Below are 109,338 nucleotides of genomic sequence, written 5' to 3' on the forward strand. Positions count from 1 at the left end.
GGCAAAAACATCATCCCTTGAGCATCTACAATGGGGTGGGTTGGTCTTACTTGGTCTTGGAGTTTTTTTTTTCTCTCTTTTCCTCCTTCTTACACCTCACATCCCACTAAAACTCCCACCAACTCATCTTTTTTTTGTCACAATGGTGTGGTTGGTCTTACTTGCTTTTTCTATTTCTCTCTCCTACTTTTACCAAACCCACCAATACTCTCTCTCCTACTTTTACCAAACCCACCATATACAATGTTTATTTTTTATATAAAATAGATGATTTATATAAAATAGATGCTTTTTGTGCACACCATCCCATGCTCATATGGTCTGGATTTCCAGACCAACCAAGCCAAAGAGTCAAGTTCCACAACAACAAAACCAAGTAAAACTAGTTTTAGTATTTGCTAGACCAAGCTAAACCCACCCCATTGTAGATGCTCTTATACTCCCTTTGACCCTTAAAGTTGCCCCATTGTTTTTTATGTTGGGTCAAATTTTCAGAACTTTGACTAGGAATCTTTACGAATCTATAATAAAAATTAATACAATAATATATTCATATAAGATCTTGTTCTAGATTCGTTTCGATATGATGTATCTTTATAAAATATTAACTTTATCATATTTATGCATGTAATATAGTGATATTACATTTTAAATAGAATTGGAGACCATAAGAAGTCAAATGAAGAAATTAAGGACGGATGAAATAACTAGTTTTTTTGTCCGATCATGCTCGAAATAGTGTAAAAATTTGGATATTGCTTAATAATAAGTGCATGTTAACATTTTAAGATCATCTTTACAAAAAAAAAATCCCAAAAATATACATCATAAGTTTAAATTTTTTCTTCTTTTGACGTTCAAGAGCCACTAAGTGCAGTGATGTAGACGAGCTTGGTCTTAGATATTATATTCTATCAAGTAAGTTATATGACATCCATGTATAGATTTAAAATTGTGGAATTTTTTCCTTCAATAATGCAAAAGTGTGCTTTAATTTCATAAATATGCCAAAAAAAAAAATCCCTGCGTACCGTCCACGTAGGACGGCATGCGAGATTTTTTTTTTCTAGTTAAGTAAAACCGCTATTACGAATAGCGGTTTACCCTTATAAGCCGCTACTCAAAGTAGCGGTTATTGTAAAAATAAACCGCTATTTGAAGTAGCGATTAATATTAATTGACCGCGATTTCAAGTCGCGGTTTACTGGTCCCTGAACCCCCCAGTCCATAGCTTGGCGCTTAGTGATATAAACCGCTACTTCAAGTAGCTGTTCATTAATGAAAACCGCTACTTCAAGTAGCAGTCCATAGCTTGGCGCTGATTGCTTGCAACATTATGTCATTTATGTGTATAAACCGCTACTTAAAGTAGCGGTTTATTTTAAAATAAACCGCTACTGTGAGTAGCGGTTTACATGGGTAAAAAAAAAAAACAATTTCTCGCGTGCAGTCCTACGTGGACGGGTCACAGGGAATTTTTTTTTTTTCCGGACATATTTCTGGAATTAAAACCCAGTTTTACATTATTCAAGGAAAAAATTCAAAATTGTAATATGCTGCTAAAAGAAATAATAATATTCAAACTCATTACCGTTAAAAATCTAATACTATAACATATTTTTTTAAAAGATCTATCATATGTTTACATCATTATAATATTTTAGAAAATTATTCGTATCTAAAGGAATAGCACTATCCATGACAAATGAGCTACTCTGTTTCACAATTACTTATAATATTGATTTGAATCCGCATTATAGACCATTTGCAGTTGATATTAGTACTAATACCAAGCAGAAGCATAATGTACAATAGTATTGGGATAACTATGCTGTAAAGTGTAAAGTGAAATCACAAGTCACAGACTCACAACTACAATAATTTCTGTGTAACTAGGGGAAGGGGACCATTATATTCATTTTCTACTTTCCAAATTTTGCACATGCTCTTTAGTCTTTACTGTGTTGTGTAGAAGAGTGTATTTTAATGAAACAACTTTTCCGTAAATAGGAAAATCCTGGTCTTATTTCTGTAAATTTGATGTGTATTTTCCAATGTTCCCAAATTTTTGTAAAAGACAAGTTAATAAATTTGATGCGTATTTCAATTTCAAGCAGAGAATAGTTTCCTATGTATATATATATATATATTTTTTGTCTCGCTCAATAATATTGCCGTCCTTTCCCTTTCTGAGTTAAGAGTTTCCTTACCTATCTGCATTCAGCACCAACCTAATTAAAATACTGTTCAAAGCAGCAAGTGTCAAGAGAAAAAATTTAATGATTTAAATTTGAAAAGAAAAAGTTATAAATACATCTCTATCAATTTAGATATTTTTTCTTTTAAATAAGTTGCCTAGGAGTACCATTAGGGCTCCGTTTGGTAGGACGTAAAATATTTTCAGTGTAAAATGATTTTCATGGAAAACAATTTACAATGGAAAACACAATTCCAAATTTAGTTTTCCGTTGTTTGGTTCGATGTAAAAAAAATGACGAAATGAAAGGAAAATGAAAGGGAAAGTAAGGAGGTAGTGAGAGGAGTGTACAAGAGAAAGAAGGAAAATAGTTTTCCCTTCATTTTGAAAGGAAAATGGTTTTCCATCCTTGGGAGAGTAATTTTACCCCAAGGGAAAATGGTTTTACACTCTTTTGCCAACCAAACAATGTAAAACTGAAAATAGAAGAAAACAGTTTTCCGGGAAAACGTTTTACGCCCTACCAAACGGAGCCTAGGTTATCACTAGTTGCTTTTTACAAATTTTTTTAGATAATGTTAAATCAAGAAAATATTCCTAGTGGGACCACACGAAAATAATTGTCTCGAAACAAAATCAATAAGTGAATTAGCGATTACTACATACAAAAAAAATGCTATTTAGATTAGCGTTCCAAATTCATAAACCACCATTTGCATTCACGGTCAACACAAATTGTAATTTTTTATCATTAGCTATATCTAAGAAGAAAGAAACCATGCTTACATTTTCTAGCAAGGTCCAAATTTAGCCCAATTCTCAACTTACAATCGAAAGCTTTATAAAAAGATCTTACAAATCTAGGACAGACGATGCAAAGGTATAAGAGAGAGAATTGTGATCCGATGGCAACAACCAAGCACCGCAGTGTCCAATCTGGCTAACAAGCATCTTTTTGTGGCAAAAGTAAATAAGATTTAACTTCACGGAAGAGAGAAGCTATGGAAGTTAAGACTGACTAAAATGGGGCAGTGGACTTTTGTTTTGTTCGTTAGAAGATAACCACTAATCGAATTAGCTATTTTCATTAATGAACCGCTAATTGAATCAACGGCTAAATTTAACTATCAATTGGAGTAGCGATTTTGGATGAGCCAAATTAAAAAAAAAAAATTGTGTCCCAGTTCGATGTTGACGATATTAATGAAAATATTTTCCAAGATGATGAATAGTAACATTTTCTTAATCTAGTAGTATTATGTAGGGAAAATTTTGGCATAGGCATAAATTCTTTTTAACTTCATTACAAACAGATATATGGGGCTATAAAAAAGAAGCCCAAGGAATTTCACTTCTCTTCATATATCAGAATCATTGAAACTGACCAAGAGAAGCAGGATCTTGACTCTTGAGAAGATTAACTATCATGTTCCTAGTGCTTTGGTTTCAACAGACAACAGCAATGCCTCAGGCTCAGGCTACTGTAATTAAATACTATGATTAATAAAGAACATTTACAACAAGTTAGACCTCGAACTTTATAGAAACAAAATTAAAGGATCGGCATCAAGCTTATTTTATCTACAATAGCTATCTTGTGAAAGAATAATTAGCAATTACCTTAAATACCAATCATATACTGATGTTTTCTACCTAGAATTTCACTTTGTCGATTTAGATAAATCACTTCGATATAGATCATACTCATTCAGCTTTGAGATATCGTCCTGCGACAAATCTAGCCCGCCACTACTTAAATAATTCTTAGCCACACGCACCCTGCAGAGCACATAATTTAGTTCAATTGTAGCGCCTATAAAAAATAAAGGCATATAACCATTGACATGCATGATTCACAACAGTAACTTACCTTCTTCGTTTTGTCTTCGCAGCAGATTCAGCCAAACGGGAATCCTCTAATCTCGAAATGTGAGCCAAAGAAGAAAGATATTCATGGAGTGCATTTCCTCTCACTGTCAAGTAAGATCTCAAAGGAACTACTGACTGAACAATATGCTGTAAGCACATCTTCTTTTCTCTGCAACAGGCCACAGCGCAGAGTAAATATACGATAACTTTTTTTACAAAATAAATTCATGATACAAGTTTGTAAACAGGATATAGCAGGCACAAATACTACAAAAATATGGAAACTTAAAGAGCTTTGACTGTCTTTTGCTGACCACCATATGTAACTTTACGGCACCAATAAAACACCAGCTATTAAGAAATTCATGAGTGGTTATGTAGCTGAACATGGCACCAGATTCATATGATAAACTTGTGCTTCAACAATATCGAATTGGTACCGACTGATTACAAGTTTTAAACTATGTAGTGCACCAATCACAACCCAAGCATATCATAAAGTTCATGTTCTGACCTTGTGAGTGAAGCATAAACTTTCGTTACTGCCTGCTTTATGCTCATATCAGCCAATGAAAATTGACTCCTATTTAGGCGGAGTAGTTTTCCTAACGCCATTGAATTACTAGTTGACAGAAGCATCTCCCAACCCAGATTCAGCTTGTTGGCTGGACCCATCTTTGATTGTAAAGCATCAATATCTTTCGCATACAAGAAATAGCCATATTCTGCAAATGAATATGCCACCTGAGCAAGATCATGCCAGTCAAAGGTATAAGTATCCTGACTAAGACCTGTCTCCTGACCTGATAAATCCTGCCACCATAAACAAATTGTCATAGATGAACAGACGACAAACAGAAAGTGAGAAGAAAAGTAAAGCTAAGATAAAATGAGATGCTTACATTTATTAGGAATTCACGATCGCGAAGTAAAATATCACCCTCTGAAATTAAATTGCTCATTCTATAACACAGGTCCACAACTTCAAAAGCGTTTTGATGTTCAGAGATAGAGTACTGCCCCATACCTCTCTGCCGAAGTTCGTTCCACCTTTTCTGTACAGAACTTATTACTTCCAATGCAGAGCTCCTAACGATCCTGGATCTCTTGCAAAAATCCATACGACTGCACTCATCCATCACCGGACACCCAGACGTGCTGGCCTCAATATGATCATTTTCACTATGAGTATCTCCCATCTCCTCATCCCCCGCATTCATATTTAAGTCTATACCACAGAGCTTATACTCAGAAGCTTGATGCCCAAGGATAGATGAGTGAACATTGTTAGTTGCAACTGGAGACACAATTTCCATCACATCTGCTCCTGACAGACACTCTGTTCCATCATTGATTTCAGTCTCTGGAACAAACGTTGACTCTGGTACGTAGGACATGTCAATTGATTGGCACGGATCAATCACATTATTAACATTTGTGGCATCAGAATATTGGCACTGGAGCTCCTCTGCTTTTTTCTCAAAAAAATTTTGTATTCTCCCATCTAATGGGTTCATACAATTGTTGACTGCTGGCCAACTCATCACATCCACGATAGCCGTATCAGGTAAATGATGTTGGACATTTTCTGCCTTTTCTTGTTCATCATCTAATTGTTCACTCATTCGTTTCAAAGAACCATCTAGTTGTAAACATTTAGCAGGACTGAGGTCAGCAATTTGTGCATGTTGCTGCTGGATTTTCTCTGGTTTTACTATTCCAGAATTTTGGTCGCTCAGTTGTAGCAAGGGACCGTCTGCAGCTACACAGCTGCCATGATTTCTATCACCTGCCTGTGGTTGTTCGTGCTCAATTTCCTTTTCCTTAGCCTCGACAAAATGAAAAAGCTTGTCATTTAAAGAGTTTAAAGAGTCACCCAGTGCTGTATAGCAGAGAGGATTGGAATTTTCTGTTTCTGGAAGTTGCTGCTCACTGTTGTCTATATTTGCATGACTACAGCAAAGTAACTGGTCCAACACTGGGTTCAAAGAGGCGGCATCAGCTACCTGACTATCATGATTTAAAGTTCCCATCTGAAGATGCCAATGATGAGGTCCTACCATGCTAGCCTCTGTGCATTGAATGAGTTGGCCAGTAGATTGATTACTTGGAGTTCCTAGTGAACCATGAACGGAATCAGCATGTGCTGATTGTGGAAACAGGCATCTCTTTACTGGAATACTTGTCCCTTCACATTGCTGTACCTGCTTTCTGAATGGGTTTAAACACAGATCTGCTGCATGTCCCGTCCCTAATTTGGCTATTTCGTCTCCATTTACCTCTCCAAAATGAACGGGTTCATCAACTGACTGTTTTCTAGAGTTGGACAAAGAAAGAAACTTCTCATCATCTACAGCTGGGAATTGGTTCATGTCCATTATCATATTTCCATCTCCAGTATGTACTGGCAGGTTTTCATTCAACAGGTTCAAAGAGCCATTGGCTTGCCCAAAACTACTGCAGCTTGCAAGTACAAAATCTAGATGCTGATGCTTTGCCTCTGTGGTGAGTACAAAAGGGTCAATTAATTGATTACATGGGTTTCCCGCAGCAATAAAGTTGATGTGGTTACTGTGTGCTGTTTTTGCAGACTGATGCCGGGCTGCTTGTGAGTCTGTTGCTTCAGGATGAAGTAATTGTTCACCAAACCCATTTGATATACCCTCTGATGCCAAATTAAGGACTGGAAAGTCAGAACGAACACCAGGAAAAAGAGTATTATTATCACTGGACAAACCATATGCAACAGCAGGATTCCCATGATTACAGATCTCATCTTCAGAATCTGAAAGCATGGTGTCTGATTTTCTGCGGGTATTACGACGAACAAATGCTACTGGAGAGCCTGAAGAATTAGAGAACTCACACGCATTGCTTCCTGGTATTACATCATTGTCTACATGCATATAGCAGTTTCCTTTTAAAATTGCTTCCTTCTTTGCCTCAATGCTAGTTGTTTCACCTATATAATCTAGTTTATTCTGTATACTGGGATTCCCTACCTCTTCTTCCTCAATCACTCCTAAGAGGCTATAATTTTCTTCCATTCTGCTGAAAAATTTGGCAACTTCTGCTTCAACAAATTCAGACAGTAAAGAGGGTAACTCCCAAGGGATCAGTTTAGGCAATATACAGTGCCCAGCTTCAAGATTGAACATCGGAGATATGCTTCGCATTTGTCCATCTGATACATTTATAAAACTAATCTGAGAGAAATTCTTTTTAAAAAAAACGGTATATGCAATGAGAAGTCACTTTACTAAATGAAAAGGAGACAGATGCATTATTTTTGAATTGCAGATACATTATTTATTTGATTAGGGTACATCACTTTCAAACTACAGTTCATCATTATTCTAAAGCCTTCATTATATCAAATTTAGCACACATTCATGTTAAGAGTGAGGTACATGATTCCATCACAAAGAAATTTAAGAAGAATTTGTATCTGCAATTCAAAAAAGTTGTACCTACAGATAAAATATTATCAATGAATCTGCAATTCAAAAAGGGCACACCACAAAAAAATCCCAAACAATCAAAAGAATGACATAAAATGATAGAAGTCTTCTCTCATTTCAAGTTGTCATATGTGTGTAAGTGTGTCTTTGTGTATGCTTATACATGCAACATCACTGCCATTCAAAAGGTATGTGAATTTTCAACAATCCCTCAACAAATATTTCGAGCAACATTTTGGATCAAGAGAAGCTTAATGATGAATGAAGAAGAAACATGATAGGATATCAGAGAGATTCAACTACCTCATGCGTTGATCCTGATCCTAACTAATGGAACAAACTAAGTATGTCCATAAAAAATCAGTACAACTGAGGTTGTTTGGTTGACATAAAGATATCTAGGAAGTAAAATAAGGTGAGGTTATTTGCTTAGCAAAAATGTTTCCCACAAAATGGAGGAAGTTGCTTATCTAGGGGAACCTAGGTGAGTAGAACTTCCCATGAGTAACCAAACAATTTTCACCACTTCCTTGGAATTGGAACTTCAAGGGAAAACAATCTCCTAGGAAGTACTACATAACTTCCTATATTCAACCAAACAACACCTTGGGTTGGTAATAAAAGTGGTCTCCACAACTTCCTAAGAGCCAAGAGTTGATTTAATATAAGATTTACAATTTGCCGAGATGCATCAAGCTAACTATTCTAGTAAAGACAAAGTCAAAGTAGAGATGATTTTGTTACTGAAATTATTAGTTATCCAGGCTAATAAAACTTGTAGAAGAAGCAGAGACAATTCTCAGTCAAACTTGCTGAGGTTCAGCATCGTGGGTTCATGTGGGATGAGAATGCAAACTCGAAAGCCTTCCTGGAAAAACGATCTCCCGATCCAAGAAGAAAGAAAGAGAGTTTCTAACCCCCCCCCCCCACACACACACACACACAAAAGACAAACCCACAGCGGAGGTGGGGGGTTAGAAAAGAAAAACCACGTGCTCTGCAAAAAGGGGGAAAAAAGGCCCTTGAAATATTACACAGAAACCATCTTACTTTTATTGCATTCTTTACTCTGGCACCAAAATTGAAGATGCAGCAAAGTCTTACGGATGTCCCCTCCGCAAAATTCAACACATCTCTCAATAAGGTCAGGCTGTATGTTGGCTTCTTCAGCAGAAGAAACCTGTAGAACAAGACATCAATGAGAAGATTAGTCGAGTGGTCGGGAAGAAAAAATTCCAACCAAAAAGGTGATACGTAAAAGGCAGATGCTGTTAAGATCAGACCAGGTGGATATGGTGGGCAAGCTCCTTTAATGATGGCATTGTGAAACACACTTCTTCTCTTTCCAAATTGTCTGGCAGCAGTGGGCTTTCATCTGAAATTGTTTACTGTGAATTAGTTCACAACCGAATAATCTAAAGAACATTTCAGAAATATAATGCATGTTGATTAGTTTGTTATAAATCATCTTCATCAGTAATCCCTTACTATTACTCGTCAATATCATGGGCCGCTTTCCTGTACTAGCAAGTTGTTGTATGGTGGAAATAAAGCCACGATCATCGCATAAAGTAACATCCACATCCTCGAAAAGTATTAAGGTTTTGATGTCACCTTTATCACAAGAAAGTCTACCACTACCGAGTTTTTGACCTCCAACATCACCCACATATTCTTCCTCTTCTAATAGAGATATCACTTCAACTACGTCATTGTTCAGATCTTGTGGTAATGCTTCATTTGTGGGTACAGGTGAAGACTTTATTTTGAGCTTACTTATAGGACTTTCTTTGGACCTGGACAGCACAAATAGTCAGTGTCAGGAGATTGAGTCAGATATCTCGTAAACGATTTCAAGCCAATGAGCAATTAAGAGTTAAGACCAACCGCTTGATCCAATGCGATTCTACAGCCTCTCCAAATTTTTGCTTGAGAAGAGCTCCATTTCTCCAGTCTGATGCATTAACCTTGAAATAGATAATATAACTTGACTAAGCAACCAAAAAACTGTATCAGTGCTGTCCAAGTCTAAGTAGTCAGTAACATCCCGGACAAAAGTTTGCCATTGGCAAGATATATGGAAATACAAATGTAGACAACCTTATCCCTCCTGCTCTAGTGTGTACAGACTACAAATACAAAAAGGATTGAGCCTATCGTGGAAAGAATAGATGAGAGAAATTTATATCTATCAATTGCCTGCATATTTCACTTTAAAACAAACCAGAAAGATGAGGTCTTTTTTACTCAATGTACTCTGTCACAAAACATCGTATACGAAGAAAAACCACGATATCAGTATCAAATACGGGAAATGGAAAAGACCATGTTTGCCAATCTTAACAATATGCAAATATGAAAATGGAAAAGACCATGGGCCATTGCCATTATGCAGACGCGTTAGCAGCTTTTACATTGGATGCCTGGACAAAAAGAATTCTAGGTAAACAGCAAAGGGCAATTAATGACTTCCTCGCCCACTATCTACATTCACCGTTTACTAGACATGCTTCAGAATATGATGGCCTTTTAAGAATCTACAACCAACAGCCTAAGTCTCTCTTGGCTAGTATTAGAAGAACCAGCATGCTACTACCACGTGTGCAGCATAGTGGTGTTGAGAATTATCAGAACATGAGACTTTCTTAACAAGTATCCGTAGGAAAGTCAGCAAATTGATCCATTGCACTAACAGAGAGCTATATTTTATAAATTTTTGTACCCTCAAGCATCAGGAATAAAGTAAGCGTGAAAATACAAAGCTAGTTGACTCAAATTGCGACTAGATTTCAAACCTTCACATGTAGCGACATAGATTAACTTGCCAACAAGATAACAATATATGTACCTCAATGACTTGGAAGCCTTGCTCTTTTGCACAAGCATAAATGGCAGCCGATTTTCCACTCTGCATGCCAAAACAAAGAACTTAGTAAAACCGTATTTAATGTACCTCAGTAAAATAACTTCAAATTGGCTTCAACATAAGAATAACTTCAGACTTATATATAATAATCCATAAGCCAGCAGAAAAGGATCATGCAGAGAGAGAATGAACATGTTACGATTTTTATGTATTTTCTGTAAGATAAATTTAATAAAACGATTTTTATCTGCCATAGTTATAAAGATATCAGTAGCCAAAGAAACTTTTGAAGAAGCATGCACGCCTTATGTTTAGAAATGGATGTTATTAATTATATCATATGATATGTTGTGTTCAGGTGGTGCTCTCTATGTTCTTGGAAAGTTCCACTTTTGCATAGATAATTAGAATCTATCCAACATCAAAAGTACAGAAAATAGAACTATTCCAGCAAAAGGAAATACTAATACAGAAGAGTATGCATGTGGATCCCATCGCTGCCACAATGAGGAGAGATGCATGTAGCTGCAACCATGAAAGACTAACAGACTGACTATGGAATATGGATCATATGTACATTGCCTTTGTGCCTACACTAGTATTCTTTATGATTTATTAGCTAAATTGTCAAAGCAAAGACAATAGAGAGGAAGCACTGCTGCTTATTGGTTCTATAGTTACTTTTTTTTTTTGAGGAAAGTTCTATAGTTACTTCTAGTAACTCTTTGAATATAGTAGACAGAAGCTCCAAATGACAGACATATACAAAATCTGAACTGGAACTAAGTTATTTAACTATCCTTTGAGCATGAGGACATGTAAGAACTGGAATGGACCAAACGGCATGGAAGAGAATGGCTATGTCATACGAAGAAATTTCAGCAAAAAAAAAGCAATATGGGCTGAGGTTAAACATGTCATACGGATACCACACTAAAACATAGAGTTCATAGTGAAGAGGGACATACCCCAACAGGTCCTGTTACCAAAAGAACGTTTTTCAAGCCAGATGCCTCTGCATTTTCAGCATCCGAATCGCTGTCATATGTATCATATGAATCATCTTTCATCAAACTCTTGTCAGTAGAATAAGAACTCTTGCTGAAACGAAAATCTGTTGAATGCCAAAGGCGTAGCCAGTCATTTATGAACTTCACAGCCTCACTATTACCACAAACCTGCCAATGTTATCAAAGGAGATAAGAGAGTTTTTTCCATACCAAATGAAGATTTTAGCCCTTAAATCAAGTGAAACAAATATGAAATACAGCAAGAGTTATTCTGCAAAAAAACTTTACATATCTAATGAATTCAATTAATTCTCAGAAGGAAAGATATAGATTAAATGCCAGACCTCCAATGCCTTTTCTGGATGATATTTGTTTGTCCACAAGCTATTCTCTGGGCAATTACCACGACTACGATAGTATGACATAATTCTGCATGTCAAAGACTTCAGTTAGGTTTTGGTTTAAGGGTCATACCCTTCAATCAGAACATTGCTTCTTAAAGAATAATAAAAACTTTTCAACATCAATAAAATGCCCAAAATGTCAAAGAGAACAACACTATATCTATATCAGATTATATCAAATTTGTTGGTCAAGGGTAGTGGCTTAGCATGAAAACTAAGTGAAGAAATTGAGACAATATCAGAGGGACAACAGCAGCCAAAGGTCTTAAGCATTTTATTAGCACTCTTAAATACATACACATCTAGGAGACAAAACAAACATGTTGAGCTTAGTTTAAAGTTCCTAAGGACAACCAATAAGCAATCACCTTCTAGCATTTAGTCTTTCCTGATATGGAGTTTGTACCATGACACCCCACCCTCTCTTCCTTGTTATTCTACTGTCCCCTTTACTGTTGCAGCTTCTTAAAGATGCTTCTACAGTGTATGGTTTTTTCTATCATCAATTCGACTTTAGTACTATTGTAACTAAATTGTTTACGATATGGGCCTCCTTGATATAGCTGCTAAACTTTCTACTAGTCAAAGTAAACATGTATACTCCTGGTAAAGTTGTTGGTTTCATATAAGAGAAATATAACAAACAGTACATAGACACATAAAGAGATTTAGGAGCTACAAAACACTAGTAAAAGTAATCTAAGCTCGATGAAGAAGGGAATTTCCTACAGTAGTGACATATAGATCCTCATTGTAGCTATAAATCAAACTGGAAGTCTCTACTGGAATCTATAAAGAAAGAGAAGCAGACCACCTGTCCTGTGGAGAATTTTGCTGCTCAAAATGTGAGCTGACATAACCGACATCGCCATGGATATAAGCTTTGCTCAATTCAAAGTCCTAGCATAGCAACACTAAGTGAGAACAGCAAGCAAAGTGCAGATCAAAGAGAGGTCTTATTAAATATAATTACAAAAACTGCTTTCTATTGTAGTATACTCACATTTTTAAAGTTCTTCAACGGGCCATATGGTTCCACTTCTTCATCAACAATAATAGGAGAAATGGACCTTGATAATAAAAAAGAGTTTTCATTGGTACCACGAAGTTGGGCTAATGAATCATCCTTCAGAAGTAGTGATGTTGTGGGAGGATTTGAACCGTTATTATTATCGTAATTTAAGGAGCCAACAGTGTCATTAGAGGAAGAGATTTCCCTTCCTTGAATACAAGTTGTCTTGCTGAAGATCCCGTCATCAAAGGTCCAATTACTCCAATCAATAGAATCTAAATCCTCCTGTAGGAGTATAACCCAATGTGAGAAAGAAAAAAAGTTGTCTTCAGCACAGTAGGAGACACTAGCATCAAACGGAAGGGAGATTGTGCGAAGAAGCATATTAGAACCATTCATCTAGCACTACATGCCTTCATACCTTAACACTTTCAAACACATGAATAGGACCAATCTCAGCATTTCTCTCCTTCCCTTTATTCAAGCACTCTATATTCTCCAACTCAATTATCTCCAAGTCTTTCTTTCCCGCCTTCCTGGAGCAGAAAAAGGGATGTATCTGTTTTCCAGCAAATATCCGTGAATTCTCCTGAACAAAGGCGACACAGGCATTAGAATAATATTTAAATAAATATAAAGGTTAGAAAGGACAGATCCTTTTAAGACTGGTTCTACTGTATATATAGCTCGACAAACTATGAGTGGCAAATAGCACTCCAGCAAACAAGAACTGAGCTAATTTATCATATGAAACATAGGCAACCAACATAAATTGCCATGTGATATCAAAAATCAGAAAGTAAATACATATCCAAGCCTAAGGAAGAAAGTAGATCGATGAAGCATAAAGCTAACCTCAGCCATCTTTTTAGCCTCCAGCCAAAGATCGGGAACAGGCTGTGAAGATTGCTGGGTAGCTACTGGATGAGTTGAAATTTTTGACATGGATACTGCCTTATCACCATTAGTCCTTCCATTTCTTGTTGAAACACGTTGCTTCGCTTTCAGCTGTTGAGGGCTTCCATCACCTTCAGTCATGAAAGGAAAATCAAAAGATATTTACTCAAGAAATGGGAAAAGGAATTTACATGATGCCAAAAGTCTTTGCAGTCCTAGTCAAAATCAAACTCCTAAAAGATCTTAACACTGGGTGTTCTCCTAGCTGAACTAACAAAAAAGATGTTATTAAAAATTTGGGGGGGGGGGGGGGGTTCGCCTTCCATTCAATGCAGATGATGTCAGATGTACATGATGCAATTTAAGTCTGGTGCTTTCTCAAGTTTCTTGTGCAGCAAGCCAAAAAGAGATAACATCCAAATATTAGTTAGCTCCATAACCTGCGGTATATTGAAGAAACCAGCTGGAGAGATAAATAGGTCCAAATATCAGCGTGTGTGTATTTCGTCATATATCACTCCTCAGGATACCTATCTCTACAGATAGTTACTCATGTCTTAACTTTATTTGAAAGAAGAAAGTAGTCTATAGGGTTTCTACAATCTTAAGGAAAAATGGCATTAGAATAATAGAATATGTTACCCAGTTCAATAATTTTTCACACCCCCCCCCCCTACAACAAAAATAAAGGAAAAATGACATTATGGGGATCAACTATGAGCGGTTGTCTTTAATAGGTCCTAACTATCAATAATCCAGCGGCTGGTCCAAATATTGCATGACTTATTTTTCTGTGGGCCTAGTTTACCAATGACTGGCTGAGACAGTCATTTATGCGAAAGGGTCCCATGTTAATTGAAGTGTAGCATTTTACCCCCCCCCCCCTTGTCTTCTTCCTCCATTCTCAACCAATATATTCTTAACCAACACATTAAACTCCATTAACTACCGCCGGAAAGGTTGAAGGAGGACTGGAGGAGGTTCTCCCCGTTTTAGCACCTCCTTCGCACTCCCTCTCCTCCCTTGCACAAATCACTCTCTCTCCTCTAGCCGTCAGATCGCTGCCGTTTTGAAGTTATGCGACAGTAATCGAAGTTGTGCTACCTTTTTGCAGTTATTTCAAAGAGAAGATTTGAAGATTGTTCTAGTTAGCGTATCTTGGGTTTACATGACAGTATAACTAGTTTAGCTAAATCTGTAGTGAATTCTAAACTTGGTTGGATTCGTATGAATTTTGAAAAATCTTTGGGTGGGATGTTCCCCTCCATTCAACCAGAGTATTTGCTTCAACGATTCTTTTTTAGCACCGATATGCCTTGTATGTTGTGGAACTTTGATACTGTGCAAATTCAAATTCCGAGCACCAATTTGCTTGTATGACTGCGCTAATTTAGTTCTAAATCTAAGTGATTAGTTACATAATAAACAAAAAATCAATAAATTAATTGCCTAATAAATGATGGTGGCAGATTTATTTCATAGACTTTGTATAGTCAAAACTCAAAAGTGAGTGGATCATGACAACCACATTAACTTATGGAAAATGAATATGTAAACTGGGCAGTTTACTAGTCAAAAAGAGGAGCAGTTTTTTTACGAGATTGTTGCGTAAAGAGTTGTGGTTATGGTGCAACAAGGATGGGTTCTTTTGGGTGGAATTTTTCCAGCTAGAGAGTAGAGGTACACTAGGCTAAGGCAAAGGAAGAAGAAAAGTGATAGAGGTATAGAAGGAGGAGCGGGGAGTCACGTGACTCTTCAAAGTTGGGACCTACATTGGATTACGGATAGTTAGAAGTTTAGAACCTATTAAAAATAACTGCTCATAGTTGAGCCCCATAACGTCACTTTTTCCAAAAATAAAAGGATTCCTCTAGGAAACTTTGGTATGATTGGTATCTTGTAGATGGGAAAAGGAAAAAGACAAAAAAAAAGAAGTCCTGAGAAGATCTGTAACTTTAAGAGCTTGCAAATAATATTATTCTCTCCTCCTAAAACATTGTTAAGTTCAATAACATGCTCTTGTTTAGGTGGTTCAGCTTTAGTTAAGCTTTCATAAATCTTCATATGGCACCATCTTTGTGCTTAATATGACTCCTAGTCTAAATAACATTGATTCCTTGGTGGCTTGTATGGTTTAGACGTTAAAGTCTTCCTAATAGGAGCCTTAGATAGCTTTAGGGGTAAATCCCAGGATTCACTTCTATTGATATAGTGATTAAGAAGATCTTTACGAGATTAGATAGTTAGAAATTTAGAAAGAAGTTTATTATTCTCTAGAGGAGAGACTAATTGCATGTGTATCTTTGTCCAACAATAATCCTCTTTTCTACCTGTATCTCTTTAATGTGCCTGTCGGAGTACCTAGGAAGTTAGAGAGATGAATACAGAATTTATTCTAGTTAAATGCTAGAGGAGAAGAGGCAAGGGTATTACAGTGTGGTAACCAAGAATAACAGAGTGGATAACAGTTTTAGATGTTTCCCATGGAACGTGACACTCTAAGTCACAGGGTGACCACAAGTAAGCTTTGTCTTCATTCAAATTGCTGCAACACTATAGTTGCCACTCGGTTTCGCCAGCCAAACCCATGGGAATTCACCATACTGGTATCTTCTTTATTTCTCCCTTCGATCAAGTTTGAGTTCGGTAAGAGAGTACCCAATTCCATTATTTTTCTCGACTTCACCATATATCCACTTCAGACCATGATCCTATTTCACAGCTTAAGATTTACGAAGGTCGCAATTTGCATCGAACCTTTATTACAAGTAATCCACAAGATAGGGACCTTCATGATGTGGCCCCTTTATTGGGTTGTTATGGATGCATACTCTGATCGAAGTCATGATACTAATCGTAGTTACTAGCTAATCCATTTTCGTATAGGGTTCAGGTCTTCTAGGAAAAACAAAATCAGTCTATTTTGCTGCTTCTAATTGGGCAGTTAAAGCTCCTATGAACATTTACACTTTCTGCGTCAAACACTCCTGACAATTCAGGTGCATCACCTTACCAAATACTTGTCTCCTAACTCATAATTATGTTATGAAGGTGCAAAATATGGTATTCGTCTTCACCTACTTCTTTTACCAATATAAGAACCCAATTATAACACATTCTCACATCACTCTACCTACACAGTGAGGTATAGGATCTTGTGTTAAAAGAGGAATATTGGTTTTGATGTGCGACTTTGCTGGAGTATGCAGGTAAGGCAGATTGTTTTCAGAAGGAATAAATCACAAAAGGTGCCTTAGAGGTACACTCCTTTCATAATTGAAGGGTTTGGTTTGAGCAAAATGGCAATACGTATCCTGAGAGGACTAATGGTATTATGGGATTGTGTAGCAATTGTTTCCTACTTTTTGTTTCGAAACAGAAGTGTTTTTTCCTACTTATTTATTTTGGGTATATAACATGAGGGATGCTTTCTTGGAATTCTATTCTTCAAAATGACTCTTGGTCACATAATACAAATCACTTAGCCTCCCAAATAGTGATCATCCCAGCTGAGTACTACTCCAATAATGAGTTGTTCGAAAATGCCGTAGGTGAATGATGTGGCCTCCAAGACCGTACAAGAACATCTTGGTCATATCCACTTACAACATGTCTTAGACCTACACCCACCACCCCAAAATTTGAAGTGCAAAGTCAGCACAAACTCTGTACTATCCTCATCCTGTTCGACTGCATAAAACTGCAATCTCAGAAACATAGTTCCTACTGGTAAGTGGTGGACTCCTGACAATAGAAATTGCAGTCTAGAGCAAGAGATCCAAGAAGACAAAGGTAACAAAATTTCACTATACTGCATGTGTTAGGCCTCAACGCACAGACAAAACTCGTTGGACCAACAGATTGAAATCTTACCAAAGACAACAAAGTTCTTAAAGATTAGGTCTTTGGAACTCACATGGAGATTCAGTGTCATCGATTGCTACACAAGCATCTTTTCCGTTGACAGCAGCCTGCTTTTCAGTAAAAGGATGTGTAAATTAATGAGTAACATTTTTCATGTGAGAAACAAAATCATATACAGGAAAGCAGATAATAGGAAAAAACTGCAAACACATCCAAAGGATGAGAAAGCTTCGCAATATTTAGCATACAATTAATAATAGCACGAGATCTATAAACAAGGAGTGCATACTTTCCACAATTCCACTTAATAATATTGACATTTTCTTTTTCGAGAAAAATCTGACACTACTACATTTGGATAAGGTAAAACCGGAAAATTGAGCCAAAAAAGTAGTATTCATACTTGAATTGATTGTTTATCAATGTGGTTGCACACCCAAACAATAGATGGAGGGGAAATAGAATATTACTAATAAGCAGTGTCCAAGCTCTCAAACCCCATATAAGCTAATTTCTCTAAAAAGTACATCAGTTTTCTCCAGATGAATCCAACAGTACTATATAAGAAAGAATCACAAAGTAGATAACCATAAAATTAGTCTAAAATCATGCGTCAATACGATATCCATGCTCGCATCACCGTTCCTTTTCCGTTTCAGAACCCTTATCCCCAATAATTAAACAGCCAGTACTAGTCTACTAGACTAACTTCATACTTTTTTGTTTTAACGTACCACATTCATACAACCAAAAAATCGAAATTTTATGAACATAATATCATCCCAAATTAAACAAATTACTGTCAATTCAATCCAACAAACAAAATCAACCACATTAAACCATATGATAATCAATTACCTTCTTCGGCCCGCGTTTTCGAGGCGTAGAATTCCCCTTTACTTTCCTCCCTCTTTTACTCTTCCCTCCTTGACTCCCACAAACCTCCTCCACATCACCATCATCACCCTCACCAATTTCCTCAACTTTTTGAATACAATTATCAACTTTAGTATCATTTAGCTTCTTAGACTTTCGTTTCTGAGGCGTAGTATTTACTTTTGGTTTTCTTCCTCTTTTTTTCTTTCCTCCTTGACTCCCGCAAAATTCGTCCTCATCATCGTCAATTTGTTCCGCTTTTTTAACTTCTTTTTGAGCGCAATTTTCGACTTCGGTAGCGTGAGGTTTAAGAGGAAATAGCGTCGTCTGTACAAATCGGCGACGAATAACTTTCTGATCTGGTGAATGTAGATCGCCGGCATTCACTTCCGGCGGTTTATCAGGTTGATCAGCTGGATTTTCCATGCGAATTGGATGAGTTAGGGTTTCTCGGAAATTAGGGCTTTTCGATCTAATTTGGGGTTGTTTTTAGCGGGAGTACACTGAAGTGAGAGAGAGAGATAGAGATGGAGAGAGAATAATTCCCGCGCGATTTGATATAGCTGATTGGATTTCTATCTCTATTAGATTTCCTCTTTTTGTAGGGGACTCGTTTTTTTTTTTTTTTTCTTTTGAGAATCGAAATTGTAGATTACTGATTAAAAATTATTTTTACTACTTTTGCTGATAAAAATTGAACTTTTTTATCCTTTATTATTTTCTCATATTGTTGGGGTCTCAACCTGAACAACAGCCCAACAAGCTAGTATGGTAGTACCTATTAAGGCCAACAACGCAAGAGCTCCCTTTATGCCTAAGCCCAAAAAAACTGGATTGTTAGGTTGCGTTCTATTCAACTTATTGACCCTTAACTTATTGGACCTTATCTGAACTGAACTTATTGAACCTGAACTGAACTTATTGGAACTTATTAAACCTGATTGGACCTGATTCAACTTATTGGACCTAATTGAACCTGATTGGAACTTATTGGACCTTATTGGAACTTATTGACCTTATTGAAACTTATTAGACCTTATTGGCCCTGATTGAAACTTATTAGACCTTATTGGACCTGATTGAAACTTATTAGACCTTATTGGCCCTGATTGAAACTTATTAGACCTTATTGGACCTGATTGAAACTTATTAGACCTTATTGGACCTGATTGAAACTTATTTGACCTTATTAGACAAAAAATTGACTATTAGTAATATAAATATTACCCCTAACGTAAATACTACCCCTCAAAATTTATTATGAAGTAATAATTAATAAAATTCATCCTTTAAAAAAATTATTATTAATTATCTCTTATGATAATTAATTTAACAAAAAAAAATTTACTATTTATATATTTAACATGTTATCTCTAGTTATTTAAAGACGAATTGTAAAATATTGTAATTATAATTATTATTATTATTGTTAACCTTAATTATTTGACCATGATTATAATATTATTTAATAGCAATATGAATAATCAAATAATAGACAATAATACAAGTATAATACTATACATTGTGGTACTTTAATAAAAAAAATTATAATAATAACATAATCAGCTAATAGTAATATGAATAATAAAATAATAGACATAATACAAATAAATAATAAAATAATAGACATAATACAAATAAATAGTAAATATAATAGACACTAATACAAGTATAATACTATATAATCATTGTGGTACTTTAATTAAAATTCTAATAATAACATAATCAACTAATAGTGATATGAAATTATGAATAACACAAAAATGGACAATAATACAAATGTTTATTAAACATTGACTATTTGGACCTTATTAGACCTGATTGGAACTTATTGCATCTGATTGGAACTTATTGGACCTTATTAGACCTTATTGGAACTTATTGCCCTTATTAGACCTTATTGCAACTTATCTGAACTTATCTGAACTTATTGGACTTGAAACTTAATTTTTTAAGTTGAACAGAACGCACCCTTAGATGTCGTCTTGAAATTTCCTACTAACGTCTTACACAAATACATGAATTGTATTTAATACATGGCATTCCCTCATTTCCTCTTTCCCTTTCTTTATTTAAATTCCCACATGTCTTCCATGTGTTTCACACAAACCCCACCACACTTTCTTTATTCACTTTCATTTTTTTAAAAGATTTCCGACATTGACCAAGGTGTTTGTCGGCGTTGACCGATCAAGAAGAATCAACTCTGGCGTCATGGCAAACAATGTGAGTTTTTTTCGCCAGTTAAAGTAGTTAGGCGCCTAAAATAGGCGTTTGACCAGCTGGTCAGGCGCCTAAAATAGGCGTTTCACCACCTGGTCAAGCGCCTAAAATAGGCGTTTGAGCAGTTGGTCAGGCGCCTAACTTAGTCGTCCGATCCTCTGGTCAGGCGCCTAACTTAGTCGCTTGACCAGTTGGTCAAATGCCTAATTTAGACGACTCACCAGCTGGTTAAACGCCTATTTTAGGCGCCTGACTATTTTACTAATTTTTCGCAATAACACATTTTTCTACTTTAATACACCATAATTAACAAAAATTTATAATTATTATTTTCTAAACTAAACAAATTCAAATATAAAACAAAGAAAAAACATAAATCAACTAAATTAGGCGCCTAAAACTACAAAAAGGGTCCACCGCCTAATTTAGACACGTGTACCTATGGTGAAGCGCCTAATTTAGGTGCTTCCACCACATGTGGGGCGTCTAAATTAGGCGCATAACCTCTAGTGCAAGGGTTTCTTTCAGACGTCCCACCAGTGGGTGAAGCGCCTAAATTAGGCGTCTGACCTGTGGTTCAAGCGCTTATTTTAGGCGTCCACCTCCCCATTCGAATTCCAATTCAAATTTATCATTTTTATTAATACACATTGCAACCCTAGTCTAACATATGCATTTCTAACAAGAAATTTACAATATTCAAATCATATATGCAATTCTACACATGCGATTTTTAAAATTAAAAAGTTTAAAAATGTTGGTGGACGTCTAAAATAGGCGACCCACCATTGGTATAGCGCCTAACTTTGGCGTTCCACCACTAGTGTAGGCGTCCTCATCAGGCGCCTATGCTTATGGTGAAGCATCTATTTTAGACGCTTGAAGATAATTTTACCATTTCTACACTAACCTTGGTCGCCAGAGATCGGTGTTAGTTGAGTTCTTATTGCCGGAGTTATGTTGCTAGAGGAATGCCGCCGAAAAATCTACCACGGATTGGCGTAGATTGTAATTGGTTGAGGTATCGCTGGAGGTCTTGTCGCCGGAGATCTTGATGGGAGATCCTTGTTAATGAGAGAGATGGAGCAAGAAAGTGAGGGAGAGTGGAGAGAGTGAAAGAGAGTGGGAGAGTGTTAGAGTGAAAATTGAGTTCATATGAGAATGCATACTTACATGAGAAATGAGAATGAATTCTACATGCTATAACTCTTATGAATAAGTGATGCAACTCTAATGAAAAAGTGATGTAACTTCCAAAAAAAAAATATTATAAACAAAAAATTGGAAAAAAAAAAAAATTTGGGCTCAAAAATTTTTTAGGGGGGTATAATTCTAATGAACAAGTGTTGTAACTCTAATCCAATCATGTGGTTGAGATTCATTCTCATTTCTCATGTAAAGATCATTCTCATGTGTGATATATATATGGCATTATTAGGAAATTTCAGGACTGCATTTAGCAAAATCCAAAAAAGAATGGAAAAGTGGACCATGATACTAAGGCATGTGCAATGTGCCCTTATAAGTTAATATCCCATATGCAGATCTAATTATTTAATCAATTAATCTTAATATCATATCATATACTTTCTCTGTTTTTTATCCTTATTACTTAAAATCTTGACACTATTCATATTGAGAGAGAATTTTCTCAAATCATCAAATATATTATTTTTATTCATAAATTTCATAATTGATCACATTAGCTTTTCGTAATATTCTATCTAGTGCGAAATTGAAAATTGGACGTTATTGCATGATAGATTGTTTTAAAAAAATTCTAAGAAATTTGGGGATAAAAAATAATATCAATGAATTAGGGTAAGAGAATATTATTACTTAATTAAAGTGTTAGTGTTCGAAAAGTCCGCCTATGTCTTTATAATCACATATAATTATGAGACTTTATTATAATTTACTTTGAAACATTAAGCATTGAACTTTAGTGGATTAGTGGTTAAACTCTCACATCTCATTCCAAAAGTCATGTGTTCAAATCCTCATTGGATGCCATTTGCCATGCTTATTAACTGGTAGAATTAGGTTCACAATGAAAACCTTAAGTAAAATAAATTGATTATAACTTTAAATATATAGTTCAAAAAATTATAATTTTTGTATCATTGAGAAGTGTTAAAAAACTACTTTAAAATAAGATCCACTTATGCTATATTAAAATTTTATATTAAAGTATCATATAAAAATAAATCTTGATCATACTAATGTATTAAAGTAACAAACTACAACTATAATTAGAAATTCATTTAGAATCAATGCTTTTCTACAAAACATATTCATGGTAGAATCATAATATTCAAGGTTATTATATTGTAAATTTTATCGTTGTATGTGGACAAAATTATGTTCAAGCAGGGTACATAAAAATTTCAAAAGTCTACATTTTCTCCACGAAGAGAACGAGCATTTGCCCGAATCCCAAATACTATATATATATATATATATATATGTGTGTGTGTGTGTGTGTGTGTGGTGTGTGTGTGTGTGTGTGTGTGTGTGTGTGTGTGTGTGTGTGTGTACTTTTCGAGAGCATAGAGTGTGCCACATACGATTGTTATGTATGTCATTAATTTTTTAATTTTTTTTAACAAAAATAGAGTTCTACATAGATTTAAATACATATAAGGAGCTTTGGATAAGCGAAGATAAGACCCCTGCTTTCAGTGAACATCCTAAGTTATTATAGTATGTATATTATGTATAACTTTGCTAAATATTATAATTTTTGCACCATTGGATAAAGCTCGAAATATACTCCGAAATAATATCAATTTACAATATAGTTCTACAACTTATGAAATAGAGAGTGTCACGTATGATTGTCATGTCATTAACTTTTATTTAAAATATTTTAAAAAATAGAGTCATACGTATATTAAAATACACAAAAGGAGTTTTGGATAGGGAGAAAAGAAACCAGAGTTCCATTTTAAATAAATATCTAAATTATTCCCTCTGTTTTTTATCATTCTCACTTTCCTTTGCGCGTCTTTCAATGCACGCTTTTAACATTAAATATATTTCATTATATATTAGTAAAAATTATAATGATTGAAAATTAATAAAGTACTAATTGAGACGAATCAAACAAGACCCCACATGACTATGTTTTTTCTTATAAATTGAGAACATTTGAGAAGATTCTTTCAATGAATTTACATACTTCCTCCGTTTCAAAATAGTTACACCATTTGCTTTTTCACGTTTGCCAATACGCCTTTTTGAAAGTAAATTGCATATAAGTAAAAATTATAAAAAGTTAAATATTTAAAATCCTTGTATTGAGACGAATTTAAAAAGATCTCACTTGACTATGTTTTTTCTTATATAATGGTAAGGGAAGGCTTGTCACAGTTGGTTCATGAATAGTGACCAAATGCCAAATGGTGCAACTATTTTGAAACGGAGGAAGTATATAATACTGGATGATGAAAGTTAGAGTTTGATTTTGAAAAACAACCTTAGAATATTATAGAGAGCTCCATCTAAGCATGACAAGTCATTTTTAAAATTTTTTGTATTTAATTTTATAAATAGTATTCAACATATATATAAATATATATAAGGTATTTCGAATAAGTGAATATTACAGTCTGATTTTATATAAACCACCTAGATTATTATATTATGTAAATTGAATATAACTTTTGTTATAAATTCACAAAAATGGTAATTTTTTTTAACATTGTAGAGTGCTTGAAACATGCTTCAAAATAAATTTCATAAACAATATAGTTTCACAACTTATGAAAATTTATTTACTTAATTAGATGAATAATAACATATTATTTATTCTTTATTCTATATACATATAAAAATAACTGTAATAATAACGTATTTATATGTGATAATAACAATTATATATATCATTCAAAATCATACTTATAAAAAATTGAGTTATATAAAGATAAAAGAATACATATCTATAATTTTGAATCTATAGCATACCATGGTGGCATTACATGAAGAATCAAATGAAAGTTTGTCAATGACACCGCAGATGTATTATGCAATTGACTAATTATTTTATACCTACAATATTTATTGTATATATAACTATTTATGTTTGTCTTTTTCATATATTTATACTTCATATCTTATTCTTTTGGAATAATTGACAAAAGAGGTCTGAACTTTAGGTGATAGGTTTAAAAAGATTTGAATTATTGGTTAACTTGTGTAAGTCCCAACTTTATTCTATTGTCAATTTTTCTTATTCTTTTCTTCATGAACTTAATTCTACATTTCTACTAAAACTAAATGAGAAATCAAGATTTGCGTTTCTATTTTATTAGTGGTCGCGAATCATAAAAAAAGAACATATGTAAATACAATGGTGTTGAAAAATCTCATTTCACAAGAACACAAAATCAACAATGTTAACAAAAAATTTGCACAAAAAAATGTAACAACAATCGTGCAACGTACGAGCTTCAAAACTAGCCTAATCTAATTTAGAATTATTATATATATATATATATATATATATATATATATATATATATATATATATATATATATATTCAGGGTTTAGGGAAGCCCTTGGTAATAAAAAGAACCCTACTGGACCACCACACTTCGCAGGTCACTACAAGTAGGTAGTGGCTAGTGGGGTTCGAACTTGTGACCTAAATATCACAAGATGACTGGCACCGAATCACAAAGACGACCCATTTTGAAATGACCCAATCCGTACTTAATGAGCAAAACCCGTTTGCCACCTCTAGTTAGGAGTATAAGGATGCGTTCTCTTCACCTGAATAACCCTAAACTGAACTTATTGGACCTGATTGAAACTTATTGGACATGATTGAAACTTATTGGACCTGATTGAAATTTATTGACCTGATTGGAACTTATTTGACCTTGTTTAATAAAAAATTTGATGAGTTATAACAAAAGTATCACCCCTAACATAAAATACTATCCATCAAAATTTATTATAACATAATATATAATCATTAAAATTTATCCTCAAAAAAATAGTAATTATTAGTTATATCTTATGATTAACATTTTAACAAAAAAATTACTATTTATATGCTTGCCTATGCTCAACTTTCACCACTAATATATCTAATAGTGTTGCTTTGATTTCATAAAACACTAATAGGAAATCAATTAATAACATTTATATATCTTTCATTCTTATTAGTAACGAAAACATGTTAAGGGTGTGTTTGATATAAATAGTGTAAATGGAATGGAAAGGATTTTAATAAAAAGGGGAAAGGATTTTAATAAGAAGGGGAAAGGGTAATGATAAGCGTTACCTTTATTTTATGTATGGTATAATGGTGGAATGGAAACAATATGAGAAGATTATAATTGAGGAAGGGAATGGATTTTGTTTCCACTAGTTTAACAAGGGTAACAAATGAGAGGATTGTGTTATCCTTTGGAAACCGTTTTTGTTACTTATAAGTTATAACTCATACCAAACAATTAGAAATGGAAACACTTACTTGAATCCATTTCCAACGTAAAAAATTTTCATACCAAACACCTTCTAAATCTAGTTATTTAAAGACGAATCACAACATATTATAATCATGATGATTATTATTGTAAACTTATTTGAACATGATTATATATATTTTAATAATAACATAATCAGCCAATATTAATATTTTTTTTGGCCCCCTTTCGAAAGCTGTGGTAAGATGAATTTCCTCTGAGCTACCCTTGCACAGGGCCACTCACCCAGAGGCCCAACAAACCCCAAACCCCCAACCCCCAACAATATTGAAATTATGCTTCCACTAAGATTTGAACCTTGATCTTCCATGTAGGAGATAGGACGCTATACCATTGGACCCTTGGTAGCCAATATTAATATGAGGAACAAAATAATAGATAATAATGCAAATATAATACTATATAATCATAGTGATACTTTAATTAGAATTTTCAATAATAATATATCGGTTATTAGTAACTACTCACAAAGATGAGAGAGAAAGTTAGAGTGAGAAGGAGAGGGAGAAAGCGTAAAAAGCGAAAAAAGAAGCCCCGTAAGATTTCGCCCGAAACCCTAGTTTTTCACCCAAAATCTCTGAAAAGTATGTCCGTTAATGGTTTTCTCTGCCATTTCAGCGTAATTCCTCACAGTTTTTCCTTCTTCTGTCGAATCAGTGGTAGTAAGAGTGAAGCGTGTTGTGTAATCTATCTACTGGGTTTGATTAAGGCTATTAAAGTTGGGGTGATTAAGTGTGGTAATTCATCTCTGCCCTATTTCTATAGGGTTAGTTCTCAATTAAGGCTATGGTTTATAGCCTATAATGATGATATCCAGGCTGAATTTCATTTTGTTCGTCTGAATTGTGTTTATCTAGGGTTTCAATTGCAAATTGGGGCTTTTAATTGGGAGAGGGTTTTCAGTGCATTTATTGTTTGGCAGAGGAGTGGAGTGTTAAGTGTTAGTAGGGTGGCTCTTTTGGAGTGGTCATTCATTACAATTGTTGGTTTTCTCTTTAAACTCTTCGTTTTTTGGCGTGCTGTTCATCATGATCTCAGAAATTTGATCCAGGGTGGCAATCTAGCATTTATGGCGATGGTAAGTTACATTAGTAAGATTAATGTGGGATTGTTTGCTTGTGCTAGTCCCGATTTTACCTCCTATATAAACACTGGTAAGGTTAGTAAGCTTATCACATTTTCTTCTCTTCTGTCTCTCTCTTTCTGGTATTATAACCAAAGTTTAAGTTTTCTCATAATCTTCTCTCGTAAAGTTCTTATATTTGTAATGACTTTGAATTTTAAGGCAGCAATTCTAGAGCCAGGGGACTCTAAGATAAATGAGACCCAGTCTCAGGAATCTTCTAGAGGCCCTGAGGCTCTCCCCTCTGTTATTAATGTCACTAACTCTCGTCTGGTTGATTTTGATGCACCTGATCCTCCCTGTGATGCTGCGTATCCGGAGGCTATTGTTGTAGATGAGCTCGTTCAGGTTCAGGAGGACATCAAGGAACTCTCAAAGTCCTGCCTAATAGGTAAAATGTTGGGTGAGCCCCTAGATGTTCGTACTATTATTTCCCGAACTAAGTCTGAATGGAAGTTTGTTAAGGGTGATATTGATTTTCTTGAAATGGGTAATCATTGGATTTTATTGAAGTTTGCTAATCCTAATGACCTAGCTCTGGTATGGTCTGAGAGACCTTGGCATGTCCAAGGTGATCTTTTTGTTCTCCAAGCTTGGAGACCTAATTTTGATCCCTTTCTTGAGGAGATCAAGTGGGTGGATCTTTGGGTCCGGATACCTAGATTTCCAACTGAACTTTTGAACTTTGAGTCTTTAGCTAATTTATTTGCTTCCAATCATGTGGGTGTGCTAGTTAAGTTGGACTCTAACTCTCTATTAAGGAATAAAATAAGGTTTGCTAGGGCTTGTATAAGAGTGGATATTACTGAACCATTGCTGGAGTTTGCTGAGTTAACTCGTGTGGGTGGTCATAAATGTGGTTATGTGATTTGGTATGAGGATTTCAGTGCTGGTTGTTCATTTTGTGGTCTGGAAGATAATTCTATTGATGTTTGTTCACTTCTGCATGCTCCCAAGAAAGAAATAACAGTGTCTCTTTTGAAAAGCCCTAAACAAAAGCATCTTGTTGAGGTCCTTTCTCTGGCTAATAGGCAAGCTAACCTTGCTACCAGGGCTGTGGAAGCCAATGTGGTGCAAGCGAAGCCTAAGTCAGTGTATAGGCATGCTAGAGCTTCTTCTCATTCAAAAGTTGGTGGTTTTCATTCTTCTGTTAACAATTTTGTTAAGAAAAAAGAGGTTGGAATTGTTATTAAAGAATCTGTCTCTATGAAAAGGTCATATGTTATTCCCACTGCTCATGGTAAAGGGAAAGGTAAGGCTCTTGTTTATGCTTCAGCTCCTCATTATGGTGATGTCAGTGACTCTGATGATGACACTGAAAGTATGGCTGTCCCTCCTATGTTACCTTCCTCTGGTGCTTTTCAAGCAGCACTATTGGATGTCTCCCTCAGGATGTTGGTGAGGGTGTAGGCTGTGATTTTGCTCCATCTAATGGCACTGATATTGAGCTGTCTCCTATCCCACTGCAAGTGGTCTATCCAGGTGAGTTTTATCAAGGTAATCAATTTGGTCCTTTGGTTCAGTTGGCTGAGCAACAATTTGGTGGTTACTCTATCTTTGAGTCTGATGTGGATAATGATACTATGATATTACATGATGATGATAAGATATGTGAGGCTTTTCCTGTGCATCATGAGTCCTCTTTTCATTCTATTGACTCAGCTAGCTCAATTGTAAGGCATATCAGTGCTTTAGGTGTTGAGCAGGATCCTCCTATGGAACCCACCTCTCTCTCTAGCGCTGCTAAGAGGAGGAAAGGTAACAGTGAGGATGAATCTGCCTCATCAGGTCTGAAGAGGGCCAAATCTTGAATGATTCATGATAGCGGGCTTTTTGATTTTGGGATGTCAGGGTTCAGAATTGTTTCTTAGTAGTTTTGGGTGCCTTATTAGGGGCTGGTTGGATCAAAGAGCATTAGTGTTGCTCAGTTTTTTGTGGGTTGTTAATATTGTAGCTGTTATAATGCTATGGGAAACTTTTTTTCGACATCTTGCTAGAAGTATGTGGCTAAGGAGATCTAGTTTCTCATATTTTGTATCCCTCCCCAGGCTTATTTTTGCTGACATCCATTGTAACTATTTTTGTTGTTTATGTATTTGGTGCTGGACTTTTCTAGTTATCAAGATTTCTTTTGTTAAGTTTGGGCAATTTGTCTTCTCTGATTTAAGCATCTTATGTATATCCCAAGTAACTAGCTTAATGGCTACTGGTTTGCGTAAAGATCAAAGGCACAGTAATGGATTTGATGCAATTTGTTTTAGGTTTTTAATCTACTATAGCTCGTACAGTACTTTGATCTTAAAAGTTGCTCTTGGTTGTTTGCCTTGTGGGTGGTCCAACTATGTATCTTTGCTCATGTTCAAGTTAGTTAACTTTGTCCTTTGTAATAATTTGGAGTGTAGTAGTAATTCTGGTGATTTAAATACTGTTTATTTTTCAAGTAGTGGTAATATTCCTAGAATTATTTACCGAAAGTTTCTTTTATTATGGAGGAAGAGGTTATTGGTGTGTAGTAGATTGTTTTGTTTTGGTATCCAGCAAGTTATTTTAGGTAATGTTTTGGGTAGGGAGTTAAATTATTTATGAATATAAGCTTTTGGAACATAAGGGGTTGTAGAAGGCATCTTGCAATGGAAGAAGTTAAGGAATTTTGTTTTAATAATAAAGTACAAGTTATGATGTTGTGCGAAACTAAGGCCCAACTTCCCCCGGGGGAGGGTAGTGTTAGAAGATGTGGGTTCCAACACTCCGATTATATTCCTTCGATGGGTTTGGCGGGTGGCATATGGCTTTTTTGGAAAGATAATGCTAGTAATCCGTTTACTCTCTCTGTAATTGCTAAATATGATAGATTTATAGCCTGTAATATTAGTCTCTTAGCCATGGAATGCTCATTTGTGGCTGTTTTTATTTATGCCCCTCCTAATTATGCGCTTAAACAAGAATTTTGGTCTGAGTTAATTGAGTATGTTAAGACACTAACTGACCCCTATATTATTTTGGGAGATTTTAATGAACTAAGTTCTCAGAATGACAAAAAAGAAGGAGCTGTATTCCAATTCTCGCGTTTATCTTTCATGAATATGTTGTTTAATTCCCTAGAATGTACTGAATTACCTTTTGAAGGTGGTAGTTTTACGTGGAGGAAAAAAATTAATGGTCCCAATAATATTTTGGAGAGATTGGATAAAGGTGTCGTTAGTATTGATTGGCTTTCTGCATTTCCTGATGCAAAACTTTTTAATCATATTTTCTCATCGTCTGACCATTGTCAAGTGTCCCTAAAGTTCAAAATTAGCGAATGTAGGAAAGCTCCCCCTTTTAAGTTTAATAAGTTGTGGACCACTCGTAAGGATTTTGATTGTCTTGTAAAGAAAACATGGTGTACGCAGTTTCAGGGTTCCTTTATGTATTGCCTTACCAAGAAATGTCGGCTTCTGAAGGAAAGGGCGAAAAATTGGTCTTCTACGAGATTTGGTAACATTTCTAGACAATTAAAAAATGTGGAAGCTAGATTAAAAATTATCCAGAACGACTTACTGTTTAATGAATCCTGCCCTCATCTTATTTCTCTTCAAGATAAATTTTTAATGAAACAAGCGAAATTACTTCACTTTCAAGATATTCATTGGAAGGTTATTGCCAAATCAAATCATATTAAATTAAGTGACGCGAACACCAAGTATTATCACTCATGTGCCACGATCAGAAGAAATAGGAACATTCTTAAGTCCATTAGTGATCCGCAGGGGGTAGCTGTTTCTCACCCATTGAAAATTGAAGAATGTTTTACTGAAGCGTTTAAACATCGGTTTACGTCAAATGAAGGGTGTGGCTTTGATACAAATGTAGATTTTGATCTTCTAACAGAAATAATATCTGATGATGATAATATATACCTATGTCGAGAAGTTACATATGAGGAAGTAAAAGAAGCTACCTTTGATTTAGCCCCTGATAAGGCTCCGGGTTCTGATGGCTATCCCCCTTTCTTTTTTCAAAAATACTGGTCCCTAGTTGGAAAGTCAGTTTTCCGAGCGATAAAGGCCTTTTTTCATTCAGGAAAAATTCTGAGAGAAATCAATCACACCTTCATTACGTTAATTCCCAAGATTGATAACCCTTCTAACCCTAATCATTTTAGACCTATTAGCTTGTGTTCGACCATCTATAAGATTATTGCAAAAATTTTAGCTAATAGATTAAAAGTAGTGTTGGGGAAAATTATTCACCCACTGCAAGGAGCTTTTGTGCCTGAACGCCTGATTCAAGACAATGTCCTCTTAGCTCATGAAGTTTTTCACTCCTTCAAAAACAAGAAAGGAGCTTCAGGATGGTTGGCTATTAAGCTGGATATGGAGAAGGCTTATGATAGGTTAGAGTGGAAATACATTTTTATCACTTTAGAAAAATTAGGGTTCTGTGCCCGATGGGTAGAATGGTTACGTCAGTGTATTACTACGGTCTCTTTCTCGGTTCTTGTCAATGGGATCCCAGGTGAAACTTTTGTTCCCCAGAGAGGAATTCGTTAAGGAGATCCGTTATCACCCTATATTTTTATTTTATGTGCGGAAATTTTGGCTAGGCAGCTGCAACATGCCAGCTTGATGGGCTCTAGATCCCTAGGGGTAACTTTAGGACATTCAGGTGTTAGAATTCCTTTTCTGACTTTTGCTGATGATACAATGATTTTTGCTAAAGCTTCGGAGGAAAGTTGTATTACTATAAAAGCTATTCTTGACAAGTATTGTACTATGTCAGGACAATTAATTAATTTTCATAAATCTGCTTTTCAATGTACGCAAAATGTGTCTGATAACGTGTCTGTTAATTTTGCCGAAATTCTTCAAATGGAAAAATCCTTCTCGCTGAGTAAGTATCTGGGGTGTCCCATTATTGACTCTAAAGTCACAAATGCTACCTTTGCTGATTTGCAAGAGAAAGTTAGTTCTCAATTAACTAAATGGAAAGCTAATTCTCTGTCTCAAGCAGGGCAGACTATTCTAGTTCAATCCAATCTTGCTACAAAAGCTAATTACCAAATGCAAAGTTTTTCTCTCCCCCCAGCTATTCTTTCCTCCCTTGATAAGTGCTATCGGAATTTCTTTTGGAATAAAGATAGTGATGCTAAATCCCCTAACCTGATTGGTTGGGATAAGATCTGTATTCCAAAAAAATTTGGTGGTTTAGGGCTTCGAAAAGCTAAGGTCAACAATAATGCGCTTCAATTTAAATTGTTATGGAAGATTTTGGAGTCTCCGGATAATTTGTGGGTCCAATTAGTTACTCGTAAATATCTTAAGAATGATGACCTGTTTAGTTATAAAGTTAAGGCTAATGTTTCTTGGCAATGGAGAAGGTTAATGAGTCTTCGTATCACGTTTAAGAAGGGTCTCCGGTGGATTGTGGGTAATGGCGAGCAGATTTCCTTTTGGTTTGATAATTGGATCTTTAGTACTGCTTTGGAAGAAAACTACCCTGTTCCCAGGGGATCGGAGGCCCTAAAAGTTAGTTATTTTATTAATCAGGATGGCCATTGGAATGTGTCTTCACTTAGGCAGTATGTTCCGGTTGACATTGCCACTTTAATTGCGAACTATTATTTACCTAGTAATTCGTGTCAGGTTAAAAGGATTTGGGGGCTTACTCCGGATGGTATCTATTCAGTTAAGTCAGGAGTGGAGCTTCTTCAAGGGTTTAATCAGCAGGCAGTTGTCCCTTCACCTTTTGGGTGGATTTGGAAGCTGTCTATACCACCAAAAATTAAGTTCTTTTTATGGAAATTAAGTCATAATGGGATTCCTACTAAGAAAAGGTTAGAGTTAAGTCATGTTTTTCTTCCTTTGGAATGTGTGTTTTGTAATTTTCACTCGGAAGACATTGATCATCTTTTTTCTAAGTGCCCTTTTACCCAGGATGTTTTTTTTGGACCTCCATCAGCAATTAAATTGGCCTATCCCGCCGGAAATTGAGGATGGTGTTTCTTTTAACAATTTCTTATTAAATCTTAAATCCTTGTTTTCAAGGTTTCAAATGGAATGTATGGTTATAGGGTGGTGGTTTGTTTGGTTTGCGCGTAATGGGGTCATTTTCAGGCAGGATTCGACTTCTCCTATTAAGGTTAGTTCGATGATTAAAGCTTTTGTGAATAATCTAAAGATTACGGGGGAGGTTGTTGCGAGTGTGGACTCTGTGATTACTCCTGCTGTTGCTCGGAATATTAAGGTGGTGGCTCGGAATAATGTTTTCTGGTCTCCTCCTCCGGCGGAATTTCTTAAAGTCAATTTTGATGGTTCTAAGTTGGCTACTGGGCAAGCGGCTTTTGGTTTTGTTATTCGAGATGCTGAAGGTGTTGTTAAGCTGTGTGGGGCTGGGGCTATGGACAGTTCGGTCTCCATCTTAGAAGCTGAGGCTAGGGGTCTTCGGGAAGGTGTCAGAGGGGCTAAGACGCTAAGTCTCTGGGTATTGGCAAGTTGATTATTGAGGGTGATAATTTGGCAGTTATTAATGCTGTTAATCGAGTATGGAAGATTCCTTGGAAGATTCATTCTTCTATTTTGGACACGATCCAAGAGCTGGGTCACTTTGAGGAAGTGCAGATCTATCATGTCTTTAGGGAAGCTAATGCGGCTGCAGATTGGATGGCGCATAGGGGTCATTCTTCGCCTACCACTACTTACTGGTTTGATGTTCCTGTTTTACCTTTTACTGTAATCATCCGAAAGGATGCTTTAGGGTGGCCCAAATCCTGGGATCCTCCCTAGTTTTTTCTTTCCTTTATAAAAAAAAAAAAAAAAAAATATCGGTTATTAGTAATATGAATAATAAAATAATAGACAATATTACAAATACATATATAATAATCATAGTGGTGCTTTAATTAATATTTTAATTCAAATTTATTGATTATTGACTATTTGGATCTTATTGGACCTGATTAAACTTAATTAAAACTTGTTAAACCTGATTAGAACTTATTGGACATGATTGAAACTTATTGTCCTGATTGAAACTAATTTGAATTAAACTTATCAAAAATGAACTAAATTGATTAAATTTAAAATTTAATTTATTAAGGTAAAAAAAACACATCCTAAATTTATGTTTTACGGATATTTGAAAAAAGGATAATGGTACAAATAAAAGCAGATTAAGGTATCAAAATAGACAAGTCAATAAAATACTTCAGGGCAAAATTGTCTATTCTCACAAGTGACAAACACAGACTCAAATATCAAGACTCCACCTCTGTCTTGCACAACTTTTGTCCCCTTTCTTACTTCACTTTACCTGTTTACCAGTTTCTAGTTTATACTCACCTCCATTTCTCTCCCACTATAACCTTCCCTTCCTCCTTTCTCTCTCCTCAAACCATATTTTAGACCTCTAAAACCCTTGAAATCCCAACTTTCTGTGCTCCCATTTCAAATTTCTTTCCGTTACTGATTCAACCAAAACCCCAGAAATTTGTTCAGTTCTACTCCATTTCTTACCCATCTAAAAAACCCACTTCTTCTTTTTTGCTAGAATATCTTCCATAACTCTCTACTCAAGTAACAACCCAGAAAAAGGAAAAAGAACCAAACTTTTTCTTCCTTTTTTTTGGGTTTCTTACTCATTTTGTGTTGAAGCTATATTTAACATTTTGTACCCCAAAAAAAAGCAAACCCAAGATGCCAAACCCAAAACCCAGTTCAAATTCTCTCTCCTCAACTTTAATCTTACTCACAATCCTCTCAATTTCATCAATTGTGAGCTCAAAATCCACCATTGAACCTTGCTCAAACTCAGACTCATGCAATGCAATGTTGGGTTACACTCTATACACTGAACTCAAAGTTTCTGAGGTTGCTTCTTTATTTGGAATCGACCCAATCTCTCTCCTAACTGCAAATGCCATCGACATTTCATACCCGGATGTCGAAAACCATATATTACCTTCACAACTCTTCCTAAAAATCCCAATAAGTTGTTCTTGTGTTGATGGGATTAGGAAATCTGTGTCTACTCATTATAAAACTAGGCCTTCTGATTCTCTATCCTCAATTGCTGACTCCATTTATGGGGGTTTGCTGTCTGCTGATCAGCTTAGAGAGGCGAATTCGATTTCGGACCCGTCTGCTCTTGATGGGGAGAATTTGGTTGTGCCTTTGCCTTGTACTTGTTTTAATAACACTGATAATTCTTTGCCTGCTATCTATTTGTCCTATGTTGTTCAGCCTGTTGATGCATTGCCCGGTATCGCGGCGAGGTATCAAACTACTGTTACTGATTTGATGAATGTTAATGCTATGGGAAGTACTGCTATTTTTCCTGGAGATATACTTTCTGTGCCTATATCAGGTGACAACATTATGTTCTGTTTTTATGCTTTTAATAGTATCTGTGTATTGTTTTCTGTCTGTTTATGGTAAAAATCTGCATCTTGCAATGAAGCTGATTGTTATGAAGACATGATGTGCATTTTGTGGAATGTGAATTTAACTAAATTATGTTAATCATTTATGTTGTTTCCAATTTGGTGAGTCTCAATTTGAATGATAATCTAGATGCTTACTAGTTATTAGTAGGAAGAATGTGTTGTTATGCACTTTAGCAGGGCTATATTGTGGACTAGAATCATAATTTACTATTACATTGGTCTCAAAGATAATAATACTTGGGAATATAATCATCATTTGATTTTATGATATTTGGACGCTTTCGGAAGATAGTTATTTATGGTTCTTATAGTGGTATTGTGATATAGAATTATTGGGGGATTAGACAAGGATTGACTGCAAAAGTAAATGTGTCATGATCAACTACAAAAGGTAAAAGAGCCCCTGAAATTTTTTTGGATTCTTGACATCATGGAATGGTAGCATTATAGCAATGCAGCCGTGCTTGATATTTCCAAAAGGAGAAAACATAAGCTTTATTCTAATATTACTCTCTCTCTCTCAATATGTGATTTTTTTTTATCACTTTTCAGGCATATTAAGAATCTAATTCCCGAAATTTACTTAAAATTGTATTATTAATGTAAAATGACATGTGATATTACATTAATAGTACTTCCTCCTTAACATGATAAGTGCAACAAATGAATATTTCATACCTCACAAATAATACCCGATTGTTGCTGTTATTATGTTACGGATCGGAGGAAGTATAAAAAACACAATATTAGGTTGATATTATAAAGTGCATAAAAAAATGGTGGATTGATAATGTTTCAATCTTATATATTGAATGCATAAAATGGCGGCCTGAAAGGACTTACATATTGAGACACCGAAAATAGTTCTGAACCTACAGTTGAATTTAGTTTCAATTCCTGCTGTTGTATAATGAAGTATGTGGGTCAGTGTGAAGTATGTGGGTCAGTGTGACTAAGTCATTAAGAATGTATTTTATCCCATTGATTTAGACTTATCTATCGCTTGGAACCTGATCTTATAACTTATCGGAACTTGTCATTGTTTCTGAAATAAGTTAAATGTAACTATATGTTTTATCTACAAGTCATATATTTCGATTTAGTTTCCTTAAGCAGTGTTTTTGTTACTTTAGTGATTGAGTGCCTGCAATAGTGCAATCCACATGCTGTCAAACAAAAGTATCCAAACAAGCAACGAGGATCGCTTGTTTTGTTTCTTTTCTTGGTACATCTCTTTTGTCTATGCAATTGCTTTACTGATAAATTTCTAATTTTGTCAATGCGTTGCAGCCTGTGCATCAAATTTTCCAAGCGCTGCTTCTGATTATGGTTTGATTGTTCCAAATGGAAGTTATGCAATTTCTGCAAGTCATTGCGTACAGTGCAGTTGTGTCCCAGGGAGCCGAAAGTAAGCAATTTTCTGTATGTTAGTCTTTGAAAGGCATTATTTTATTTCTTTTCCTGGAAATTAACTTTCTTTCACTATTATTGTGGCTATGTTTACAGTTTGTATTGCATGCCAGCATCATTGGCAGTATCTTGCTCAAGCATGCAATGCCCTGGTAGCAACCTTATGCTTGGGAATTCTACTATCCAACAAAGCAGTGCTGGTTGCAATGTCACTTCTTGCAATTATGATGGTTATGTCAATGGCACGATTATGACTACGTAAGTTTGTTAACTGTTATCTTTCCTGTCTTCTGTTTAACTGTATTACATAGTTGAAATTCTCCGGATGAAACTTCTGTTGATGTTTTTCAGGTTGTCTGTATCTCTTCGGCCTCGCTGCCCAGGTAAAAAAATACTACAAGCTGGAATATATGCGGATTTTTGGATATTCATGCTTGCATCACATCTTAATCCAGTTTATATTAATTACCACTCTTTCATCAATTGCCTGGATATGGAATGCTTCTTTTCTTAGGATGCATGTATTTATTGCTTGAGTCTTTGTTATGTTACAGTTTCTTATACCAGAGTCATATTCTACAAACGTATGATGCTACTGGGAGAAGTCATGGTTTTAGGCATTTACAATGATCAGTCACCACATTAGAGCTCATCACTGTTATAAATGATTTTGCCATGCTGAAATCTACACTTATCTAGGTATTTTTGAGGTTTCACATAAGGAACAACCGAAAGTGTAAGAAAGCCATAGGTAGTTGTTGTAACCTAAGGGAACACTCAAGAAGGGGGGGGTTGAATTGAGTGACGAAATCTAATCGATTTTCACAAAAATCCTTTCACAGCTCAGTGCCAGGCTCTGAGCTGAACACTGCGAAAATTGTTATTTTTGCGTTTTTGCGAATAATAAACTTAAAAGATATTAGATTTGACACAATATATAACGTGGTTCAATCTCACCTCTGAGATCTACGTCCACAAGAAACAAAATCTCTTTTATTTCTTTGAATCCTATAATATCAAACTCTTGATACAATACGATTCCCCTACTACTAACCCTAGTAATGACTCCCCAACACTTAACTCTAAGTGTTGGCACTCTCAATAATGTAAAAGTTACAAGAAAGAACGATCCTCAAAGATGTGCTTCTTAGTCAAGCAAATAGAGGACAATTACAATTATGAAATAGTAACTTAAACCTAACCGCTCAGTGCTATGCTCAGTGCCAAGGAAATAGTTTTCAGCTTTTTACTTAGACTCGATTTTCTCTCTGAAAACTTGAGATTTAAAAGTGAATTCTGATTCCCTTTTATAGGCTTGGTTAGGACGAAAATCACTTAAAAATATCTTTATCTTTTAATCCTTGATTTAAGGAATAAAACTTTATCTTTTTCTATCTTTATCTTTTAAACTTAAAAGATAAGTTTTCCACATTAGATTTTCTTTTCAACTCAAATTCTGTTTTCTTTTATCAAAAAGATATTTTCCAAAATAAAATCTGATTTTATATTTTCTCAAAACACGTTTTATTCAAATTCAGTTTTAAAACCTTTTTTCAAAACACGTTTTACTAAAACACGTTTTTTCCGAAAATTTCTTTTTCTAAAATTCTTTAAAACTCGTTTTTATCAAAATCTGATTTTTGTTAAAATATTTTCAAAAACTCATTTTTATCAAAATCTTATTTTTATTAAAATCTTTTCAAAAACTCGTTTTTATTAAAATCTTTTAGAAACTCGGTTTTACAAAATCTTTTTTACAAAATCTTTTTCTAAAAACTCATTTTCCTTAATCCCTTTTTATTTCTGATTTCGAAAATCTATTTCCCTTATTTTGAAAACTAATTTCCTTTTTATATAGACATATAACATTAACATAATTATTTATTTCCTTAACTCTAAGAAAATAATAATTATACTAATATCATATAATCTATATTTCGACACATAGCATATCACCAAGTTTGAGCATATTACATTTTAATCTAAAGTTACTATTCTAAGAAATTATAAACTAAAACTTCATTCTTGATTCTTCTTTGATTCTTCTTTTCTTCAAAGTCTTCGTTTATCAATTTCTTTCTTCATGCATCTGTTGCAACTGTTACATACTTTCATGCTACAACATATTATATTAATTTTCATCATAAAACATAACATGTGCATAAAACATAACATGTACATGCACAACAAATTCCCCCTTTTTGATGATGACAAACCATAAATATAATAATGTTAAATAAACAATTGTTCCCCCTCAAAGTATGCATATTGACTTTTGTTCCCCCTCAAACAATGCATGGATTGATTATTTACCCTTTTAGAACCTAGCCGTACTCAGATTAATAGCTTTCAATTATTCACTTGTCCCTACATGCTCATTTATATTCAATTCACATTAGCTCAACCTAGGATATCATCAAGACACAAAGTCAATATTATATACCTTCTTTTCCCCCTTTTGTCATTCTCAAAAAGTACATAAAGACAAAAAAATCATTCACACAATCAGAAGAGTTTAAAATAATCCAATAGCTCAACTAATTAAGCTAGTGATGCTGGTGCTACAACCAACACCAATTCACAATCTCCAAAATAATCCAAAAAAACATCCAAAAAGCATCAAAACAGTTTAACAAAAACCGACATGTTTTTCGAAAAACTACAAGGCATAGACAAAATTACATAGTAGGACTAGGATAAAAGGAAAGGTGTTTATGGTGTAGATGCTGCAGTTGTTTCTTCATGTCATGAACTTCTTCCACCACCATTAAGCACCCCACACTAATAGTGGCGTTGTCAATCCCTAACAAAAAGGCCATGTTTGGTATGGTAATTCCAAAAATCCACTAGAAGGGACCTCCAAAACTTGAGCCAATTCAGTGACAGTTAAAGTAATCACAACATCATTAACAACAGTGGATAAAACCAAATCATCACTTACCACCAAATTCTCATAAAATTGTTTAACCTCAGATTCATAAATTCCATCGTTATAACCCAGCAATTTAATCCATCCTTGAGTTCTCAATTCATCCAACAAAAACTTAAAGGCCGGTCATTTTAACCGAGTAGTCGGAAGAACACGTCCAGTCAGAATCTTGACGCGAGAAGTTTTCGGTCTCTTAGAAGGAGATTGGGGCTTACCGGAATTCGCACCTTTTCGTATGCGAGAGGAGGAGGCATCAGAAGTCGTAGCAGCGGAAGTAGTCGGAGAAGGCGGTGGGCGACAAGAAGAAGTCGTTGGCGCTGTGTTCAGGGACAATCTTGTGGTGGGTTTGTATGTGGGCCGGAATGTTTGTCCGGAGGGGTTTTTCTTGGACGGTTTTTTTCGTGGCCGGTATCTTTTTGTGGGAGTGTTCTGGGTCTTCTTTTTTTTTTTTTTTTTTTTTTTTTTGGCTGAGAATTTTCGAAGCAAAGGTTTTGATGCGTTTGACGGGTTTTGAGAGATTTAGGGGAAGGGCCGGTTAATGTGTTTAGGTTTAAGTCCATTATGCCCTTTTAATGCCTTGCATATAATTTTTAAAATGAATTTTGAAAAACTATTTTTTGAAAAAGTTTTATAATTTTGACAAAGCAACATCAATGGATATTTTAGAAAACATGATACTTTTGGAATTTTTCATAGAATTTTTCTAGAGCAACTTAGGTGTCAGTTATCAGGACAGCATCAATAGCCTTTTAGGAGTCTTGGATTAAATCAAAAATCTGACTTAGTGTAGATAGAATCTTTCGAACTCTTAAGCATGTAAAGGGGGCAAATAAGCACACAAATCACTAAGTATAGAAATCAATCCCAAAGCTAATCTAAGTTTTTCAAAATCTTTCACGAGCAAGTGGTTTAGTGAAAATATCAGCTATTTGGTCTTCAGTACAATAAATTCAAGGGCTTCCTTTTCCTACATGATTACTTGTTTGTTTTAGGAACCCATATTTGCTTGGGTCCCTTTTTCTTACGTTGAGCATCTAGTATGTCTTTTCTAACCCAGATTTGAGTAACGTGTTTGACATTCTTTGCAATTCGATTTTTCTTTTTGTTGCAGTCGTCAATTAGGTGTCCATTATTTCCACAGAAGTTGCAAATAAGATATTCAGGAAGTCCAACATATTTTCTTTTCGAAAGTCTCTTTCGAAGGTCTGGCACTGAGCCTGGCACTGAGTCGCTGGTCAGAATATCCTAATCCTGTTTTGTTCGTTTGTTTGTGGTGCAAGTTAGTAATTTAGAGCATTCTTCCCATTGGTCCATTTTTCGTGCATCTTTCGAGCAATAGAAAGTTGTGATTCTAAATATTCAACTGAGGTATTTAAATCACTACTTCTTTTTCGGGAAGTCTCTAAGTCTCTTTTAACTTTATCCAACTCTTCTCTTATCTTTGCATCACTAGGCAGCATTAGTGGAACAATTCTAGATTGTTGTCTTGAGTTCTTAAGATCATTCAACTCGTGATTTAATTTTTCAATTTGTTCCTAAGACTAGATTTTTCAGCTTCGAACTCAGTGACTGGCACTGAGCTATTTACGAGATTATCAACTAGAGTCTTTTCTTGTTTTAGTGTGTTTATCTCTAAGTCTTTCTCGTCAATCCTTTTCATCAGAGTTTTTTTTCTTTAAGTAATTCCTTATATTCTGTTTCTAATCCAATTTTTAGCCTAGTCAAATTTTTTATTTCCTTTTCATGTTATCAAAATTATCATTCATGTTTGACAATCATCAATTACGTTTTCAAGCAATATGACAAGCTTACTTTTGGAAAGAAGATGAATTGAAGGTTTTAAAGAAGTTAGACTTACCTCACTGTCTTCTTCCTCTTCAAGAGGGTTCGAACTTTTAGCCATCAAGCATAGATGCGAGTCGTCATGGCTCAGTGCCGTCTTCAGAGTGGTCTGTACAGCATTCAGACATAATTTTGCTTCGTGGCTCTGAGCGTGGCACTGATCTTCGTCAGAATCCGAGTCTCCCCAGACTGCTGCGATCATGGCTTTCTTGTACTCCTTCTTAGACTGCTCTCGTTTTCTCTAGGCTTTTCTTCATCCCACAGAGGGCATTCTTTAATCCTGTGATCATACTCACCACACTTGAAACAACCAGAGTTAGTAGCACTTTTCTTAGGGTTAGAAGAGTGCCTTTACCTTTGAAGTTTCCTACTTCTCCTGAAGTTGTTGCTCCTGTTCTCTTTTAAGAAATTTTGAAACTTTCTAGTTAGAGACGCTACTTCTTCATCACTTTCACTACATCCGTTTCTACTTCAGTTTTTAAGGCCAACCCTTTATTCTTTGGTTCACTTGATTTAGAGTCTAAAACAAGTTCGTGAGTCATTAAGGAACCAATGATTGTTCTAGTGAGAGTTTTGATAAATCCTTAGCCTCTTGAATAGCAGTTATTTTAGGAAGCCATTTATTAGTCAAACTTCTTAACACTTTTCTAACTAAATCTTCAGAAGAATAGATTTTTCCTAAAGATCTTAGTTCATTAGTTATTAGTGTAAATCTGTAAACATATCTTTAATAGATTCACCTTAGTCATTGTGAACAGTTCATATTGTTGGACTAGTAAATCTATCCTAGACTGTTTTACCTCGTTTGTACCTTCATGTGCCAATTCCAATGTGTCCCAAATTTCCTTAGCAGTGGTGCACGCAGAGATTCTTGAATATTCATCAGGTCCAATTCCAGATTGGAGAATACTCATAGCTTTGAAATTCTTTTCTGCCTTTCCGTAGTCAACAGAATTGTACTCCCTTCCTTTTGTCGAACAGGTTACCTTTCGTCTTTGTTTTGATAGGAAGAGGTCCAGTCTTGATGATTCTCCAGCATTGAAAGTCAGAACCTTGAATGTATATCCTCATCCTGTCTTCCACCATCCATAATCTTTCCCGTTGAAAATTGGACACTTGGAATACTTGTCGCGAAAGTCGTCTTGTGTGTTCATGATTTCTATTCTCTAGATGTGAGTCTTACGAGAATAGCCTGCTCTGATACCACTTGTTGTAACCTAAGGGAACACTCAAGAAGGGGGGGTTGAATTGAGTGACGAAATCTAATCGATTTTCCAAAAATCCTTTCACAGCTCAGTGCCAGGCTCTGAGCTGAACACTCGAAAATTGTTATTTGCGTTTTTGCGAATAATAAACTTAAAAGATATTAGATTTGACACAATAATAACGTGGTTCAATCTCACCTCTGAGATCTACGTCCACAAGAAACAAAAACTCTTTTATTTCTTTGAATCCTATAATATCAAACTCTTGATACAATACGATTCCCCTCACTACTAACCCTAGTAATGACTCCCCAACACTTAACTCTAAGTGTTGGCACTCTCAATAATGTAAAAGTTACAAGAAAGAACGATCCTCAAAGATGTGCTTCTTAGTCAAGCAAATAGAGGACAATTACAATTAGAAATAGTAACTTAAACCTAACCCTCAGTGCTATGCTCAGTGCCAAGGAAATAGTTTTCAGCTTTTTACTTAGACTCGATTTTCTCTCTGAAAACTTGAGATTTAAAAGTGAATTCTGATTCCCTTTTATAGGCTTGGTTAGGACGAAAATCACTTAAAAATATCTTTATCTTTTAATCCTTGATTTAAGGAATAAAACTTTATCTTTTTCTATCTTTATCTTTTAAACTTAAAAAGATAAGTTTTCCACATTAGATTTTCTTTTCAACTCAAATTCTGTTTTCTTTTATCAAAAAGATATTTTCCAAAATAAAATCTGATTTTATATTTTCTCAAAACAGTTTTATTCAAACAGTTTTAAAACCTTTTTTCAAAAACACGTTTTACTAAAACACGTTTTTTCCGAAAATTTCTTTTTCTAAAATTCTTTAAAACTCGTTTTTTACAAAATCTGATTTTTGTTAAATATTTTCAAAAACTCTTTTTATCAAAATCTTATTTTTATTAAAATCTTTTCAAAAACTCGTTTTTATTAAAATCTTTTAGAAACTCGTTTTACAAAACTTTTTTACAAAATCTTTTTCTAAAAACTCATTTTCCTTAATCCCTTTTTATTTCTGATTTCGAAAATCTATTTCCCTTATTTGAAAACTAATTTCCTTTTTATATAGACATATAACATTAACATAATTATTTATTTCTTAACTCTAAGAAAATAATAATTATACTAATATCATATAATCTATATTTGACACATAGCATATCACAAGTTTGAGCATATTACATTTTAATCTAAAGTTACTATTCTAAGAAATTATAAACTAAACTTCATTCTTGATTCTTATTCTTCTTTCTTCAAAGTCTTCGTTTATCAATTTCTTTCTTCATGCATCTGTTGCAACTGTTACATACTTTCATGCTACAACATATTATATTAATTTTCATCATCAAAACATAACATGTGCATAAAACATAACATGTACATGCACAACAGTAGTTTTTGAATAAAGAGAAACACCTTCCTATCATCATAAGCCTAGCTAGTAGTTTTACATAGTAAATACATGAGTCAAATCGGAAATTGGAATTGGACCCTCCATATCTATTCATAAGGGTGCTTGCATAATTATTTGCTGTACTGTTGGTTTGCTCACAGAGTTGAGAATACGAAAGATGTGGTAAGTGTTGAACCTTCAGAAAGAGCCCATATTACCAAGACCCATTTCTCTCTAGGTTTTAGGGATGACCTGGTGTAAATAACAATTCATCTGTATGCCATGCTCTTAGTCTTAGCCATTCAGTGGAAAGCGAAGCTGATCTCAAAGATTCTTATTGTGATTTTGCATGGAACACTTGAAATTTTGAATACTTTCCACTACCAAATTTGCACTTGAAGGAACATTATGCATATAACTCTGGTCTTATTGCAGGGCCTCAGCAATTTCCTGCAGTAACTCCCCCTCCAATTAGAGCTACTCAGGAATCCATATACGCTCCGGCATCAGCACCAGCACCATCGTTGCACGCGGGAGGAACTACGTTGCCTGGATCCACAGGCGCAGTTTTGCCTCCTTTGGGTTCATTTCCAGCTAGTGGGCCTGCTATGAGCACTGCTGGGAGTTTTAGCTCAGGTTCTTCTTTGGTGAATCCATTCGCTGTCTCCCAAAACACGGTTGCTTTTTTTGTGCTCCTTGTTTGCCTTGTGGCTTGTCATGGCTTTTGATGTTCTACCAAGTTGGATTTGTTTGCTGTATCTATGTGACCTAATTTTGGACGCTTGATGAGGTTCTTTTTGTATTGGTAATCTCATCATGTACCGCGCTATCTTGTTCAATGACAAATTGGTGTGTGCAATCGGCAAATTTATCCTTTCTTCGTAATGTTCGGACCTTGTGCAAAAAGGTTTTGATTCTATTTTCTTTTTAGTTTTACAAGTAATTTTTTAGGGTATCGTCACAGCTTACAAGTGACAATTTATGTGATGTATTTATCTGCAAAGGAAGTATTCATTTACTTTCACATGTTTCAGTTTCATATGTTTCTGCTAAGCATAATAAATTTTTTTGGGTCCCCCTTTCGGAAACCCCAAAGTAAGAAGAATTTCCTTTAAATTATCTTCGCACAATGTCATTCAGCCAGATGCCCAACAAGCCCCAATCCCCCCTATCGATAGTGAAAAAGCATTAGTTCTAATTGTATTAGGAGATCTAATGTGATTTGTATTAGGAGACCTAATGTGATAAAAACATATCTTACAAAATATATCCTATAACAAAGTAGATATGGAAGAGAATTATATTCTCGATCCCATAACAGTAATTGGCGGTCTTGCCTGTACATAGGCCTTATATGTATAGCTAAGTTGAAGGTAAGTTGAATCTAATCGTAAGCACATTGAGATGGAAAGAAGGAGACAGTCTGTTTCTCCAGATCATGTAGAACTACAAAGTTCTGTTGGAGCTGGCTTCCAAGTAATGACATGCCATTACTTGGCATGATTGTTAGGCACATCGTCCTCGCTCTCTTATCCTCAGTTAAGTAGTTATCTTTAGGTAGCTCCAACACCACATTGCCCTCGAAGTGGAGTTTCAGTTTAGGATAATTAAAGCTTGAAGCATTTCTACCAGTTGGGGTCTGAAAGCACAAATCTAAGTCTGTTGTATATGGGAAGAACACAACATGCAGCCTTGTGCGCGTTATGAACTCTTGCTTCAGAACCTGGTAAGCTTCTTGAACCAAGTATGTTAATGTAGTTCCTGTGTCGAGGATTACCCCACCACTCCCATCTTTCTTAATCTCGAATGTGGTTTTCGTTATCGGAAGAAGAATATCATCAAGAGATATCGCTACCAGAGATAAATAGTAATGTGATGGTGATGCAGGGTTTACCAAGATTGGAGTGCTCTGAGAATTACTAGCATTATTGCAACCCTTATCAGCCAAAGACCCAAAAGAAAGTGTACCCTTCATATTTTCTCCTAGCATAGGCAAGCAATATGAGAATTTTTTCGACTTAAGCTGCGAAACGAGGGATAGAGGTCCACGCCCAAGACCGACGATGCCTGCCACTATATCTAGACCTGAACCGCTATTGTTGTCCCCACAACCAAATGCTATGTTCGGTATGGACACGTTTAGTATATAGTCGCCTAGAATGAAAGTATCTGTTGCAAGGTACCCTCGTGTGAAAGATTTGTCCCCGTATAAGGTCTTGTATTTACACAAATTTGTCTCGCATTTTTTCGTTCTTGAGCCAGTACATAAACTGTTAGTACAAGGAAGAGGTGAGAACGAGGATGAAGTATTTGGGTTAAATATAGAGGTGGGTTGATGATAGCAAGTATAACAAGGCATGCATTGTGTCCAAATGAGATCACTACCTGTATCCATGATGACAGCGAATCGTTGAGGAGGAGTTCCGAGAGACAGGCTCATAATGAACTCTTCTTCAGCTTGAAAAACTAATGACTCAAAATTAGGATAGGGTGTTGAGTTTGGAGCTGGTGTGTTGAACCTTTTACGCTTGATGACATGTCGAATTAATTGCATTATGGTAAGATCTAGATTGGAATGTGGACGTGCTATATCAACTTGAAAGCTCACTTGAGGAGAAGAGGTGACCATCAATGAGGAGGGTTTGGTCGATGCTAAAGGAACTGGGAGACTGATGAAGATAAAAGTGAAAGAGGAAGGAAACAAGATCAGTAGACTCCTTGTGAACATGTTGAAATAACTATAAAATTTTAGTAATTTTGCCTCTAGTTTTTCCTTTATATACTTGCTCATTTGGAATTACTTGTATATGATTCCCATTTAATTTCATAATTAACAACTTGATATGATTTTGTAAATTACTTTTTTAAACAACTGTGTTTTTGTAAGATCTTCTCATTATTACACTTTAGTATAAGTGTATGAGAAGATTCAACTATAATTAATCCTTAATGAGATGTGCCTCTTTTTTTTTTTTTTATGAAGGTCGATATATTTCTTAATTTTAAATTCATGCAACGATATGTTTGATTTATGTTATACTAATATTTTACGAGTAGCTAATAGGTTATGATATAATCACTTTTTAATTTGGATCATGTAAACCAAAAAGGTGCTATCCTTTTTATTTGTCATTTTTTGGAACAAACATATAACATGGATATCTTAAAGACCTTATAGGTGGACAAGGAATGTGGATGTCATACAATTTCGTTCATTTATTCATTTGATGTTGATAACGCTTGCTAGCTTGCTCATTGATGTTTACTAAGTTTGAAGATGTTACGAATGTCGGGTATATAATAATATTGAGTCGCAAATTGCATCAAAAGGTCAACCAAAATCAATCTCTCTTTTTTTTTTTTTGAGGGGTCCAAAATCAATCTTTTTAAATGACATTAAGGTGTAATCGATGTTAGTATAGATGATTATTTAGTTTTTCTTTTCTTTTTTTTCAACATGAGAAATGAGGTTTTAGTTGAGTGATAAAGATATTAAAAGTTGGTGCATATATTTTCCACAAAGATGAGAGACCAATCTTTTTTATTGGAGACCTTAGTGTTTCTGCCTAGAAACTAGTCAAAGAAGTGATTTGTAGTAGGAATGTAATCCCGAGTTGGAATGTGATTCCGAGTTGGAATGTGATCCCGAGTCTTGTCATTGCAGATCCTGCAAAACACAATGAAAAACTGGCGTGAGGGTGTACTCTAGAAAATTCTTCTGACGCTCAAGTCAGTTGAGATTGAGGTAGAGAGAGATGGTGAGTAAATGTAGAGAAAGATGCTTTGGCTTTTATAGGTGAAAATTTCATACCTTTGACTGATGAGACAACCCCTATTTATAGAGGATGAGACCTCTAATAAATGAGGACATTTTAGTCAGCTCCAGCTGGTGGAGGATTATCTCCCCTTGATGCAGGAGTATTTTAATAATTTCACCATAGATGAGTCAGTCTAAGAAATGGGCCAAACAATTAGTATAGATGATTGAATGAATGCAACAATTTTCTTCTTTCTATTTTTTGTATGATTTTTACCTTTGAAATTACCAAAATATCCTTATTAAAAAAATTAAAACACATATTATATTACCCAAATCAAATTAAGTACAAATCTAATTAAAATTAATCTACCTAAACATCAACCCCCTCTCTCTTTAATACCACCTCCACCCACCACCCACCACCATTTCTCTCTCCTCCATCCTCCATCATTATCTCCCCTCCATCCTTCATCATCATTTTTCTCACCACCACCACCACCACCACCACCATCGCTATTATCACCGATGTTCGTCCTTTGTCCTACGCCACCCACCACCGTCATCATCACCTTCGTTCCACCTTCGATCTCTTCCCCCACCAGCCCAAAACCACATTCGCTCCACGGTCGACGTCCGTACTCTATCGTCCGTCCTCTGTCTTTCATTCCAACCCAAAATCGCCGGCGTCCTCTTCCTTTGCTCTACCTTCCTCCATTCTCTTGCGATTTCTCTCTCTTCTCGATCTGTTTCTCTCGTCTTCAAGTTGTTGTGGAGGTGGAGTGGGTTTTGATGGCAGGTGTTTTTTATGGTGGTTTTTATGGAGTGGGTTTTAAGTGGTGCTTTTGACGGTGGTTTATGAAGTGGATTTAGGGTTTAGATGGTGGTGGTGCTTTTGACGGTGGTTTATGAAGTGGATTTAGGGTGTAGATGGTGGTGGTGCTTTTGACGGTGGTTATGGCGGTACGGTGGTGGTAGTAGGATATGGTAGTAGTGGTTGTTTAGTGGTGGTGATGGCAGCATGAGTGGTGGAAGTGATGGCAGCAGGACCCACTTTCTCTCTCCACTTAAATGTAATCACATGCCCCTTCTTTTTTCTAATCACCCCTTAAGAAATTTCAACTAGGAGTCCGTGCCACTCCAATTGTTGCGTTTAAAACGAAACGGAGGTAGTACAACTTTCGAGGTGATCTTAAACGAATGATTTTGACCTTCAAAATGAATTTTTTTAAAGATGGAGGCCACCAAGCGCCCTTTAAGGAAACTAATTTTGTCAAGTCGATCAAAATGAGTACCAATAAAGTAATTTCTGGGCACAAGTTTCATCTTGATCTTAAACGAGCGATTTTGACATTCAAAATGTATATTTTTGAAAAACGGGTGTATTAGTACTCATAATTGATCGGCTTGTCGAAATTCATGTCCATAAAGAACGCTTGGTGGCATCCGTTTTTCAAAAAAGTCATGGGAATGTCAAACCATCCGTTTAAGATTGTTTTCGAAACTCGTGTCCAAAAATTAAAGGTTAACAAACTAACCTAGGTTATACAACTAACTGACTTTTAATGGTAATTATTAACTAGGCAACGAAATTAACATATAACCAAGGAGAATTTCTCAGAAAAGAACTTAATAAGTAAATTCTTTTTATTTTCTTAAACATTTAATATTTTAGAGCTTGTCATGGGATGAAGGAAGGAGGAATAGACGAATAGTAGTTTTTTTTTTCATCAATCCTCAATATGGTGAAGAGGGTTGGAGAGTTCAGAAACTAAAAAAATATTAGCTTTGTAATTCCAAGCCTATATGAACACTAGATTATCAAACAAGTCGTTGTTCAATTACAGGATTTTTTTTTAAAAAAATAATTGGTAAGAAGAATCTCTAGGTTGCCTCGTACAGGGCCCTCACCCAGAGGCACATTACAAGCCAAACACCCCCAACTTAAATCCCAAGCAAATGTTTGGGGTAAGAATTGAACCCTAAACTTTGCTAGGGAAGATGGGAAATTATGTTCTCAATAGAAATTCCCATGATTTTTTTGAATTTGATAGTTCTTTGGTTCACATGAAGTGGAGAAAATGGGGGAAATGAAAATTCATAGGAAATTGAAATCCCATAAAACGTGGAAATTTATTACCCTATCCCCCCTTGGTCATTCAAAATTCCCACATCAATTCATGAGAATATAAATTCGTCAACCAAACATATTGTTTTAATAGATTGAAGGGAAAAGTCTCACATTATTATTGACCCCAAAGGGGATATTTATAGTACATCATATAAAACCTAACTTACGTAGAATTAGGAAAACATATCCTAAACTAAATATAATACGAATAATATACTTACCTAATATCATAAGAAAACTATCTCTATTATATAAGCCAAGGGAGGAGGTGTGGTGTCCTCTTTTGAAGTGACTAAAATACCCTTAATGATCTAATTAATTGAATGAAAAAAATTACAAAAGCAAATCATTTAAAAATTCTCATTCCAACTTGCCATTTAAAACAAGTTTAAAATGGTATATGCATCAAATAATTCAATCAAAAATTAAATGGACAAAATATTTATACCTTATAAAAAAAGATGACATACATAACGTGCACATGAAAAGTCTGAACATTCACTACCTTTGATACTCTTTAATTCAGTTAAACCAACTCATTATTTTTGTTCTTTCTGTTTAATATTCATTTACAAAAAATTAATGTTAACAATAACTCACAATCTTTTTATTTTTTTACATTAGCGAATTAATATATCTAAATTCATCTAACTGTTGAATTTTTCACATTTAAGTTTAATCATAAATAAAGTACGAATGGAGTATCTAATAGAATAACAAATTTTGAAATTAATGCACGCATCGCGTGCATATGAAGGCTAGTACTCATTAGTCTAGGACTAATATAATATACTTACCATAACTCTAATACATATTAATCAATTTTCTAAAAATTACGTAAGGAAAATAATTCTTAGAAAATGAAATTCGTAACGAGAATTAAATTCCTATATATATTAAACAAAAATTAAATAATTCTTAAAAAATAAAACTCGTAACGAGAATTAAATTCCTATATATACCAAACAACCACCCAGTTTCGAAGAAACACCAAATTGAAAATTTGTTTAATCTTTAGCAGGGAAACGATTCCAGTAATAATGACACAGAATAATTTGTGTAATAGTAAATGAGAGTAGACTGTAGAGTGAGCAAAGCAAAGCGAAGTCTCTCCTCCTACGCAATATTCCGGCAGCAATGGCTCCGGTTGCTTCGAAGCTTTACACAGGTAATGATGCACACTTTCTCTCTCCTCTATCACTTCATCATAAATCTCACACAAATTCCCACTTTTTTGTTTTGTTGCAGACGATGTGAGTTTGGTGGTACTATTACTCGACACTAATCCTTATTTCTGGACTTCTTCTTCACCTTCATCTTCTCTCTCCTTCTCCCATTTTCTCTCTCACGTAAAACCCTAAACCCTAATTATTTCTCTCTCTCCTTTTATCCATCCCTCTCACTTTCTCTCTCCTCTTTTTGCAGGTTCTCTCATTCGTCAATTCAATTTTGCTTCTCAATCAGCTCAATCAAGTGGTCATCATTGCAACTGGTCATAATACATGTGGTTACATTTTCGATTCGTCGTTATCTTCGGTTTCTTCATCGATTTCTTCCAATCAGAGCTCCGATAATGCTACAATGCCGAGTTTTTGTTCTGATGTGATGAAGAATTTGGAGGAATTTGTCACTAAAGATGAGAGTTTGAGCTCCGTTGATGTTGTTCATGGCGTCGATTCCTCCCTTTTATCGGGTTCCCTGTCCATGGCTCTTTGTTGTATCCTTTAACTTGGTTTCTTAGGATTGTTTTTTGAGTATATTCGAAAGTTAATTATGTTGGAAGATTTTTTTTTTTGTTTGAATTGATATGTGGGAATAGATATTCAGCGTGTTTTTCGATCAGGGCCGCTTCATCCTCAGCCAAGAGTGAGTTCTTGATTGTTGTTTGTGTTCATGTTTTTTTTTTTTTTTTTTGGTAGGTGCTTGATCATTGTTTATGTTGCATTTTGTTGTGTTACTTAATGATAAGTTTTCTATTAGATAACGGTTGTTTGTATTATATGTTGTGTTCAGTTTATTTGAATAATCTAGTCTTTGAGAAATTGTTTATGGATTTTGTGATACTTGCTCTGATTTTAATGAAATCATGCTTGTGAACTCACCACATTCGTTTTTCCCTGTCACTGTTGTTAAGCATTCTTGATATATTGTTGTCTTACCTGGATATTTTATGCCATTTTAGAGCACTTGTATGCATCCATCGGCATTCTCAGGATTAAGTATAGGTGACTGTGATTTCGGTTGCAGTCTGTATATGATGCCAAATGAAGAATGCCAGTTGCTTGTAACTTGAGATAAATTTTTGAAGTAGTTTAGTGATTTTTGTGTTCTAATGGCAGATATTATGCCTGCATGGATCCCCTGATGGACCTGAGCAGTATGTCTTTTACCCTCTTTTCTGTCCCCTCTTCTTTTTCTGTCATTCTCCATTATAATGTGGTCTTACAATTTTCTTTCATTTGCCTTTCCTCAGATATGTTGCTGTGATGAATGCCATCTTCTCAGCTCAGCGCTCTATGGTACTTCAACTTATAACTGCTCGATAAGAACGTGTTTGGTACCTAGTTGATCAATGTATTGAAAATTTTATCCCCAGCTGTTGTCTTTCGAGCTATTTTTAACTTAGTCACATGGTCCACATCTTGAGCCTTATTGAGCTATTTTCTGGAACCATGGAAGCTTCTTGAACATCAAGTTGTTTCTTAAATATAAAATGTGGGTTCCTTGTTCTGTGTATGTGATAATATGAGTGGATTGGAAGACCACCATAAGCTTTGTTGCAGAAAAGTGTCTATATAGCAAGGGCTCATGAAATTCGGATCTATATCCTATAGAATAGGGACTCTTCCGATGGCTCCGCCTACTTTTGGGCAGCAATAATGCCTACTTCATTGTGGGCGCGAGGCCCAAGTGTGGGACTAAATAAATGAATTGAAACAAAGAGCAGCAAGAAATAATTTGGTAGTAATACATATTTGTCGCAGACTTGGCTGTCTACATGCATAGGCATATAATTTACATATTGAAGTCATTTTACTAGTTTTGTTGATTTGAGGGACTATATTGGCCTCAAAGGTAGTGGATTTTAGGCAAATTTTGGGTTCTTTTTTATTTGGCAGGTATATTACATATGTTATCAGGATCATTAAGCTAGTTTCTGGAGATGTTATTTTGGTAGCGCATTTTTCAATTTATTATTGTGTCTTACTCAATTTTGCGAGGTGCGTTCTTAGGAATATTGCATATTGTAGTGTCAGAGTGAGTGCTAGTCTCGTATCTTGGAACCTGTATGTACAGGTCCTTTGGAAAGGTTTCAGAGGTTTGATGTTGTGGTTTTTTTTTTTTTTGGAGTATTTTGTAGCTGACTAGTTCTTGCAGTTCCTCACTATAATAGTCTGTGTAGTTCCTTCCTAGTCGTGTGTGGGCACGATTGTTGCTTTCTTTGTAGTGGAACTTTTTCCTCTCAGTTATTACTAGTGGTATCAATGCCAGGTGCATACCATCTTGGAGTAGTGATGAGGTGGAGCATGGACCACCTTTAAAAATGTTTGAAGATTGATGACTCCCGTGGTAGATATTGGAGAAGATAGGGTCTTGGAGTAGTGATGGCAATTGATTATAATTTTGGTGCGTGTTCCGTTTATATATTAGGAGATGATATTATTTTCATATCTTGTCAGCTTGTTCTAAACTAATTTTGTTTACTTAATTACAGGGATGTGTAATTAGAGAATATTTTAGTACATACTGTTTTGGTAGGTTTGAGATATTGTATGGTATTAGAATTTCTGTTAGAGACCATTATAAGTAGAGGTGGTAGGATATCTAGGAAGGTGGCTCACTCTTGTTATTGAAGTAAGATCGGAGTGGAGATATTCCAACTTTTGGAGTTTTATCAAGCGTGGTTAGTAAGTACTTGTTGAGATAATGATGGCTAATTGAGGATTTGTCTTTGGCGTTAGAAGTCACAAATCAAAGTGGATGCTAGTTTGATGGAGAGAGTTTTTGTGGCTTTCTTGTGTATAAAGTTATCTATGGAAGTCTTTAGAAGCAATAATGAAGTTTGAAGTGTAGAGAGCAGTAGCTTAAGAAATGAAAATTATCATTGTTTTTTTTGAAGTTCAGTAATTATTGAGGTTTAGGTTTAGCTATTGCTTTGTGGCTGTTACTTAAAGTTTATTCTCATAATATTATGGTAACTCGAGAAGATTGTATATGGTTCCACATTAGGTATGACTTTAAAATGAGCTGATTGCCTGATTTGAGATTCAAACAGAATATTGATTCTGTCAACTCTTTGAGGATGGTATTGAATTTTAGTACAACTCAATTTAAGAAAGGAATGCTTTGCACCTCGCAGATGTTGTACTACCTTGTATTGTATAAAATATTGCGTCTTCTCTTTTTCTGTATCATTTAAGCCCGGTTATTCTTTTTGTGAGTCTTTTAGAGCATTATACATCAAGTTGTTCATACATATCTGAAATACTTTTGTCATGAAATTCCCTTTAAATAGGATATACAAGTTATATTCACCCTACATGCACCCAGGCAAACCCATTATATGTTATCACTTGCTCTCGTTTGTTGTTTCCGTTTATGTTATGTTTAGTTTATCTACATGTAGGTACCAATTGATTCTTGTGTTATCGGAGGACAACATTCTGCCTTCTTGCAGCAGGTAGCGTTTGTTGCTTTTTCTTTTTGGTTGTTGGGTTTAATAATCTATTAGGAAATTTTGAAATAAATACCCTCTGATATGCTGCACAGGCATCTTATATTACTGGTGGTGTCTATTTGAAACCACAGCAACTAGAAGGGCTATTTCAATATCTTTCTGTAAGTTTGTTGCTGTTTGATGTTTATTATAACCTGGCAGTGACTCTCTACAATTTTGTTTTGCTCACCCTCTCCCCCCTGCTGCCTCTTTAGTGGACTTAATGTGCTTATTGTATGCAGACTGTATTTGCTACTGATTTGCACTCCAGGAACTTCATACAGCTGCCAAAACCTGTAGGCGTTGATTTCCGTGCTTCGTAAGTTAATTGTTCCCTTGCATTAGCTTTAAAATATTGAAATTCTTTGTTTGTATTCTCTAAACACGGTCCCTTAAAACTGTCAAGCTAATGGTGCTTTACATGGTTTCTATATTTGCTGATGCCAACTTCGGAAAACTTGCAGGTGCTTTTGTCACAAAAACACGATAGATATGGGTTACATATGTTCGGTCTGCTTGTCGATATTTTGTATGCACCACAAGAAATGTTCAACATGTGGGTGAGTAACTTTTCTCAAAACATCTTAAGATGAATTTTTCTGCAGTTATTCGCTGTACAGCATATAAATGAGTGAAGCTGCCACCCTTTGTTGGTCTTTGATCCTGTATAGCATTCTGGCCTTAACAAACTTAGTATGGTTCAAACTTCAAAGAGGTTGTATAAGCAATATATATTGGCTGTTGCGCACTACATGATAGCAGGGGTTATATCTCATTTTTGGCTTGATTTTAATTTTCTTCTCTCTCACTTGGTTGCTGACATTTTGCAATGACCACATATTTAGTTTATTGTACAAGTTCTCTACCTTTTGATTTGCTTGTCGTTTTCATCATCTGCTCAAGGCTGGTGTATGCAGTGAAGCATTGGAAAACTCTGCAGTAAATATCTCATTTTGATTTGCTTGATATCTTTACATATCAATAAACCAAACTATGATATTCTTACATATTTCTTTCACATTTCATGATCAATGAAACGAAACAATATTAGATTGTTTAGTAAGAATGTAAGATCATGAATATTTACTTTTAGTTCTTGGGTCTCCACGATTCCTAATTCTTTGACAATTGCATATTGTGTTTCCATATTTACATTTTCTGTTTCTTTTCAACATAGGGACATAGTTCCTTCCATCAGTTTCAGAGGTCACGTTCATATAGTGGTCTTTCTATCTATACTTTTTTTTTTTCCTTCTGATAGCATTGTGTTCTATGCTTTGAATAATAATGTGAAAGCAGGTCACTTTATGGTCGAGCCCAGTCAGATGCATCATCAACATCAGGTCAGAAGAGAAAAGAGCCATCATGATAAATGTTTCCCTGCTTTGCTCAACTTGGTATCCAGCTCAAGTGAAGGTATTGGCACAAGCACAACTAGTATGGGTACAATTTGAATCCATCACAACATATACTTCCTTTAATTTCCTTTTTATTGCAACACTTTGATATTAACTCTCTCCTACGCACAATTTTGATCATGGAATTTATAATTATCTCTATTAATTAAAGGTTGATATTTTAGATAACATAGTACAAAAGTCAAAGTGTTGCAACTAAAATAACTGGAGGAAGTAGTATTAGTATATAATTTCTTCATACCCCCTTTTCACCTTGGATCAACTTAATTATACACCAAATGTATTTGCAGGGTTATTTTCACTTGTGGCAACATGCTTCTGTGGCTCTAGGACCTTGTTTGCGGAGGACCAAAACCTCTGGTCATACACACTTGAACTGCCAATCTGCTCCTTCCACTCATAAAAGCAATCGCAATCAAAGGATAGCAGGACCACTAGACAGTTTTTACCGTTTCTTCTGGTTAGGCCTAATTTGTTAGCATTGTGTTTTTTCCCTACAATTCATGGACAAAAAAAGTCGTTTTCCTTAATAGCTTCAGTGTTTTTTTTTTGTTTTTTTTTTTTTTTTTGGTTGATTGTTTTGTAGAGTTTGATAATAAACAGCAGGCGTTGCTATTTTTGGGAAATTTATTCATCGCTTTTGTACAGTGTCTTCTAAAAGATTAAATTTGTATCTAGACATGTATCCAAAGAAGAATGAGAAGATTCGTGTCTTATTATAAATGTTTTTAGAAAATTCTTTATAACAAAAAAAGAAAAGAAAAGAAGAAGACAGGCATGAAGTGGTTGGTCCCTGAAAGTTCCTTGCAATGTTGGATAAACGATTTATTTTGCTGGAGAATGTGATTGTGGAATGTGGACCCATGTCCATCCATGTGCCTAAATGGAATCAACAGTGATCCACAACTCTATAATTTTAGAGCTAACTCATTTATATGGTTATGGTTCGTGTCACTATTCAGAACTATTTTGAGCCTCCCTTCCTCTCTCCATCTTATCTCATACAGCATACCTGCTATTCATGGATGAGAACCACGTCCACCATCCGCTCCTCCCCTTGGCAAGCCATGCAGCAAGGCCAGCAACCACTTACACCGCTACTGACATGGTCACTTCGACATCAAGCGACGGCACTAAGATCAAATCATCCAACTACGCTATATTAATCCGTTTCCTTGTGATCCTCTTAATCGGGGTCATCTCCGTATGGGCGAACCATGAGGCGTCAAAAGGGTTCGTGATCATGGCTGTCAACAACATGAAGAACACACCAGCCGGAGAGAAATTCACTCTCTTCTACATCTCCAATGATGAAGCCATCCGGTTAGTTCAAAGAAGTTCTCTTTTTGCTGCCCAAGTACTTTTTCCTGGTGATCATAGCATACCTGAGAAGCTCATTATTGAAGTTGAAATCCAGCTAGTGAGCCATAATGTAACCAATGATCATATGGTTGCCTTGAAGTATTTTGGACAAAAGAACAAGTATGTACTATCTATAAACCCTCTTGTCATGGAATTTGATGATTTTAGATATAGGATTAGGAAGGTAATCCAAAGAGGCATGGCAGAAATATTGCTGTTTAATCAGCAAAACAGAGTTCCAAAGACCTTGGTAGATGGAATGGTTGAATATATAAGCGACTTGGCGGGATTTGGTGGTCAGACGCTGGTGTTGAACGCGAGAAATTTCAGCTGGAAGTGTTGGGAGGATCAAGACCCAAGACTGGTGGCTAGGTTTCTGGCTTATGGTGAGAAGAAAAGTGAAGGATTTGTTGGAAAATTGAACCAAGAAATGAATAAAGATGGTTGGTCTGAGAGAATGATGGATAAAGTACTTGGAATGCCAGCCATATTTTTGTGTGTATCATTACAAGATTCCATGATTAATAACGAGCCAGTGAGGATATGATCTGTTAATTCAAGGTCTTTCTAAAAGTTCCTTATAGCATGATCAATGAATGATCCTATTTGGGATCATTATTTACTTTATTCATTTCTCACCCTTCTATTCATGATCTACAATTGATTTTAATGATCTCTTGACCCCGATGGATGATTTATAATTTTAGATCTTCACATTCTTTTCCCACTTTTTACCATACCCATCTATATATTCTCCCTCCTCAATCTCCTTCTATCTCATTTTTTTTATTATGAGTTATTGAATGTAAATAATTTTTATGTTAGTGATTAAAAACTATTAATAAAAAATAATTTCGTTAATGATGTCCATAATTAATTCTGTCCAATCCTAACCATTAGATTGGAGAGATGAAGAAGGTTGGATGTGCGTCATGTAACAAAGGGGGTCCACTTCATTTTCATCCCCCTCTCACCTTGTCCCATGTGGTGATGAACTCACCTTGGCCAACTCCATTTGAGATCATTCTTACGATATGTGCATCCGCCTTCTCTCCTTTTTTTTTTTTTCTCTCTCTCCTATTTCTTTAATGAATTTTATTACCTCTCTTCTCGTGATCTACAAATTAGGTCAACCATTAATCACACTCTTACATTATAATTTGTTTCTCCTATTTAGTGTTGCTTTGGAGGATTGTTGCCTATTGACGAAGAGGGAAAAGAGAAATCTCCCAGATGTGCATCTTCCAATTACAACATTTTGGTAGAGAACTTCCAATGCCCGTCATTAGTTACTCTATACCAAATGGCTTCTTCCATATCTCGTTCTTATTACATCTTTTCTTCATCTACCCAGACGTGGTTCAAGATAATATTATGTCTAATTGAAATAAGTAAGCTAATGTCTAGCTTTTTTGACCCATTTATTTAAGAAACCTTTAGCGAAAATGACAATCTTTTTTGTTTTTGCTTTGCCAGTACTACTACATCTACTATTAGAAAATTAATTTGGAAACCAAAAACAGATTGACGACAGTACAAAGTATAACCGGTAAGAAGGGCTACCTCTATCTAACATTGACTTTACTTAACTTTCTTGAACCCACTTAAATTGAAGTCTAAATCCGCCACTGCAAAGGCCAACAAAAATTAGTTACGGTCAAACAAACACCGGAGCAAGATAGGTACATGTAAGCCAGATACACTACAAGCTAAGCACTAAAACATCACACGGTAAGGATAGGCAACTTGTCTAGTTGAGCTTTCTTTAAACATGACTACACTATTGATATGAAGAGATTACAAAGATAACTAAATATTTGGTGCCATACAACATTTGGCAACAATGGGAGCATATGAGTTATGGAATGCGGCTCGGAGACATGGTAAGTTCGCTATCCAAAAGATTGTTATAGATATCTTACTAGTCCGATTTTGGGTCCGAAATGTTATAAGTCTACGAATTAAACTGGTTCCAATCCAGTTTTGGACCGATGAACACCTTTAATTTTGATGAACTGTAAATGGAAGTCCTTGTTTTCTCTCCTCTATATTTTGATCAAGCACAATTCTTCCTCACCCTCATCCTGAGTTTTCGCTCTAAAAAATGAGTTTTGAGTCAAATTCAAAGTCACTTTTATCCACATTCTGTTTGCTGTTAACATTGGAGTACACTATGACACTTAATAGTTACTTTTTGGCCTAGATTTTAAGATCTCCATGTGATGAGGAAACAAAATAAATCACCTGATGGACATCTTCCAATTTACAACATTCTGCTAGAAAGCTTTGCTAAGAAAAAAAGACTTTGACAACATGAACACGATCTTCGATTTCAAAGTTATACTATTAAAAACACAAAGTGCATAGAAGTGTTCCAAAGAGAATAACGTAACGAAATCATATCAATGGTAATTACAACTATGTACATTTTGATTAGTGAACAAAACAAAGAAACACACTAGTTTAAGAAGATATGTCGGTAATCTTCATAGATCTTAGATAACAAAGTTATATCAGATAAACAAAGTGCATCCAAGTTTTCAAAGAGAATAACATGACAACACCATATCAATGTTATTTACAACTATTTACATTTTGATTAGTGAACAAAAACAAATAAACACACTAGTTTAAGATGTGACGTTAATCTTCATAGAATCATAAGGACTTCAGTACAAGTTTAGAAGTATGGTGTACACCCTGGGCAGCAAGTTTCAGCACAGCACGACTTTGGTACAACCTGCACAAGTGAATATATATGTGAGAAACAAGAATGGCATGATTTGCATCTGTTAGCTCAAAGCTACAAGCTTTTTTTTTTGCTTCTCCAAATTACTTCAATAATGTCATTCAAGCCAGAGTTAGTACCAATATCCTACAATTCAAACGATTGTAAAAAAAGTTGCGCAAGGGATACAGGAGCACAAAATATTTCAAACAATCCCCCGTTGCTCCTCATCAACATCTCTCCACAACAGATAAAATTCAAAAGACACAAAAAGCGACTTTAGGGTTGAGGCTCCATTGACATTGATGGTAGCACAAGACTCTTCCATATTTCAAGCAACGCACAATTTCAGCTTGTCTACGAAAATGACTTGCTAATTATCTTGGCATTGATTTTTTTTCTTTGGCAGTAGAAAAGGCCAGTCAATAGCCTATCTAGTTAAATATAATTAAGGCTGCGCACACCTATATCTCCCGACTGTACCATAGGTGGGAGAGTCAGGTAATTGTATATGATACGGTGAAAACTGAAAATAAGTACGAAAAGGGAAGCATAGATTGATGAAGAGAGAAGAGAGGCATATCAAACAACTTCTTCATTGGCTACTTATAACGCAAAAGCCTAACAGAAAGCACCAAGCAGCTACAAAAAGGTTTGGGGGCTCAGGGTATTATTCAGGATATATGTTTATAAATAGAACTTTGGAAACCCCAAGAAAAATAACATATATATTGCATCCTTTTTTGTGCAACAAAGTAGGTGACTAGTAATGTATAACAATTTAGAAAAGTTATTTTTTTTTTGTTATTTATGTATTAGTTATTTAATTAAATTTAAGAGTTGTAACTTGTAAGCACAAACCATATCTTAGATATGTTTAACAGTGTCCATTGATCACCTTGTCAAGTCACATAGTAAACCATCAAAGATAGGGAGGGAAAAATCGATAGTGGAAGGGGAAAGGAAGGTTATCATGTTCACTTTCCAACATTTTAAGGAAAAGGTAGGAAGAGTTTTTTGTTTGGAAGTCAACTGACCCTGCTAGAGCGAGTCCCCAAGTAGAAAGGGCATAGAACAGCTTCCCAGCATGCCATATACTCAACATCCTCTCAACCTTATTCATTCCATCAAGTGAACCTGTCACAGCTGCAATGATCAAAGCCACGAGTCAATACTGCATACGCTTCACAAGGAGTAGTCAAGGTGTAAAACACAACAGCAAAAATAATGTAAATCGGACACCTCAGTACCCATATGATCCTATGTTTCCTTATTAGACTGACAAATACCTTACAAAGAAGAGTTGACATCTTGTTCTACGGAAGAGTTTACCTCATTGCTACTAACCTTATATGCAAGCATTAAAAACATATAGGAAATTAAATCAAATGCTTCAGAAAAATTGTTCACAAAATTTCACAAGGAAAAATATGACATCATCTATATTTAAAAATTCATTATTAATAAAGCAATGTAATAAAAAGAAAGAAACTAGACGTGTGACATAGTGTTTTTCACTTGTTTAGTTTCCTTTCATTGTGCTTGCCTAACCACATCCACTTCTCCGTCCAATCCATTTGTAGCATATAATGATATAACCAACATCATAAAAATGTTCTCGTAGAGGTAAGACCCACAAAAACTCTTTGTGTCCAAAATTTGAGAATACTTTTTCCAAGATTCGAGTGAGTACATTGGCGAACAAACGTAAACAACTGTCCTTTTTCTTTTAGATTAATTGATGGAGAACCTACCAAAGTACTAATTTTATGTCGGTAGCTACACATTCCAAAACGCGTTGTGCAACGTCATTTAGTTTGTCAAATATAGCAAGTCAAAGTGATACCTTGTTAGTAAAATAAGATATCAGGTGCTCAAGCATATATTGTTTGATATTCATATCTTGGAAGGTTTACAACATTTATAAGATTGACATTTAGGAACTCCTTGAAAAATGAAAAGACAATAGCTACATCTTCAAATATGAAATCTTCAACATGACATACATAGGTAATAAATTCACAATATTGTACCGGAAAGAGGAAGCAAAGTTATCCATTCATGCACATCGCCTATAATTTTTCAAAAATAAAAATCAAGGGTTGAATTTTATACTCATCTCACGGCATGATTAGTATCTAATCGCATCCGAGAAGCATTAGAAATAGCAATAAATTATTGTAATGAAAATGTAGTTCAACGAAACCATTTTCTTTGATTCATATCTACAGATTTTAAAAAAGGTTTTGAATAAAAAAAGTAATTTAATTATAAATGGATATAGTTAACTTATGCATACTAAGTAGATATGCACCTGTTTATAAGAATACAGAGAACAATAATCACATATTAATAATATTGTCTAAATATAAATAAAGAAATGCATGTGCCTGTAATACATATATTTAGATGGTGTACTCTAGGATCTTTTACATGTAAACCACATGCAACAATAATAAGAAAAATATTAACTTGCCGGAATTCGTTCCAAAGTGCTCACCATAAGTGTCCTAAGTACAGGCGAAAACAATAGTATTAAGACAATTGTGTGTTAAATGAATATAATTACCGTAGATAAACAAGAATTACTTGTTTAAAAAGGGGAATACGTCATATCCATTACTATTAGTTCTCTATGACTGAATTTCCTCCGGCATATTCAATTGGCGAAACATACAGAACTAATCCCATTGCATCTAAAGTTAATAAAAAAATTTAATTAAAAAATTGTTTTTTACAAGATCGGTATGTATTCAAAAAATGGTAAAAAAATTTATCAAAGACTATCAATATGGTTGACATTAATATGCGACCGTTGTATAACAAATAAATTGTAGTAAATGTAGGTATTCCAATATCATCATCTTTTTCACGTATAACATTTGTTTCCTCTGTCATTAACATTTGTTTTCGGTAAGGGACAATTTTCTCATCAGCACGAGACTACTTGTATACCACGGAGTACATAAATGGATCCATCTTGGAACCTTCCAACGAAATTTTCAACATGGAACGAAAAATTAGTACAGCCCACCACCCTATCAAAAACCCAAAAGAAATGAAAAATCATAGAAAAGTAAATTATTCAAAAATGATTAGAATTCTAACATTTAACTTGACAAAAAAACATTTCTTAGATTTGTTTAGTTGTTCTCGATGAGTGTAATTGAACACTTTGTAATTACAAACTAATCAAGCTAGTACATCATATCATTTACCTATATTCTAAGATTTACCTATTTTAACTTGTGGTACGTCGACACGATGTACTAACTCGATTAGTCCGTAATTACAATGTGTTCAATTACACTCTACGAGGAACAACTAAGCAAATCTAGAAAATGTTTTCTGCCGAGGTAAATGTAAGAATTGAAAGTTTTAATTAATTTATTTTTCTATGAACATTGATTTTTTGGGGGTTTTTTATAGTGTGGTGGGCATCAAATGCACTATATTTTCGTCCCATGTTGAAAAAACTTCATAGAAAGATTCGAAAATGGATTCATTTATATAAAGGTAGTCATGCTGATGAGAGAAATTGTCCCAAACTGGAAACAATTGATAATAGTGGTGAAAACAAATGTATACGTGAAAAGGATGATGGGGGACATGGGGACAGATGTCCCCCCACTTTAAAAAAAAAAAAAAAAAAAAAAAAAATTGAAAAAAAAAACACGTTGCAGTCAGGTTGGAGAGTGGAACGCGTGAAATTTTTGAAAGAAAAAAAAGAAGCGCTTAAGAGGAGAGAGAGAGATTGAGTCTTTGAGGAAGAAAGAGAAAGTAGAAACCCTAAGTTGTCGACGGCGTACCGACGGTCGACGGTCCACTGTCGACCGGAGAAGGCGGAGATTCACGCCGACGCGAAAAAGTGAAGACTCGAACTATCGAACAGTAGAAGAAGGCCACCCACCGGAGATTTAGCGATTCAAGCGAATTGCGAACTCTCGCTGGAGATTCACGCACCGACGCACGGCCACCCACCGCTGACTCACCGACTCGCCGGCCTCCAACTCCCGATTCACGCACGGCCAAGCATAAATCAGTTTGTAAGTTTTCTTAAAATCTTAACTAACCCTAAGTTTTAGTTTAAGTTTTTTTTAAGGTAATACTTTAAATTTACAATTTACATTGTTTAGTTGTGAATTACTGAATTATGATATTTGTAAAATGTTAATTTGTGATTGTGGAATGTGGATTTATGGTTGTTGATTGATTTGTTGATTGTAAAATGTTAATTTGTGATTGTGGAATGTGGATTTCGGTTTGATTGTTTGAAGAGGAATACTTTGATATGTAATTGATTAAGGTTTATCAATTTAATAGGAAATGTCAAGTGATTGTGATTCACATCCACCTAATTCTAACAAGTCCAAGGCTAAGGGAAAACAACCCGATCTTCGACAATTTCTCTTTAAAAGAATGAAATCTCAAGAAACTTCTTCACCCGCTCATAGTGAAACACCTCAAAATGAATCTCCTTCATTTACCTCTCCTCAAACTCATGATGTTGATATGGATGTTGGTGGTTCAAATACTAGTAATGTACCATTAGAGGAGGAGGAGGAGGAGGAAGAAGAAGACTTAGTATATGATGTTAAATTACTTCCTCATGATCCGGGAAAAAGAATGAACATAATGAGTTATCCCTCAAATCAAAGAAATGCGGTGAGGAGAGCTTATATTCTTAAAAAACCATGTCAACCAAAAACTCATGACTTTCCTCAAAGATCGGTTTCCGGTTTACGTCGTTTTAGTGTTAATTGGTTCAAGAAATGGGATTGGCTTGAATATAGCATTGATAAAGATGCCGCATTTTGCTTTGTGTGCTACTTGTTCAAGAATGATGTCGAAATTAATATGAGGGGTGATGCATTTGTTGATGGAGGGTTTAGGGCATGGAATAAACCGGAAAGATTTGAGAAGCATGTTGGTGGAATAAAAAGTGTTCATAATCTTGCTTATGAAAAGTACGTGAATTTAAGAGATGGAAAAAAGACTTCAATTGTGAATGTGTTTGACAATGTAAGTGAGGTGACAAAAAAGGAATATCATATTCGTTTGAAAGCATCTTTGAGTTGTTTACGATTTCATTTGCGCCAAGGGTTGGCATTTCGCGGACATGATGAGAGTGATGAGTCTTATAATAAGGGTAATTTTCTTGAGCTTTTGAGATGGTTAGGGGAAAGGGTTGAAGAAGTGAAAAAACATACATTAGAAAATGCTCATAAGAATTGTCAAATGACTTCTCCTCCGATTCAAAAGGACATTATTACTTGTTGTGCAAAAGAAACCACTAAATGCATAATATAAGAGTTTGGTGATGATTATTTTGCTATATTGGCCGATGAATCAAGTGATGTGTCTCAAAAAGAACAACTTGCTCTTCTTTTGCGTTTTGTGCATCGTGATAGTGGTAAGATTATGGAGAGATTTTTGGGTATTGTTCATGTTAGCGATACTACCGCTTCGTCTCTTAAAAATGTCATTATGTCTTTACTTGTGGAGCATTCTTTGAGTCCATCTATGATAAAAGGACAAGGTTATGATGGTGCAAGCAACATGAGAGGTGAAGTAAATGGTCTTAAGACTTTAATCATGAACGATACTCCGAGAGCCTACTACATACATTGTTTTGCTCATCAACTCCAACTTATACTAGTAGCCGTTGCTAAAAAAAATGATACTTGTGGTTGGTTATTTGAGATACTTGCAAACTTGTTACAATGTGATTGGGGTTTCTTGTAAAAGAAGGGACATGCTTCGACAAAGCCAAGCTCAACATGTAGCTTAAGCATTAGAGGTTGGGGAAATTGATAGTGGAAAAGGTTTGAATCAAGAACTTGGTTTGAAAAGGCCCAAAGATACGCGTTGGGGGTCTCATTTCAAGTGTATTTTAAATATCATCAACTTGTTTCCTTCTATTGTTGAGGTACTTGTGTATATTGGGAAACATGGTTCGTCGGAAGACAAGTTCAAAGCTCAAATTGTTTTAGGCTCATTGGAGTCATTTGATTTTATTTTTATGGCTCATTTGATGTTAGACTATACTTGGGTACACAAATGATTTGTGTGTTGCTTTGCAAAAAAAAGAGCAAGATATTGTGAATGCCATGGGACTTGTTAATTCCACAAAAAATGTGTTGCAAAAAATGAAGGAACAAGGATGGGAGATACTCTTACACAAAGTTACTTCATTTTCAACTAAGCACAAAGTTGAAGTACCTAACATGGATGCTCTTTATGTTCCCCAAAGGAAGATCAAGGCGTTTTGTTGAACAAGCAACAAATCTACATCATTTTCGAGTTGGAATTTTTTTGGAAGTGATTGATTTGCATCTTCAAGTTGATAATCGATTTAATGAGAGGAACATGGAGCTACTTACATGCATGGCTTGCCTAAGTCCCAAAGGTAATTTCTCTTCCTTTGACAAAGAAAAGATTTTCAAACTTGCCTCTTTTTATCCCGAAGAATTTTCTAGTGTTGATGTGATGGCTCTTGAACTTCAACTTGATGTATTCATGGATAATATGCTAAGTGATGAAAGATTTTGTGGTTTGCAAGATCTTAATTCTCTTTCCATGATGCTTGTTGAAACAAAGAGGCATGAGAATTTTCCACTTGAATATTTGCTCATCAAGTTGATGTTGATTCTTCCCATTGCTACGGCGAGTGTTGAAAGGGTGTTTTCCGCAATGACATGTGTCAAAAATAAGTTGCGAAATAGCATGGGCGATCAATTTATGAATGATTGTTTGGTAACTTTTATTGAGAAGGAGGTGTTCTTACAAGTTCCCGATGAAAAAATCATTGATCACTTTCAAAATATGAAGACCCGAAGGATGAAGTTGTAATTTTTATTTTAATTTTTTTTTTGTCATTTTTCTTAGATTGTAAGACTATAAGCATTTTGGAAATTTGAATGTAAAACATTAAGTATTAAACAATTTATGGTGTATTGTTTTTTTTTTTACATATTTTTTTCCGAATGTTTGACGGTCGAATTTTGTCCCCCCACTTTGAGAATCCTGGCTCCGCCACTGGATGATGACATTCCAATACTTACATTTACTATAATTTAGTTTCTTTGCAACGGTTGCATATTCATGTCAACCGTACTCAGCGGGTGTTTTCTTACCATTTTTGGAATACTTATCTTGAAAAACACAAATTTTTTATTAGAATTTTTTTATCATTTTCAAATGCAATGAGATTAATTTTTATATGTTTTGAGCCTGAAACAAGTAATTCTTATTTACTTGCCGTAATCATATTCATTCAACAAACAATTGTATTAACATTATCGTTTCTACCCGTATTTGGCTAGTTACAAGGTTTGGAAAGATTTTGTGCACGTTCCTTACTAATGACAACCTTAATCAAAATGATATTTGTCTTATTATCGTTGCGTGTGGTTACATGTAAAGAGATCATATTGTACACCATCTAACTATACGTATTATTCGGCACATGTATTTTTAATTTATATTAATGAGAATATTATTAATATGTGATAATTTTTCTATGTATTTCCTACAATCAGAATATCACACCAGGAATTATGTTAACCTAAGAAATGAACTTACTACTACCTTATCTACTTAGTATGCATGAGTTAACTATATATAAAGTATAATCTAAATTACTTTTTTTATTCAAAAACGTTCTTAAAGTTATATAAATGAATAAGAGAAATTGGCAAAGAAAAGGATTCCATGGTTCATTGAACTACATCCTCATTACAATCATCTATTACTATATTTAATGCTCCCAAATCCAAGTAACTACATTTCATGTCGTGAGAAGAGTAAATAATTCTACCCTTGATTTTTATTTTTGAAAAAAATTATAAACGATATACATGAATGGATAACTTTGCTTCATATTACAGGTATAATATTGTCTAATTGTTCCCTATGCATGTCATGTTGAACATATTGATAATTGCATACATGAAGCATGTAATTGTTGTCTCAAAAAAGTTTCCATTCTCAAAGGAGTTACTAGGTATCGATCTTGCAATCTTATGAATGTTGTAACCATTCCTGAATATATATATATATATATATATATATATATATATTATATATATATATATATATATATATATATACTAGTATTATATGCACGCGATGCGTGCGAAATCATTATCTGGCGAAATCAATTTCGTATTTACATATAGCAATAATTTGCAAAAGAAATTATTTACAAATTTTCGTCAATAATATGTAATAATAAAGAAAGTAAATAAACATTTGATATAGTGAAGCATGGTGAAGCAACAGTCTGTACTTAAGCTACTTAATATGCTATTGTTATATTATTACTACACAAAATAATAATACCTATATGTACCTATAGAGTCTGTACTTTAGCTATTTAATATGCTATTGTTATATTATTACTACTCAAAATAATAATAAATTTGTTTAAGGTAAGATGAAGGGGACTCACTTGAGGGGGATAAGGGAAAATCCTCAAATGAGTCCCACCAAGAATTTTGATCCCTACACATCAGGGATATGAGGTGGGAAACGACGTCACTACTCCACCACCTCAACCTCACTCAAAATAATAATACATATATGTACCTATATATTTATAATTGAAAATTTAAAGGTTTTTGGTCGCTTTTTATGGATCTTTGTTTTTTCTTTTGTAACCTAATTCAATTTGTAGTCCAAGTTCGATGCTCTGATTATGACAAATGATATTTCACATTTTCAATTTAAAAGACCTCAACCTCACTCAAAATAATAATACATATATGTACCTATATATTTATAATTGAAAATTTAAAGGTTTTTGGTCGCTTTTTATGGATCTTTGTTTTTTTCTTTTGTAACCTAATTCAATTTGTAGTCCAAGTTCGATGCTCTGATTATGACAAATGATATTTCACATTTTCAATTTAAAAGAGAAAGATATTTATTAAATAATCTATTACAAATAAAATCAATACTTGACGTGCCTAAATTATTTTTGACTTTTTTTCGAAATGAAATTGTTTTGACTTTAAAATAGACAACGTAAATAATCTTTTTAGAATAAAACTTTAAAATTATTCAAAATACAATATACTTTAAACTAATTAGATTACATCAATTACAGGAGATTACATGACCCCGATATAGTCTATCATTATTCCGAGGTTAGAGGTGGTAGAGTTGTGGTATCACTTCGCATTTTATATCCCTAAAGTCTAGGTATCAGACCTCATAAGACTCATTTGGCCCCTCAAGTGAGCTCCCTTAATCTTACCTTTAAAAAAAAAATCTATCATTATTCTAATATTGACAAAAATATCTCAACATGTCTAATTTTAAGAAACCGATTAATATAGTGCAAGTTTTACCAAGATATAAATGTCCTATATTTATTTATTTATTCCAAAATTAAAATCAGCCCAATTTATAAATTTAAAAATGGAGAAGACTCTGGCCTTAGTCGTTAGAATACAATTGTACCAACAATCTATATGTATTTTCTACTTTTATAATGTTTGTGCAAATTATAGTCGCTGCTGCAGCTGCATCTGAACTTCCTTTTGTTGCTTCATTATTATCTTCTACCCATTTTCTCTCTCTAAAGTCAATCCCCTAGCCTTCCACCCCCTTTTCTCAGCCTCTCTCTCCTCCCTTCGACACCCCCACAAATCTCACCCGGCCCAAGGCCCCAGCTACACAATTGGAGAAGATGAAAAGCAGATGAATTGAAATTTGTGTTTCCCATCCTAATATTACTCTAACCAGCAATCATATAAAATCTAAACAAATAAACCCATTGAGAAATATACAATCAACAACAATTCTAACATCAACGTAAAATCACAACTCTAGATAGAGAAAGTCTTAAAGTGAAAATAAGAGATTTCTCCTCAAAACCCCCCAAAACTAAGAACTAAGTAGACAAAAAAAAATATAAATAAAGTGAAATTATCAAGAAAAAATTAAGAAAATGTTGTGATTAATAGGACTTACATAGTATTAGCATGCTAAATATCTGCTTCTATCACTTTGGGAAAATCCTCGTACGACTTTCGCAAGGGAAACCACGTACATTTCCAAAAAAAAATCAATATTTCTCTCTCCTCTACACTTTAACTATTATCCTCAAATTTACCCAGGTACATCAAAAGCAAACGAAACAGAAAAAAATTCCCAATACCACCATCAAATTCAATTAAGTTGATTAAAACCCATAAACTAAATGATTGTACACGAAAAATCACCAGATAAATTTCCAAAAATCCTAAAAAAGGTGCAAAATACATATAAAAACTGTTTGTGTTTAGACTATGGAAGAAGTTTTCTCTCTTTTTGAAAAATAAGAAGTAAAATTAGCCCTTTCTGGATTATTCTTTGAATTTCTTTTGATATTTTTTAATATGAGAAATCGAAAATGATGGATGGATGAATGAGTGTAGTGGAAGAGGAGATAGGAGGAAGAATTGGGAAGGCAAGATTTTTGTAACTGTCATGGACCGTGGGAAGTTAGAGTCATTTAGTTGGGGAGAAAAGTGAGATACAATTTAGTTTTGAAACTGCCGGTAAACTGCCTCGATTTTCTTTTTTTTTTCTTACAAAATTGTTGTAATTTGATTATTTTAGTAAGGGTTGAATTGGGGATTTAATATTTTGGTGTCCTACCCCTCTTCACATATAGAATAGAGATATATTCTTGAACACCCAATATTTTATGAAATTGATATCTTATTTTATTAAAGAGGTTATTATTCCGACTTACTATATGTGACACAAGTGGTACTTTAGGAGTTACAATACTAAATGACCTTGCACAACACGTTTGGGATGCTTAACTACTGACATAAAATTAGTACTTTATCATAATATCCAGCTATTACATATAATCTTTTAATTTTTAAACAAATTGTATTTAAAAAAAAAAGGCAATTGTTTATGTTTATCTTATAATGTTAGTCATGTGTTGTAGGTCGATTAGGCGGAGGAATGCATGTGGACGTGGTTACACAAGCACAATGGAAGCAATTTAAACAAGTTAAAAACACCATCTTACACGTTTATATACTTTATTTTTGTTACATTGTTGCACTATCAAGGTTTTTCTAGAGATAGGTGATATCATTTTTTTTTCCTTAACAAAAACCTGTGAACAATTTGCTTACATATTATTTCAAGTTATTAGATGTAACTAGTTATTAGGCACGGGCTACGCCCCGGGTAAGAAAAATTTTCATTTATTAATATTATAATTTAAGATGATAACACTAATTATTATTTGGTCTAGTGGTTAAGACTTTAGTGTATGTTCTTGAGGTTCCGGGATCAAACCTTACACTATGCAATTTCTAATTTTTTTTATTGTTGTGGATTGCATGGAGTAAACTCCCTTAGGGAGAGCGCCACGTGGCACCGTTTCTGACTTATGCACGCCTTTTAATATATTAGTATAGATTACGCAATTAATTCAACTTTTTATATGTTTTCGCACACATCCCATGCATATAAGGCTGATCATTATTCTATCCACGGTGGGGTTTTTTATAGAAAAATCCAAATCACATCATATACATGAAGCAAAATCCACAAGCTCGGCACTTAAAATGCATTTCATTTTCAAGGGGATAACTCGAATATGTGAACCAAATCTGGATGAGGCTTACCATATCCTAAATGAAAAGCCAGCCCATATATGTAAAAGCTTTTACAAACCTAAATGGCAGCTTATGTCACAATCAGGAAACTTAAATTGCCCAGTTATTTCAATAAAATAAGTTAATTAGAACTTGAAAAGGCTTTAGTGGCTCTTCCCCCCACCCTTGAGGATTCTTCAAAACTATCATCAGCTAGACAACTTAAAACCATTGCTATTGATTCAATGAAGACACATAAGATCAATTCTTTGGGACACACAATGCGTTGAGAACAAACTTGATGGAATAGGAAATTCTACTGGTGGCCAACTACTTAAGAGATTTACTTCATCAAATAATGATACCATAAACTAGAGATAAATAATTCTACGAAAATAATTAAGGTCTAAAAGCCAGCATAAACTTACTTTTCTGTAGTTGCTCGGGAGTCAATTTCTGCAACTTTGGATTAGACACGATGCATCGAGCAATAAAATTAGCAACACCATCCACCACATGTTCCTCACATATTACAACATAATTTTCGTCATCTATACCACTGCGTTCCTCAGTGGTTCCAGGAACCATAGATTCAGTGACCCACACCCACCAACTGGGTTCTTCTTGGTCAACATTGATTAGAATTTCAACAGCTTCCAAGTCTTCTCCTGAATGATAAAAAAGCCCCCCATAGACGGCCAATATCAGGACTTAAGGTGGGAAATCAATAAGATCCCTTCTCATTGTACAAATTACAATTCCAAGTACAAATGACCAGCATACCTGTAGGCTCTTTAAAAGGAAACTCCTTTGCAATTCCATCACGCATAGATTGGAGTTGAGTCAAGAAGTGTTTAGAATCTACAGCCGCTACAAGGCGTTCGTGCAGCTGCATTCACAGAACAAAATACTCAAATCAACCAAAGCACATTCTGATACAGTCATAGTGTCATACTGATCACAAAGACTTATCATGTTCAATCCTTCCTTCTTAATCATACAAAATCACGCTGACTGATACAAAAATCTTGACCAAACCGAACTTCCCAGAATAGAAACACACATATTGCAGAACATACATATCATCCAATTTTATTTTTTTCACCATTTTAATGACTTTTATGTTTGATCCTTAAAGTTTCCTCAAATCTTCAATTTCTTTTTTGACATTTGTTTTTCTCCATACCTCCAATATATAAAACAATTAGCGGACCCCAAATCATATTGGGATTAAGACTTTGTTGTTGTTGTTGTTGTCGTTGTTGTTAATTATAATCTTTCAAACCCTAATAATTCAAAGAGGTAATATCAACTTTTCTTTCAATCATTAATCACCACCTTCTGAAATTCCCAAAAAAAATAATCTTCCACAGATAAATTTCCCCAATAAGCCAAATAGTCTGTCACTCTACCTTTTCCCTCCTAAATTCCAACAACTTTAGCCCTAATTACTCGTTTCCTTACTAAAATTACAAGACTCAAAATAAATCACAATCCACATAAAACCCAATTGTTTTCCCCAACTCACTAATTGCATTCACAAATCAAACAAACCTAGAAAGAGTAATCAAAGTTAAGAACATACATCAGGAGGGCAATCATCCCAAATCACCAATCCCACGTGAAATTAAATAACAACCCACATCAAACCCAATTGTCTTCTTCCCAAAACCATCAATCACACAAATCAAACAAACACAGAAACAAAAATGAAAGTTATTTAAGAACATACATCGGAAGGGCAATCTTTGAGAAAACAAGGAGAAGAAGAAATATTCTGAAGAAGCTTCAAATTCTGCTCTAGTAATTCCTTCAAACGCTTGTTCTCTCTACGAAGATCTTCAACATCTTCGGCGGCGGATTCATCGGAATTGTGGTTCTTGTGGTGGAGGAGTTCGGCGGCAGACCACGCAAGTTCCGCTACTTCAACGACGGTCTTCGCCACTTCTACCGCACCTTTTGCGTGCGCCATCGTTTTATCTGATTACAGTGGAGTAAAAGTTGTGTTGATTTTGGGTGAAGAATTAGAATACCCCCGCAATTAGGAAAGAGTTGTTCGGCTATATCGTTACTAGTCTTACATGCACGCTATGCGCGCGATAATGTGTGATAGGATAATAACATATGAAGTAGAAAATAAAATAATTGGGTAGAAAAACTGTCTTTATATTTTGTTTTCTCAAAAAATTGATATTTAGTTTAAATTTCCAACTTTCCCCCCTTTTTCATTCAAATGACACAGTTAGTTATCTCTCTATTTTATTTCTTTTATTCTTTTTTATTTTATTTTTTGGTGTCCCCATGTGTTGCTTTATATAATAGAGATCTCCTTTCGAATCGGGGAGTTTGATAAGTGGGAGATGCCGGATCTTGGACACCAAGGCCGGTTTTCTCCAACTTCTTTTTAGTTCAATTCAATTCGATTATGTTGAATTCAGTCAAGCTCTGGACAATACTTTTACTCTCACATATCAGTATTCATTTCAGTTCAGTTTAATTCAGTTCAGTTCAATTGTTTTATGCTGAAGAGAACAAGCTCTTAAAGATTTTAGGGAAATTCTACATGGTGGCCTCCTGTTTTGGATTTTTCTACTTGGTGGCATGTCAAAAAAAAAACTTATACCAAATTACCTCCTACTCTGATTAATTATACTTAGTGACCTTAATCTACTTAATAGCTAACTTGTCATTTAAAGTAAATTTACTAACCTACCCCTAATTAATTAACCTCAAAACTTCCCCTGTCATATTTTTCAGGCCATAGCATGGATGAACCTGGCAGCCGGGTTCTTGTTGGGTTCGACGAAGATCGAACAAGCGTTTTCATTGACGTATTTTTTTTAGTAAACATGCCTGCTAATGGGTAAAAATGAACAAGTGCAATTGAGAGTGAATGTTTAAGCTTCTCTAAAAAGTTGGATAAAAATGTGGTTTGATCTATTCCAATATACGTAGAATTAAGTGAAAAAAGAAAACCTTTTTGTATGGGATCAGTTGATAACATGATTAAATCAGTGGGTCTTAAATGGCAAGGTTTTTTCATGGCTTCAATCTCATATTTTGGTTTTACAAAGCATTCTGGTTGGATTTTGATGGATATTTCTTGTTGTTGACAGTTTGTCATTTTCGTTTATTTTTCCCACGAGGCGTACAAAATGATTTTATATCTTCCGGTGATTAATAAAATAAAGGCTTAAATTGCCGAATTTAGACTCGATTAGTTAAAACATATGCATAGAAAGTATGAGTTGAAGAATCATTCAGGTTTCAATGTCGGCAGTAAATTCGTTTGAAGTTCGAACAACGGAGGCAACGACTGCTTGCATGAAATTCTTGTACAATAGAAACTGAAACAGACAAATTCTTGAAGTCCCCAATTGCACGAAATAATACCTGATGAGTTGTGAAAAAGAATGAAAAATATGACAGGGGAAGTTGAGTTATGGTTAACATGAATCACCAGGGAAGGATTTTTTGTTAGGGAGGGGGGGTTTAAAATTAGGGTATCAACTAGGGGACAGGTTAGTAAATTTACTTTAAACGATGGTTTAGCTAGGTTAAGTGGAATAAGGTCACTAAGGATAATTAGTCAAAATAGGAGGTTACTTGGTATAAATTTTTTTCCGGCCTGCCACCGAGTAGAAAAATCCAAAGTAGGAGGTTACCATGCAGAATTTCCCAAGATTTTAACCAATTAACATAGTTGAAGTCGTAAAAAAGATATATTAGATTCAAAAGTATGTAATTTTTTTTTTGTTTCAAATAGTTGCATCATTTGTTTTTTCATGTTTGCTGATATACTTTTTAAAATGTAAAAATTATATAAAGTTGATATTTAAATATCTTTGTATCGAGAAAAATTTAACAAGATCTCACTTGACTTTATTTTTTTCTTATATAATGGTGAGAGAATGCGTCTTGTTGATTGATAACTAGTGACCAAATGTCAAATGGTGCAACTATTTTGAAATAGAGAAAGTATGTTTCAAGTTATTATCTTACAAAAGCACTAAGAAATGATAGGCCCTTTAACAATGAGTTGCTTAAAAAACAACTAACAGGATCACGTTGGTATCTAAATCTTATGATATTGATAACAAAGTAGTTTGCCAAGTCTTAAGAACCAAGTTCATGTAAACAACCTTTTTTTTGTGTACAAACAACATAAAAGTATAAAAAAACAACATTTTTCGTATCTTGAACAACATTGGTAACATAAAAGTATTTAAAAAAAAACTTTTTGGTATGTGATCAGGTTGAGTCCGGCCCGACCCGGAAATGGTCGTTTTGGGCCAACCTTTTTGGGCCGCGGTCGGGCCCGACTGGACCCGTTTTTTGGGCAAAAATTTTGGGCTCGAGAAACCTAATTTTGAAATAATAGGCTACATTTCGACCCGGTCCAAAAATTGCTCGAAATAACGGGCTTTGTCGTGATTTTTTGGCCCGGCCCGCGGCTTTGCCCCATTGGGGCCACTTTTTTACCAAAGTTTGGCTCGACACGGCCCACGATTACCTCTAATTTTGAACAACATTGGTACCTAAGCATTAAGACTTTGGTACCAATATATTGGTATCAATGTCATAAGACTTACGTGTCAACGTACCCCTGTTGGTATTTGGATTGCTCGAAATAATATATTTTTCGATGTGCTGACTCTTCGGGAGTTCAATCAAGGTTTTCATAGCTATGGCTAATGCTCAACATGCTAGGTATGTAGAGTGTTTGCGAAACAAGCTTAGATTTCTCCACCCCCCATAACATGTTCAAGACTACCCTCTAGGTTTCATGGGCCTTCATTTGGGTTGTCTTCCTTCTGGGGAGGCTACTCAGGTTATTCAAATTGATGGTTCATGGAACAAAAAATCAAAGCGTGCGGGTGCTAGCTGGTTTATGGCTTCACCAGATCATCGCCAACATGTTTATGGAGTTGAAATTTTCCTAGCAAAGTATGCACTTCATGCCGAGATCCAAATGCCTCTCTTGTCCCACAATGGGTCATTGACAAGGGTTTCTCTACTGTCAAGCTCTTAACGGGTTCCACAGGTTGTGTCCAACTTATCAAAGCCAAAGGTTCTATTATTGCTACGCTCGATAGACGACCCATCATATCCTCAACTTGGCTGTCTCTCTGACCGTGTCTATGGTGTGTAAGGTGTCTAAAGACCAAGTGAAAGATGAGCATAATTTAGATAGGCTTTGTTGTATTTTTTCTTGATTGCTTTAGTTTAGTTGTAGCTCTTGTAAAAAAAAACGTACCCTTGTTATTTTATTTTTTTTGGCTGCCAATTAACGGTTAGAGGCGTAAAATTTCTCAAAATCATTAGCCTTATATGCACGCAATATCTAACAACGTATATAAGCCACGTGTCACTTCTCTTACTCTACTAGATTTGTCCATTTGGCTTGCAACAAGATTGAAACCCGTGACATCTTGCTATTATACATAACACAATTATCATCTCAACCAATTTTTATGCTTTAAATTTCCACATTTTTATATTTGTACCTTTTAAATGTTGAGTTTACTTTATTATTTAATTGCGAACGGAAAAAAATACCATCCGCTGCAACGCCTAAGCTCAAATGATAACCTGAAATAAGAAGTTTAGAACAATTGTTCAGAAAACTGACCTTCTATTTAGATGCAATATTTTATTTTATTTTACCTTTTTTCATTAAAATGAAGCAGTTAGTTAACCCTATATTTTTTTTTTATTTTTGTTTTTGTATCCCCATGCATTTTCATATATAATAGATTGCATCTGATAACTTGAAATAAGAAGTTTATAATAGTTGTTCAGAAAATTTGTTCAATGTAGATGCGGTACTTATTTCTTTTTTTCACCTCTTCTTTTGGTTTAAATGAAGCAGGTAGTTATCCCTCAATTTTATTTTCAATTTTTTGGGTGTCCCACACGTGTTTTCATATATAATAAAGATGTACAATAATCATAGTATCTCAAGATTAAATTTTAAAACAGTTAAAAATGGTTTTTCACCAAATACCTCATACTAATTTGTTTATTCACCAAGTATCTTGTATCTCAATGCTTTGAAAATTTACCATATACCCCCGATTTTTCGCAAAAATATACCACATGTCCTTCATGACGAAAGGAAGTAAACTCTGCTAGTCATTAAAGCAATTATGTTAGTTAAAAGGAAAAATTGACAATAGAGGTCTGAACTTTGGGTGATAAATTTAAAAGGAACTATTGATTAACCTGTGTAGGCCCCACTTTATGGGGTCTTAACTTTTAGCGGGCCTTAGTGACTTAAAACTGACTTAATAGGTCATCACTTGTAAAACTTGGGTCACATCAGAAGGGTTAATTGAGGGAGGGATGTAGGAACTAGGTGAGATTTAAAAAAAATTCTTCAGTTTTAAGTTGTCGAGACCTACTAAGAGTTAAGACCCCCTAAAGTTGGGACCTACACAAGTTAATCAATAGTTCAAACCTTTTAAAAATTATCACCCAAAGTTCACACCTCTATTGTCAATTTTTCCTAATTAGAATATCTAAGTACTCCCTCTGTATTTTTTTATCTTTCTCACTTAGAATCTTGACACTATTCACAATTAGAGAGAATCTTTTAGATTTTTCTCAATATATAAGAAAAAACATAGTCATGTGGGATCTTATTTGATTCGTCTCAATGAGTACTTTATTAATATTCAATTATTATAATTTTTACTCATATGTAATGAAAGATATTTAATGTAGAATACGTACATTGGCAAACGTGCAAAGTCAAAGTAGGAAAGATAAAAAATACAGAGGGAGTATCTATCTTCTTCCTCTGCTTTCCTAATTCATGAAACATTATATACTTCCTCCATTTATTTAATAATTGCGATTTAAGAAGAGATTGGAGATTGTAAACGAATAAACTTACAAAAAATTATTTAAACATCCGTCGGAAGGAAGTTTGGGTTATGAAGATTAAACTTAGAAAAATTAATTTGTCCGTTTATTATTTTGAATTTTTTTCTTAAACAACTTTCCCAACTTACCCTTGTTTATTGGAGTATTTGGTGGTGTATACATTATATATTACAGTTTTGTTTTAATTTACCTAATTATTTGTAAATAATTACTTTGACAACTTCTTTTTATCGAACATCAATATCTTATATCACTACTTGGATAACTAACAATTACACACCAACCACACTAACAGCTATCAGCACAACTAACAATTACTCTCATAGCTAAATGCTACTACCACTGTCGAACACGCCCTTAACATCCTAAACTACTAGCTTTTAATGCACGCGATGCGTGCAACACATTTCCCTCAAATTAAACCACTACTCCCCTAATTACCTATCCATATTTTTGAATTTCACGCAATATTTTTTCTCTCTCTATTCAATTGAACATCATCTTCATCAATTTTCCCCAATTCAAACCACACACTCGATTTTTTCTCTCTCTATTCAATTAAGACTATCGATTATTAGCTGAGGATTATCTCAAGCAAGTTGTAGAGTTGACTTTAGTGGTCATGGAATTGGCTTTCGTTCATCCCGTCATGGATCGCCGAGCTTGCTTGTGGTCATGGCCCAAGCTCTGCAGTTCATGTTGAAATTCGATTATGGGCACAATTTTTTGATTTTAATATATGGCTTTAAGTATTTTTTTTTTATTTCCCCAAAATTCGATTTCTCTTATTATATCTCAAATTTTTTAATATTTGGGCATGAATAGTAAAGATATATTAACGAAATTTGATTTTTTGATTTTAATATATGGGTTTAAGTATTTTTTTCTCAAATTCTTTTTAATATATAGCACAAAAGCAATTCGAGTTCTCATATTTTGTCTCAATTTTTTCTTTATATCTAGGACACGAATATCACTAGGGGAAAAAAAGGAAGGGCTGCGGAGGAAGGGCTGTAAACATGCCGACACAACAGAAATGATTTGCACTAAACATGCCGACGGAGTCTGATTGCCTATTGTGATACCTTTTCGGAAGCGGAACGGGCCAACGAGTCAAACTCACCGCTATGCTGTGATGTTTAGGCTTTTTAAGCTATCCGAGTTCGTTTAAGCCTCCAAATAGGCATTTTAAGTTTTTCCGAAATTTTTTTCCCCTTAAATTATGTATTAGGGTTTTGTTTATGTATTTAAACATTATTAGGTTAATGTTTGGAGGTAGTTCTTGTATTTTCAGATCTATAATGTTCTTGTATACTTCTCTTTGTTTATTTTGATTAATGTTCTTGTATACTTCTCTTTGTTTATTTTGATTAATGTTCTTGTATACTTCTCTTTGTTTATTTTGATTAATGTTCTTGTATATTTCTCTTTGTTTTGATTAATGTTCTTGTATACTTCTCTTTGTTTTGATTAATGTTCTTGTATTTTCATCTTTGTTTTGATTAATGTTCTTGTATTTTCATCTTTGTTTTGATTAATGTTCTTGTATTCTCATCTTTGTTTTGATTAATGTTCTTGTATTAGTTTTTGTTCTTTTTTTCATTTTCGTTTCTTTTTTTTTTTGTTTTGGGTTTAGTATTTTCATTTTCGTTTTGTTTCTCTTCTCTTCTGTTTAATTTCAGAAAATGTGAGATTATGAGTAAACAAATGCCAAAAAAATTTTTTTAAATTTTTTTTTGGTAGGAAGGGCTGCGCTTTTCTAGCGCACCCCTACTTAAAAAGTGAAGGGCTGCTACTGAAAGGGCTGCTGTCAAAAAGAGCAGCCCTACAAGCCTTTTTCAGCGCAACCCTTCTTCATTTTTCCACTAGTGTATGGAAGTCATTTTTGACGAAATTTCATTTTTTTCGACCATTAATGATGTAATTTTAATTTGAATTTCAACTATCTTCGAATTAAATTTTATATAAACTATTTAAGTTAATTTTTTTTTTGAAAAAAAATATAATACAACACATATTCGTAAGAGTTATTGTAATTTGAGTTTTAATTTTACTCGAACATAGTACTTATTTTTAAGATTTACTGAACATAAAATAACACACAAAATTTTATTTTCAATAACGAACTGCGTACCTGATTAACGACAAAGAATCGACAAATTTCAGAGTTCCATATTTGAGAATGTCGTGAAGCTCCAATCTAATAATAGAACTAAATTTTTTTTGTTTGGAGTTTGTGTTTGTAATTGAATTTGTGTTATGGAAAGATTGATTTGAAAAGATGTTATGCCGTGTAATTTTTTTTTTGTTATTGTATTTAATATTAACGTTTGGTAAGTTCTTGATTTTGAATCTTTTTTATTGGCAAGTTTATATAATTGAATCTTATATGAGTTGATTGATATTTTATTTTGGCAAGTTTATGCATGGAATTGGGGTTGATTAGGTGGCCAAAGGGGCATTTAAGTAAATTCCAAGAGGGACACCGTTGCTCTTGCTCCCATTGGCTTATATAATAGAGATATACAGACAATGATACTTGGAGGGTAAATTTGGAATAATAAGTCCATAACTCCAAACGGCATAAAAACCCCCTCGTGTCTTTAACTTCCCCCCTCCAATATCCCCTGAATCTTCCTGAGGTCATTTTGATTTTTGAGAGCGAAGTCACCACTGTCTTCCTCAACCGCACTAACTGAGAAAAAAGAGCAAGAAAAGCCGCTAACAATGGCGGATGAAGTGCAAGATATCGACAAAACGAACGACATGGAATCTCAAATTAAGTCCGCAATTCTCTCACGCTCCTCTTACTTCCAGGATCAAGCCGAGTACACCTCTTTCTCTTTCACTTTCTCTCTCTTCAATCAGCTTACTTCTCTACAATTTTCGAATCTAATGTTTTTCATCCTCCATTAATGTATGATTCGTATCTTAAATTTTGCAATTTGCGATGGATTTTCAGCTCGTTGACGTTCGAGAAAGTGAGAAGGTTACTGGAGAAGGACTTAGGGTTAGAGACTCACGCTTTAGATGCGCATAAACGATTTGTTAAGCAGTGGCTTCATACGGTATTCTATTATCTCTCTGCTTCTTTTTTCCCTCTCTTTTTCATTTTTGAATTTCCTTTTTTGAGTCATAATTAGTGTTTGATGAGATTTTGAGTGTGATGATTGTTATAATAGGAATTAAATTTGTTTGGTTATAACTTCTGAATGTACATTTTGGCGATTTTTTTCAGTTTTATATGCATACTGAAAGTTAGGTTTAGATTTTTAGCTAATGGGGGCTGCAGTGTTTATAATATATGAATAGTCCTTCAAGAATTAGGTTGTAGAGATAAGAACTCGAATGTAATGATTATTACGCGGTTATTAGGTGACTGTTGCTTGCTATTTTTGCTTAGTTCGACTGTAGAAATGGATGTGTCTTTCCAGAGTGGGATGAGTTTGATAGTGTTTTGCGTGTGGGTTGAATTGTAAGTAAAAGCTGCTCAATTTAGGGTTTTGAGAAGTCGTCATTGTTTACTTCCTTTCTCAACATCGTAGCATGCGCTAGCGAGAGCGTTGATGGAAGAAGCTGGTTTTGTGTCTTCATGCTTGTAGAATCTTTCGAGTTTTTTGCATTTTGAATTTTGATTGGGTGTCAGTGGTTAAGGATTAGTGTTTACCCCGGTTTTATTGGACACTTGATCGTGTTTGTAGGAGATTGAATTTATTGTTTATAGGTGGAGTAAGTGATTTGCAAATATCAATGTAATTTTCTTACTAATTCAATGAAGCTTTCTCGATAAGTGGACGCTCTTATATGTACTCAATTGAGCATATTCTTGTTCAAGGATGTTCTACTGGGTGCTTTACTGTCGCTTTTTTCTTATACGAGCCTTTATATGCACGCTATGCTTGCGAAGTTGAAGGATGAGTGGTAATTGCTTTTTAGTTTATTAGATGAATGGATTTTCTCTTTTTATTTTTATTTTTAAACTAATAGAGTGGTATGTGTTGTAGTTTTCCTTTGTAGTTAGGGGTACATTGGTCAAAAAGGGTGGACACCAAAGTCCTGAAGAGTTCCCCTATAGAATAGAGATATGCCTGATCATCATGGTTCTAAGTTTAGGTTGAAGGTCTTACGGGAGAGGAAGTGAAGTAGCCACGGAGTGGTGGGATATAGGCTAGAATGCATATATAGGTTCCTTTCCTGCCCTCTAGCCATTTTTTTTTTTTGAGAATAAGGATATCCATAACCCCCATAGCCATTTGGAAATTGGAATGGATATTTTGTTCCTGTTTTTTTTCCTCTTAAGTCTCAGTTTTGCCCCATTTTGTGTGGAATGCCATCTTTGGTTTCAGCTGCCTTTTTATGCATCTCCCTCCTTTTCTTCTTTTTATGGACTAACTTGTAGAAGAAGTAGGAATTTGGCTGCTGTCTGACCACTATATATAGTGTCACTACTCACTACCTCACCGGACCTCATATGGAGCCTTTAATTTTTTAGTGAACGATTTTGGACAATTATGCTCTCTTTTGGTATCTGAGGATGGAGTGGCTTTTGGGGGAAGCAGCTGGAAAGTTGAATAGCTCATTGTACTGTAAGACTGTTCCACCTGCTTTTTGTTTTGCTTGTATAATTGTACCAGTAACATAGGCACATAGCTGTAAAGAGGCTGTATCTTTCATCTTGTGTATTTAGCTCCTATTAGTTTGATCTTTCCTTATAAATTTGTGTTTCGGTCAATCCAGTCTCCCTTGTATTAGAGTTTACAACCTAAAGGTATCTTCTGAGCCCAAATGCGTTAATCACCTTTGCTTAAGCTTAATTCTGAGTTTGATAGGAAACAGCTTCCTCGAGCTCCAAGCCTCCAACAAATGGGAGATATGTCCAAGCAGTCCCCTCACTTCTGTACCTACATTTGTTTGTCACTTTCTACCCCAGAGAACTTAGGCAACTATGAGGCTCTTGACTCTAGGGCCTATGTTACTCTGACCCTATTAGAACTGTCGGACTAGTTAGAACTTAGAAGTATCTAACATGGACACGTAAGTCATTGCTATGAATTAACATAACTTGGACACCAGTAACAGTAGAAAATAAGGAAGAAGATGAGTATTTGATTGATAAATGGAAAATACAGCAAAACTAAATGATATTCAAGCTTTCGAGAGTCTTGATTCTCTCCCAAACGAACTCTTAAAAGCTCACCCAAATTCTCATCTATTTTCAACATGCTTTCTTCTTTCTCATTACCACTATAAATAGACTACTTGCACTAACAAACTATCTAACTTATTCTTCAAGCTAACTAATGAAGAGACACCCTAAAATACCCTTGCACCCTAAATATTGATTCATAACATTACCATCCCCTCAAATTTCCACCTTGTCCTCAAGGTGGATAGTAGTCGGCACTAGATTCCCTGCCTAGGCAATGGTGATCAATGCCATTATTGATGTCTGGCTTCCACTGCCGTCGAAGCTCCTCCGTAGTGAGTCTTTCTATCTCCTGTAACGGCACCGGTAAGAAAAAATGGTTCCTAAAGATGTCATGGGGTGGAGATGAGGTTTGTATGTAGTGATGAAAAGATGTGCTGGGTGGTTTGGATTTGATTTTGCAGAGTAATTGATGAATTTGGAAATTAAAATGATGGCATGAGTAGGAGAAGGGCTGGGTGGAATGTTGAATTGTAAGGTGGTCTTTGTATTTGGGCAGGATTGATGTCAGGTGGGCTGGGTTGGGTTATGAACTGAGGATTCTATATAACAGGGGTCCAGAGGTGGGGAAAGTAATTTGGGTGAAAAATGAAAGGGTGGGTGGGTGTAATAAACAGCGGGCTGGGAAAATATGAGAGCTGGGTTGGGTGGATGATTTGTGAGTTAGGGGGGTGGGTGGGTCAACGAGGTTGAAAGATTGTTGGGCTGGTCAAATTCTGTGGCCCCAGATGCATAAAATCATTACCGGTGTTGTCTTTCTTTTCATTTACGAAATTACTCTTAGTGAAAGCTTTTGAAATTGACTTCTCCTCCAAGCCAACAATAGTCCTAGCCAAGCTTATCTCGTAAGCTTCCCTTTCAACGTCTTTCCTGGATCTTCTGGAAGAGTTCCCTTGCTACACCACCACTTTCTTCAAAGCTTCTCGGACCACCACCGGAGCTTTCACTTCCCACGGGATCACCAGGTCCACCGCCAGAACCACTTTCTGCAGCACCACCACGCTCAAATTGTTCTCCATGTGGTTCACTTGCAACACTATCTGATCCACCACCCCTCGTGCCGACAGTGAAGCTTCCCCAAGGGAAACCTTGGAAACCACAACCAGGACCACTGCTAGAGGCACATCTTCCCAATCTTCCTTCATTGGGTGCCACCTTATCTTTGTCGGCGATGAAGGATGGATACCCTCCGGATCCACTTTTCTTCCCATTTGTATAATCCTCTTCTTCCGCAATGATATCTTCCTCGCTGGTGGTTTGCATCTCATTGGTCTTAGCCCCTTGTTTATGATGGATTCCTCCACCTCCATAGATGGTGAATCCGATTTCTTGGAAAGGTCTCCTTGATGGTGCTCTTACTTTAATTTTCACCATAGCAGTTGATGATTTCCAGAAATTGATTTGGTCCTCCACCGCTTTTCCTACCTTCTTCAGATCTGACCCGTTTTGCCAAGAGCTCGTCGATGTTGTATTGAAATTTCGTGCGACCAGTGCCTTCAATTCTTCCCTGGTAGAATGGTCGTCGTGGTGCTCCCACCGGAACCATAACAACGCGTCGCCTTCATGTCTAATGGCAGCAACCTCTAACTTCTCCTTCTACCTAATTGAAAAAAATTGAAGAAATCTTCCAAATGAGGGATCCAATCATTTGGACTACCTCCATTAAACACCGGAAACTCAAGTTCTTGTCTTATGCTTTGCTCCTCCCCCAGATATCAAATTCCACGATCTCGTTTCCACTTGATATTTGCAAATTCCTCTCGAATCCTTTTACCCATATGTTTTCAACGAATCCTTGCTCGCTCCTCCATATGATGTTGACGAAATCTGGCGAACTCCATTGCAATTTTTTTTTCCAACTTTTTGTTTTTGAGAAAAAATCAAAAACTGAAAATCAGCGATCAATCTCCCTGAATCGTCGGCTCTGATACCATTTGCTATGAATTAACATAACTTGGACACCATTAAAAGTAGAAAATAAGGAAGAAGATGAGTAATTGATTGATAAACCAAAATTACAGCAAAACTAAATGATATTCAAGCTTTCGAGAGGCTTGATTCTCTCCTAAATGAACTCTTGAAAGCTCATCCAAATTCTCATCTATTTTCAACATGCTTTCTTCTTTCTCATTACCGTTATAAATAGACTACTTGCCCTAACAAACTATCTAACTTATTCCTCAAGCTAACTAATAAGGAGACTCCCTAAAATACCCTTGCCCCCTAAATATCGATTCATAACAATCGTTTGTATGTTTTTCTTATTATGTTTTGAGATCATAACCGAGTATATTTTTATCTGTTTGAGATGTCAAATTCATGTTAGACACAAGTATGTCTAATATTGTCGGAGTTGATCCTCGAGGCCTGACATCTTCATTTTTTCAACACCTATTTTGCAAGCAAGAAATGTCCTCTGGTTTAAGTGTAACTAATCTCAGATAGTGAGTTCCTGGGATCTTTACATATAACTTGTGTAATCCATTGTTTCCTTGTAGGTTAAAGTTTATCCTTTTGTGCAATCATGTGGTAGTTTACAACCTACGAATATTTATTGTTGGCTATTTTAAGCGTATTGTTTCAAGATATGAAATTTCTGATGTACAAGCTTTCAATCTGGAAATGACTAGAAACTACCCCGTAAAAAAGCACGGATTATTATTATATTTCTTTTTCATACTTTTAATATTTGTATGATCTTTAATTTAAGTTGCATATGAAGTATAAATTACGTAAATGTTATTATAATGTATTCCTACTGTTCTCGATTGTGCGTGTGTGTGTGCGTGTGCATGTGCGTGCATGTGTCATGTGTTGGTGCACTATGTTTGCTTGTAACGTTGAGGGCTTTTTGTTTGTTTGTTGAGGTAGGGGGATTTGAAGTGGAATGCAAATCTTTGGATGAGCTGAAGTGCTCCAAAACCTTAAACCCACCGGCAATCCGATACCCAAAAATAGAGCACCAGCGTATAGCTATTATTCTTCAGTCTAAAGGTGTTCATAACTTCATATAGCCAATTTACTTGGAGTTCTTTTACAGTTTGCAAGAACTAAAAAAAGAAACCAGACATACAAAGTTACATATATTCGTTGGATCTTAAGAATACTCGATAATGCATTCTACTTCAAGTGTACCCGGAGCAATTTGCTTAATCCTAAAAAGGGATTGATACTTGAGATGGGGTCGATGTACTTATCTAACATCTCTTTCTGACTGCGCGCCCCGCACCTTCATCTAAATTAACAATCTAAATGACTAAAAAGAAAAAAGTATTTAAGCCAACAACTTCACCGTTTCAAAGAACAGTAATGCAGCAAATGCACTTACAATCAAGCAAAAAAGCATACGTGAGAATGATTGTTCATGCTGTGTGCTGGAGATGTAGAAATTGTTCTCTCTCGTGATGACGATTGCTGGAATAATAAATCAAGCATTAAACATTCCCTTTTCTTTTATTAAAATCATCATATAATTTTCAATTTTTTTATGAAAATGAATGTGAAAATACTGGAAAACTAAATTGCTTATCTGATTATTATTCTATGGATGTTTTTCATAGGAAAATTTAGCAAATTTTGTGTCTAATGACTACAAATCTTTTTGATGCTTTTATATTGACACATTATTTATACATTAGAAACTAAGTATTTCCTAGAACTGAAAAGAAGGATAATACTAGGGAATCAGTTTCAGAATGTGAAGTAAATGACTCAATATATATTGGTGGAATACGGCAAGAAGAATATTAGTGCACATCCGCAAATATGTAGGTGCACCCATGTCCATGTAGCTCTTCATGCACCTGGAATTAAACTACGTCGTTTTGGTGTGTGTAGGCTTTCAAATACTTACTTTTTTTTTTTTTTTAAAAAAACAAGTGTATCTCCACAAATCCCCCACAATTCTCGCTAGTTGCATATATTGCAGTTATATGCAAGTTTCGTTTGGTATGGCTAATTTCCTTTCTTTTATATAAAAAAGGGCTTTTTTTTATGGAAGAAAAAATGATTCCTTATATTAAGTCAAAAATATTAGAATATCCCTTCAAAAAAATATTAGAATATGATTCTTTTTTATCAATTAGGTTTTTTTCCCTTTTAAAAACTGATATTTTTTTCTATAATGATATATGTTCTTTTTTATAAAATGAGATAATTTTAACCACGTGTTCTTTTTATCTAGAAATATGTCCTTTTAATGTAATTAGATATGTTCTTTTACATATATTTTAATTTTCATTATGGGTTATGTTCTTTTTAAAGGAGATATCTGATTTACGTGTTCTTTTTACCTAAACAATATGTTCTTTTGATGTAATTAGATATGTTCTTTTATATTTTTTTTTATCTTTTATGACCTATGTTGTTTTTATAAAATGAGATTTTTTAACGAGAGAAATGAGATTATTTTAAACAATATGTTCTTTTTACCTAGAAAATATATGTGCTTTTCATGCACGTAATTAGGTATGTTCTTTTACTATTTTTTTGCAATATGAGCTATGTTCTTTTTAATGAGCTATTCTAAAGTATATGTTCTTTTTTGCCTATATAGTATGTTCTTTTGATGAAATTGAGTATGTTCTTTCACATTTTTGTCCATTATCATCTTGTTTTTTTCTTATGGAATGAAATAATTTTAAAATATGTATTTTTTCACTTATATAATATGTTCCTTTAATTTAGTTATTGTTCTTTTTCTTTCATCATCTGCTTATTTTACAAGTGGAAAAGTTAGGTTTTTTGCTTCATGTTTTGAGTTTATTTTGGAAAGAGAAAATAAATATACCAAATGTAACAATCAAATAAAGTCAAAGTAGGTGGTAAAGGAAACTTATAAATTATAGTCTCTTGTTTTTGGGGAAAAAAATATAAGGAAACCTATCTCCTATTTTAGTGGGAAAGTAGTTAACTGCAAAGCAAGTTTTCAGCGGGATTTTTTGGAGTTCACAATTTTTTTTTAATTAATTAATTTCCTATAGTTCAAATTTGCGTTTTATAGTTAAAGTGATGTGTTTTGGAGTAAGACCACGTAGAGGAAGGTGGTCTCTGGTCCACCATCCAGGCTTTGGTGCGAGTCAATGACAGTAGATGGGATTACCAAGAGGGAGAAGATGAGGAGGCAATGTTGCCTTCTACTACTGAAACGGGTGATCCTCAATGACCAAGTTCCAGGAGAATGAAATAAGAATAGACAATGCCTCTGGAGTCTGGACGGTAGGGTTTTTGCCGTAGATCGAGTTCTGGCTGGGACTGTTTTTAATGTCAAACCTAACCTACAGAAGCAGGTGATGCAGCAATTAAGCATCACATGCAAGGTGATGGTGGATTGATTGTCGTCTGTGGCGAGTGAGCGGTTGGAGGAGGGACAATGTAGATGGTGGGGATAGAAATTACCAGTGAGAGGGGGATGTACAAGTGCACAATGTTTGGAGGAGAGTGGCTATGCAGCAAAGGAGAGCTATCAATTGTAGGTGGTGAGTTATGCATTTTCTCACATGCTTGGAAAAATAGCAGCGTAATGGAATAGGAAAAAGTCACTTGTCAAACCATTTGTTGTAAGAAAAGTTTAAGTATTGATTGATGCCGTTCTATTCTTCTTTGAGGCCTGAGGGTGCTCTGTTGATCACTCGCAATCCTCTTGTATCTGTGCAACATTGTAACCCTCTGTAATTTCAGTCTCACATGGTTATTGGGTGATCTACTTTTTTTGTTTGCTGTGGTGAACTTATTTTGAATATATATATATATATATGACCCACAAATTCGCTGCTGAGATGAATTAATTGCTCTGAATTGTGCCTATTGCAGTAATTAGGAACATTTGTCATCATGAACTAATGCTATGCTTAGTTCTTCGACCTCCTCTCCTTATAGAGAAGAAAGAAAAAGAAAAAAGGAAGAGAGAAAAATGTTACTGTTTTTTTTTTTGATATATAGCTTCTCGAATGTTTTATGTTAGGGTTTCTGTGGGAATCGAGTACGTAGTTGTTGATTCATAACGTTGATGATCAAGTGCTCAAAAAAATATATGTTTTCTTTTCCCCTGAATGCTAGTGCATAGAATCTGAGGCTTCTGAAGATTTGTCCAAGAGCAAAGTTGATGCTGGGGAAAATGCCATTTTATCTACTGAAGAAGCAGAACCTGTAGATGAACTTCATGTGAAGGACGAAGCAGAGGATCCTAACTCTGGAGATGCAGAAGCAATGGAAGATTCTCCTGTAATGGGTCTTATGACAGGACCAAAGAAAGCCGATGGAGCTGAAGACACTGAAAGTAAAGCTGTACCAAATGAGATAGCAATAAAGAAAGCCATTTGGGATCGAGCATCTTATCTTAAAGAGAACTCTGAGTATGTCTTGTATATTGAATGATTCAATTTGAATGGTTGTCCTCTGTCTCTCAAAAGAGAGGGGGGGGGGGGTTGCCATTGTATTTTGTGACGTTCATCTGTCTACGGTATAGTTCATATGATAAAGAAAAGCTTGTTGTTACTAGGAGCATTACATTGGCTGGACTACGTCGGCTCCTGGAGGAAGACCTTGAACTTGAAAAACGTACATTGGATCCTTTCAAGGAGTTTATAAGTCAGCAAGTGGATGAGGTATGCTACCAATGATAAGCAAATGTGCTTGACCTTGAAATTGAGCATTGTTAATGGGTACATAACTCTTTCTTCAGGTATTTGACTCACCTGATATTCCCGAACCAATTGTGAGTGAGAAGAAGAAGAATGTTAAAAAAAATTCTTATAAAAAATCCTCTGCCAAATCTAGCAAAGAGGAAACACATGCTTCTTCAGAGAATGAAAGTGATGAGGTTGAAGAAGAGGAAGTGAAAGTTAGAAAGAGAAGTGCTTCAAAAAGCAAGCCACAGAAAGCAGAGGCAGTCAAAAAACGTAAAAAGACTGAAGAGGAAACAAAAGGAGCTAAAAGGAAACCAAGCAAGATCGCAAAATCTACATCAGAGGGAAGTGGTGAAGAAGATGGTGATGAGGGTGATAATTCTGATTCATCTGCTGAAAAACATGTGAAGGTGAGATGTCTTTTCTGTCCCTCTCGAGTCTTAGTGATGAATCTGTTTATCAAGATAATATTGTATTCAAATTCTTTTTTACTTTACAGAAGAAGGAGATTCCTAAACCTTCATATGGAAAGCAAGTGGAGCGTTTAAAATCGGTGATCAAATCTTGTGGCATGAGGTTTATGATTTTTGTAGTTTCTTAACCATTCAAAGCAATGATATCAGTTGTCGGTGTCTGTCAAGACTAATTTATTTCTTCTGTTCTCTGCAGTATTTCACCGGCAATTTACAAGAAAGTCAAACAGGCTCCTGAAAACAAACGTGAAGCCTGCTTGATAAAGGAGCTTGAAGAGATGCTTGCAAAGGAGGGATTGTCCACTAATCCTTCTGAAAAAGGTATTATTGTGGTACCAAACTCTGGATTGTATTTGTCTTGCTGAATTTCTATCTATATTCTATATGTTTATATTTAATGGGTACGTCTTTCCGTATTACTAAATTTGTTAAAACATTATCATATATCGCATATGTAATGGGAAAATCTGCTGCAATGGTATCATTTAAAAGATTTGGACTTCACATGTATCATGTGTGGTCCTACAATATCATGAGCATCATTGTTGCAAATAGCACCAGAATCCTTCTGGTCATATTTGTTAGCATGTATGGACATGTGGCATCATGAGCATCAGTGCTTAAACACAAGACGTAAACAGCTTCCTGAATCCTGATAATATTTGGGATCTGTGAGGTTGCAATTGTTAACAGTCAGTTCCATTAACAGGCAATTGTTAACAGTCAATAGTCAAGTATCATATTTCCCTTAACACGCACATAATTCTCTTCCTTTTCCTCCAAATCTTTCTATCCAAACAATTGCAAGAGAGCCTATTGCAGTTAGTTAATAGTTATTCCGGCTTCAGGAGTTTCCTGTATTTTGTTCAACTATACTTTTGCATTGGAATTCATGGAACTGTATCAACTGAAATTTCTTGAGCTTAGGTTTATACACTGTCATGTCCTAACAATACTTCTGTAAAAAAAAAGCATGAAGTTTTGCATTACTGACAATTTCTTTTCTATATTCATTAGAGATCAAGGATGTAAAGAAAAGGAAGGAAAGAACAAAAGAACTTGAGGGCATAGATCTGAGCAATATCGTTTCAAGTTCTCGCCGACGGTCTACCGCCAGCTTTATTCCTCCACCTAAGCCCACAATACCAGATTTGAGTGAAAGTGAGTCAGAAGAGAGTGAGAATGAGGATGACGATGAGGATGTTGAAGAGGAGGGGGACGAGGAAGTAGAGAATGAGGAGGCTGATGAAGATCAAGAGAATGGTGGTCATAGCAGTCAAAATGAGGAATCTGACAAAGGTATGTTCTTTAAGTGGTTTTTCAACATGATATTTCCTGGCTGGCTATTAAGAATCAAGAAAACATATGATTGCTATATTTGTCTGAATGGGCACTTGCATTGATTGAGCTTATTACAACTGCATTCTCACAAGCCATGGAAATTCCTTTCGAGATTGTTGTACAATGCTCTCTGCATATAGGTGTCTTTTATCCTTTGACTCGTCCTTTTGTAGTTCTACAGAAGCACTTGTTATCCTTTGACTCGTCTTCTTCTAGTTCTGCAGAATCACTAGCTACAGAAATGGAGAATTGCACTTTTAATGGTTAACTATTACTGTGCGCTTCTTTGTGTCATGTGCTGATTCTTTTCCTTATCTTGCAGGTAATAGTGATAGTGATTAATTCTGCACAGGCTTCATTTGATGGGCCAACGCTCGGGAATTCGATAGGGATAGCATGAAGATGTATTTATGTGCCATTTATCTTTTTTATTTTAGTGTAGAGTATTTTATAGTTTAGGAAGAGCTTTTGTATTTAGGTGTTGAATTGGGGCATAAAGTTAGGTTTCACAAATCTGGTTTCAGAAGTTCATAAGTAGGAATCTGCCAGAGAAGATAACTAGAACACCTCTGCACTCGGCAATTTAGATGATGCTTTAATTGTGGTGTGTAGTGATTATGACTGTTATATCTTTTTCATTATAGACCATTTTTTCACATAAATTAAGCATTTGGGACAATGTGAATTGGTGAATTTTTTTGATGAGTATTTAGTGACAGGACTTTGGTGGGAGGTAGATTTGGTGAAAAAAAACAATAGAGGATTGAGATCACCCTTTTTTTTTATCCTTTGAATCAGATTTTTATTTAGAGTTTTTTGTCAGAAACAACCTTTTATAAGTGTCATTTTGTCAGAAACAACCTTATAAAATTTTTTTTGTCAAAAACAACCTTTAAACTCAATTTTTTTGTAAAATCAGACCTGGTGCCATTTTCCGGCATTGACCGAGATTTTCCGGCCTTGACTTTATTTTTACCCCTCTTCCCTCCCTTTTATTTTACTTGGTATTAACTTTCCCTCCAATTTCATGCTTATAATCCACCCTTATATAACTATTTCTTCTCTCTCTTCCTCATTAATCCCAAATTCGAAAATTCCCCAACCAAAATCCCTAAATCTGGTGTGTTCTATTTTAGGGTTCTTCAATTGGTAAGTTTATGATTTTTCATCTCAATTAATTTCTTCTTGTTCATAACATTTAGGGTTATCTTTTGAATTGAATTAGGGCTTATCTTATTAATTGAATTAGGACATTCCTTTGAACTTAATCTGTTATTTTCATCACACAAAAAGGGAAAACACACAATCACCAAAATTAGCAAAAAGAAGAGAAAAATGTACAGTTAAGAGAGAGAGAATTACTGAAGAAAAAGAGAAGTAATTTACTGAAGAGAGAGAAATTACAGCATGGGAAGTTTAATGGCTCTTACTTGCTATTGCACAGAAGCATTCAATCACAGTAGCTAAGGTCTTCAATGCCTCTATAGTTCCAAAGAGAGGAGAGAGAAAAATAGGGTGTGGGTTTTGAAATAGGGTGGGTTTTAAGAATGAAATTGGAGGGAAAATTAATACCAACGTAAAATAAAAGAGAGGGAGGGGGGTAAAAAAAAAGTCAAGGCCGGAAAATCCCAGTCAATGCCGGAAAATAGCCACCAGGTCTGATCTTACAAAAAAATTGAGTTTAAAGGTTGTTTTTGACAAAAAAATTTTTATAAGGTTGTTTCTGACAAAATGACACTTATAAAAGGTTGTTTCTGACAAAAAACTCTTTTATTTATTAATACTTTGAATGTTTATAAGGTCAACTAAATTAATGGCCATAATGAGTCGAATAACAATAGAGGATTGAGATCCACCCTTACACGTTGAGAACCCGAACCTAAAAAAAAAAATTAAATGAGCGCTGTAAAAGAACTTGTTAAAAGAGAGAATTAGCTATAGTAATATTTGGGATTACAAGCAAGAGGTGGATAGTTGTGTAAACTTTTTTTTTGACATCTTATGTGAATCTAAGAATTACGAGCAGGACTCTTTGTGAATTGTAAATAGATATGCAAAGATTGAATGATCTCCCCCTTTAAGTGCCGCCTCTCTCAAATCCTAACTTCCCTAACCCCTTCTTCATCAGTTAGGGGAGGTCATGGATTATTTAATCCATAGCAATTCCCTTTTTCTCCTGTATTTTCAGTTTTTATTTCATTTTCTTGTTTTGTTGAATAAATTGGCCTTTATTTTTGTGGATTCTAGTATCTTTGGTTGAGATCTCTTTCTCCTCTATGGGAGTTGTGAGTATGGTGTTTTTGTAGCATGAGAAACTGTTCTCATTGGTTGAAGTTCGAGACTCAACATGAATGTATTGGAATATCGGATGCGGTCAACATGGCTCGATCAAGAATGCTTTTCTCGAACTATGTCAGAATAATAAACTTCATCATCAATAGTTGCTTGATTCAACAAATACAAGGAGGCTACATTGGTATTGCTCGATCTGGTTCATTTTAGTTTCTTCGAAAACGAATTTAATTACACCTTATTTTTCTTTAATATCTATTATAAATGTCGTTTAGCCTTCAAACCTGAAGGAAAACGACTCTGCCTCGGGAGTAATGTAGCATGAACAAAAAATATAGCCTATTGTTGCCTCTGCTAAATGCTTCAAACACAAGATTTATACAACTGATAATTTAGTAGGTTTGAGGTGCAAATATTTAGAACAATGTAGTATAAAGTATCTTGAATATTGTCTAATATGCTTCAACCAAGTAATGACAACTATTAAAACTAATGGTCCAACTTGAACAATAAACCATACATAAGTGGCATAGATCGGTATTCTATGAATAATCTCATGTCTGAATAGCTTCCCAGGTGAATGCCTGGAGAGAAACAATGCTATCGGCATATATAGCAAAAATTTCGTGTTTTGATTGGCTCACCAAATCACTACTAGATGGGATTATGGCAACAATGCTTTCAATTTCATTGACACAGATCGACAAGTTTTATGAGCTCTTTGCCTAGTCATTAGAGAGAATGCATCTCACTTCTCTGGCAAGACCCATTACGTGAGCATCCTTGCATCCTAGATCGACAACAAAAGGAGAAAAAGAAAAATTAAATTGAATTATATATTACTGGTAAAAAGTAAAAGCAAGATAGAAAATTGCCACAATGAGTTTATAAGTACAGAAATCCTGTGAAAACCATACCAAGTTCAAGGAGTGCTTTCTCAAGTTGAAACAGATACTCTCTGTTAGGCCCTGAGGGGCCTTCTGCGCGCACAATTTGCCTGCATTTCAGAGCATATAAAGGCTAAGATAGCATAGTGGAGGAAAAGCTATACTAACCTTCTAATTATGTATTAAGCAAAGAGTAAGGCTGAAGAGCAAATGTTAGTTACCAAACAGGAGAGGAAATGGGGAACCCATGCAAGTGAATCACCTAAATGCCTTCTCTTCTATTTTTTTACTAACAATTTGCCATCTAGTATTTTCTCAAGCAAAGATTCCCAATTATCTTTTACCATCAAATTGAGCCACAAATGGCAGAAAAAAGAATCCGAAAACTTGTGATATCTCCATATAAATTTTGTGGAGGAAGTATTATCAGGAAAATCATGGTGAAGTAAAACGTACTTGGCTAACTCCTCTAGTGATGCAGGACCCAGGTAGTTCTGGTTCAGGCTCGTATCTGAAGAAGCTACATACCTAAAATTTAAAACATCAGTCATCACTCTTATCTGAAATGAGTTCGAAATCCATAAATAACAATATAAGAACACAAAGATTGTCAATTATGGCCACTTACACCAACACACCGCTCACAGCCGGTGTCAAATTGGTTGACTCCTGATATGGAAACACATTAATGTAAAACAATAGCCAATTGTTGAGAATGATGAGTATCAAAGTTGTGGAAATCATCTTGAACTAAAGAGGGATATATGTTTCTCCACTAACCGGAAAAAAATCCAGATAAAGCTTTTGGTCGTATTGCTTTTCTCTCACCTCTAGATACTGTGTGTTATTACACCAGAGAAGGGATTCTGTTAAAGTGACAGCATTGCTGATGAACACCGGGAAAACAGGAAACATGGTGGTCATAGTAGACTAGAATCTAGATTAGCTTACTGTGATTGCAGTTTCAATATCCTCCTTCTGTGAAACCTTGTAAGCAACTCCATACTGCATGAACAATGAGAAAATTGCACAAATCACTTACTACTACATCTTCTCAGTGCTTGAGAACATTAACCGTCAGTTTGGAAGGCGACAATAAAACTGCAATTAATAGCAGGAAATTCACTAGGAAATTCACAAGCTTAAGCACTTTGATAGCATTAACTACGAACATATTTAATGATGCACAAAGCAGATACCCTATGCAATAGCAATAAAGTAGCAAAGCGTATTCTTGGAACATTTGCATGAACCTACACTTATCCTAGCAACTGAATAAATTGAGATCGAGTTTAAGAAGCAGGCCAAACATCTAAACAATTCTATCTTCAAGGCAATACGAGCATTAACTTCAACGCTTCTAGTCCAAATAACTATTAGATGGAAGCTATGTTACTAAGACTCGGGAATACATGTTTAGACACAAGTACGCATCCGAATGTCTGACTTGACTATCTTACAGAAACTTTTTGTGATTTTGGCCTAAAATGGAGTATCGAAGTGTCCATACGACCATACCCATGTGGTAGTGTCGATGATATGGCATGGGTATTTGAAGTAAAAATGAAAGTCCAAGTACATGGAATGGGGTATATCCAAACAATAATTGCAATTACAACTTCACTTCTCTCCCTTATTCTCATTTACCTCCTTTCAATATTTTTGAGAGCGCGAGATAATTGTATAATTAAGTAAAATACTTAAACCTTCCTTCCAATTTCAAAGGTTTCTTAATCCGTATATAGAACATTTAATGACTTCGATTGTGGACAAAGTGAAAAAGGGAAGGATACTCCTTTCCTACCTTTCAATACTACTCTATGGTGTGCATTGCAATAGTTATCATTAGCATAATCTCCAACTAATCAACCACTTTCCACATCCCCAATTCTTTGCCTTAAATCTAAAAACAGTGATGATCAAAAACCTAATTGAAATCTTAGATGATAAATATAATTGCATTGTGGTGAGAAATGCCAGGTTCATAACTGTTATGAACTGGGCAAAGCTAGAAGTGTATCAAACTCTTAACTAAAACATCCAATCAAAAAATTCAATAACATCCTGCTGTTATAAATAAGCATAGAAAAAAAAAGGAAAAAAAAGAAAAAAAAAAAGGAATAAACTTACACAAATTTCTCCAGCAGCAGGCTCTAATGTGACTGTTCTTCCTGGATACTCTGGTGTTCCTCTATGATCAGTACTTCCTATATCCATAAATTCACAAAAAAAAAATCACAAATTCACCCAGAAAAATATAAAATGAAACCCACAAAAAAAAAAAATATAGTAATGAAGAATATGGAAGATGCCTTGGTAAAAAACACGGCGATATCCCTTAATGAATCCAGGAACACGTTCATCGTATTTAAAACCTGCTTTCCATATTATTGACCCATATCCGAATACCCAAAACACCATTTTTCTTTCTTCTTCTGTAGCTCAAAACTCAGAAGTCAGAACTCAAAAGGGCAGTGGGGTAGTGGTTGTTAGAAGTGAATCCACATAGAGAGAGGGGTACAAGTTAAAACGCAGAACCAATAGGAACCGAGTCTGCTTTAATGCTATATCAAATCTCAAGGGACTCATTTGCGGAATTCTCCTATATTACCCCGGTCCCCGAGTCCCCTCAAGTGAGTCACCGTAACTTATAACACTATGACACTATTCATTAATTTATATCCCACATCGATGGTTGCAAGATTTCATGTCCTCTTTATATAAGTTTGGCTTATACAATAAACTATAGGTTGTATATTCATATTGATTGTTTTTGAATTTTGTTCCCTTTTTTCAGATCTTGATTCTAGGGCCAAGCTAAGTAGTCCTATTTCTTTTTCTCTCATAATAAGCCACATTAGCTTATCATAATGGTTTGGATTTCAGATCACCCTACCATACCAAATCACAATGATGCCAATAACCCAGACTCCCTATCCACTGTCGCGGACCTTATCAATGAAAGAGGAAATTGGAAATCAAGCTTAATTTGGGGGAACTTCTCATTCAGAGATGCAAAACTCATTCTCGCTACGCACATTCCATCAGACTTTAGAAAAGAACACACAAAAGACAATTTCTGGAAATTTATCTGGAAATCCAATATTTTTTCAAAGTGGAAACGCTTTTTATGGAAAATCATCAGCAACATTCTCCCTACAACAAACAACCTTGAAAAAAGAAAGGTGCAAGTTTCTCCTAACTGTTATTTTTGTAAGGACGAACTGAAACTCAAACACACTTACTTAGAGACTGTCAAGTTTCTAAGCATATATGGTTAGCTTCGATGGGAATCAAAAACGAAAATCAACATAACCTAAGCCTGACTGACTAGATAAAGAACTTACTCAATTTATTCAGAAAGAAGAAAGAAGAGGATAGCATAAATCTAGTTGTGGATTTTATCTCTACACTTTGGGGTATCTGGATACATAGAAACGAAATAGTCTTCAAGGAAGAAAAAACCAATCCCGAAAGAATAATGTTAATCATTAAGGATCATCGAGACAAGTACAAGACTATGAATGACAACTTTATAACATCTAAGGCCTCACCAAGTATTCCGAGAAGAAAGATGGAATGGATAGTAGGTAAGAAAGATCACTCTTCTCATTTGGTTATACAAGTAGATGGTTCATGGAAAGGTAATGGAGAGAAAGCGTTTGGGAAAGCAAGCGTTGCTTGGGTAAGTGAAAGTCTACATTTCAAGAACAAAAAAGAGGAAAATTCTTGCGATGTCCCCTCGACAAACAGAAGCTTATGCCATTCTAGTTGCGTTAACTGACCTACAAGGTAAGAGTCAATCAATCACCATCAAATCAGACAATGAAGAACTAATAAGGTCTCTCAAAAATATCAAGAACTGCGACAAAGATATCTCTTCAATTGTGGAAGAAATCACCTTAGAAGCCAGGAAACTGAAATATTTAGCATGTATTAAAGTCAGTAGTGTAACGCCCCGACAAATACATAACCTTAATCGTCAGCGGAAGCATAACTTAATCCTGTAGGTTATGCCACAAATAAAATAATAGCCTAAAATTGAAAATTCACTATACAATTACTCATTGTAAAATAATACTTGTTTATCCATCATACAAAATATCCTAAAAAGTCATAGAATCATACATAATCTCCATAACGCAGTCTATTATTGATCCACAACTGTTCTTCCATACCAAAAACATAAAACAAAACGTCATGAGCCCAGGCTCAGTAACATACTACTCTAACAATGTAAATTCATTTCACATCATTTTATTTATAAACAGGGAGGAGAAAATAAGTAAAACTAGTTCGCAAACATAGCATATCATGTTACATTATTTTCTTTATCATGTTCATCATCATATATATCTTTTTACTTTGGTAACTTGGCTCGTCCAACAGAAGGGACGTCTCTCCAAAACATAGTAACATCGTAAACGGGAGGCAGCCACCCGAGGACAAAAGCCCTCACTAAACGGGAGGTGGCGTTAATGCCCGGGATATAGAAATACGCGGTGTCACCCGAGGACAATAACCCTCACTAAACGGGAGGTGGTTAACCGGCTAGGAGGTACGTGCACGACCCAGGATAATGGGATACTTGCCAAGAACCATCTTTCACTTGAATTTATCATGTTTCATTTCTTTTAAGCATCTTATCATCATCATGAATAATTATATTCTTTCATTTCATCCATAACATCATCATCATTTCATAGCATCATAAAACATTTCATTTCCTGCAATCCATATATAAAACATAATATTAATCATGATCACAAAACATACTTTGAAGAGGAATGCGGGTGTTAGCAGTAGACATTACTTGAATTCCTGCTTACCAACCTTGATAGCCGGGGAGACTTGTAATATCCTATATCTTCTTTAATCTATTCAAGAATAATTTTATTAATGAATGTTTCGTTATTTAGCTTTTCAGCCTAAATATTAATTAGCGCTTATTAAGGTCATAACATTCATTATTACGTCGTAAAGGTCTCATTAAAGATCATCATTAACTTAGTCGTTAATATATAATTAGGGGGAAAGAAGTCCACTCTCAATTTGGTATTCTGAACCTCCATTTAGAGTTAACTATTGTGCCAAAAGTGATGTTGAACTTGAGTGGGAGAATGACTATGAAACTAGTGGTCCAGTTCCTCTGAAAATTAACGTTACATATCAGCAAGACGGGAGCTATCTTGTTGAGGTAGACCATGAAATGATGATGTCAACTTTGACAAGGGATCTCTATGGAAAAATTGAGAGACTGAAAGTGGAGAAGGAAATGGACTACTTTCCATTTTGCTAAAGTGGAATGGGTTAGATCTTCCAACGCAAGAGGAGAAGTTAAGAAACAAAAAAAGCATGCAGTTACACACTTTTGTAGAGAACGAAGATTATTATTTAGTCTCAAAAATTCAGATGGATATTTGAAATTTGTTAAGTTCTCTCTTCCATTTTATTTGCCATGATCTTTTTGCTGAGTTTATCTCAATTTCACTTCTTCATTTATGGTTATGGTAATGTGTTGATAATATGGGAATATGATGTGAGTTAGGATTTTGGGTTTTCTGATTGAAGTGTGGTGTGCTGACTGATATAATCGGGATTTGGGATGTTCATGGAATTGGTAGTGTAACACGCCGTATTTTATACCCGTTTAATAATTATCTGTATTAATTTTGCTGAAAATAATTTCAGATTTCTTTTATTAAAAATATTTTTTTACTGGCTTTGACTTTACCTTTGAAGTGGTTAAAAAAAAAACTAATTCCTAGATTTACTAGGTTACTATCTAATACATATTACTATATTAGGAGAGAGAAAGTGAAAATAAAAGAAAAGAAAAGAAAACAAAGGATAGAAGAGTGATGCAGCAGCTTTGCATATAAAACCCACGCAACATCTTTCTTCATCTTAATTCAATTTCTTCCATCAACCATTAAACCTTAAAAAAAAAATAATTTACCAATCATCACTACATCAACGCCGATCCATCATCTCCATTTTCATATTGAGTTCGTAGTTTGACAGAGAGAAATAGTTCTTCGGCTTGCGATTTTCGGGTCGAAATTTAGATCAAAAGAATAATTTTTTTCGGATCTTTTTCTGAGTATATTATTCCCATTACTTCCCTTTACTCAAGTAAGTTATAATTTCAAGTTATAAATTTCGTATTTGGTTGATTATATGAATTTGGGGTTTTATAAATTAGGGTTCATAACAAAATCGAATTGGGGGAAATTCCTACTATGCGAAATTGGTATGTTGGTTTGTGTTTCATGTTTAATTCGACTTAGTTAATGTATTTTCGAGTTGGATTTGTGAAATTATTGTCTCTAAAGTTTACTCTAAAATTATTGTTATATGTGGATTGTTTGTTCTGTTTTGCACGCAGCTACTGTTTTGGCTATTTTCTCAATGATTTTGTCATTTTTAGACCTTGGTTACTTCATGAAAGTCGTAGAGCTTGATGAGTTAATGAATTTAGGCTCAAGAATTGTGTGATTTGGAGTTGTATACTAGGAGTTATGCCTTGTGCAAGTTCTTGTTGTTTAGCTGTTTTGGTGTTATGGTGGTGACGGTAATATGTTATATGGATTGTTGTATTGTGTTGGTATTGTGATCTGGTGACAACTTCACCTTATGGAGGATATGCAATTATTTCAATTAATGAATGTGATCATGCTGTAATGCAATATTAGAAGTGGCATTAGCTAAGTTGATTTGGTGTAGGTAGCTAGTCGGCGAATATTTTAGTTACATTCAAGTATGGATATAGTTACATTCTAGTGGTCCCATGTGAAAAGGAGGGAGAAAGAAAAAGTTGGGGACCACATGTATTAATTAAGTAAAATGGTAAAAGTGTAAGGCAAAAGTTACTAAATAAGGAAAAAAAAACAATGTATCATCTATTTTGAAACACCCATAAATAGACAATGTATCATCTATTTTGAAACGGAGGAAGTCTAAGGTTGTCAATATATGTTGTCTATAGTTGAACCAACAGAAGTTAGGTATGGACTGTCATGAGTTTTATAGTTTTAGTTATGATTTTTTTTAGAATCATTCATTTCAATTCTCAAAATAAATAAGTGTCGAGTCTTCATTTGTAGATTAGTTATGCAAGTTTACCATGATAGTAGTAACATTATTGTTTTTGGGGATGGTTAAAGCTCTTTAGCTAAGTAATGCCGTTTATAGGTGGATTATGTGAAGTATAGTCAAGTGACTTATACTATGTTATTATATTGTAGATTGCGGGTTCGTAGAAGAACCTTTCTGATTTGAGATTGAGTTTTATTAGCTGTGGTTGCTGATAAGGTGAGATTTCTTACTGTGCTTGTACAAATGAGTTGAGAAACTATTTTATAATGTTTGGAAATTTATTTTTACAATGAGATTGTTTTATGAAGTTTATACATTGAGGGGGCGTTTGGTTTGAGGTTTTTAGGAAAGGGTAAGGGAAACAAATAGGTTGATTCCCTTACTTGTTGTTTGTTAGCACATTTTAATCATTCCCTTTACCCTTCCCTTTCCCCCAAACTCCTCTACTTCCATTACCCACACCCCCCAAGGTTTCACTTACCCTTTCCCTCCTCTACTCCATGGTCACTTTGACTAATGATTGACCACCACCCCAACCACTAGAACAACCATCCCAACCACTAAACCACCACACCAACCACCGCCCCACTACCCCAGCCACCGACACCACCTCTCATCGCCAACCCTCACCACCAAAACCACGCCCACCGCCGACAATGGCCCCACGCCAACCACCTGCCGGAGATTCACCCACCCCCAAACACAAAAACCCCACCACCGCACCCCAAAACACCACCACCGCACCCCAAAACACCACCACCGCATCCAAAAAGCCACCCATATTCTCGAAAACCCACTACCACTACCAAACCCGAAAACCCACACACTACCCTAAATCAAAATCAAACGCCGAAGGAAGGAGAAGGTGGTGGGGGCAGCAACAACAACACCGAAGGAAGGAGAATGGGGTGGGGGCAGCAGCAACAACAACACCGAAGGAAGGAGAAGGGGGTGGGGGCAGCAACGCCAAAAGAAGAAGGCGGTGAGGGAGGCGCCGTTGAAAGGAGATGACGGTGGTGGGGGAGGCGCCGCCGAAAGAAGGGATGGGGGTGGCTACAAAGTGATTTTATTTTGAAGTAAAAGTGGGGTGGTGGTGGTGGTGGAGGAGGAGAGATGGTGATATAATAAGGTTTTCCTTAGATGTCTTAAACAAACAACATAGTAAATCTAAGGGTTTGCCTTTCCATTCTCCTTGTTTCCGTTTCTTAAACCCTTACCCTTTCCCCTTGTGAACCAAACGCCCCCTGAGATTTAAATGGTTCTCGATATTTATATTGAAAGAGTTTATGAGATTATTCATGAGATTTATATTAAAAGGAGGAAGTTCCTCAATGTTACCAAGTTGAGATTTTGAGAGGAAGTTCCTCACCCTTACGAGGGTTTATAGAGTTTTATTGTGGGGTTGCCGGTAAGCAGTATTCTCCGAGTTTGGAAGTATGTTGAGTTAACAGTGTCTCAACAATATATTTTAGTAGTTGGGTGTATGTTAATCAATACACTTGCCATTAGTCTTCCTTCTTGGTTCGTTATCAAGTTAGGGGTATGCATACTAGGGACTTTGGTGTTTACCTTGTCTAGTGAGCCTAGCTAGCTCATTGGATTTTTATTACTTCCTAATCACAGATTACGAAAGGTTATATTTGAAAGTTTTACAAAATAGTTCAGAAAGAAAGAAAGATGGTTATTAGAAAGTTAATTTATATATATATGATCTGTACACCTTTTAAATGAATTTGTAAGATATTCCTACATATCTTACCTGCACATTGAATAGTCTTATTTTATTTCAGTATTAAATCTTGCTCAGCCTTTGGCTGATATTACAGTGTTTAATGTGCAGGGACGTGAAGATAGTTAGCTCCAGTTGGGTTAAAGAGTGCGTTGGATCCCTTTTGTTTTAATAGGACTTTTAAAAAGACTTCCGCTGTTATTCATTTGATTGTAAGATTTATATTCTGGTTTGTAATAATTATTTTACATTCTATTTAGTTGGTCTGTAATAATTAGTTAAAAATTTTGGTTATTGTTTTAGTTAGAACCATTAGCCTTGCGGTTGTTGTTAATAATTATCGCGGCGTAGCACCTTTGGATTTCTGAGTTTATTTTTATTAAGTTGATTTTAGAAGTATTGGAAATTCAGGGTTGTCACAGGTAGTTCTAATGCCCCACTACAAAATGTATATTTTTTGCTTATGCCCATTATTGATAACTTGTAGACATGCAGTTCATGCTCTAGTTTGTTTGCTGATATAAAAGGAATAAATGAAGTTGTGGTGGTTTGTAGTTGGCTAGTTGCCCACTATATAATCTTCATTTGATTTGTTGTTTAACCAAACTAAATACTAAAAGTAACCTCCCCAACTCCTTAATAACATCCCTATATAAAGGGTTCATTTCTTGCAAAATTTCATTCTTCTACAACTCAAAATGAATTCACTAAATTTATTGTTGATATTATTATTTGTCATTTCTTCTCCAATGCTTATTGATTTCATTCCAACATTTTCAATTTATAACCAAGGCTGTCTTAGCCTAGTGGTTAAGATTGGGTATTGTGAACGATAGCTCACAGGTTCGAATGCCATTCCCTTCTTTGTACTATCTTCGTGGCTCGTATGGACCAAAAACATATTTGCAGGATATAGCATATGGAGGAATTTTTTAAAATATTAAGTTTTAATTTCTCACTTTATATTTATATTACGTTGATTTTGTTTTATAAATATAATAGACTAGCTTATTCAGGTAGTCTCGCCCTCTTAAAATAATAATAGTATGCTAATGGCATTATAGAGAGAAGAGAGGAGTATATAATATATAATATATAATATATAATATATAATATATAATATATAATATATAATATATAATATATAATACGGTTTTTTCACCATATACCCCTGACAAATTTTTTTTTGCACCATATACCCTTTCAAGTTTCCAAATTCACCATATACCCCTCACCTTTGAAAAAATACATCCAGTTACCCTTTTTGTTGACGGACGTTAGGTCCCCGTTAGTGACAAACTTATTTCATGATGTACCCCTATTCTTAAACTTAATGCACCATATACCCCTAAAAGTTTTGGCAGTTATAACGGCTACTTTTCCAGTTTAAAAAACTAGCCGTTAGGAAGATTAAAGGCCTGCCAGGGTTCTATATAAAGGCATTCCTATATCAAATGAAACCCTTAACATCAAGCATGAGTTCTCCTTCAAATACATGCTCTTCAAATTACAATAATTCATACATAAGGGTCCCTAACTCTTATTGCATTTGTAGGAGAAAATATGCAATAAGAAGTTCTGAAACTGCAAGAAATCCTCAAAGGTTGTACTACAAATGTGATGCATGCAAAGTTTTAGATGGTGCAAAGGAAGCTATGATCAAGATAGCAACAGCGATGGAGTAGGATTCAAGCACATTGAAAGAAGTAGGGAAGAGGGGGAAAGCTCTGTTAATAACAAAATGAAGGAAGAACTTAGGCAATTGAAGAAAAAGTTGAAACAACAACAAAAATTACTTAATGTAGCAATAAAAGTAGGAATACTCATGTTTGTAATCCTAATGTTTGTAATATTTAAGTGAAATATTGTTACTTAGTACTAATGTAGCTTTACAAAAACTTTCTTCACATTGATCATATAAAAGTGTTTGACAAAAAGTAGCTATGCAAAAAATATTGCCCCAATTCACAAAAAAAAACCCTTCAATCTTCAATTCTTCTTAGTCTTCTTCCCTTTTGTCTGCTGCTTTGAGGTAGTGGTAGCCTCAGATGCCTTTCTTTTCTTCTGTTTAGGCTGTGAAGCTTGGGCAGTTGAAGTAGAGGCTTTGTCCTTCCTAGCTTTTTTAGTGGCACCACCTCCACAAGTCCTAGCATTATGTCCAACCTCTTTGCACTTGCTGCACTTAACACTACTGTGCCTCTGACCCTTTTGTGCTTCATTTGGACCCCTCCTCCTCTGTTTGGCAGGTCTACCAGCACCTCTCTTGATAGAAGGGGGGTAATGACTGGCAGATTGTAATCTGGCCAGTGGCTTGGGTCAGCCATAGGGTGAATGTGCTCCCCATAAGTCTGCTTGTAAGCCTCACCCTTGAAGTAAGGGGACACAAAATCAGAAGGCTCAAGCCTCTCATGAAACATCACCCTCACAGCATGCTTGCATGGAATTCCACACCCTTGCCATTTACCACACTCACATTCCTATCTGTGAGCTTGCAAGGAAAGTATACATTTCCATCCCTCACCTCAAATTCACACCCCCCAAGATGTTGCATAACAGAACTTGGATTCATCAGCCCTAGTTGCTAAAATCTTCTGTGCATAATCAGTCAATTTGTTGCCTCCATATCACAGCCTTAGCAAACCTAGCCCCAAGTCTCTTCATTGACCAATGCCTTATACTAGAATGAATGAAAAAGCTATAATAAGTGAGCTTGTTCCATGCATGATGTAAACACTAAAGAAAATCATGAAGAAGAGAATAAATTACCTTCTAATAGGGTAAGAACAGGGAGATCCCTATAAGGCTTGGTGCATGCATTGAAGCTCTCCACAAAGTTTGTTGTGTTATGGTCACAACAAACTTTGTGGTCAAACACATGCCTGCTCCATTGCTCAGTGGTGGAATCCAGATACTCCACTGCCTTAACATTATATGCTTGTATGTCCTTCATAGCCTTGTTAAATACATACTTGTTGTATGCATCTGCTGCTATCCAAAAGAGCTTGTGGAATGTTGTGCCACTGTAGCCAGCATTCTTGCAATTCATGTAAAGATGTTGGCAACAAACTCTTCTTGTTGCCCTAGGGAAGACTGAATGCAAAGCTGCCTCAACACCCTAACCAATGAGCAATATAATGTGTTAGGAAATCAGTTGATAACATTATGTGTATAAAAGCAAAAGCAAAACAGATAGTAAACTCACCCTCATCCTGTCACTGATGAAGGTCCAATCCTCTCTTGCACACCCTTCTTGTTGAAACACAATCTGTAGATTTCTGAAGAAGTAGGTCCAACTTTCAATGCTCTCAGTGTCCACAATTCCATAAGCAATCAAGAAGATCTCATTATTTCCATCAATACCCAAGGCAGACAGTAGTATACCCTTGTAATATCCACTTAGGTGAGCCCCATCAATGCCTATAATAGGCCTACACCTCTCAGGAATCCCCTGAACTGTGCAGCAAAAGAGAAGAAGCAAGCCACAAACTTTGGGGCAACAGATGCAGTGTTCCCAGTCCAAGTGACAAGGGCATAGGAGCCTGGGTTTGTCTCTTTGATGAACTCTGCATACCTTGGCAACAAACCATAAGACTCCTCAAAGCCCCCATAGAAGAACCCCTTTGACATCACTTTGACCTTGTATAGCAACCTTGTTTTAACCCTCACCCTAAACTTCTCCAAAGCTAATTTATGTAACCCCTCCACTGGTACATCAGGGTTTGCAGCTATGTGGTCAGCAAGGTGCTTACACAGCCATGTAGAGCTCAGCATAGGATTTTCCTCTAACCTACCACATGCCTTATGCTCCCCTTCAATGTCTTGATTGCCCAACTGATTTTGTCAGCAATCACTGAGGCATGTATCCTCCAACTACATCCATCCATTGAATAAGAGGTAGTGAACCTCTTTGTGTCAGCCTTGTCCACTGTTATTGCAAACCCCTCTTGGATGCAATAATCTCTTAGACTTCCAAGAACTGTGCTTTGGTTGGAAATATCAACCACTGTTCTAACTTATGTGCCCAAAGGTGGAGTCAACCCATACCTTTCCATTTTGGTAAACTCTATCCATTGAAGAACTCCATCAAGACAATCCTCAAATGTCTTGTCAATGCAAGACTCATCAGCTTCAATCTCATCTTCCTCAACTACAAACTCACTCATCCATATTTCATCATCATATCACCACTCTCTCCTCACCTGACTCATAGTAGGTCCCATCAGTTGAATCATCACTCTCCAAATCATCACTCTCCTCATCAACTACTGTCACTGGAAGCTTCTTCTTCCTCCCTGTACCCTCCCTTCCACTGCTCTTCTTCTTAGGCACATAGGTCCCAAATTTCTTGGTTGTGCTTTTGGGTACCCTAAAGCCCTCAGGTCTGGACCTAGGTGCTTTTTTTGGTTTTGCAGAAATTGTACTGTTATGTTCAGGCATGGGAGGTGGTACTGGAGGCTCCTCTGTGTTTGAGACAAGGCTTTGAGTTTGGTTCCTAGTTCTAGGTCTCCTAACTAGGGTGGTTTTAACCCTTTTATTTTTCTTGGAGGGGGT

General features: G+C 35.2%; 9 protein-coding genes and 1 long non-coding RNA gene across 17 annotated transcripts; 6 read left to right on the plus strand and 4 right to left on the minus strand.

Annotated features, from left to right (window-relative positions):
- Positions 1-3,676: 3,676 nt before the first annotated feature.
- On the minus strand, positions 3,677-19,237 carry LOC104891151 (hypothetical protein). Of its 3 annotated transcripts, none has more exons than XM_010676810.4 (17): positions 18,439-19,227; positions 17,633-17,687; positions 13,675-13,847; positions 13,241-13,408; positions 12,811-13,104; positions 12,622-12,707; positions 11,748-11,832; positions 11,362-11,571; positions 10,376-10,435; positions 9,415-9,494; positions 9,016-9,323; positions 8,811-8,902; positions 8,578-8,707; positions 4,969-7,250; positions 4,581-4,879; positions 4,068-4,235; positions 3,677-3,976 (listed from the first exon to the last, which is right to left on the minus strand). In XM_010676810.4, the coding sequence occupies exons 1-17, from the start codon at positions 18,880-18,882 to the stop codon at positions 3,859-3,861; spliced, it is 5,052 nt and encodes a 1,683-aa protein (XP_010675112.1). In that variant the 5' UTR covers positions 18,883-19,227; the 3' UTR covers positions 3,677-3,858. The 3 variants fall into 3 exon arrangements, with proteins under 3 accessions (XP_010675112.1, XP_057250078.1, XP_057250076.1); XM_057394095.1 differs by having other exon boundaries at positions 17,590-17,687; positions 18,439-18,580; XM_057394093.1 differs by lacking the exons at positions 3,677-3,976; positions 4,068-4,235 and having other exon boundaries at positions 4,581-4,869; positions 18,439-19,237.
- Positions 19,238-31,905: 12,668 nt separating this feature from the next.
- LOC125492238 (uncharacterized) lies at positions 31,906-34,062 on the plus strand. Its single transcript, XM_048634327.1, has 3 exons — positions 31,906-33,113; positions 33,325-33,728; positions 33,800-34,062. The coding sequence occupies exons 1-3, from the start codon at positions 31,906-31,908 to the stop codon at positions 34,060-34,062; spliced, it is 1,875 nt and encodes a 624-aa protein (XP_048490284.1).
- A 469-nt stretch (positions 34,063-34,531) lies between these two features.
- LOC104891141 (lysM domain-containing GPI-anchored protein 1) lies at positions 34,532-45,441 on the plus strand. Of its 2 annotated transcripts, none has more exons than XM_048641615.2 (5): positions 34,532-35,641; positions 37,011-37,128; positions 37,227-37,388; positions 37,482-37,513; positions 41,171-41,286. In XM_048641615.2, exons 1-5 carry the CDS (start codon positions 34,972-34,974, stop codon positions 41,179-41,181), a joined length of 993 nt encoding a protein of 330 aa, XP_048497572.1. In that variant the 5' UTR covers positions 34,532-34,971; the 3' UTR covers positions 41,182-41,286. The 2 variants fall into 2 exon arrangements, with proteins under 2 accessions (XP_048497572.1, XP_010675099.1); XM_010676797.4 differs by lacking the exon at positions 41,171-41,286 and adding an exon at positions 44,958-45,441 and having other exon boundaries at positions 34,538-35,641.
- Positions 45,442-45,906: 465 nt separating this feature from the next.
- On the minus strand, positions 45,907-47,151 carry LOC104893314 (aspartic proteinase nepenthesin-1). The gene has a single exon (XM_010679412.3). It carries the CDS (start codon positions 47,149-47,151, stop codon positions 45,907-45,909), a length of 1,245 nt encoding a protein of 414 aa, XP_010677714.1.
- Positions 47,152-51,389: 4,238 nt separating this feature from the next.
- Positions 51,390-57,075, plus strand: LOC104891113 (general transcription and DNA repair factor IIH subunit TFB4). Of its 5 annotated transcripts, none has more exons than XR_789747.4 (12): positions 51,404-51,578; positions 51,659-51,759; positions 51,836-52,127; positions 52,230-52,276; positions 52,750-52,787; positions 52,884-52,929; positions 55,038-55,091; positions 55,181-55,249; positions 55,370-55,446; positions 55,592-55,687; positions 56,427-56,570; positions 56,836-57,075. XR_789747.4 is itself a non-coding variant. In XM_010676765.4 (12 exons), exons 1-11 carry the CDS (start codon positions 51,548-51,550, stop codon positions 56,494-56,496), a joined length of 921 nt encoding a protein of 306 aa, XP_010675067.1. In that variant the 5' UTR covers positions 51,404-51,547; the 3' UTR covers positions 56,497-56,543; positions 56,836-57,075. The 5 variants fall into 5 exon arrangements, 3 of the variants coding, with proteins under 3 accessions (XP_048497568.1, XP_010675067.1, XP_010675078.1); XR_008968948.1 differs by having other exon boundaries at positions 56,427-56,564; XM_010676765.4 differs by having other exon boundaries at positions 56,427-56,543.
- Positions 56,864-58,534, plus strand: LOC104891131 (hypothetical protein). The gene is made up of 2 exons (XM_010676786.4): positions 56,864-57,005; positions 57,553-58,534. The coding sequence occupies exon 2, from the start codon at positions 57,567-57,569 to the stop codon at positions 58,452-58,454; it is 888 nt and encodes a 295-aa protein (XP_010675088.1). The 5' UTR covers positions 56,864-57,005; positions 57,553-57,566; the 3' UTR covers positions 58,455-58,534.
- A 1,698-nt stretch (positions 58,535-60,232) lies between these two features.
- On the minus strand, positions 60,233-74,317 carry LOC104891108 (uncharacterized). Its single transcript, XM_010676760.3, has 5 exons — positions 73,980-74,317; positions 73,031-73,136; positions 72,676-72,915; positions 61,673-61,781; positions 60,233-60,647 (listed from the first exon to the last, which is right to left on the minus strand). The coding sequence occupies exons 1-5, from the start codon at positions 74,217-74,219 to the stop codon at positions 60,566-60,568; spliced, it is 777 nt and encodes a 258-aa protein (XP_010675062.1). The 5' UTR covers positions 74,220-74,317; the 3' UTR covers positions 60,233-60,565.
- A 7,418-nt stretch (positions 74,318-81,735) lies between these two features.
- Positions 81,736-93,460, plus strand: LOC104891096 (uncharacterized). Its single transcript, XM_010676746.4, has 9 exons — positions 81,736-81,963; positions 82,098-82,203; positions 90,399-90,694; positions 90,841-90,946; positions 91,024-91,377; positions 91,467-91,543; positions 91,637-91,761; positions 92,458-92,739; positions 93,104-93,460. The coding sequence occupies exons 1-9, from the start codon at positions 81,863-81,865 to the stop codon at positions 93,121-93,123; spliced, it is 1,467 nt and encodes a 488-aa protein (XP_010675048.1). The 5' UTR covers positions 81,736-81,862; the 3' UTR covers positions 93,124-93,460.
- A 1,972-nt stretch (positions 93,461-95,432) lies between these two features.
- Positions 95,433-98,574, minus strand: LOC104891090 (gamma-glutamylcyclotransferase 2-3). Its single transcript, XM_010676742.4, has 8 exons — positions 98,273-98,574; positions 98,091-98,167; positions 96,912-96,965; positions 96,741-96,797; positions 96,589-96,629; positions 96,417-96,488; positions 95,991-96,070; positions 95,433-95,863 (listed from the first exon to the last, which is right to left on the minus strand). Exons 1-8 carry the CDS (start codon positions 98,379-98,381, stop codon positions 95,799-95,801), a joined length of 555 nt encoding a protein of 184 aa, XP_010675044.1. The 5' UTR covers positions 98,382-98,574; the 3' UTR covers positions 95,433-95,798.
- A 3,221-nt stretch (positions 98,575-101,795) lies between these two features.
- Positions 101,796-105,193, plus strand: LOC125496090 (uncharacterized). The gene is made up of 3 exons (XR_007272786.2): positions 101,796-102,095; positions 103,208-103,274; positions 104,899-105,193. It is a non-coding gene; the product is annotated as an uncharacterized LOC125496090 (long non-coding RNA).
- Positions 105,194-109,338: the final 4,145 nt, after the last annotated feature.

This window comes from Beta vulgaris, chromosome 1 (assembly GCF_026745355.1).
Source record: "Beta vulgaris subsp. vulgaris cultivar EL10 chromosome 1, EL10.2, whole genome shotgun sequence".
In the NCBI taxonomy this organism is placed as follows: domain Eukaryota; kingdom Viridiplantae; phylum Streptophyta; class Magnoliopsida; order Caryophyllales; family Amaranthaceae; genus Beta; species Beta vulgaris.

Excerpts from the sequence above, each read along its gene's own strand:
- LOC104891090 (XM_010676742.4), bottom strand. The coding sequence starts at position 98,381 with ATGGTGTTTTGGGTATTCGGATATGGGTCAATAATATGGAAAGCAGGT. Across the intron at positions 96,489-96,588 it reads GCTGTGAGCGGTGTGTTGGT|GTATGTAGCTTCTTCAGATA; the intron begins GTAAGTGGCCAT and ends TTTAAATTTTAG. Across the intron at positions 95,864-95,990 it reads GAAAGCACTCCTTGAACTTG|GATGCAAGGATGCTCACGTA; the intron begins GTATGGTTTTCA and ends TTGTCGATCTAG.
- LOC104893314 (XM_010679412.3), bottom strand. The coding sequence starts at position 47,151 with ATGGTCACCTCTTCTCCTCAAGTGAGCTTTCAAGTTGATATAGCACGT.
- LOC104891113 (XM_010676765.4), top strand. The coding sequence starts at position 51,548 with ATGGCTCCGGTTGCTTCGAAGCTTTACACAG. Across the intron at positions 51,579-51,658 it reads TGCTTCGAAGCTTTACACAG|ACGATGTGAGTTTGGTGGTA; the intron begins GTAATGATGCAC and ends GTTTTGTTGCAG. Across the intron at positions 52,930-55,037 it reads TCTCAGCTCAGCGCTCTATG|GTACCAATTGATTCTTGTGT; the intron begins GTACTTCAACTT and ends ATCTACATGTAG.
- LOC104891141 (XM_010676797.4), top strand. The coding sequence starts at position 34,972 with ATGCCAAACCCAAAACCCAGTTCAAATTCTCTCTCCTCAACTTTAATC. Across the intron at positions 35,642-37,010 it reads ACTTTCTGTGCCTATATCAG|CCTGTGCATCAAATTTTCCA; the intron begins GTGACAACATTA and ends AATGCGTTGCAG. Across the intron at positions 37,514-44,957 it reads TCTTCGGCCTCGCTGCCCAG|GGCCTCAGCAATTTCCTGCA; the intron begins GTAAAAAAATAC and ends GTCTTATTGCAG.
- LOC104891131 (XM_010676786.4), top strand. The coding sequence starts at position 57,567 with ATGGATGAGAACCACGTCCACCATCCGCTCCTCCCCTTGGCAAGCCAT.
- LOC104891096 (XM_010676746.4), top strand. The coding sequence starts at position 81,863 with ATGGCGGATGAAGTGCAAGATATCGACAAAACGAACGACATGGAATCT. Across the intron at positions 82,204-90,398 it reads TTAAGCAGTGGCTTCATACG|TGCATAGAATCTGAGGCTTC; the intron begins GTATTCTATTAT and ends CCTGAATGCTAG. Across the intron at positions 90,695-90,840 it reads TATCTTAAAGAGAACTCTGA|GAGCATTACATTGGCTGGAC; the intron begins GTATGTCTTGTA and ends TGTTGTTACTAG.
- LOC125492238 (XM_048634327.1), top strand. The coding sequence starts at position 31,906 with ATGGGCTCTAGATCCCTAGGGGTAACTTTAGGACATTCAGGTGTTAGA. Across the intron at positions 33,114-33,324 it reads GGGATTCCTACTAAGAAAAG|GTTTCAAATGGAATGTATGG; the intron begins GTTAGAGTTAAG and ends CTTGTTTTCAAG. Across the intron at positions 33,729-33,799 it reads GGCTAGGGGTCTTCGGGAAG|TTATTAATGCTGTTAATCGA; the intron begins GTGTCAGAGGGG and ends ATAATTTGGCAG.
- LOC104891108 (XM_010676760.3), bottom strand. The coding sequence starts at position 74,219 with ATGGCGCACGCAAAAGGTGCGGTAGAAGTGGCGAAGACCGTCGTTGAA. Across the intron at positions 73,137-73,979 it reads TCAAAGATTGCCCTTCCGAT|CTGCACGAACGCCTTGTAGC; the intron begins GTATGTTCTTAA and ends CTGTGAATGCAG. Across the intron at positions 61,782-72,675 it reads TCCCGAGCAACTACAGAAAA|CTGTGACAGGTTCACTTGAT; the intron begins GTAAGTTTATGC and ends TGATCATTGCAG.
- LOC104891151 (XM_010676810.4), bottom strand. The coding sequence starts at position 18,882 with ATGGAAAATCCAGCTGATCAACCTGATAAACCGCCGGAAGTGAATGCC. Across the intron at positions 13,105-13,240 it reads ATGTGTTTGAAAGTGTTAAG|GAGGATTTAGATTCTATTGA; the intron begins GTATGAAGGCAT and ends ATACTCCTACAG. Across the intron at positions 9,324-9,414 it reads GAATCGCATTGGATCAAGCG|GTCCAAAGAAAGTCCTATAA; the intron begins GTTGGTCTTAAC and ends TGTGCTGTCCAG.